At 39.5% G+C, this 144,179-nt stretch overlaps 1 protein-coding gene and 1 long non-coding RNA gene across 2 annotated transcripts; one reads left to right on the forward strand and one right to left on the reverse strand.

Annotated features, from left to right (window-relative positions):
* Positions 1 to 20,602: 20,602 nt before the first annotated feature.
* On the reverse strand, positions 20,603 to 75,674 carry ajap1 (adherens junctions associated protein 1). Its single transcript, XM_038723820.1, has 6 exons — positions 75,259 to 75,674; positions 44,966 to 45,720; positions 30,503 to 30,590; positions 30,120 to 30,362; positions 27,325 to 27,457; positions 20,603 to 26,400 (listed from the first exon to the last, which is right to left on the reverse strand). Exons 1-5 carry the CDS (start codon positions 75,285 to 75,287, stop codon positions 27,385 to 27,387), a joined length of 1,188 nt encoding a protein of 395 aa, XP_038579748.1. The 5' UTR covers positions 75,288 to 75,674; the 3' UTR covers positions 20,603 to 26,400; positions 27,325 to 27,384.
* A 39,145-nt stretch (positions 75,675 to 114,819) lies between these two features.
* On the forward strand, positions 114,820 to 116,257 carry LOC119904919. The gene is made up of 3 exons (XR_005444756.1): positions 114,820 to 115,003; positions 115,860 to 115,931; positions 116,151 to 116,257. It is a non-coding gene; the product is annotated as an uncharacterized LOC119904919 (long non-coding RNA).
* Positions 116,258 to 144,179: the final 27,922 nt, after the last annotated feature.

A 144,179-nucleotide genomic window follows, 5' to 3' on the forward strand; every position in this document is an offset into this window, starting at 1 on the left:
ATTCCATAATGTGTGTGCTTTTTTTAGGTAAAACAATAGGATTACACCTAATATAACATAAATGGAAATGCATTAGAAGCGATGTTCTGAAAAATGAATTCCTAAAACACAGAGCCTTCTAAGCCACACCAAACACAACTGTAAGGCTCAGTCATCAATCAGTGATGGTGATGCTGGAATAACAGCATAACTAGGTAGGCGGCTGGGAAAGACAAAAAGGATTCTGAGCACAGGGCCCAATCCTCAGCAGGGCTGCTGCTGTATTGATCATAAACAGGGCAGTCCCATGAAAACAGCTGAAAGGTCAAGCCGGCGGGACGCTGTCTGCAAAATATGAAAATCTCCAACTTTATCTGTGATTATAATCACAGTGTGCCACCTCATCTGTTGCCTGCATGCAATTAGCATCTGGATGGGAATATGTCAGACAGTGCAAATTAATTTAATGATGTAACATGATGCAAGGTGAAATAGTTCATGCATAGTCTTTTTTTTTGTCTTTTTACAGCATGTAATAATCATCCATGTGAAGCTGAATGCATCCACTTTGTTATTCGTAAAACCTCCTCTAAACTGAGCTGCTGATGTTGAATTTGATCGGATTTCCCGAAGACACTTATTACAATACATATACAATACAATATTTGTACCTTTACATGACTTCCTCTTCACTCCACTCATCTGCCAAGGCCGAATGCCTTCCATAAATCTTAAAATGGCTACACATGTAATGGTAAGGACTTGTTGCATCAAAGTGCATAAGTTCAGTTTGCTTAATTCTGTCATCCCCCTGTGGCTGTGTTTCTCATCAGGAGCAAACGTTACAATGAACAAAACCGACAGGAAAGCTTTCGACTCATAGCAAAGTGCAATTTCTTTTCCCCACTCTCTCTAAAATATTAACATCAGAACCAGCTTTGATCTCATTTAACTCCCTCAAGTTGAAACTGGGATCAACTGTGTATATTTCCAAAAAAATAACAAAAAAACCCTGTAGTTAGGTTTTGTTGATTTTTAAAGTCGATCCCTTTGATAGTGCATTAAGAATTCTGTGAACACACTTAAGGGATACTATGGCTGTGACCTTCTGCAGTCACAGAAGGTGTCTAGCTTTCGAAAACCGGTCAAGACAGCAGACAAACAAGACGAAATTCCTATTCAAATATCAGTTTTAAACGTTTTAAGTAGTTTTCTCACTTCTTATTGAAAAGTTAGGTAGAACTAAACACTGAACTATCATATTAGCCAACTTTGTTCAGTATGATTTCTGAGGCGTCTGTTAGCCATTTCAATAGCTAGTTAGCTGATGCTAAGGCTAGCATCTCTTCTGACAGCCAGAAGAGACGCAAGATGACGTGCTGACGTCACGCGTTGCCGTAAGTGCTGCCCTAGAAAGCTGTTAACAGAGATGCCTTCACTTGAAAATGATGCCTTCTGAAGCAGCTGTCTATTACGGTTGCGAGGCAGTGAGGCAACTTCCGTTTCGAATATATCAACAAATTGTCCGCAGAATCACATAGTCTGTGATTCTGCGGACAATTTGTTGATATTTCAGTCCAACTGCCAAACAAACATTCCACAATTACTGAACAAACATCATCAAACAAACGACATATAAGCACACAAACACGGCATCCAAACACAACAGAGTAAAAAACTAGTGAGTTATTTGAGATAGTTTTCACAAAAACAGTGACAAAAGTTGTGAAGCACAGGGGAGACTATTTTTCTCCAGGGCCGAAGTCAAAGCTAACTTTGGCGCTAACCTCCTTCAGTCTTTCTTCAACAGTTGGTAACACACAGGAGCTCCGCTTTAGTCTTGAGAAGCTTCAGTCTTTATTCACCCTATATATAACTTCTACTTAACATTTACTGCTAAACAAGGCTTATTGCTGACCCATTTCTCTCTGCCGCTATCCACCGGGGCACCCGTTCACACACTCACTCATCACAAACATGACAACAGATGGACAAGACAGTACTGACCTGTCGTTTATGTAGAACAGCAAAGATAATGTTACTTACCTGTCCAGCAGAAACAGAGCGATCTCCACGTCAGCTTTCATTCCTTTCATTATTTATCCAGCATTGAAACACCTAACAGATGTTAACACGGGTCTTCCCCTCCTGTGGTCATATATCTTGTTTCACAATTCCTCAGACCTTTCACTCTTTGGCTATTTCTCAGCCATTTTCACAGCTATAGAGTCCTGTAATCCAGTTGTGGTGTCCTGTTATACACCACACAGTCCAACATTTTTGAATGTACCAGTGTTTGTTTACGTTCTCTCTCCCACTGCTGCGAACACGGGCACGCTGCCGCCACCTGCTGCTCACTCCAAGCAGCTTTGTTTGTGCTCAATTCACAGGCCCAGGGCTGTGAAGGAAAACACAGAGCACACGATAAACAGAGAGCTAGCGACCCATGAGGAAAAATTTGCTGAATTTAACAAAAAGTGTAATGGATTAGAATCGCAAAGTATCCCTTTAAATGTCAGATATACAGTGCATCTGCTATGATGTATGCTTAAAGATCCATTTTCATTTATTGTTTACTGTAAAGAAAATAGGTAAAGCAATTAAATAGGTGGCAAATCTGCCTGCTAAAATAAAAACTGAGAAAATTAAAAGAGAAACGTAAAAAATATGTTCTGTAAAAACTGTGAATTACAAAAATGTTTCAGTCTTCCTGTCACTTCTGCCTCTTTTATCGTTTCTCACCTGTTTGAAAGAGAACTCAGCCAAAGAGAAGAGCCTGTCGTCCACAGAAAAATGACGTTTTTGTGGTAGCGGCCTCTAGTGGCCGGACAAAAACACATAAAACAGACGGTCACGTATTATAAATAGGCTGAAAGTTGTGTTGATAGTTGGTGGTGATGGGTAGGGTGGATGGATAGTAAGTTTGCAGCTTTTTACCCAGGAGAGCGGCGTTGGGCTTCCCGTGTAAAACAAGAAAAAAATTTGAATGTAGTAACATAGCATTAGCTACATTAGCTTTGTAGCGTTAGCTAGCTAGCTAGCTATATAAAGGCATTGACAGCCCCCTGTAGCCCCTTACCCTCACCCTAACCTTCACAGGGGTGTGTGCCTAAACCTAAGTCAGTGATTTTATGGATGTCAACCGGCCTCACAGCCGATCTGCTAGCAGTAGGGTTCACCTTCTTTGTTTCGCTGCGGTCTCCATGTGTTTATGTCATGTGTTTTCCAAAATGTAGGTCCGGTCGGGAAATGGAGTTCAAAATTACCACAGGTAGGGGCACTATTTTAGGATATGCTCATATGAGTCATATTTGGAGGGTGGTTAATACAACGTATGTTATCATTTAGGTTGGAGGACTTTGAAAGAGAAAGATGTCATCTTAAATCAGCTGAAAAAAAACAAGTGGCAGAATGCCGACAGTGAATATAGCAGGAGCTCTCTCAGTTGGCCCTATTCTTCCCCACTCTATTGTTGGACTCCTGACCTGCCAGTACGGCCATTCAGAGCCACTGGAGCTGAGAGAAGCTGATCGAAGTTCTGTGTGGACGAAAGGAAAGGGACATCAGGGTGATGAGGAAAACAGGCCATGCCCCGGAGATAGATGGGAAAAGGCGGATCTGGGCTGTCCTAAAGTCAATCTGTGTTCGCTCAGAGGAAGAGAATGAAGTGGGGTGTTGGTGGAGCAGAGAGTGGGGGAGCGTACTCAGTCAGAGACGAGCATATCACCTTTCCTGCTGCTGTTGAACTGTTTTAATAAACATTTAACATTCACAGGGAGAAATATCAATACCCACAGTACCTGACATCCCTGTATTCCCATGAGTTGCTGCTAGTCACTAAGAACATGTCAGTTTGTGTGAACAGGTGGCACGGGAATGTTAGACTTCGAATCGTCTGCAAATTACATACAGCACAGATTTATCGCTACACTATATTCAAAGTAATCTGCCTTATATGTGCTAAAGAAAGAAACTCAACTGTATGTTGCAGTGTCATGTTTATGAATTATGAAAAAAAGCAGATTCTCTTTATGCAAGTGACATACTACACCCTCTGGCAGCGAAATTAAATGTTGCCTTGGAAAAAATAGCTGAAAACAGCTGATTACATTGTTCAGCTGGAATTTATAACACAATATAATCACATGATGAACTTCACAGGGCTCATGTATGTGCTGTTCCAGTAATGACAGGGTTTGAGGATAATGATGTCATTACATGACTCTAGATCAAATCGCTGTTACGTCACGACAGTCACTTCCGAGACAATTGGCAGTTGATTTTAATTGTGTAGGTGTGTAAAATCTGCAAATTTGTTTATTTCTGTTCACCCGTAACTGTAATGTTTAAAGATAGATTATATCACATTCTTTTATGTACTGTGTTGCTTATCTGGCGTCTTTGATAAACCAAATCTACCCCCACAGCGACATCTCACTGCCAGTCGGACTAGTTTTAGGTGGGCTCAAGCTTTCATTTTCTGTGTGTTCTTGTTATTCATAAGCTATGAAACCATAAAACATACATTAGATAATTGAGATGTTTATACTTTGAAATAACATCATGATAAAAGAAAACAATCAGCATGCTGTAGGCAGGGTTTTTCTACCCGGAAATTATTGTAAACAAACACTGTGATTGGTTCTATAATGTTGTGAAGTGGGCGGTGCCATTGGTTCACGAGGTGTCTTTTCCCCTTTCTGTATTACCATTTAAAATGTTCCGTTTAATGACATCCTCAATGTTACATACATGATGTTAACATAGAAACACATTATTCTCCTGGATAATGTTAAAACCCTATATGTTTGTTAGTTTAGTTAGTTTAGTTTCAATTATTTCTGCATTGTTTTTGAGAAATCATATTTTTCCCATTATTTTGGCAAGGCGAACAGCTCTAGATACTACAATACCCATGAGCCTCGTGCACTGTTGTAATGAAGAAGTCAGTCTGAGGCCCTAATTGGAAAAGTAACAAATTCAAAACCTTTGTCACTGTAGTTGTCTAACAAATAGTAGGGGTGGGGGAAAAAATCAATACATCATAGTATCGTGATATTTGCCATGGCAATACTGTATCGATACATGGATGCCAAGTATCGATATTTTATTATATAAATTGCAGATGGGAGTTTTAACTTTTTGGTACTAGAATAATAAAATCTATTGCTTTTTTAGTCCACTAGAAAACTTGATATGTGAAAGTGATATGAACAAACAGAGAAATGTATCTTTTTAGATAAAAAGTTTGACTGGAATGACTTGACTTGAATTGGAAGTTGGAAAAAGGTAATAAATTGCAATATATCAATAAAACCGAATCGCAACATAAATATCGTGATAATATCGTATCATGGGTCCTCTGGTGATTCCCACCCCTAACAAATAGTGGCGTAAAATTAAAAGTGAACTGATTTAGGTGGCAGATCAGGGTCCTCCCCGCTATTAGAGGTACATGTGACAGAATTCTAAGCTAGGTGATTGGATGCTTCTTGCCTAAATGGACCTTGAGAGGTAACTTTTCCAAGATTTTTATGTAAGATTTGTACTTTTGGCTATTCATCAAAGAACCAGTTATTTTCTAATGCAGTTGATAATCTTTTTGACTGTTGGTTAAACCGGGAGATTATCATGTCCATGTTGTAGAAGTGCTCCAACTGTAAGTCAAGTTACACTGTCTGGGGGAAAATGAATAGGACTTCTACTTTCAGAACCGGGTGTGTGTGCAATAGCTTCTCCTATGAACTAAATAACTAATGGCCATAAAATGATGATGAAGAAGATGTTGTGAAAGTGTTTAGCTACGCTAGCATGTGGCACTACAATAGCATTGTTGGATCAGAGTGAAATATCTTTTAACTATTTGATTCACTAGCAAGGACCATGCTACAACAATCGTTTAAAGTTTTAATGAATATTCGGAATGTACATATGATGCAGGACAGAAGAATGGATGTAAGGGAGAAGGGTGATAGTGGAAGAAGGATGCCTTCTGATAGGCTGGGGGTTCCGTCTCGGAAGTGGTTTCACCGGAGCAAGGCTAGATGAGACATGAGAGGTGTGCACTGGGTTGAATAAGAAGGGATGTATCATTTACATTTATTCATTTTAGCTGACGCTTTTATCCAAAGCGACTTACAATTGCTACATATCAGAGGTCGCACGCCTCTGGAGCAACACGGGGTTAAATGTCTTGCTCAGGGACACAATGGTGGAGGCAGGGGACGCTAGAGTGGGAGTTCGGAGGTGTGGATGGTGATAAGATAGACTGGGATGATGTGCAGGATTATAGGCAGATGACGTTGTGGAAACACCTCAGGAAGCCGAAAAAAAGCCAGCAGAAACATGAATTCTAGGGTTAAGTCAATAGCTGGGACATAGAGAATGTATGCTTACAAGGTCCAAAGTGAGTGGTAAGCGTCTAGCTGTAAGAGTGGGTTCCTGTTTCCACAAGCCTTTGATTAACATCGTGACATGGGAATGGGAGGTAGAAGGACATTGCATTAGTTTGATGAAGAAGTCCCTGCTAAGTCTGGATATTAGAGGACCAGATTTTTTGGATGGAATGAGTGGTAGGTGATAATATTGCAGATGAACATTAAGCCCAGAGAGGGAAATGACAAATGATAAGTGGCATGATATGCCTTGAAGTGACTTCCGCCTGTTAAGTAGGCTGAGAGTGCTTGGGGCAAGGCTGTCGAGGATGGCTTCTTGTGAGGTGTTAGAGAGGTTTCATCTGTGGAGTTAGTTGAATGTTGTGGCTGAAAACGATGGGACTGGTATGGAATGAAAATCCAATTCTGGAGCCAAGTTTCTGAACTTCTGAAAAGAGACATGAGACAATGAATCAGCGATGCTATTGTAGTGGCCAGGAATGTGAGCTTCACCAAGGATAAACTGGTGTTGGGCCAGGATTAATGTGAGTCTGCAAAGGAACTTTGCAATGACTGGAGAACGAGAACAACCTTTGTTTAGGATCTTTACTACTGCAGTGTTGTTGGAGTGGATGAGTATGGACTTCCTTCACCATTCATGCCTCCAAAGAATGGCGGCTGTGACGATGGGGTATAGTTCATGGAATGCTGATGAAGGAGAGCGGGACTCGGTGCCTAAAGATCTGAATTCCGAGGGCCAAGCAGAAGGGAACCATCTCCCCCGACTGAAGCCACCAAAACCTATGGATCATTGTACAGTTGAATGTCTTCTGGTTGAGTGATGAAGTCCTCCTAAAAGAAAGAAATACCATTTCAAAAAGCCAGGAAATGTTACCACAGGCTTGTTTTCATTTTGCATGTCTCGTCCAGAAAGACTCTATCATGGAGAGAAGGGACGGATGCAGCTTTGGTTAAAAGGTTGAACAGGAAGGATTTTAGCTTATGGAATTATGCATATGGAATAAATTAGATGGCCGAGGAGGGCTTGCAGCTGGCGTTTGGTGCATCTGTCTGCTATAAGAAAGTTTGACATGAGCAGATCTTAGGACTGCTTCTGCATTCGTAGGCAAGGCGCATGGAAAAATAATTGTGCAAGCAAACCCTCAAAAAACGGCAGAAATCTGGATGAATGGGCAATACTTTAAATGCGCTGGTGATGTCTGCTTGAGAAATCCAAGCCCTGTGTCCTGCCAAACGGAAAAGGGTGATGGCATGATCGATAGTTGTACATTGCATGGAGAAATATGGACTGTGGATGACGCTTTTGATACTTGGGATGAGTGAGTAATGTGGGGAGAATTTCCGAGTGGCGACGCCTATTGGGCTGATGCAGAACATTGGAATAGGAGGCTTGTCAAATGGGCCTACCATGAATCCCTCTTTGACTTCGTTAGCCAATAGGGTTGTCGACGGTGTGGGGCTTTGTGAGAGCAGACTGGGGGTTGTGGCAGAGCAGTTGGAAATGAAGGAGGAGCCTGAGGATCACCAACTATTATATGTGGTGGGGCCCTTTGAGTTGCTGGAACGCACTCTTGCACTGCTGTGTTGGCTGCTTGGAATGAGAGAGGAGCAGAGGCCATATTGCTGTACAGGGTATATACAGGAATTAATACCTTTTTAAGACCTTTTCAAGACTTTTTCAACATATTTTAAAACTGCTGCGCCACTTTAAGCTGTAACTGATTAAATCAGCCACACAAGACATTTTTGAGGTTTTAAAAGGAATTTAAGTATATTTATAACATATTTATTGCCTATATGTCATCAGGTTGTAACGACACCTAAAAATTGAGGCATTCACCAACTTTCTCAGTTGCCTATAACAGCCCGTATGGGCCAACAGTTTTCTATGTGAAGGACTGGTCAGATTTCCTGCAAAAAGCAACTGTCTTACATAAGCTATGACGTTTATGTACGCAATATTACAGCAAATCATGTGAAACACAGTGTAATTTTGTGTTTTAGCTGGTTTAAACTAGATAATGTGAGCTTGCCTGCAATGATATGTGTGATAACTTTCACCGTCCACTAGGCCAGGAGGGAACAAAGATGAAGAGAATAAACTGAGTGATGAATAATGTAAGTAGTGTAGGCGGTGTAGCACAGGCACAACCTGGAGGAGGAACTAGTCTAAATGACTGTATTAGTATAACATTAAATTGAAAGTATATTGTTAATTTAATAGTAAACTGTAAGTTTGATATTAATATATTCATTATGTTACTAAATTCAATAATAGAATATAACTTACCACTAGTACAATATTAATTAAAATTACAGCTGCTTCAGTTTGGGGTTGTTTTTTATTCATTAACTTTGTGCATGAAAAATGCTCTAGGCTACATCATAGTCTCCAACCTTGATTTTAGGCAGGCTAATAACTCGTCAATAATCATAACCGTTTATGCAGAACTATGAGTTCAACATTTCTAAAGTTTGTTGCAGCACATCAAGCTTTTTTAAAAATCCCACTCCATCCAGGCTGTGATTGATTTGTTCACAAAAAGTGACACTGACGAGCGCATCGGCTTTATGAAAAGTTGAATTTGTTTCAATAAAAAGCACCGATTTAGCTAAATAGCCAGCTAACGTTAGCCAAACCCACACGCTCCTTTTCCCTGTTGTCTTCTGTCTTACCGATTCCGCTGCAGGCGGCGCATCTCGCTGTTGTTTTTCAGGAACGGGGCTGTTCAAAGTGGCCACAGAGCGACCGGCCAACCGGGTTAATCCCGTTACTACTGATCGCCACTCCGACTATGTTTTGGACGATTAGCATTGCGGGTCCGGCGGGGTGGGAGATTATGGTCGGTTGTATGCGTAAATCATATTCCGGTTTGCACAGATCTATTTTTTGGAGCATTTAAGAGTGAAATGGACGCTCGGTAGATCATTGCACCTAACGTTACAGAAACGAATCACAGTCGCTACTAATTTTGGCTATGCATTATAAATAAATACATTCACCTACACTTTTAGCAAACAAACCTTTGGACAAACAGGATTTTCACACTGGAAAAAAATATCTTCAAAATTTAATATATTGTTAAATGGCGATTAATACGTTTTAATACTTTTTAATGGCCGTAATTTTCACAAAATTGACTTATTACCTTTTAAGACTTTTTTATTACTTTTCTAAAACAGTGATATTATTACAGTTACTAATGCAAGTAACGCTGCGTTACTCGTTACTGAATGCACCACGCTTGACGCGAATGTGCGACTGTAAGGCAGGTCAGCAGCACCGGACCTTCTGTTGTTCATGTCCGCTGTTAGTCAAAAACTAAAGGAAGAATGGAGAACGAGGGAGAGAGGCGTTCTTCCCACAACTTTAAGTAGCTACTGCCATTATTGTGTCACAGTCTAAGATGCAAAGAACACTGCATCTGCTAAAGCAGCAAAGCAACATGAAACTTACAGAAAGAAACTCAGCTACTGCCACTGATGCTTGGACTCATCGGGAGAGAGTGCCGTTAACGTAGCGTTTTGTAACTACTTAAGACTGCTCTTATAAACAGGCTACATGTGTATAACTACAGCTGTTTAAAAGTCGGGATTTACTTGCTTTATTTTTGATTTCAGTGGTGTTAAGAAACGTTAGGCCTAGGCTATATGCTTTGTTAAACCATACATATTGCTGCTGTTATGAACATGATATTAGTTTAAAAAGTCGGAGAGACAGCTTTGTTTGGGGGTGAAGGGGGGTGGTAGTGAAATCGGTGTTTCCCATAATTAGCCTATATAATTATCAACGCTGACCACCACATATTGATTTTCAATTTTTTTTAACTAGGCTTATTTAAAATGATATTTGATTGAGGAGCTGTATTGAGGAGCATATACTCGTTTTTTTCCTTGGCCATGCTTTTTTGGTACCATGAACGTGGCTGAACCTGACAGTCCACAGGCACAGCAGGGGGTATGTTAAGGACAAGCAAGTTGTCAGTGCAACTTTGATCTATCTATCTATCTATCTATCTATCCATCTTGTCCTTGCAATCCTGTATTGTTTTATGTTTTACATTCACATTTCACATTCAGTGTAAACCAATCACTGTACACATACTAAGTAAGTCACTCAAAAACATGTCATCCATGACAACATAATCAACACCGCCTGTTCTCTTAGCTTGGAAGTTCTCTTATTTCCTTACTAAAAGTTGCTCTCAGTGGCTTACTTAATAGAGGGAACTCTTAATTAGGAAACTTTTGCCTCATTTAGGACTCCTAATGGTAAGACGTTTGTCTGAATATGACCCTTCACCCTTGACCCTATGTATACGGTGTTGGGAGTAATGTGTCACAAAAGTAATGCAATACAGTTGGCTAATGTATTGCTTTTTGTTGTAACGCGGTAATATAACGCATTACTAAAAATTTTTTTAATATTATACCCGTTACAATCTGAGTAATGCTCGTTACAACGCATTTTAACACAAAATTAAGTGGTGTATTGTTTTTGTAATTATTCAGAAAACAGAAAAACAAATGGATGAGTAAAAGAGTAATGTTATTTCCTTTTGCAGGAATTCGATGGTTGAGACTGTAGGCAGGGTTCAAACTACGGTAACAAGACGGTAGCTCCCATAATGGATCATGCGTGAATAGATTTCTATAGGCTGTGAGTTTATGCTTTAACTTTTTACTTTTATGATTACTGATCACTGAGAGAGGTTGCTGTCAGTTCATCTTACCCGATCCTGTCGGAGCGTCGGGAGATTCAAATAATCAGTGAAGTTATGCTGCTGTACCTCATGTGTAAATGCGCACAGCGTCTTTCTTAATGGGGAGACGATTCATCCTATTTCATCCAACCTCCACCCCCCACCACACGCTATTAATCAGAAGGTTAGTTTTTATGACAAAGACCCACCCAATCTGCGGATGTAACTCTGCACATCACTAGAACCCACCTATGCAGAACATGTTATTATCTGAATAATGCGCCCATTAAATAGCAGTGAAAGTAACTCAAAAGGAGTGTAAAGCATTACAATTCAATGACAGTAACATTGTATTATAACTAATTACTCTCAAATGACAGTAATTAGTAATCTATAATGTATTACATTTTGGAAGTAACTTGCCCAACACTGTATGTACATCAGTGTTTCATGCATTCTCATACAGGGAATTGACAAAAGAACAGGTCCACCCTGCTAATGTATATAATGCAATCCAACACCACCCCAAACCAAGGAATCAAAACCAGTTGAACACAGTGGTTATTCATTTCCCTGAACAATAGCGTGCAGGTGTGTCTAGATTCCTTAACCTCTGAACCATTCATTTCTCCATATGATTATTAGTAACAGAAAACAAGAGTGACAATACAGTTTATGCTCTGCATTACTGAAGTAGACTTCCCTTTTACTTTAACTTGTATTACATCATATATCAAAATATTTTTAAGTGACCAACTACCATGTAACTTGAGTCAAGGATGCACCTGCTGACATGGCAGACAGTGGTCATGTGTGTATGTGCCACAGTTTGTCATTTTCAATTGGATATTCAGGTTTCTGAAACCTGAATACGATGCTTTTATGGATATAACGACATATAAGATCAGGATACTCTTAAACCCTGATCACGACCCAGACACTATTGCACGTGTAAACAAACTAATTGAACTATCAGCTTGTGGTAGGATGGCTATTGGGTTACAGTATATTGGATGGAGTCCCTCCTCTTTTGTCAAACCACACTCACTGATTGAGCACATTTACTGATCCATACATCTATGTATTTGTACCAATGAGAGGCACCTTCATATAAAATGCTCTGCCAAACAGGAAGACTGGGCAGTGTTCAGTATCAGCTACTGTTACCACACAGCCACACAGCATAAACACACATACACACACACACACACACACACTGCTTTAGTCCCATTTAATTAAATGGAAATCAATATATTTTGACTGTATGTAAGATTGTTAATACAAAAATAATAGCTGTTTCATTGTCATGTATATCAGTGTCTAGTATTTAGCTCTTTTGTGTACTTGTACGTTTCTTTGTGTGTGTGAAAATACCAGTAAGACAGAATACCGCTACAGCTCAACAGTGCAAGTAGTATGTGATAAAGCTATTCTATCAGCCAGCGAGTCGGCAGTTATTGCATCCGTTCCGCATCCATGAGCTCTCTCCTCCTAAACTCAGCAAAGAAGCTCTTGGAAAAGCCCATTTGCAAGGAATTGAATCACTCTGGAACACACAGCGTCCTGGCCCCAACGAGGATAAAAAGTGTTGGGAACTTATGCATATAGTGTCTTGCTGTATCATATATAGGTAGAGTTTAAGAGTACACTGCAGAGACAAAGAAGCAGAGAGCTCATGCATGTTTAATCAAGATTTCAGCGTGCAGTCAAAACAAGCATTTATATTCCTCGAGTCGATATCCAGTGTGCATGTGTGGAGGCTGATCTATGTTTAGCCATGCAAATGTGGGGATTAAAACTTCAGTCAGGGAGCACAAGAGCGGAGAAGCGTCGCTGCTAAATTAGTCATTCCCAGAGAAATGCTTTCGCAGGCACATGTGTGCATGCACACTCAAAAACGTGCTCACAAACTGAGACCCAATTTTTTGTTGCTGGTCTCTGACAGAATGTAATGTAAAATCACTTCAGCAAAGTGTTTGATGTCAAGAATATACTGTCAATCTACTGACTTGCCATGTTTTGATGCCAAGCCACCCAGCACGGTGAGTGATGGCCTCTGGATCTGACAAACGTCCCCTGTCCAAGAGACATCACCCGTCCACTTCAGCATCAATCAGCCAGAGGCACAAAAAGTGCCCCAAAAAATTCCCATTTGGGCCTTTTCATTGATGTGTTTTCCTCAAAGGTGAGTCATTTGTTCCACACCCAGACATTCTCTAATTGGATTGTAAATCTTTGGTGACGATTAATCACACGACCTGCTTCAGAGGTGCTAATGAGGAGCTATTTTAGCTAGATGACATCACCACAAATCACCCCTGGCAACTCCAAGCTCCGGATTTTAACCTGTTTTGGAGTGTTTCTTCCAGTTGCAGGAGGAATTTTTCTGCTTTCCTGGGGCTGCCTCTGATTTCAAGTTTGTTGAAGGAATGGTAAAAGCCCTAACTCCCAAATATGCTCTCTCTCTGTCTCTCTCTCTGTCTCTAGTCTCTCTCACCCTTTGGCATCTCACAGCTCCTCTAAGCGACAGATATTAAGTTAGTCTGTCACCCGAAAATGTTTTGCCATTTGCAGACTTAACAATGCATTACTGGAGGCGCTAAGGATGAGTGTGTTTTTACAGCATGGCATTTGACCATAAGCGCTGTGTAATATGCTGGTGCTCCTTGTCCTTTCTTAGCTCATTATCAGGGCTATAATATATATTTTAGGTCTCAGTTGGAGGATTAAGTTCTAATCACAGATTCTTTTTACATTCACGTCTCCTAAAAATGATCTTAAAGCTGGGGTTGGCAACATTGAAGAACTAACAAGAGCCTGCAAGATTTAAAGGTATCTAACTGAACAAATTCCATCCCTTCCCTTCAGGCCTCCCTCTAAAGCCGCTCCCCCACAAGACATAACAAGCAGTGAGTGCATGGGCAGAGTGCACGCAGGTAGGCCAGCCAATCATGTCATTCGGGCCCAATGAAATCAATGGGGATACTTTTAGTCCTGTGACAGCAATAGATACTGTTTTTTTTTCTTGCATTAGAGCATTTGATTTATTGACTGCTTTTAGTTCCCTAAATCTAACAACACATAGGATACAGGATGGTCTCTGGTCTGGAAGTCCTGTGACTGACCCAACTATCCAGCCGAACACCCATCTGGACTTTTTTGCAAAAACAAAGATTGTCATACGTGCATCGGAAATACAGAATGACACATAACATTTTCTGACGCCCCTATCAGCAGGACAACATTGCCGTTATATGAATTTGCCTCTTTTGTTAAGGTTTGGGCTGTTGTTTGTCTTAGGCATTTATTTGTAACTTTTTCTCACTTTTCTGCTTTTGATGGTTGTCCTTGTTTTTTCTTTGTGTTGGATTTTGGAACTAACATTGCCTGTGAACATTATCCCGGCAGCAATAATGTGTCCTTCAAATTGAGCGGAAATTAGTAGTAAATGTATTTTATAGGACACTGATTTTATTATTATGTAAACCTATAGTTTAAACTCTGTTACCTCCTTATACACTGTATGGAGAAACCATGAGCTTTAGTAAAGCAGAGTTGTAGCTAGTTCTACCTGTTAAGGTGCTAATCAATGTGCCACATTCAAATTCCAATGACCTTCATTTCTGCATCTGTTCTGGTGTGAAATCTGTAAACAGGAAGAAGGTGCAGCCTTGATGCTGATGCAATGCTGTTCAGAAGCTCAAATTAGAAGAGTGGCTGGTTAGTGATGCTCCAGTCAGTTTTTTATTAGTAATCAATACATTTATCGTTGGGGCTGTGTCTAAATGCTATCTCACACTGAGCAAGAGGCTGGGTACACCCTGCACAGGTTGCCAGACTATCACAGGGCTGACACAGAGACAGACAACCATTCACACTGACAGTCACACCTACAGGCAGTCCCCAATTCTGGAGGAAACTGGAGCGACTAGATGTAGCCCACGCACACACAGGGACAACTCCTCACAGAAAGGTCCCATGACACTGGTGGTTTCACAGTGTTACTTTACTACTGCAGCTTGTGTATGTGAAACTAGGTCAAACTCGGCACGCAACCTGGAGGTTATAACCATTTAGGTTACCATTTCAGTTTAATCATCCCTTTAATTTTTCTACTCTCGCTAGTGACACATCACTTTTACTAGATTTGAGCGTGCTATCTACCTAGGTGCAAAGTTAAATATTGCCCATGCGCTAGTGCCTGGAGATCCTGTATGTTGTATTCTTAAGCTACAGATGCTAACCTGGCCCCTCTGCAAGCTGTTACATGAGATGATCCTGGATAGACACAGCGTTTAGGAGGGTTCTGCTCAGGACACAGGCTGAGACACTGCTGTCTCTGAAGTCCCTTCTGGACTTGTATAACAATGTCAGAAAAAGCACTGTCATAGGGTGTAAAGACATATGATATTCTGAGGTGGTACTGAAGACATGAACGAGGACCTGACCAACTTTATTAACAGTGCACAGCTAACTAGTAAATACATACACACATTTATATAGCACTTTTATCCAAAGCATTTTACAAAGTTTTTGCCGCACATTCACACACATACCATTGGCAGCAAGCTACCAGGCAGGGTACTGGCCAACCATTGGGAGCAATTTGGGGTTCAATGTCTTGCCCAAGCGCACAGGTGGAGGTAGGGGAACAAACTGCCAACTCTTCTTCTCTGAAGAAAATGTTGCTAAAAGGACATGGAGCTGTCCAAAGGATCTCGGTCCTGTGGATTTGCCAACTGAGGCAGATAGGCAGCACCTCGCCCCTTATTTGCTCTGTGCTGGGATGCAGTCAAGCGTATAAAGATGCATGATGATCTGCTAGAAGATTCTGAATTTCTTTATGAAGTTGTTGAATTCCCAGGATTGATCAAGCATGTAGGGAGGGAATTCTGATCAGCTGCGATCAAGGGTAAGTGTTTGGAGGCAATGTGTTTCTTGTAAAGTCCAAACTGGAAACCAGTGGTTCCCTTACAAAGAAGACTGCTTTATGGCACAAAACAGGAAAAGCACTGCGGTTTTCCCAGCACAAATGGAACAAGGAGGAGCATCTTCTCTTATTCAGGAAACTGCAGACGTTTTGGAAAATGTGATCCTAATTTGGAGAAGCACTAACACTAACAATTCCTAGACCTATAACCTCCATCATGGCTGTACAATTTCATGAAAGAAGCAGAACTTTGAAGGAGGATAGTTTAGTAGTCTTCTTGGCCCTGCACTCACCTGTCTCAGCTGCCAGTCAGAAGTTGCCTGGTCCTGCTACTCCACACCAGACAACCAAGGAGCTAATCAACTTTGACTGCGCTGTCTGGGCTTGGTGGTGGCAGAGTCTTTGACGGGTGCAGGTTTGCAGCAGGGATTAATCTCACCGCACTAAAGTATCTCCCTGGCATCTGTTGGCATGTGCCGTCCACCCCATTGATCGGGCCCGTCTGTGCAGGCAGGGCTGCATAATTCCATTTAATGTATGAGGAGCGAGGGAGGTTCAGGCCTGTCACAGTGAGTGTGGACCGACCCAACTGGCCTCATGCTAATGCGGCCTGCCAGGCCTCCTCCAGGACACAGCCTGGCTTTAGGGAGCACTCATTCTGCCCATGCCGATTCGTCAAACTGGAGAAGAGAACTGTATCTCCAGGTGATCCCAAAAACAGCCAGACAGCATGAGAGAGAAAGCGAGGATGAGACAGAAAGAATAAGACAACACAGAGACAGAGAGAAGACACAAGAGAATGAGAGAGATGCCTCGGATCAGAAGATGGTTGTTAAATGGAAAAACACTAACTGGCTGCTTGGGGAAATTAACATTTATTGTCTCATCGATGGAATCAGCTGAGTGTGTGTGTGTGTGTGTGTGTGTATAAGGAGCTAGGAACTGCCTCTGTGCATTTGTTTGTTTATCCCTGTGTCAGACACCACTGATTGCAAACCACCCCTGTGTTTCTAATTCAATTTCAAAATGACAGGAATCAATAATATGGTAAAATTAAACTGCAAAAGCGCGATGTTATAATTTCAGGTTAAAACAAGTAAAACTAAGTCATCATTCATACAGAACAAGAACTATTGTTGACTTGAAATGAAATATTAATCCTTCAAAATACTATAGCAGACTATTTTAAAACCACGTAAGTCTCTTTTACATGATACACTGACATGAAACTCTAGATTTTAGTTAGTTTGGTTACCTCACCAGCATGAGTGTAAATACTCTATTTGATGGAACATCAATTTGCTCTGTTACTGATTCCCTAGCAAAGCTTATAGCATATAGTATGTCATATTAAGGTGGGTTATACAACACTATATTAAATAACTTACTTGATCTTAATTTCTAATGTTTGGCTTGGTGACAGCCTGTAATATTCTTTGCATGTTGCCGTGTTCCCAGATCTAAACAATTCCTTTGGTGGTCACAATGATGACAATTACTGAAATGAATGTTCCCAAAACTACGAAAATAAGATTGAAGTTGTAAAAAATTGCAATTATGCATTCTGAAATTACTACACTTATCAATCAAATCTAAATTTGATATTTGTTATAGCATACATTTTATCCACATTTTATCCAAACACCTACTAGCTAACACGGCTCTTCAGCAAAGGAAAGCTGTAATAGGACATAATATAAAACAGAAGACAGAAGAGGTATAACACACTTAAGGACAATATAAATACATTGTAACATTGACAAATACAGACATATTGTATTTAGGCTAAACAGTGCTGATTGAGCAGTGGCTTGAAATAATTTAGCTAACCGCCCAAACAGAGACCAAGTCAAGGTCAAGATCAGAGTTTATCGAGACCAAGACAAGACCAAGACATTCAGGGGCTGAGACCAAGTCGAGACCAAGAACGAAGGAGGGCGAGACCGAGTCAAGACCAAGACCACTTCCCCACATTACATGACACACAACAAAATGTGGAACGAGATCACAGGTACTTCTCAAATTGATCTGAAAGATCCAGATTCCCATTAAAACACCCACATACAAACACTAAGAGCTGAAATCAACGTAAGCATCTTTATTCAAAATCTTTATTCACTCCTTTTTAATGCTTTTTCACGCAGGGAGGGGGGACAGTTGCTAACGGGAACAACACATTTTTAATTAGGGTTATTGGTTGAATTTGAAGCAATAAGTTTTACATCCAATCAAAGTTAGGATGTTAACAAATAAATCAGACAATGTAAAAGCAAATTATTGATATTCCCAAAGTTATGGTCTTGACTGGTCTTGAAATAAAATCCAGAGTCCTCAGTGTCTGAGACCGAGACAAGACCGAGACAAGACCGAGTGCAAATTCAGTCGAGTCCGAGACAAGACCAGGACCATTAAAAAGGGGTCCTAAGATCGGTCTCTACAACACTACCTCATCCTAATTAGGTCACCATCACGCCTATAATCAGGGGAAGGACGAGCTTGTGAGATTTGTTTGTGTTGTATTTGAATAAGAGAGGAGGAGTAAATAGTTTAGTGACCACTGTGAGTTTTGGAAAAGGAGTTTAAGTTAAGTTTTTGATACATTTGTTGAAAGTAAACAACGGTGACTTCACTTTGGATAAAAAAATCAAAAAAATTGAAAGATCTCCGCGAGTGCTTTTGCCTTTAGTGGTAAGTCACAAACCTCCAAAAAGATGCTTAAACAAGTCACTAAACTACTACACTAAAGACTAAAGAGGCAAGCAAAGGAAAAGAACGCCTGCCCATCCAGCAGACCACACCAACAACATTTGACACGGGACTGAGCAGCCGGAGCTGCTGCAGAAGCACCGATAAAGAATCACCAAAGTCAGTAGGATTTATCCTCTGGCGACAATGTATATCTGTAAAAAACGTTAATGGCAGTCCAATGGTGAACTGATATCAACATTGCCATCCCTAGAGCCAGCTAGAGTGGCTAAAAATGTAATAAAATCAGGAATCAGGTTGTGTCTTTCGGCAAATGTTTAACAGGATTCTTCACCCAGCCTGCAAAACCATTGTAAAGCGAATACTAAACAAACAGGGGCTGTGCTCACAAAGCTTTAATCAAGGCTATTAGTAATGGTTGACTGCTCTATATAGGAAGAAAAGCCAGCCGAGAAGACATTTCACACCTTAATCAGGTAGAAAAATAGCTATTGCAGCAATTATGGCTCTCCCTACAAATGTATCAAAGCTCATTTTGGAGCTTTTTATACAGCTATACAGACCATGGTGCCAGAGTTATTTTTGTCAGTTAATAGTGAATTTAACAAGGTCATATTGACCATATGAATATAGAGTGTAACATAGTATGATTTTATATTATCAGATATTTTACACTAATTTCTTTTTAACACGTTTCGGTATCAATGGCCCTATAGGGGTGTTGAGTGGACCTATAGTTGCATGGATATGATTCATGTGGTGACATGAATGGCTAGCAAGGCTATTTTGCTAACCTATTCTTGTTTATTTCAATTGCCTGTATTGTTCATGATTGATAAAAAAAAAAAAAAATTATTATTAAATTAAAGAAGTTTAATTTCTGAGTTCTTGGAAGAAGGTAAGTAGCATTAACTTTTACCTGTTGTACTTGCCGCAGCTGTGCCTCATTGCATTTTTCTCATTTTTTGGTCTTAATCTTGCTAACGGTGGGCTTGTTTACAACCTTTCGGGTCATCTTTTTAGTGGTTTTGCCTTGTTCCGAGATCTCAGCAGTTAATTCAGTAATTATAATGCTTTTTCTGACAGGTGTGATAGCTATAGTTATAATAAACTGGAGATAATATCCAAGCACATGCAAAAGGTCAACATGACTGAGATGTATAACATAATAAAAGCATTTCTGTAATTAGCAAGTTTTTAGAGAATTATAATATTGCCCATATATATTAAGACTGAGATATAAGTTTAATTTTCTTGCAATACCAACTTATATTATTATATTATTACATATTATCTGATAACTCTTTAATAAATGTCAAAGCTCCCATCACAGGAGACGTAAAGTTGTTTACTGTGTTGAGATAACATTGTAGTTAAATTGTTAATAATAATAAGAGTATTTAAGTTTAATTTTTTTGACTATGGTGTTTTGTTTGTATTAACAAGCACAGATTCACAATAGCTGTGACCACATACATGCATGCAACCATGCATTCACAAACACGCAATTTCAAAAACACTTGACTGCCAATTTCTGCCTTATAGATATAAATGTTGTGGTGGACACAGCTTAACTTTTTTTGAACCGACCAACCAACATTTCATTGACTTTCCACTCGCTTGCATCCAGTCTCACACAGTGTAAATGCCAGTGGATGATGATGCTCCCCTTAGTGTCGTTCTTATTTGTTGACAGTAATAACACTAATGTATGAAATGTAACAAGATAATTATTTATTTATTAAAGCAACTTTAAAATGAGCACGTAAGTTGATTTGACAAACATACAGAATCCAGCTTGAATTCATATTCAAATCTTTTATTTTGTGCTGTTTGATCACTGCCCTCCTCCAGACTCAATCCAAGAAACTTCCCACAGCACACGCCCATGATGTTTTACATTTTATTAATAGCAACATCAGAGTACTAAATGTACAGAGGACGAATCCAATGAGAATCGCATTTACAGTGCTTGCAAATACAGAGCTTAGTAGTACAAGAGTAACCAAATCAAAGTCACCTGGAAATCGAAACATTTACCAATAACTACAAAAGGAAGAGATGTGGTTCATAAGACACAAAATAAAAGTTATACAACATTTAGCCGTCACAGAGACAGACTGGAGTCCCTTTTGTGGAGGTGTGTGTGTATGTGTGTTTGTATATACTATAGTCATAGGTCTTATACAAAAGTTAACAGAGGTACTCATTGATATATTAAACACAAATATAAAAAGTTTAAGTCACAAAGTACAAACTCTTCATTTTGATGGTGACAATACAACTCGCGTCAGGTTCTTTCATGGTAGGTATGTATTGTAAGTCAGCTTCGATGAACAAACCACTGTGTCCACATGTGAAAAGCCCTTCCCTCCCCAAAACAAGAAAATAAAATCCTACACAACTTCCTCACCTCTACAAATTGAAACTGTACGAATGATATTTATGGTTTTTTTTTTACCCCTCTGTCCATTTTGAACTCTCCGGGAATAAGCAACCATGGATCTATTTTTTCCTGTTATCCCAAATTTCCTTGCCTTGTCATTCCAGGCCTTATTTTTTTTTCTGAAGGCATTGTACAGCGTTGGAGGCCGTCTATGCAAATCAAATGCCGCAACAGCAGATTTGGGTCACACAGCTAGTCTCCATCTAGCAGAGGGATTATGGGAGAACTTAGATGTTGCAAACAAAGTGTTGTTTTTCTTCAAGTCTTTTGACTGTATTAATAAGCACTGACAGTGACAGTGCTTTAGCTCTTGTACATAGAAAAGTAAAAACGTGACCCGAGAGGAGAGTCTGAGCCCTCCGCTTTAGATACAGTAAGCGCACAGTATGTGATTTTGTGAAACGAGGAGAAGCGGAGTGGAGAGCTACAGTTTCCTGACGCCTAAAAATGAATTCAGTAAGATACATATCTGTCTATAAACATAAACATTGTCCTTTCTTCTGAGTAAAACATTTCATTGTCAAATCAAAAATTTTCTTCTTCCTACTGAGTCCATCTTGCTGTTTGAGCAACCTGCTATCGGCCACATCAATTCCATTTGTGAAACATGTTTCTAGACTAATCAGGCACCCAAAGGCCATGATTAAACAAAGTCAAAATATTGATGCTTTGTCGCTCGTGAATGGTTCTGATGATATGGAAAAAAACAAACCTTGGCCTTGGAGATGTCCAGCCAGCATCTAATTCAAACAACATATGTCAATAAGTTCCACTCTGTATGTCTGACAGTCAAACACGAATCACAGTCCCTGCAAAGTGTGCGGCACATCTTTCATCTTGACAAGGAAACCCTTGCTGATTGATAGCTTGTTTGTGCTGAAGGGAGCATGGGTTTTGTGGGTTACTGAAGAGACAGAAACGCAAAATATTCATTCCTTGTGAAAAAGGCATGTCAAGTCTTTGGTGTCTGTTTAAGACTTTTCTACAAGCCCCCCCGCCTGCCATTGCCTGTGCTGCTCTCAGATAATGTTTCCTGAATCAAATCTGACCAGCGGAGTGGAATCATTTTCCTCCCTCTTAGCTATAATACACCACACTCATCAGCTATCCTGACATATAAACTGAAAAGGCAAGAAAGCAGTAAGGCATTTCCTTACATATCAGTTTGATTTTAGACAGAGGTAAAAGGAGGAAGGGTGATGTATGCCGATGTCTCCAGATAATCGTGTCTGTTTCAAAAATATATCACAGCTGCAAGATAAAATTTTTCCTTGTCTAAATGTCCTTCGGGAATGTAAAGTTTTTGCTCCTTGTGATTTTAATGAGTGATGCTAACAATTCAAACAAGCCTACAAAACCTTTGCCCTACAGCATGAAACACAGAAATGAATTCCAAATGTCAAAGTTTCCCTTGGTTCAATAATCTGATTTTGTATATTTTGAAAGAATGAGAAATCAGTCCCACACTATAATTATCAGCTTGGTATAAAATTTCAACATTTTCGGGAGGGTCACATTGACATTTTACAATTATCAGATAAAGTGTTAGTAGTACAGAGACGTGGCAATGATGAAACCGTTCACAGCAATTCAGAGAACAAGCATAAAAAACTGCCCAAATTCATAAACGTTGGATGTCATAGGGAACCACTTCGTGATACTGCACAGATCTCTCTGTCAGAAATAACATTGTACTCAACCAAGTTCACTGCTGAGATCCTGGACCACAGTGCTAAAAAAAAATTCAGCAGGGCAGAGACAGTGTGACAATCAGACAGGTTAGCTAAACTTATTTGGAATATAAAATAAAGGCGAACTGTAAAATTAACACACAAACTGTCCATATTAAACATCCACCACAGTTTGCACTCTCCACTTCCTGTAGTAGTTTTAGACTTGTTTTACACTGTTGGTCTCATTTTAGCCTGCAAATAACTTGGTGAGTACAATCTCATCATAGGAATGTTGTCAAAAGCGACAACAAGACTATTGTCACTATATACTGACCATCATTTCAGCATGCTAAAATGCTTGCAAGGACAATGCAAAAATGCGGATATTAAGCAGGTATAATGTTATCCATGTCCACCATCTTAGTTTAGCATGTTAGCATGCTATCAAGGTGTCACCAAAATCATTAGGATTTATCCTGTGGGCACTATGGATGTCTCTACCAAATGTTATATTTCAGTCTGCAGCAAAGTAGTGGACTGACTGACCAACAGACGGACAGACGGACACTGCCACCCCTAAAGCCTAAGTTTACATAAACCAGAATTATCCATTAGAAGCTTTGATAAATAAAAAAAGTGAATGACTTCCATATCAGTATGCGTAACTCTGATCCTGCTCTCACGCGTCTTTCTTTAGACACCTTTCCCTGATTATTTCATATGTCACAAACGCCAACATTAATTTTTGTATTCATTACAGTAAAGTGTGTTGCAAATCGTACATATTCTTGGGCAGTTGTAGCAATATGTATACACAAATGAATATGACAAATGAATGCAACGCAGTCTAGATCAGGTTTAGTTGGTTTCTTAGCAGCTACTGTTAAATTTACACTGTTTTTTATTATTCATGTTGAAATGATGTAGAACAGAGTCATTGGTTTCCCAGCCAACCATGAAAACGGCAGAACCCAAGACGTGATACCAACACCTCTTCAAACGACTCAGCACTCAGTAACTTTCAAACATTCCACCTCCTTCTCCAGTCTCTGAACTATTGCAGCGTCTACTGAAGTATTATACTGGTTAGCTAAAGATATAATACAAGTACTGCTTGAAAGTGCAGGTAGGAAGCTTGGCACAAGGTTAGTTTTGTGTTTTAAAAGAAATACCATAGTTACACATGTAAACAAAGACACTATCCCCGACCTAGCTGAAACCTTCCCAAAAACAGGAGAGGTCTTGAAAAATAGAACACACCTGTACACAAATAGAAGCAAATATATAGAAAATACATTTACACGTGTATAATATACAGCAAGTTTTTGTAACCCTCTGACTATTAAGATAACACTCTTCATTCAAAAAAATATATGTTATGTCAAAGAAGCAACTCCACAGCCTGACACACAAGTGAGGCTGAATTGGTATGGGTCATTCATGAGAGTGGTTTTCATGTTGTGAATGGGCAAAAGCGGGAGTTTTTCACCACAGTGTTTATCCCAGGCCATCTTGGCACCTCCTGAATAGCTCACATTTACAGATACCGATCTCACTGGGACAACCTGTTTTCTTGGATCCTTTAAGGAAGTGAGTACAAGCCTAAAAACCACCTAAGCGAATTACTGGAGCTCCACCGCCGACACACAATAAAACCCACCTTTAAAATCTGTACATATTGCTGTCCGCAGCCAAAAATGTTTACAATTACAGAATTGTATTTGTGCTTTGTACAAACCCACAGCACAATAAAGGTAGATTCATAGGAGGCTTCCTCAAAAGCTTTGTATCACAAAGGTAATCTGTCTTTCAGAGCTTGAGGTTGATAATAAAATTCATGGTTCCAGAAAGCTCCCGGGAGAGCTTTACTGTCCTTCCTGCCCATAGAGTTCCCTCACCTCGACTTAAGATATAGTTTAAACCAATTTGGCAGCAACTGCTTGGCTTGTCATAATCCCCTGACTTTAACAATACACTGAGAGTTTTGGGGTTTTAGAAAGAAAAAAAAAAACTCTTTCTCATACGTCTATATCGAATTTTTGTTCTGCTTACTTTGGCACACAAACAAACAATCTATTTGTGCACAACACCCAACTTCCTGGGTGTTGTAGCTGAAATTCTGATATGCTAGAAATATTGTCCTCGAGTATTGAGTAGATCTGGCTCTGTAGGGAGCAAACTAGTCATTTCCACACATTTGGAGAGGGAATCTCCCTGCTTACATCTTGCATTTAAAACACGAGTGCCAACACTTTGCAGCACTTCTTTCTTCATTCTTGGTTGATGGACTGAAGCGAATATACTTTTTTGTTTTTTTGTTTTAAAAACAATTTATTAAAAGGGAACCACTCTGGGAGTTTGGTGAGGATGGTCTTTTACTATCTGTGGAGGGATTAATTTTTCAGTCTTTCCCCTATTAATGCAAATTATCACGTGATATATTTGAATTTGAAGCTCAAATTGAATCTATTCCACTCTTTCAGCTGTCTAAATTATAACCAATCATTAGAATGTATCCCAAACAGCTGCTGAACCCGAGACCAAAGTGTGCAAGAGAGTTAGACAGACCTGAGGCAGTATGAATGTCCTGTCCAACTCATCCTCATGCTTACTCTTGTGGCTGTCCTTGTATCTATACGTGAATTGAATTTTGCTGCAATGGGATTTTTGCAACAGTGATACTGCACCACATAAATATTTTGTTTGTTTTTTCATGAACCCAAATCAGAAACAGATCTTACATAATAAGCAATTGGAGTTGGCATTTACTTGGCTTGCACCAGGTGTATTCAAATGGTTTTCTTTGATATAATCTCAGCTCGGGTGGGAGTATTTGATTAACAGTGCTGAATTCCAAGTGGTTCGGACTTACACTGTTAGGACTGTGGCAGACTACTCTGTGTAAAAAAATAGACATAACTATTCTGTTTTTAAAATGGGATCTATAGAAACAATGTTTTAAAATCAATTGTTCAATAAAGCATATACCGTTCTTTTTTCCATCTTCTCTCTTCCCCAACTAATAGAATAGTGTCTCATATAAATATCTTTTAGACTCTTTTGCAACACTTTTCTTAAAACTATTTAAAACATATTCAAATACATTGGTAGCATTTTTTATCTTTCACATTTCTTAAAAAACAAACAAACAAACAATGTAGTTTGAGTCGATACAGGGTTAATATAGCGCTCTTTGTGTTGTCCATCAGTTGTTGTTGAAACTTCCTTCTATCCAGGTTGTGGCACATAGTGGCATTATTGGCACATTGTTCAGAAATACAGTTCATCTTCCACCCACAGCAGCTCTGTGGGTTCCTTTTTCAAATGTCAAGTGTTTCTCTTGAGACATCCGTGACGTCCACAGTCTTGTCCCACACCTCCTGTAAATATACCTATATATAATCTATATCTAAATGACTGTACGTTCCTGGAGATATGGAGTGGCAGCGTTGTGGCTGCTCTGCTTGTCATCTCTAAAAAAATAAATATCTTCACCAGTGTCCAAAGAGTGATCACGCTATTTTACAAAAAGAAGCTGTTTTGTGTGTTTCTTGTTTCCAACTGGATCCTGTGAAGATGCGGGGAACAAAATTACAATTACCACTCATAATGGTCACCTGTGCAAAATAAAAGAACAACTGTAACACATATATGACTCAAAACCAGCATACTTTCCACTTATGTTAGGAGGAACTGGTATCCAGCACTAACCTGAAAAACATGCAAACCAGTGCCTTTCTTAAACCAGATGAAAGGGTAATGCTGTGTTACTGCTATAACATACACAAACGCCTAGGAAATATATTTGGTTTGCAGCATAATAATATAGGATCTTATGTCTTTCAAGACTACAGCGCTGGGAGCATGCTGTGTAGAGCTAGGCTGAATGAGACTAATCTGTGTCCAGACAACGGCGAGGCGCTGTCCTCCCACTACGCTACCTGCAGGCAATCTATTCCTTTTAAAATCTGGGTCAATAGCAGACGTTACACCTCCCCCCGGGCTTCCAGCAACACTGTGGGTCCAGAGCATGTGTTTAACTTTCACGCTTTGAATTTCAAATGCAGGCCATTCTGGCATATATTAACCATGCATAAAAATATGTCACAAGTCAAGTGAAAGTGCCTCTTTACTCCTAGAAATCTTCAAAACAATATGCTATTGGTGAAAGGATGAGAGTGGCAGCATAAATATTAATGAAAATATTTACAATATGAAGACTGAAATCAGTCATTTCAACCACATAGCTTATTACTACTGATATATACATAATTTGTTATCTCAACTAAAAACCTCTGATACTGCACAGAGCTGGATTCTCAGCCATTTTAATCACTGTGCAGAAGACGGAAAGGAGCATAATCATGTCACAAATAACAAACATATGCCAAGTTCCCTTCTATTCCCAAAGTGGGGCAGCATCACCACGGGGATCATGGTGGCTAAGGCTCAGGCGATGATTTGCAAGGGGACAAATTACCACAGTACCTACCAGAGAGTGAATTCAGGAAGTCTCTTCCACCCACAGGAAGTGAGCAAGGCCTTCAGCTTGTCAACAAGAGATCTCAAACCATTTCTCTGACACAAAGGCCACAGGAATCAGTTGTCTTTCAGTGGGGGAGGGCCTACAAGATAAAGTGCAAAAGGTAAGAACATTAAGTAAACTTCTATTGATGGATATGATGCAGTTTGATTGGTTACATATTTATATTACATCCAATAAGTACCATATTGGTTTTCAGTAGTAAGCTTTTAACCTGAATTGACAGATTCTTAAGTGACATCATTACTGAGCAGGGACGTTGATAGGTTTCCTCTGAACAAAAACATTTTTTTCAATACATCCTCTGAGGCCTAATGTAATCTCCCTAGCTAGCCTTTAGTGCCACTGTCAACACTGTACCATCACAGACAAACACAACCACAGACAATCACTTACTGAGACCTCCATTTCTTGGCGGAGATAAAAATCCTGGATTTATCAGCAATGTTGTTGTTAAACATGAGTCAAGATGTAGCCATCTTTCCATGACTTAAAATAAATGAATACAGACGCATTTGAATTACCCTACCCTCACTGCCAGCATAATCACTCTGTTACAGGCTTTGAGTAAGTGTGACCATCTTTGCTGGCCCTGCAGCTTAGATGACTGTTACTGTTATCCACTCACGTTAACACAATCAAAACTCTACCGAGCTTATTGTCACAGAACATAAATGATAATTTAAGGTATAATACCACAGTATTCCAGATTTCAATGTAACACACCTGCCTTGTCAGTTTATATCACAAAGAGAGACACATCTTTACCCACAAAGAGAAACGATTTAAACTAGGGCTGTTTGATTATGGTAAAAATCACAATTACAATTATTTTGGTCAATAGTGAGATCATGATTATGTAACTTCATTATTCACTGACTTTGGAAACATTCCAAAATGATTACCCCCCCCAAAAAAACCTAAATAGTCCATGAAATAAGAAATAGTAACCAAACATTAACTTGAAACAGCATCTTAGAGGAAAAAGGATGACAGCTACACAGTGTTTCCTCAGGTTGACTGCTTTGGGGGACGGATGGGCCGCCGAGGGGCTCGTGTGTGCGCATGTACACGGAGAGGAGCAGAGCAGAGACAGGTGAACTAGAGAGATGCTGGTACTTAAAACAACGGTGAGTAAGAAAAGTATCAATGAGTAGACCATATAATATGTCATTTGTTAAGCTATACACAGAGCAAATGTCCACTGGCCGCTAGGCTAATTTATGCAGTGTGAAATACCTAGGTTTAAGCTAATAATCGTGACATCAGTCTTGGACGTTATAGCCCTTACAACCCCCGGGCATCTTGGGTTGAGCTGAGCTAAACATCACAGCCTGGCTGAGAGAGAATTTGGGCTTTTAGGGAGGGGCAGAAGCCATGGCTGTAAAGAAAAGGGGTGCGCTGGATTTATAACAAAAGAAAAGAAACGAAATGCGGCAACATTATCATTTTATCTCAATTATCTTGTTTTCATAATGGTGGGAGGCCAAAATCAAAATTGGATTACTTGCACAGCCCTATTTCAAGCTTAGTAAATCAAATACACCCATGACTCACCAATGTGAGTAAAAGGGGCTATATGTAGTTTTTCAATGAAATTACTTATTAACAACACTGCAGCTAACGAAATGCTGAAAACTACATATTGCCCCTTTTAATGAACCCTTTAACAGCTCCACACACTAAAAACATGTATGCTTTTTATAACATTTTCTCACCCGAACGAATGTGAGAGCAAATTATTTGATATGGTACATCAAATAAAATATGTCATCAAAAGGTAATCTGATAGGAAATCTGAAAAGTGGGACATGCTAATGCAGGGTAGAGGAATGTGGACACACAGACACAAGCATTAAAGCTTTTTTGATAAAGCAATAAATCAGGTGTTCATGCTATTCTTCGAAGAGACAATTTAAGACACTGTAAGTGTTTAGCATACCTTGAATAAACAGTAAAACTGTTCGAATACCAAAATAAAGAATCAAATATTTGCCAAAAGCGCTTTATTGTGACACAGCTAATGAAAGCGCTACAACTTTTAAATTAAATATTTCTATATGAATCACTTATATAAGAAAATAAAAATAATAATAATAATAATAATCGTATATCCTATATATACATACAAACATCCGTCTACCAATTGAAATGGCATAAAATGACACTGTAAAGACTTCACATCCCATTGCCTTACATCTTTAAATTTACTCAATAACAACAACAAAAATCACTGGTAGATTTAGTTTGTTGTGTGCAGCTTGAGCATGCTGGGCCACACCACACAGCCAGGTGTCAGGCAGATGGACAAGAAATGAGGCATTAGAGGCAACCAATTTATAGGTGGATTCTGACTGCAGCTGACTGTGGTTCAGAGTGACAGCACAAGGAGAAGAGTGTGAGGAATTCAAGCATTTGATGAAGATAAATATTGCTTTTTTTTAATCTGCATTTGCATTGTAATTTTTTAAAGTAATTAGAACATTTATCCTCTCATAAAACCATTATTCTTAGGAAATCGACATTGATTTCTTAACTCAATTTAAATTGATCTAGCTCTGCACTTCAGCATGGGGTTTAATAATATTTAGGCCATTAGACTTTAATTGATAATAACTGTAGTGGACAGAGACTTCATTGTGGAAAAGCATAAAGGGACTGTGGATTTACAGTGCTAACTCACTGAAGAAATGTTCCAGTGTGCATCCACCTTTTGTGCTACAAACAGTCCTGGCCCTGCATACCTGTTTCCGTTGTAAGCAGTCTTGTAGACAGGCGTCTGCTGGATCATCTCATCAGTGTAGATGGGCACGGCAGTCCGAACGCACTCATGTGAGCACTGCAGGCTGTCATTGTAGGCAGTGAATATGTCCACCTTACTGGGCACCCGGGCTGGGGTAAAGTCTGTCAGGTTTTGGCAGCTTTCTTCCTGCTGGTGGATCTTGCGCTGATGGCTATTGTGGCGGCCATTCCCCGACTGCGCACAGCTACAAAAACACGCACCAAAGACAAGAAACAAACATAAAATCATACCTTGAACCTTTGGTCATCTACACGCATTTCTGACAAAGCGTGACATTCTACAGTTAATGTCTTTATGAGTAAAAAGTAAAGGAATCTTTCCTACCAGTTTTTAAGGACGAGTGTTGTGATCAAGGCTGCGATAACCATAATGAGAGACACAGTGATTGTGATTATCTGGTGAACTGCCAAACCTGCAAAAAGAAAGAAATAAACACAAGAGAAGAGGATTACAATTATTTGCGGAGGAAATGGTTTCCCTCCTGTTGTTTACATCAGAGAGCTATGCCCTATGTTTCTCTTTTGTTTTCTATCATGTACAAACCCACTGCACTCTGCAAAGTATCATGGACAGCTCACTTAAAAAGTAAAGAATGACAACCCGGAACAATTTTGCTCTTCAGTAAGTATTGATGACACTGTTATCCACTGTTATTCATAATTTAAGAGTAATATGAATTATTCCATTACAGTACAGCCAACTGTAATGGATAACCAAGTCCACATTTTCTCTAAGAACTAATACAACCTATTATTCTTACATCATTAAAATAAACCCGCAGTCAGATAGGTTTAGTTGTTGTTTGAGTGCATTGTGCATATATGTATATAATGTCCTAAATTAAGACCTTACCGGTTGGCTTCCCAGTCTTACGTTTTGAACCGAATGATTCCTCAAACAGCAGCTCCATATATGTATCTCTGGTTTTGCCCTAAGGCTTTTATTTAAACACTAAGTGAGAGCAAATTACTTGACATGGTACATCAAATAAAATATATGATCAAAAGGTGATCTGATAGGAAGACTGAATGCTTTGAAAAGTGGGACATGCTAATGCCGGGAAGAGGAATGTGGATACACACAAACAAAAGCATTAAAGCTGGTTTTATAAAGCAGTAAATTAGGCTTTCATGCTATCCTTCAAAGAGGCAAATTTAAGTGTTTATCATACCTTTATTTAAATATCAAAATATAGCATCAAATATTTGCGTATATTGTAATTGCACAGCTAATGAAAGTAAATTAAATTGTTTTATATGAATCACTTGAAATATAAAATTGCACATAAGCTTTGAATCGAGAAGGATTATAAACTTGGTGCGTTTATAATCCTGCAGTATAATCAAGTCAAACCAGATGAAATGAAATCGATCATCGTCATCATAATTCCACACACTTTTGTAACATCATCCAGGTATCTGGTTTATAGCCTTGTTTTGCTCACCTGCCTAGACATTGCAAAGCTATTACATTAATACTATTGTTTAAATTAGGAACTATCTAAACTTTTGCCTATACACTGCAATGTGGACCAAAGATTTTCTGCTTGCTCCCTTTGTTCTGTATGACTTAAGTACAACAGCATTGCATTATTTAAACTCTAAAGACTCCTGTGTGTGCTGATCTCTCACTTTTACCAGAGGACAGTAATCCACAAACAAAACTGTTCAGTACATGTCTAAAGTGAGGATTAGTGTGAGCCTATTCGGCTGTACTGTATGGTTAGTGTGTTGTGTATGTGTGTGGGTGAGTGATAGAGCATGAGAGCGACTAGGACACAATGACACACTGCAGCAGGTGACATGCTGCAGGAGGGAGAAAAAAAACTAAAAAGAAAAGCCGTCATGATGAAAATGTCCATGTGGGCCTAATACATCTCACCTCTCCATCAGCCAGCTGCCTGGCTGCTGATCCAAGCCAATTTGTCTTCGTGAAAGGCTCAAAAGGAAGTGGGGCTCGTCATTTAGGAAAAGCACATTGCCACTCCTCTGACTGCTTACAGCCTGGACAGCCTCCTCTTGGATAATAAACATCTGTGGGCAGGGCCGTGCGTAATTCAGGCCAGGTCAACCTTGGATTAATGATATCTGCGGATGGCTCAGGCAAGCCTAACCTTCCCCGCGCAATCAGAGTCCCATGCCGTGGCAGTGGCACATTTACTTATCTGGCAAGTAATTTGCATTCCTCATTTCCCATCTCTATCCTCCCTCATCTCGCTCTCTTTTTGTCTCTGGCTGACGTCAAGGCTGTTAAGTTGAAAGTTTTCACTTATAAATTAACATCTGTCCAAGTTCAGGCATAATGGAGCTTGCCCCTGACCTTGATCAATAGATGAGGTCTCTACTGAGAATTGTTTCATTTTATATTGATGTCTGAGTGAAAGGGGACATTTCCAAGTAAAGAAATAAAAGCTTCACTTTTGTCCTGTAAAACCACAACGGATTAAATCCCATTGCCATAATGTCATTTAATCAGTTCTGGTTTTACAGGACAGTTTTTTCCCCCTTAGGTTGTGTTCTGTCCCTACCTCTCATGGACACTCCTCGATCCATGCAACAATGACATTTCTGCATAAAACTCAAATTGTTATAAAGTGCAGGCAACCATTTATTGGTGAATGTGATATGAGTGAACACACGTATAGCAGCCCTGCCAGTCTGTGAGTTTATACCAGAGGAATCCAATTGGCTCAGTAAACATGAACTGGCTGTTTCTAGTCTACTGATGCTATGTTACATATTTTCAGGGTATTTCTGTCCAAATAACTCATTAAGAGTTACTCCAGGCTGCTATTTGGAGCCAAAAATATGCTTACTTTCCCATTACAGCTCTTTAAAGCAACATTATGTAACAATTGGTGTTTTTTGTGATTTGGCACCCCTTCAGAGTGTAATTCACTGCTGTCATAAATAAGGACAGTAGTATGCGTGCATTTGTTATGATTACTTTACTTATGATCAATAACTAGCAAGTCAAAAACTTTACTAACTTAGCTTCTTCTTATAGCTAGCTTGCTGAAGAGTCTCCCGACCGCTTTTACACTACGTCACATTCAACCATTCACACACATTCATACGGAAACGGAACATTCACACACCAATGGAACAGCCATCAGGGGCAATTCGGGGTTCAGTAGCTTGCCCAAGTACAGTTCGACATGCAGCCTGGAGGAGCCGGCTGAACCCCAGATCTTCCAATTAACGGGCAACCTGCTCTACCTCCTGAGTTACAGCTACAGCTACCCAATTGTTGATGTGATGCTGTGAAGATTTATCCATAGCGTATTGGTACCACAATCTCCCTGTTACATGTCAGTGTAACGTGATGATTCAAAATAATATTGAAGCTGTTATTCTAAGATAAAATGACTACATAACGTTGCCTTAATGGGAAAAATAACCCCAGAAAGTGAGGTCCGGCAACACAAACACCTCAAGTGTTAGTTCATTACAACCTCATTTTCAGAGCAGTATGTTTAAGGGCATGGGGATAATAGAGCAGACAATGACATGGGTGACAGATCTGAATGCAGAGGTCAGTTCTATTTTCATCCACAACTGCTAGTTAGAGGGAGGGAAATTTGGCCTGGCTATCTAAAACTCATTGCGTCCTGGCAGTCAGTTTGAAAAATCACCTTTGGCAGTCACCGTGCTAGAGAGATACCAGTTTTATTTGGTCAAATCACTGCCAAACAAAGAGAGGCTGAGAGGTAGATGGATAGAGAGAGAAAGGAGCAGAAAAAAAGGAAGGGACAGAAAGGGATACAGCGAGGAGGGGACAGCTCGCTTGTGACCTCTGGCAGCAGGATTTGAGCCATCATCAATGCTCCCACCAAGAAATAAATGAGATTTGTTGCCTTACTGGCCGTGACAGTTTGATGAACATGTCAAAGAAAAGCATTGAGGTTAAATGAAATCCCTCCTTGCAACCTCTTTTTAATAAAGATCCCCAACTTAGATGCAAAGTGTCAAAGCAGCTAAAACTGCGACCAGGCTTGTAGGCTACTACAGATTTAAAGGGGCTATATAAAGTTTAATAATGAAATTAATCACTTTTTTATTGCCTATGTGAATGGGTTGTAAACTCATATAAAAATGAACCATTCGCCTGCTTTCTGGGTTGTTTGGAACAGCCACTATGCTGCTTCCTCTGTGAAGAAATCGGGTCAGGTTCTCTGTGAAATCCATTGGTTTACGTAGGCTGTGACGTTCATTCGTGCTCCCGAGCCTCTTGCCTGCCTCTGAACTGTACACACAGCACAGCTAACGAAATGGAGTCTGCTAAAAAATGACCGGCTCCCAGACCAACACAGACTCCAAAACAAACTCCATGTAAGGATAAAAAACAATGTAAACTTTAATGTGCTAAAGCCTGTCAGGCCAAACGAGAATCAGATCGACATTTGGGCGAAAACACAGTCAACATTGGAAACAAGATAATCCCACAGTCCCAATTCATTGTGGGGAACGCAGATCTGACACTTAATAGTAACTCCTACTAGTTGGGGTTACTAACCTGAAAGGTCAGCAACATCTTGAGCTGTTTCCAAACAGTATACTATTTTGAATGGCCTTTCTTACAGCAGACATTTTAATTTAGTAGTTAGTAAGAAATGGCTTGTTCTATTCAGAGTCCCAGTAAGCCATGACAGCAAGCCAGAATGCACAAAACTAGGACCCTGAAACTGATGCAACTAAATGGAATCCAGCCATAATTTATTCATATTATTATTTACACCTGTGCCTTTCCTACTGTGAAGTCAAAATGTCTTCTGTGGAAAAGGCATATTGCGCAAACATTTAAGTATGGGAGAATTACAGGAATACTGTAATGTATTTTCTCCCCTTGCCTAACCAAGTTGTTGTCATGAAAGACATCATCCTGCAATAAAATCATCAATCATTATAAATAATGTAGTTGTGGACATATATTTCATGTTAAAATAACAAATGAGTACATATTGTTACAGCCAGCTAACATTTTGTAACCAAAGACAATTCAGCCTTGGCATGCAACCATTTACATGGCAGTTTATGACTTTGCTGAATCCCTGAAATGTCTATTTGCAATTTACATGGTGAATTATTTGACAATATCTAAACTGCAGGCAGGTTTTCCTCTGAGTAACAAAGCCATAACAAGCCAATGCTGGACAAATTATGAGGAAAATAGAGTGAATAATTACTTTGCATGTATGTATGAGTTATTGTCAGTCTGTAGTTAGTGTGTGTGTGTGTGTGTGTGTGTGTGTGTGTGTGTGTCTAAAATGGACCATCCATATGCAGCGGTAAGCCCTATCAGGCATCCATTGCAAAGAGCCAATTAGTGCTAATGGTGCCTACACCCACACAGCATTGGCTTAAAAGCTCCTGAAAAATGTAGGAAAGGCCCCTCATTTATAAAACTGAGTTGCGGCTTACAGAGTTGGAGCCACCTCACTAACACATACCATACATTTGTACAGGTATTTTCAATACGTGCAAATACGCTGCATGACCCTGTGAAGATCGTCTCTCCTACAACCAGGCACCTGAGCAGGACAGGTTGGGGAAGACTTCCGTCAAAGGCGGCCTTCAGATAGTTAGGAACTGCCAATTTAGCCAGTGTCAAAGTGTCAATCTAGGCTGATATCCACTGAGTCACCAAGCCATCTGAAACACTTACTGAAGATGAGGGTGCTGAGAGAGGGAGAGAGAAGAGTGGGACAGAGAGGGGAAAGTTGAAACTGAATATCAGAAGCAATTACAATACATGCCTTTTTTCACAGTTTCAAAGGCATTGCTGCATAATTCTGTCAGGCCGAATGACTAAAGCTAGAATGGCCAAAGAAAGGGGTCAGTGAAGTTTATCGCTTTGTTGATAGCATCCCTTACAGTAGGATACACTTTTCCTGTGTGTCTGCCTGTATTAGGAACAGCGGGGAACACACAGTAGCTTATGGAAATGACATTGCTACTGAGGCAGCTTCAATCAACCATTCTGTGTTCATATGTGTACTGTTGTGTTGGTGACAGGAGTTTGTTTTTTTATTTTTTTTACCAACAAAGCTCAGCTGTATTGTTTAGCGAGTGAATGGGCTGGGAAAAATACCATGCACCTGCACAGTTTTGGATTTGAGTTCAATCCTTCAATCCATCTGCAAACTCTCTGTCTTTCCTGTCAAGCAACACCATGCCATTTTTCAACAAAACTGCAAATTCCACAAAAGCTAAAACAAATAAACTCAAATGAGTTTGAAAAAGAGGTCACATTCAAAACACGCCGCATTTCTTCTGATTGACAGAACAATCTCCTGTCACCAAAATAGTGTCTCAGTCAACATCTGCACTTCTCTTCCTTAGGCAGATGTGTCGAGGCATGAAGAAAGAGCTGAGCACTGGAGAGACAGAAAGTGAAACAGCATCTGCTCAGTCTGGCCCCTTCATCTCCTCTTGGCTGGGTTTTCTGTAAATCAGGGAAAGGAGGTTTGACTCTGCATGCCTGTCAACAGGCATCAGCATTTAAGTCCAGATTTAACGCTTTAGAAAAGGAGATTCATTTTTACCCACTTTATTGAGAGTCAATACAAGAGTAATGGCAAATTTATTGGATTGCCATGGTAACTGTTGAGAAAAGTGGTTTCTCCCTGACTCTATGTGTGTCTCTCACTGTTGAGGAGGCTGTACTGTACGCCTCTACAGGTCCACCAAAGGTCAAAATGCTGCATTACAATGTTCACTGTACTCGCTTCTTTAAAAATATCCGGAGACACTCAACATCCATTTTACATGTGCTCCACAGATTTACTTCATTACTCCATTAATGTAACCCTCCACTCCCTTCACAAACTTGGTGATGTGTTTTTTTTTTTTTTGTTGCCAGATGGACCTATTTATTTGAAATATCTGCTGGGTCCTACACCGGATGTCATCTTTTATTTTAAACATCCAATTAATGTGTCTATTTCAGGAAGTCAGAGGACCCATCTGTAAGGCTGTACTGTACCTTTCAGGAACACATGGTACCCATTGCCTCCTCCACGCAGACCTGTAACATTTAACCTTGCGGCTCTCAGACTGTCTAACAAGACCCAAATTATCAGTAGTGGCTTTACTGACTGCAGTTTTAATCATCTCATATCCATAATGGAGCTGACGGCTCCATCTGTGTAGAGTGGAAGGGGGTCGCAGTTACTAGCGGCACAATCACCGGGAACAATCAGTGAGCATCTGGAGGTACCACCGCTATACCCCCCCTCACCTCCTCCTTCTCCTCCCACCTCCTGTATAATGGCCTGAACACTCTGAGAGGATCAACGGGGGCCATCCACTAAGAGCTGCAGCATCCAGTCAGTCTTCTATCCAAACTGACTGAGATACCCACAAGATAAATTCTGATGTTGAGTGTACACACTGGTGGCACATCATCTCAACACAGGAAATTGCACATTACATTTAAGTTATTAACCACCAAGGCTGAATTGTCTATGGCCTCTTACCACTATGACCAGTGGTGTGCTGTCTTAATTTAACATGGGGCAGAGCATGATTACATAATTACAGCCACCTACAGTAAGAACGCAAGTCATTAAACTTCAACTGAGACCCATGTGATGCACACAAACACTGATAATTGGAGAACTGTGCATGAAAATAGTGGTAAAGGTTTTTACTAAAGGCCTTTTCACAGATTACAAGCAACATTAACTTCTTTATCCAGGGAAAGGGTGTGAACATGTTGGACTTTTTGTAATAACAGAAAGAGTTGTCCCTTTTGTTGTCCTGCATTGTCAATGCCAACACTGAGGGGGAGTAAAGACACATAGCCTGCAGTCAAAAAGTGCAACAAAAGACAAGCTGTGGCGAGCTGTCATGTACTTTCTGTGTCGGTTCATAGCCGGTTTCCAATCAAACCAAACTGGCTGTGAAAATCTCACACAAGAACAACTAATGAATCAATCACAGAATGCGTTCAGGCATGTGGATATAAAGTCCATGGCTCATTTCAGCTCGCTCACTGAATAGACAATGTTTTGATCCCAGTTGGATCTTCTGGTGTGTTTAAATCTCTATGTGGTCACTGTGCAACTCATAATGAAGTTTCTGTAACAATGTGAAAACAAAATTTAATGTGCAATGATTGCAGATTTGGAAAAACCAAACACACAGACTGACTGTATTCACTCTTACAGATGCAAACAATACAGCCAGAGTAACACCTGACAGTAAAGTCACATGGCAGAGTTTCTTCTTAAATAACGATGCGGATTAATAAATTTTATCTGCACTGGAAAAGCAAATAAAACACCTAATCTAAGGGCAAAAGCCTTAAATCACAGCAATTTTAATGAAAAGGCCTGACTGACAAATACCAACAAAACTGTAATACACATACTCAGTGTCTCTGCTGGTAACGCCATAGCACAAAACAAAAGAGAAAGAAATCACAAAAGACAATAAAGCATTCAATAATCAATCATAGGACCCACATCCTCAATACTTAACCGGCTGTTGTTGTGCAATGTGTTTGTTATAGGGGTGTTACAAGACACTTAGGTCTAGAGACGAGACACGAGACTGGGTTCACGAGATCGAGACAAGACGAGATTTTAATTTTCAAATGCTGAATTCTATGAAAATTTTGCAGCAAAAAAAGACTTCTTGTGAGGAGACATTTCATCTTAGTAGGCAAGAAACGTTAACAACTTTTCCAGTGGGCTCTGAAGCTTCTTTTTCATCTTCATAGTGAAACTGGTGCAAAAGTCTGCCAAAGATGCATCTAGCCATGGGTTGATATGAGATTTTCACATTATGATAACCTTAAGCGAAAATATCATGGGTAAATGTCTGGGTAAAAAAACATCAACTTTTTCCATTGAACACAATATATTTCATTTTAAAGCAACGACATAACCACTGCTACTAAAAATAATCTCAATTAACGCTATAAAATCGATTATTGTTATTTAATTGTTGTGTTGATGCACACACACACTTGTCTCTCAGACAAACGGTGGAAGAGACGCCAGAGCAAGCAGTTTTTTTCCTTCTCTCTCTCTTTTTTTATGTTGTGATTTTTAACAGATGTACATAATGGTGGAAGACTTAAACACAAGTATAGACGTGATACCAGCTAAATTTAATTATTGTAGTAAATCGCAGAAACATGGTACTCTGCTCCTCTCCGCTCTGTGAAGTAACGTGAGGGCTGAAACTAGCTGTTGTTAGCTAGTTAATGAGCCATGTTATCTGCCTCAGTAGCAAGCCAGTAGTATTTATTTCACCAGTGCTAAACACGCTAACTCGCTTAGCTTGTTTCAGATGTTCATTTCAAGATAGTGTTACCTTGAATTTAGCAAAGAATGACAGGTTGTTCTCAGTGACTGACTCGCACCAACCGAAGGAGGAGACGTCATGTTAATCTACGCTGCGCTAGGGCTGGACAATAAAATAATAACAATAATTAACGCAATATAATTTTTTTTCAATAACAATATAACAAATGTTTAATAAATATTCAATAAATGTTTGATTTTATTCACTTGAATCATACACAAATTAGGACTAAATTTTTTATTAAGATGGTTATTTTGTTGAGGAAAAAGGACTGAAAAAAAGCTTTTACTTAATTTTAGTCATGCACATGTGTTAAAAAAGATTTTATCATAATTGTTTTGAACGTTCTGCCTCAGAATTATGCAGTGATCCACTGTTTGGCATCAAGTGTTGACCATAAAGACGAGTTTAAACCACAATTAACCATCAGGTTTCTTCAACTTTCCCTCAGTAGCAGAAATCAGCCTTTAAACTCAAAAGAAATAAAGATTTGATACTTATTGTGATAATTATCGATATTGAAAGATATGAAACTTTTTATCGTGATAACATTTTTGGCCATATCGTCCAGCCCTACGCTGCACACGACCTGCGGGATTCCTGCACTTTCCATCTTTGACAAGACTGATTCCTAATTACACTGGACCACAGTCAAGCCTGTAACTGGATACTGCTTTTCACTGTGTACAGTACTTCCGTGTGAGGCAGTTATCTCTCCTTCTCTCTTCCTCTTTCCACAACCAACCACTTGCATCCATGTTTGACAGTGATTTGCACACACAGCGTGAGATGATTACGGTCATGATGCACGCATGCCTTACGTGGCTGACTGTGCTGGTTGCCTTCAGTATTCATGAGTCACAGTGAATTAGTCCATGCAGCCCGTCTATTGCAGGGGTGAGTGCACATACTGTAATCTCACAGTTACTGAGAGAAACAAATATCTGATTAGTTGATAATTGGTTTAGAAATTTATCAAGCACAAAATACCCCAACTTGTACTGGGTAAGGTTTAAACATTTTGCCGTTTCTTTCAGATTTTTCAGATAACTATGGAATAAATTTTTTGAAATGCTGGTCCAACAATTCTCGGTAGTCGTTCTCCACATAATACAGACATGTTATGAGCCACCTGTCATTTCTACATCAGTGCTTTTAGATTACAATTAGCTGTGATGTCAGGGTGGCTGGGTTCGTTTCTCCCAGAGGTTTTACTCTGAACTGAGGTGATTCTGTTTGAAAGGCTGGATGTGAAAGACAGAGAAAAAAAGGGAGCGAGACCCAGAGCAGCTTGCATGCACACTGATACTCTGTTTACTGGGAATAATCAAATTGTGAGGAATTATAACAGTATTGAAGGAGCGTAATTTGGCTGTTAGATGCTTAACATGATAAGTTGTGTAAAGCTACATAACATTGCAACTGAAGGTGTTGTGACACCTTGTGGTGTTGTATTTTTCCCTCACATTGGGCACAGATCACCTGAGGTTCATCGGGCTACATGTTTTGGACCATGCCTCGCTTGCATTTGAAAAATCAAATTGGAATGTGTCCGCATTGCCATGAAAATAAGAACATCTTATATCATTCACCTGTGATAGTTGTCACGGTTAACTTGGCACAGCGAGTGTAATCCTGGAGGACGACAAGACTCAAAAAAGGACAGAAAGCCACACATAGTAGCCACCCAACAGTATGTCAACATACTGTAGATTCAGGACTAAAAGTCTGTGCATGCACAAAAGCAAACATGCATGCATACACAGTCTTTGTACTGGTTATGTGTTTTGCACTCTAATATTTTACATTTATCATGACACTGTGTGCATGTGCGCCAGTCTTACTCCTGCTCTCAAAATTAGCCTTAAATGGAAGTTGACACTCTTCTGTATGAACCAGAAAACATCTTTCAGCAACGCAAAAGCAGCCCTTTGTTTAAAGCACTGACATATGACATGCTGTAATTCAGTATTCTTACTGACTGATAACAGAGGCAGTTATTTTCCTGGCATGTTCAGAATTTACTGTATAATTTGGATGGCTAATTCAACTAATTTGCCCACTAAAATCTAAATTATGTTTGTTAAAAAGATGTTTACATCTAAGTTTGAATATGCAACTAGGTTACTTAGGTAACATTTCACATAATAACATTTCACCTAGACTTTACATTTACCAGCTTCGTGGGTCTAGGACACATCGGGTAGTTATCCAATATGAAAAAAAGCGTAAATGTAAGAAGCATTGGAGACAGATTAAGATCCCATTGTAGCTGTGTTACCAGAAATTACTTTGGAGAGGACCCGCTTCCTCTGTAGATATAAGAGCTCATTCTAAAATAATGAAAACACAACTAATCTTATTTGCAGGTGATTACCCTAACTTATCAATTACTTAATTAATTACTAATGAAAACATACTGAATATAAATAGGCCTGCACAATATAAGGAAAATCTGCAATGTTCTGTAACATTGTTCAATATTGCAATGATGATATGACTGCAATAAATAAAAATATATTGAAGTGTGCATATTAGCTATTAGATAACAAGTTTACATCGCAAAGTAATATAAATATAAACTCAGTAATATCTCAGATAAACAAATCTTAAATGTCAGTAAGATAATTCATATTCCTGACTTCAAAATACTGACTGAAGTTTAGAAATAATGAAAAACTCAGACATCAGTCAGTATCAGTCCTTCCTCCTGTCCTCTTCCTCCTCATGTTTTTGCTTGTTGTAGAGTATAATGATTACGTATTGGCTTTTTACTCGCAAAGGTTTTATTGCACGTATTTACAATAACGAGTGTAGTTGTCATCAACTCGATAAATCTTTGAGTTATCTTAAGTTCACCTTCACTTTGTCCACTATGGCCTCTCTGCTCTGCTGGCCACTGTGTGTGTGTGTGTGTGTGTGTGTGTGTGTGTGTGTGTGTGTGTGTGTATGCTGTATCATGCATGTTCATATCCCAATGAAAAAATGATTTATTGGTCAGTAAATATTATTATATTCAATTTCTGCCAATATTTCTACCAATATCAACCTAAATCTAACACACAGGTTAAATTCCCCCTTTAGGGAGTATTTTTGAATTCAAGTGAATACATCACAAGACAAAAGCATATCTATATATATATATGTGTGAGTTAAATTGTTATGTGGATTATCAACTTATTCTGATTAACTTAATCTTTATAAGGTGTTCACATGAGCTCCTCCTATCCAAGTTTGCATTAATTAGACTAAGACTGAATGTAACATATCCATAAACAACCCTTAAAGACGAAGCAGGAGAGATATGAGTAAGAGACAGACTGTGTTCGGTGTGGTAATTATATCTTGCCTTGGGGCCAATATGAGGCAGACATGGGTTAATGTGTTGTGAAGGCAAAAGGAAAGTTTTCTACAGCAGTTAAGCAGCACTCGGGATGTTTTCTCTTTGAAAAATGATTCTATTCATCTGCTCTAACGAGATGCAGTCTGCTTATTGATACGATAAAGTACACCCAGTCGTAAAAATCAGACCTTTTTTCTCTCATTAGCTAGTGGTGACTGATTTCCTCCAGGATACAATATCAAGCCATCATTTTGAATCACAGGTGGCCTCACCTCTCAATCAAGAGAAAATGAAAAGATCACAACAGTGCTGACAAGACAAATAAATACTGCGATTTAATTTCACTTCAGTCACCATAGTACGACATTTATTTCTACCACTAACATTAAAATCTACTTTTATAGTAATTGTTATTCCAACATAAGAGCTGAGTGTTTCTCTTGTTTTAATATGAACAGTACTGAGAGACTACAGTTATATCAGTTATTAGATCCATGTTTGCTAATGGTCAGAACCTATGTTTATCAGCTGAACATCTGAATACTGGAGATATGGTATAACACAATTATTAAGAATATAAAATAATTTTATGATTGAATGCAACTTAGCTTATATTAAAACAATGAAGGCTTATAAGGTCATCTAAGTACGGCTCCACAAAAACTAAACAAAAATATTCACCACATTTCCAGCATAACACAAGGGTTTAGGGTGAAATGATTAAAACACACTAAAACACTTAAAACAGATATTTTTTAAAGGTTTTTTTGAGGCAGTGAAGGCATTATATATATCAGCAGGACTTCTTAAGACATGTTTCATTGTAATTGAGTAGAAGATGGCCAAGGCCTTTTGATCAGCCTTACCGTTCCCTGCCTAATTTTATGACATTTATATTAATGCGCCAAAAGGGAAAGCTTCAATTAGCATAGTGCTTGTTCATAAGTTGTTAAACATGACTTATATTTTATGACTACCTGTATGGTCCATTTAAAAAGCCATGTTCCTCGTGGACTTAATGAAATGGTAAATCTAATGTGCCTGGCTGCGAGGTTTGTGTGTCCACAAAATCACACATGCCCATTTCAGGTATGAGCGCCACAGTATGGTCAAGGACATTCACCGGAAACCATGTGCTGTTTTCCCAAGCTGCAATTATATTTCAATGCAAAGTAGATCATTACTTTGAATCATTAGTCATGCGATACAATGAAAAAGTGGCGAGAGTTTGTCAATTACTTATGCATTACTGCCCTTGTTGACCTACGGAGGGTGTTCACAACCAAGTGCTACCTGTATGACACGTAAAGTTGCCAGCAAGATGCTTCACCAGAAATGTCTAATACAAGTGATTTTTCACATTATACCCCCTGGATCCCACCCACATGAAGACCCCCCCAACCATTCAAGTCTATAGTCTAAAGGTAAGAATGCAATCCCATACCGGCTTCCACACACATGCCAACTGTGTTTGTTGGAACACAACCAAACTGGAGGTACCACTACTGGCAATCAAACGCTGGGTCTTCTTTGGGGCGGTAGGGGTTAACAGTTTTGCCCCTGTGTGACCAGTACAGTGATATTACTTTATTTAGCATTCACATTTCCTCTTACATCTACATCTTTTTTTATTATTATTATTCTTTTCTGTCCAAACTCCACAACCTTCTGAACACATGCAGTTGATGCTTTTTTTGGGTATAAAATAACAAAAATGAACATTTTTGATTCAGTTGTTTTGTTTTAAGCCTGTCATAGTGGGTGTACATTGTTCTGTGGATTCATATGGGCCATTAGCATACAAAGATTAAAGGACCATTTCTGAAGTGTCATTACAGCCTTAGATCCCTCATGACATGACAAACTGAAGGCATTTGCAAACAAACACCTATTTATCTGGATACTTTAAACTTGAGACATCAATCCATGGTGTTCATATATGTGCCATGCAGGTTTCTTATTTGTTTTCAGTACTCATTTCATTAATTTGTTAATTGTCTCTGGTTAAAAGTGAACACAGCACTTTGTATTGTTTTTACTGAAGCTGTGACTGAAAGCACGACTGTGTTCAAACAATAATTTCTTTAGCTTACTCACTCATATTATGATTAGCTGTCTTATATGTCTTACCTGGTGTGTCCCCATATGGCTTTGGTGGTTTGACAGTCTCCCCGAAGCTGACAGTGGCCTTGGTGGTGCTTAGCCTCTTGGGCTCTGGTGTGGTCACCACAGTGAACGTCCTATGGGAGAGCCTGGTTGTAGTGCTAGTGGTTGTGGCCACTGTGGTTGTTGAGACCCTGGTGGACAGCGTTATGTTAGGCTCCGGTTTGCCATCATCATCTATGCTATCTGTCCCAGTCGGTCCCCAGTCGATAAATCCGGCCACCGTGGTAGTCCGGCCCTCCTGAGACTTGTCATAGCTGTCCCATTTGAGCTGCCTCCTGACTCTACGTAGCAACCTCAGTGTGTCTCCTCTGCTCCCACTGGATAAAGCTGCTGGAGCTTCCGCTATTACAGCCAAAGGATCACCTGTCTCCATTTGAGAGTATCTTAACCGGCACTCCTTACACATGGCTTGTCCTTTATGTGCTGGTCTCCGATGCTTGACTTTTGCCCCTATCCCTGCACTGTTGTCTAGGGGTGGAGGGATAGGACTAAGAAGCCGGCGGGCCAACGGGCTTACTGTTCTCCAATGAAGCTTGTTGGGCATGTCCCAGAGTGGCTGCCAGCGAGGTCGTGAGCGAGGCACGGATTTAGATGTGAGTTTGATTCCCAGACCCTGGCTGAGGGGGCTGCACACAGAGAAGTCCACGGTGAGGTGGGTCATGGCCAGCAGGATCCACACCCGGTGCCCCACACAGCTGCCTGTCCTCAAAGCAGACGGACTGCAGAGAAGGGAGAAAGTAAATGAGCGAAAGAGTTTTAGATCCAGACACTTCACTACAAGTTAAAACCATCAAATCAGGTTCCCTCCATCACCTACCGGCTAGTTAATATCCTATTGTAAAAATTCACATCTGTATTCACCCTCCATTTGCACTGTTGGCAAAGCCCTACTCCACGACTTCTTCAACTCCAACTCAATTAAGCTTAGATAATAATTAGCTTTGCAGAACGCCATTTGAATTACAGTATAAAGGTCAGACACAAAGTAAATGTTGTAAAACATGTGGAAGAGTATGAATATGCTCTTTGCTCTGAGCTGTCAAAATCAGTAAGGATTTATCCTTGATGTTACAGATTCATATCAATACAGGGATGATTACACCAACACACAAGGTCAGGCCGGGTTTAGCTGATCATCATATTCTGCATTATCTCCCCTAGACACAAAGTCATCTGATTCCCAAAGGGCAATTTGATTATGCAGTACAATGATCAGGGAGGTAACACGCAGTGCCAGCAGAAGACACAGAATGACAATTATATCTATATATAACAAGTATAAGTGTGTGTATGCCGTCTATTGCTATAAAAACCTCGATTTTGCTCATCAACAAGATGGCAAGGTGATAGATAGGCTGGATGTTTGGGCTAGGACCCTTCAGTAGACAGATTTTACAGACAACCTTCAGTGGCCCCTGGGACAAAGCTACACATTGATTCCTAAGGGACAAACCTCATTATGGGCTATCTTTCATCTCAGCTGTCCTTGACCAATTTAAGCCCACACGGAGGACTTATTTTGGAAGCATCTCAGAGGTGATGATAGATGGAAAAGTGTAAATGGGTTCATCGAATTTCACAGGCAACACAAAGCTGTCTGTTGATCTGATAATCACCAAGTCATGTTTGTATGTAACTTTACTATCATCTAGCTAACCTGTTGCAACATTTGACAAGACACAGCTGACATCTGTTTGGAATGTGGGTTTGTTAACGATTGCTCTAGTCAAAAGTTTTACACAGGTATAGAAAAATGCTGTAAAGTAAGAATACTTTCAAAAATAGACATGTTAATAGATTATGTTTATCAATTAACAACATGCAAAGTAAGAAAAACCTAAATCAAATCAATATTTGGTGCGACTAACTTAGCATCAATTCTTCTAGGTACACTTGCACAAAGTAAGGGGTTTTGTAGGCATATAGTCAGGTGTATGATTAAACAGTTATACCAGACAGGTGCTAATGATTCTAAATTTAATACTTAGGATGAAACACTATCATTAACCTAAACATAAACAGCTGTGTAGGAGGAATACAACTGGGTGAGGAACAGCAAAACTCAGCTAACAATGTCAGCTTTCTGACAACAATTACAATCAAAAGGCATACACCATTGCAAGACCGAGCACAGCAACAAGACACACTGTAGTTATACAGCATCAGCAATGTCTCTCCTAGGCAGAAAGTTCAAGTCAATCAAGGGTTTCCAGAGGTACTGACCAAGTTATTTTGAAGAAGCACAAAGGAACGGACTAAAGTTGAGAACTGCAGATGTGGCGGCCAGTCAAAGAAACTTAGTGAAGAAACTTAGTGAAGCATAGGTCTGTGCGATTCGACAATATATGTCGTTCGACGATAGCAACACGTCTGTCGTTTAAAATTATGCTCTATCGTTTATTTGTGTCGCAACTTCATCACTTTCCGAGGGGACAACGCTTTGCACCGCGGTGAAGTTAGTTTGCATTGGATATTTGACAGATATCTGTCTATTCAATGTAAAGCTACATAATATCCAACTTGAAACTAAATTCTCCATTCTTCCACACTTGCCGAATGTTGCAGGGAAGAAACTTGCATTAGGAATAAACAAACGTGGAGGAGACTGAAGTTTACTCATAACTGGATATTACTGAACAGGAGGACTCAGACCATGCAAGCAAAAACGATAAGCTCTGTTGTCTGGAGGAGCCAAACAACTCTACTCCAGCCGTTTCAGCCATCTTGTGTGTGACAGGTAACATCAAATGACTTGCACACGGACATTCAGCTTACTTTCTAGTTCACCAAGACATGCTGTTGTTGTGATGTTAGCTATAGCAGCAGGAGAGTTGTGAGTATCGCTGTCTGGAGCTGCTGTGCTGCTCTGGGACATCTCATCCTCTCATGTTAGCTTTGCGGCAGCAAGTAGTAACAGTTTGCTAACCTACAACCTAGCTAACGTTAGTTACATTACTTGCTGTGTCGTTGTTAAATCATTTAACTCATTAAATGTCATGGTGTTTGTCCTGGTGTTGGATTATCCCAGAATAGCTTACCCCACTTTTGATGGAGAGATAAACCACAAGTTCATAATATTTAACTGAATTTACAAAGAATGTTCTACATCTGGATTGGGATTTGAAATGACCTATCTTGGGATATGTACTGTTAGTCATATTGCATAGCCCTGCTGAAGCAGATGAAAGACACATCATGCTTTATTCATTCGCAATCATAGAATGTCCTACCAGGAAACAGTGGGACTCTTGTACACCTATCTAGTATCTGGAGAAGTAGGCCTTCATGGAAGACTTGTGGCCAAAAAGCCATACCTCTGACATGGAAAAAGGCCAAGCAACTCAACTATACAGAGACAAACAGGAACTGGGGTGCAGAAAAATGGCAGCAGTTGTTGACTGATGAGTCAAAATGTGAAATATTTGGCTGCAGGAGAAGGCAGGTTGTTCACCGAAGGGCTGGAGAGCGGTACAAAAATGAGTGTCTGCAGGAAACAATAAAGCGTGGTGGAGGTCACTTGTAAGTTTGGGCCTGCATTTCTGCCAATGGAGTTGGGGATTTTGTCAGAATGAATGGTCTCCCCAATGCTGAGAAGTACAGGCAGATACTTATTCATCATGCAATACCAGAAGGGGGGCATCTGACAAATTTATTCCACAGTATGACAACAGCCCCAAACATACAGTCATTAAGAACTATCTTCAGTGCAAGTGATGGTATGGCCCCCACAGAGCCCTGATGTCATGAAGAGAGAGAAGCAACTGAGGGTGCCTAATTCCACAGAAGAACTGAGAGTAGTTCCTCAAGATGTTTGTGCCAAGCTACCTGTCGAGTTCCTTCAAAAACTATGTGCAAATGTAGCTAGAACAACTGATTCTATTTTGAAGGCAAAGCGTGGTCAAACCCAAATATTGATTTGATTTAGTTATTTCTTCTGTTCATTCACGTTGCATTTGGTAATTGATAAATATAATTTATTAACATGTCTGTTTTTGAAAGCATTCTTACTTTTACAGCAGGCTATTGTTGTTTGCGCCTGCTGTCTGCTAATGCAAAATGAAATAAAAAAAATTGGATTTGATTTTTAAGCTAGAAGGAAGGTAAGGCTCTTTGCTGCGTTTGTAAAATGCATCTGCCTGACAGTAACGTTAGCTTGTCACTTAAGTTAGGTGGATGAATCTAGTTCTACAATTTCATTTAGGATAAGGATTCATGGGTTGCATTTGAATTATTTCAAATGAATTACGTAGGTAGTATTTTAGCATACTATTATGAGAACAATAGGACTTATGCACAGATTTTTACAATTCAAGTCTTAGTCAGCCAACATTTTTGCGGACACTTACACTGGCTGTGAGGAATAATACCAAACAATGTTTTTTTTTTATTCACCCCACCTTTCATTTGAGTCGTGAAGGACCAGCAAACCAGTAAGTGATAAAGAATTTAGAATTGCATTTTAAGTGAGCCATAAATGGGGACTGATGTGGTCATTAAAGAGCAGTGACAAGGTCAGTGTAGTATTGACACTTAAAAATACAGGTGATAATTTGTCTTGTGAGGGGTTTGACCTCAGACTGAGATCCTGGCACTTCCCCAATCAACACACTTCAGGTGACTCAATTTTAAGCCTCCAAACTGAATTAATGCAATATCTGATAAGGGAAGTGGCATTATGCATCATGAATAATATGCTATGAAGCTATAAAATGCTAAAAGCTGTAACATGTTTCATTACCATGTTTGTTAAGCACCTTGCTTTTAACCCTGCTGAGCTCAAACATGGCCAAAGAAATAAGGAAGAGTTCAGAGTAGCCTGGAAGAGCAGAATGAGGGCAGATGGCAACAAAGGTTATACCAGTTATCCAGAGAGAAAATACATAATAATACAGAATTGCCAAAGGCGACTCCTCGGATGTCAGGTAGTTGGGTTGGTTGTTAGATTTTTGCAAGATGCCAAAGTCTGTGAATGTGTCAACAGGGATTGAGCTGCTTTACTCATAATGAGAAGCAGACAGCTGAAGGAAAAACATACATCACTGACATTGAAATTAAGCTGGGTACTGAATTTCTACGAAATGTGTGCATTTTCCCAATAATTAAAGTCCCTCTAAACTCAAAATGTTTTTCTTCTTGTTCCTACAGTTGGATGTTGAGCTTCACTGTGCAGTATGCAAAGTATGACACTTGAAGGCTGTTTTCACATTCATTTGCTTAAAGTGGAACGTTTCTCTGTGCTCAATGAACATATGATTTTAAAGGGTGGGCCTTTGCATGATTTGTGACATCACAAATAATTTGGAAGCCAATCCTGGTGTGGTATAGAAACTTGAAGCTGCCAGTGCACATATTCTGAGTATAGACTTTACAGTAAAGTAGGGCTAGTGAGCTAGAAGGAGTCAATTACTTTTTAATGGATTTTAATGTGGAAATTGTACTTTCAATTATACTTTGTGGGGGGAAAAGAATCAGACACACATTATAGTTCCAAGCAGACCATCTGTACATATGTTTTAATAGATGTCTGGAGGGGTTCTTTAACATTACTGCTGAATACATTAGGTGTAACACTCTATGCAGGGATCTCCCTCATTCAGAACATTTTGACGCAGTGTCCCAACAAATCAGAGATAGGAGCCTTGATACGAAAGAACCCCAAATAAAAAATGTTTTTTTGACAGCTGTATGTGCCTCGTCATTGTTCAATTCAATTCAATTCAATTTTATTTATATAGCGCCAAATCACAACAACAGTTATCTCACAGCGCTTTTCATAAAAGAGCAGGTCTAGACCGTACTCTGTGTTGTTATTTACAGAAGCCCAACAGTTAATTCCTTTTTAATGAATATATATAAAAACAGTTTGTGGTGATTAATTAACATGACATTCAAATTACACAATTAATAAAACTCTTAATGAACCAGAAATGTTGAGTTAATAATTCCATTTTAATATTGTGTTTTAAAGTGATGATGATGATATTTTAGTGCTGGGCAATGATTAAAATTTTTAATTGCGATTAATTGCATGATTTTCTGCGATTAATCACATAGTTATGCACAAAATCGAATAATGAATTCTAAAGTAGCGTATTGCGCACTTTTAATTTAAATGTACTGCTATATAACACAAAAGTGTAATAACGTGGTTTGCAAACACTTTTAACAAATAAGGTGCTTTTTCCCAGCAGTATTCCCTTTACACAGTAGCAATAAAACATTTCTTGTAAATCTCAACTTAAATATTAATGTAATCAAATCAAATATTAAACCTAAGCTATTTGCCACTGCCAGGGCGTTACTTTTTATCTAGCTTGTTAAAACAAGTTGCCATCAGAGTCTGGAGCCACGATCAGAACATCATAACAGGCACCTTCTGAGCAACAGGTTAACATATCTAAATCTGTTTTCTTGTTTTTATTTCTGAATGAGTATCAGCATAAATATTTTTCTTTTATCAGGGAGCAGCAGAAACAGTCTATATTCAGTAAAAGTGTCCCTGTTAGAGTGAGGTGAAGTGGTCACCTCACGCACACACATGCCGCTGCCGCAGCTGAATTGTCTTGATCTTTTTGTTCGCGACGCGCAGCGCAAATCATTGGAAGAGAGACTGATCCTCGCTGTTTGTGAGTTTCCATAATCCATTACTGTTTACTAATTAGGACACCAACAGGAGTGAATTTGCATGTCAGAGCATCACCAGCAAAACTAGATGAGGGCCTATCAGGTAAAGTTATGTAGCCTATAATGTTAACTTAAGTTAAATAGGCTACAGCTGTGTAGCGCACAGAAGCCGTGCCACGGTTACTATCTATAGAGCGCTTGTCTCCCCGTCTGATCACCGGACCAAAGAGCAACCCCGTGGGGCCAAGCAACTACTTGTGATTTTAAGAACGTTCCTAAGTCCGACATCTTCTCCAATACTAATCAGCATGCAGTGTGTACCTTCCACTTCGCTATGATCGCTTGTCTTGCTTTTGTTTCTATCTACTTCTCCCACACGCTGCATCCAGCGTAGTCTGCTGAAGCCTCCCTCCACTGCTTGTTTGGGTGGCTGATTTGCAGGCTGATCCACATCCCACCTCTCCTGTGACCCATGGTTTGACTGTATGTGTATTCAGAGCCGGTGAGCAGCGAACTTTCAAAATAATAATAATAAAAACTGTAGTAGTTAACGTGCGATAAAATAATTGTCGGCGTTAATTAATTAATGCGTGATAATAACGCGTTAATGTGCCCAGCCCTAAGATATTTATTTTTAGGCACATAAATATTTTTAGAAGTCTTGTAACTTGTCATTTATGTTTTGGCCCATTAATTGTCTACCTCACACTATATACCTACTGTTGTAGCACTGACACATTTAGATGTCAACTGACATTCAACAAAAAAACAAAACCCAGAGAGCGGTAAAGGACCCTTCACTATCCACCTGTTAAGTGTAGTCCAGCATATTTACTCCATCACTCTTTATTGCTCTGTAGGAAAAGGAGGATGTCACACAAGCTTCAGTCTGCAGGTAGAAATTCAGAGCACCTGTTGTGGGACTAACAACACATTTAATTATGTATTATGGAATGACTTTATTAATTGTGTACCTGAAGTATTAAGTGATTTATTTAGAGTCTATGTTTGATTAAATTGTCTGATCAATATTAATTGGAAGCTAAACCCTAACTATTTTCTTTTTAATCATTATCATCAGTGATCCTTTGTCTTTTGATCTTTTTGTTATAGATAACTGTAAATGATTGATTAGTGATTATTAAATGATTGCTATTTTTTCTTAAAATCAATTTAAAGAAGCCAGTACATGGCAGTAACATAACAGCTAATTAACATAGTAATACATATTTTCACTTGTATTGGAAATCTACATAGTAAAGTACTGTCTTGGTTGTGGTACTTACATGGCAAAAGTTGACATGAAGTACAATTATAAATAACCAGACAAGTGATACAGTTCCAGCAAGAACAGCACATGCTACAGATGAAACTGAGTGGAAATAAAATGTTCCAAGACCTGTAGTTTCATAATCTAAGAACGACTCTGGTATTTGTTGGCATCCCACATAATGAAAACATGATTTGGAAGTATCCTGCGCAGATGGCAGATAACGTGCAGTATTCACAGCGTGAACATACCAGATTGCTTTCTGGTGGGGATGTGTGTCTGGTGTCCTATTTTATGAGCACGTTCTCCATCATACCATCATTACTAACTTCAGTATATAGTTAAGCCTTAACAATATGGCAGGAAATCCTTTTAGTGGAGATTGTGACATCTCCTGATTCGTACTGCACCCGCCTCACGTTTTTGCATTGAGCATTGTGATTGTACATGCAATCACTGTATAGTACAATATACAGGCAGATGGAAAAACTGGTACTTGGTGGCATTCCTATGCACATGGTTATTGGAGGACTGGAGAATGTTAAAGTTGACTACAAACTGCTTTAATGAATTATTTGGGCAGTATTCATTGACTCAACAGGCCCTGGATCTCAGTATGCCAAGTTTCTACATTCGACAGCCATACATACAGGGAATGAAATTACTTTGTGAAGTTATGGAGCAATTAGTGTGTCTTTTGGCCTGGAGGACTCGTATTCGAAGGTCAGCTAAAGACTTGCTGGAATGATGATTTCAACCAGGACTTGACAGACTGCAGATGAAAGAGGCAGCTTGGGCTTCTGCTCACAGACAAACCAGACAAAACAAAATCTCTGTGCATCGCACATACACACACATTCCTAGAGACTCTTCCATCAAAATACACGCAGACACAAATACAAAATTTTTTGGTCAGGTCAAGTTTGCTGTTATCCCTCGTTGTTTCTTGCACCTACTGATCCAGCGGCCATGATGTCCCCCATATTCAGGGGGGGCATACCAGATAGCCAGAGCTGAGAGGAACTGGTGTGTGTGTGTATTTGTGTGTGTGATCCCAACTCCTGCTGTCCTTCATCAAACTCAAGCAATGTAGAATTTTAACAGAAAGCTAGTGATGTAACAGTAAGATGTGATATTTCTGAGAAATATATTTGGATTATGCTTCTCAGTCCAAATATGAAAAAGCGCTGGAGGAGGGTTCACCAAGCTTGACTTCGCTCTCTCCTCTGTGCCATTTTAAGCTGTACTATATTCAGTAAATCTACTTCCAACTTATTCTGCAGCTTGCTACAAATGCCACTGTCACAGGGGTTAGGATTAGGCCTTGACAGGCACTCCAAATTAAACGCATGATCTTCATGCTTGAGAATCATAGTCTGCAGCACATGATTAGGGTTTCCCGTATTTTTTAAATATCACTGGCATATATCTCAAGCTCTGATATGTACAACTAAATTGTGTTTTAGAGTTAATCATAAATAAATTACATTCTGCAACTATGTTTACTACATCCCTATATCCAATATCCAAGTGCAGACTTCTACATTAAAAAGAATCTTTAAAAATAAGGTTTGCAAAGTAGAACTGAAGACTTTGCCAGTTCCAAAGTGGACATGTTTATGATTTCCTGTCACTTTCCTCTTCAAAGCCCACGCTGCACTGCTGTGCAAACAGGGAAAACATTAGACTGAGTAATCCAATGCACACAGTACTTAATACCATTTACCTGCCCTTGAAACTGGAAACCTCACATAACCAACATACTGCCATCAAAAGACCAAAATGAATGAGGAGGAGCCTTTGAAGTCTGTGAAAATGATTCATAGCATTTTTCCGAATCTCATGCTTGAGCTAAGGGTGAGAGCGGTTAATAAAAAAGACCATTCATCCAGGCGGTTAGACCTTAAAGATACAGGTTGTTTGCATAAGAGAATGTTGTCCTACATGTCAGATTGTTGACCTGTTAAGTGCTCTACTGGGGTTTGCAGTGTGTTATGATTGCTGGGGTTTCCAACCTATTGTTTTTCATGATCTGTGAATTCAGCCATTGCAGTGTTGGAGGGTTCTTGTCTCAGTGGCACAATGACTAAGGCGCTCTCGATGAAGTAATTACGTTTCCATCCCTCGGCTTCATATGTAGCATCAGCTCAAGGGTTTCATGTGGAGATGTTGAAACTGATTTGAATGTACCTCAGTGACAGCAAAAGGCTGTCTATACCGTGCAGCTGGATGATGGCTGAGAGAAGGACAGAGGACAGGAGGAAGGACTGGTTAACGTCTGTGTTCTTCAATATTTCTAAACTTCACTTAGTATTTTGATGTCAGAAATATGATATATTTTATTGACATATTAGATTTGTTTCCAGTCAGATATTATTGACTTTGTATAGTGACTTTGCTGTTGTAAACTTTACTGTTCCTGCTATAGAAACAACCTTTAGTTATATTTAAAAAATTCAATTCTAATCGTGTTCTGAATTTATTCTTTCTTTAAATAATAAATTTTCAAAACGCAATTATTTAGTAATGAAGAAGAAAAGATAAGAGTGTCAATAAAGAACTAAAAATGAGTAGTAGTATCGATAAAATGCTAACGATACCGATCACTAGATCAAGGTGAGTTTATGTGAATGATTTGTCATGGTGTGGTCAACCTACACTCCCAACACAGATACTCTGCATCACAAACACTGAAAATGCTAAGGCCAGTATTATTTGGCTCAGGGTATAAAATCAGGCCTGGTCAAGAGTTACAAACTAGCTGCGCCCATGATGACCCAACCCTTATTCACGATCTTACTCATAGTTCAGTTTCAGTCCAGTCAACACTGTTTTCTGTACATCTCTCCACTGTATATTAACTCCACTGTGTGACTCATATCATGTGCATGTAGGAAATGAGCAGTGACTGATTGACTGATGATGCAAAGTTAGGTAACCAGTGGTCGGCAATAATATTTGACCCGAGGCCAGATTACTTAAATAGTAGCAAAAAAACCCCAAACATAACAGAGGCTGGTGCTGAAACAGATCTTAGTCATGACCGCTAAAGTTACGCATATAATCACTTCCTCTTAAGTTATTGTGCCTACAAAATAAAAGCATGAGAATGCCTTTGCAGCAGTACTTTATGTTGTGCTTAATTGAAAGCTTTTACTTTGAAAAGTTCTGAAGGAAATTCGAAAGAATCTCTGGCTTGCTTGACACACCTCAGAAAAAGCCGTCAGAAAACGTGAGATTGGCCGTCAGAAAACGTGAGATTGGATTCCCTTGAATGAGAAAAGCAGAAATTTCCTCTGCCTGGAGATGATGGTTGATGTGGACCAATCGCTGGAGGCACAGACTCCTGCACATGCTCAATTTGTTGAAAAGGAAGAAAAATAAGACTTGCAGCAAGCGGGAATTAAACATACCCAGCAAATGATGGATTATAAATGATAAATTGACTATGGCCCGCCATCTAATGACTCAAAAAAAAATTGACCGACGCCAGACTTATTTGCCGACCCCTGCTTTATGCTGTACTGTATGTGCAAATGCAAATCCAAGCAGTCACATGTAGACCTGTCACTCTTTCCTTCACTATATAGACCTACTGTACTGTAATAGTTGACAAACAGAATGAAAAAACATGCATTGTTGGTACTAAATATTTTGTGCCAATATTAAATATAATTTAGGAATGCCACTGACAAATATTCTTATTGTAGAATAATCTTAGATTTTCAAACTGAGCCCAAAGTGTTGTCTTCTCAGTGTGTGTTTGTACCCGACCAACAGTCCAACACCTTAAGATACTCCGTTTACTAAGGTATAAGACAATGACAAGCAGCAAATCCTCACAACTCAGAAGCTGGAACTGAATCAAAGTCGAATGTCAGGCAAGGCGGTCCTAAAGATCATAAGGTCGTAAGCCAGTATCAGACAGTATGTGAATAATGGATTAGCCAGTTACAGTCACAATTTTCTCTACAAAATGAGGAAACTCGTCACATATCAAGCATCTTGAAAAAAGCGAGCGATGCCCTGTGCTTGATGATTCTGCTCTTCGCCCAGAAAAGATCAAAGCAGCTGAGTGCTGTGTAGGCTATTGTGCGCAACAGTTCTGCAAACCATGTGCCAGTGGGGCACAGATAGGCAAAGAAACAAAGGGGAGGATATAGCCTCTGTGAACAAGGCCAACTTTGAAGGCAGTTCTGAAGCCTTTTTAAAATGCTTTACAGAGTCTCAATGTTTTAGTAATCATAAGAAGTCAAGCTAAAACAAAGTGGCAAGACAGTTAAGACTACATTAAAGCCGCACTACACATAGGGAATATTAAAAAAGTCTAAATTTAGAGCCAGATTCCTTCCTTATAGTGTATATAAATTACTGTCATGAGAGTACAAGGGGCTAATGAAGGATTATCTGACTCTTTGAACTCATCCTTTGCACCATGTTAGTCCCAGTAAAACAAAACTATTATCACCGCAGCTTATCAGATATTGCACCTAATTATTGTCTTCTGCACTGTATCTCTGGCCCACTTCTCATGTCATCATCACACTATGATCACTTGTGCAAAGTAGGTCTTAATTAGAACTTCTTGGGAGTTTGCAGAAGTGAGGCCTCAGCAGATGGGCTTCCCACCTGAGGGAGGTGAAAAAGGCATACCTTCTTCAATCCCCACGCCCGGCGCCCCCAGGCTGCAATCAATAGAAATTTTATCAGCGTGGTCTTGACAGCCCTGACACTGAGTACACATTTTCTCGCCAACACAGCCATTGAAAGGTGCCTTGTTGAAGGTGACTGCAACTTTGATGAATAGCTGGGTGTGATGGCAGACGTTATCTGTCAGGCAGGATTCAGACTGAATCTGTGGGGGGTTTTTTAACGTCTCAGTGGGGTTTTTTCCTGTGTTAACAATTTCAGAGTACAAAAAATAACCAATATTTTTATTCAGGGTAGAATTAGCAATTGATAGAGCATTTACACGCTGAACTATGTTATCCATGTCTCTCCCACACACTTCTAAAAACAGCATCCACTGGGGAGAAGGTTTGCCAGCTACAGTTCATGAAGTTTCATGCTGCGGTGGGTGGTTTTCTCTGGTGGGTCCAAACAGACACAGCAAAAGGTTAAAATGAGACTTTGTGATCATATGCAGGAGGACTGCATCTCAGCAACAAACTTGTTTTCACTGACTTTTTCGTTTTGATATTTCATTTGCTTGGTGTTGTGTGGACTCTACGAAGACTAGTAAATGCATCAGCTTTCTGGAATTCCTGAAATAAAGGATATTTGAAATTCATTTGTTTCAAAATGTTACCACCTAATCTCTAAGACTAATAACTCTCATAAGCCTTAGCATTGCTGACCTGTTTTTTTCTTCATCGCGGCCAGTTTTATGCTTTTACAGACACTAATTTTTGCCAGACAGAGTGAGAGCTGTCCTAGATGAGGTTCTCTTTAGCTTTATGAATTCAACCTTATAAATTTTTCAACTGACACAGGAACATACATAGAAACACACATTAAATAATTTACTTCTCAGTTGTGTTTTATTTGTTTTACTGTAATGACTTTTTGTAAATATATAATAAGGGTGAATGTTATCTGGTTATCCCTCTTGTATAAAAAAGTCCAGCCATTGAAAATACCCACAAAGGTGAAATGAATGTCCTGGTGTAGCATGAATACAGTCCTAAGGTGATAAGTTTGAAAATCTTTTCACTGCTGCAGATCCCTGCCACTGGTACAGCCAGTGATAGAGACAGGAATTCCGCAATTGTGGGTTACTTGTGGTACTTTAGTATTTACATGCTATATTAGTGTAGTATTTTGTAGTTACAGCTTTCAGTCTACATATATTTTATCAAACACTAGCACACATGTTGGTAAGTTGCCATGGGTCATGTTGAAAATGTGCTTTGATGAAAGGGGAGGTTTTCCTGTCTTATGTTTCAAGGAAAACCTTTTCAAGAACAAACTATAAAAGAAACTTCTCCACCTCTGATTTACGCTTTTGTGTTGAAACTTTTTGTATCAAAACCACTTTCAGACTGAACCCTCTAGGCTTAACCAAACACTTGAACTGAGCTAAACAGATTCTGCTGCTGGTTTCAGCACAATAAGGATTCCCTAGTCAGCATCTCCAGTGTGTAGACACTGGCTATGTTTACACTGGTGAGAGTCTTGTTTAAGGTCTTATTCACATTTAGAAAAGAGAATTTCTGCTCTCTCACTGGATAGTTGCAGTTTATTTTAATAGAGCAAAACATGTTGAAAATCCACACCATGGTAACCTGTCTCATATGGGACTAAGCAGACTCGTTAGTCATGATCTGACACCAATTATCTTAACCCTGTTATGATAATAATGAGGTAATGTTGCATCTTAACATCTGGTTAATATCTTTTATTTATTTATTTATTTTTATCTCTTTGGATAGCATTAAAACGCAATTTGTTTTTACAGTAATACCATATACTGTATATACACTATGGTGAGAATATGTAAGAATATTATGTTCAGCTTTTCCGTTATGTGTCTGCGCAATCAGATGTTTTTCCAGTTGGAAACATTAGTTGTGGCATTCAGGGCCTGTGTGGATCACTGTATTATATGTTATTTCTAGTCAAGAGGTCTGAAAAGCATGATGCTGTCATGGCTTTCCTCAAAAGCCTGCAGGGTTGTGGGTCAGTTATGTCTTCCTTTAAAATCATACTGTTAAGTAGCGCCTGTAGCTATGTTGCTAGATTGAACAACTTTAAAGGATTATGGATTGAGAACACACTAAAGACAGTGGGATGCTGGTGAGACCTCAAACAATGTTTCCATTCATTCCACCTTGCCTGATTCTGCCAGCCTCGAGCACAGCCTGTTCACACTGGGGAGAAGACTTAAAATAGAGATGGGGGGGATATGGAGTAGGCATTTGCATTACCCTAAGAGAGTGACAGAGATGGAAAAAGAATAGAGAGAACAGGGAAGGAGCTGTGTGGCAGTCTTACCCCTCTGGGGGGTAAAAACTCTGATAACATCCAGGCCATGGAACAAGGACACTTCTCCTTTCAGATGACTCACTGTGAGGGCAGCACACGCAGGAGTGCAGATTGGACCCCACTGGCAAAGCAAGCTGCATTTGACTGCTTCATCAAATTAAAACAATGGCCCCTCAAATGTGAGAGAGAAAGGGAGGTATGTAGACTGTATTAGGCATGGGCAGGTTATCGGTTTCAAGGTATCCTGTGGTATGAAAAAGTCAAGGTTTCAAAACCACTAAAAATGTCTATTATACAAATGCTGACGCATCAGCTGTTTTTAATGTCTCGTCAAAGATGGAAAGTGCAGGAATCCTGCAGGTTATGTGTAACGGGGCCCCGCCCCCTCTGATTGCTGTGAGCAGTCAGTCACCTGTGTGTATGATGGCCGACATTTTCCCCCGTCATAAAAGTCTAAGTCTGCCTTATGATATTCTACCCCTGGGAGCACCACTGATCACTTTTCACCGAATTCAAAGTAACACTGTCTTGAAATGAACATTTGCAACATGCTAAGAGAGTTAGCGTGTTTAGCACTGGTGAAATAAATACTATTGGCTTGCTACCGAACATGGCTCATTAACTAGCAACTAGTTTCACTGCTCACGCTACTTCACAGAGAGGGGAGGAGCAGAGTACGACGTTTCGAACAGTATTAAATTTAGCAGGTATCACTGGCTTTTGTTTAAGTCTGCCACCATTGTGCACATCTGTTAATAATCACAACATTTAAAAAAGAAGAAGTAAAAAAAACCCAACTGCTGTTGTCTGGTGTCTTTTCCACTGTTTGTCTGTTGTACGGAGAGACTGTGTGCGTGGGAGAGAGATAGACACAATCATCGCGCTCTGTCTCTCCCTCTCTTTTGTAATTACTGTATGTGCATCAAAACTGAAATAACAACACTCAATTTTATAGCATTATTTGATATTATTCTTAGCAGTAGTTGTATATGTTGTTGCTTAAAAATAAAATATAGTGTGTTCCATGGAAAAAAGTTGATGTGTTTTACCCAGACGTTTTAAAATAATACATTTTAGAGCTGTAATTGCAATACGGTGATAGTGTGATATTTTTGCTTAAGGTTATCTTACCATCAAAATCGCAGTCCAGCCCATTTCTAGTATATATAATATATTGTGTATAATATATATATATATATATCAGATATACAGATAGGTGACAAATTTAAGGACTTAGGGTGCATCCCAAGTCTCTTAAGCTGATGATACACGGAGCAGCTTTTAGAGCAACGTTGTTGGGCAATTTTGCTGTCAGTAGAAATGATTAAAGATTACTACCATAATCCCCCCCTCCCGCTGACCCGCCACCAGCAAGATTGCTCAAAAAGTTGCCCCGTGTATCATCAGCTTTACATGTTGGTCCACAGTGAACCCTAACCCTATGTACACAAAGTCTTCTGAGATGAGTAGACAGAAAAGTACAATTTATTCTTCCTGATACGAGCTCTAAAAGGCCTCATTTGCGAGTCAAAAGTGGAAATATTAAACGCCACTAGACATTGAAACTTCAAGGAAACTTACCCACAGCATTCAGAGGCGAGGATGCGGAAAATAAATGTGCTTAAAACCCAGAATGAGCAATCTATACGAGTCCTGTCTCAAGCCCTTTACAGATGGAGTGAAAGGATGCCATGTGTGAAATAATTTTAGAGGACTTTTTTGGGGAAAAGAAAGACATGAACTTAAAGAAAAAATTAAACAAATCCCTTTTTATAGCCACAAGACGAGCTGAGGTAATATTGTTCAAAAAAAATGTTGAATAAACTGATTCTTTTAGTCAGGCAAAAAGCATGATCCCGTATTTGTAGGTATTGAATTGTCCGGACCTCAGCAGAGGCAGAGGGTTGACTTACTGGACCTCTTGCATTTGAAGTTGAATACCTGTGCTCTATATGATCAAATGGATGTTCAATTAATTGACCTGTGTTCCTATCCTATGTTTCAACGAAAGCTGATATTGAATTATTTTCAAGTCCTATATTTATATTTTCCATTGGCTCAATTCACCCAGACACTATTATTGCTGAATCCAGAAAATAATAATAATAATAATCCATGTCCAAAGCCTAGTTCATACTACATGATTTTAGGCCTGATTTGCTGGTCGGCGAGCTCGGCTATCGTCAGGCTGTGATCGGCGGTCGCCAGCTCTCTCTGTAGCACAGACAATCCCTGCTACCTGTGTGTGCTAATCCATTCTTTCTTTGCTAGATTTATAATAACAAACAACAGCTGTTTCATGTGTAGGTTTGCGTGTAGCGTGTGACCCATCAGTCACCTAGTGTGGACGCCACAACGACGTCACAAGATGGCAAGTTGTGTAGTCTGAACAGCACGGTGATCTGCCAGACGCTGAAAGTCGTGTCTGCACGAGCCTTAAGTGAACTCTCCATGTCTACGGTAAGCCCACCTCTCCACTGTCCAGGAAATCTTCTGCTCCACAGATCACTGCTTGGTCAGCTGAGCCTGATGAATATACATAAATGACATCACGTACTGTGGTGCCAACAGACCTAAGCTTTCAATAACAGAGGAAGGTTCATGCCATATTAGCATCACAGTAAAATCACAAGTGCATGACGCTTTAGGGAGCTGAAAATGCCACTTAATCTCCCCAAAGACTAAACTGACCTCTAAAAAACATAAACCACAGTGGTGATGTACAGTAAATAACGGCTTTAATATGCTGGTAATTGCCTCGCTTTCATAACATAAATTCACATCTTATGGAAATGACTGACCTTCCTGGGATTAGTGAGGGAAAACTAATATTATTATTTTTTTTGCCTCAACTGCGGCGTATTGAGGAAATAAGGGCATCATAACAGTCCTTCTCTGCCCTTCCCAGTTCCATTAATTCCAGCATGTAGCTTTAAGAGAATCTGACCCAGAATAATCACTGTTTTTAAGAGGAGGTCAGCAGAGATGTACTGTAAAGCTCAGTCAGCCTCAAGTAGGGAAACTCTAAACAACAGAACTTAACGACTGCTCTCTTTGTGAAATAGAAGCAATATAAGCAAAGGTACAACACACTGAAAATACTCAATCTCGCCAATGTTTCTGGTTATTTGGTTATTACATAGGGTTAAAGTGATACTTTGGCTTAGAGAAGAACAGACAAAAAGCAAATCATGCAGCCAGAAAACTGTTTTTTAAAACCAGGATGGGACATTTTGTTTTATCGTATTTTACTTTGCATATTTTCATCTTACTTTCAAAAACTATTTCAGTAAATTGTGATTCCCCAACAGAATTAGCCGGGGTGTCATCCCTCGCTGAAGAGCAAAAAGAAAACAATGCATGTACTTTCAGACAGGTTTCTCTTCCAAACCATTTGCTTCTTTAGAGGTTTCAAAGAGTGACTGACAATTCACAGAGCAGGAATCACAAGGACCGAGGTTGACCGAGTGATGTCACAGCAATTACACTTATTGTGTGTCCACCTCAACAGAGCTAGGTATGGTTGCAACCTGAAGTTCAGGAGGCAAAAGGGTGCTGAGTTGGACGGCCTACTGAGTTGGACGGCCTACCCCAATCCTTAGCCCAAACCCAAACATTAACCCAAACCTTCAAATACCAACTGTGAGGTGGTTGCAGTGTGGGGTTTTATTATTTCCTGCAACTAGAGAATAAATTCAGATAAGAATTCACAATTTAGACGATCAAATTACTACTTTGAAATTTAGACTTAACAGCACAGTTAACAGAGGCACGTGCTGTCATGGGTGCAGCCGATGTGTAGACATTTTAGTCTGAGAACATTTTAGTCTGACAAAGGAAGCTGTGGAATATTTTACACAATGTTCTTCTCTGATAAATATTTGAACATTTTGCAATTGTTTAGTTATTGTTTATTAGGCAACTATGAAGCTTGCCACTTGGTGACTGACTTTAAGTGCAATAAGTCTGTAGTGCCCTTGACTGAGATTGATGGGGAACTATGTAAAAGAGTTTCGATATATTGAGATTGAGACTGACAACCTTATATTTACTGTTACCACACTTCTAAAGCCAAGAAACAGAGGATTCGCTTCTTTGAACAGTTAACATGAATCATCATGTCCTTTTACTTTTTAATAAGTCAGAATGTCAAGGACTGCTACAGACTTCAGCACGTCATAAAGACAATAACACAACTTTACAATGATCTAATCCTAAATTCGATGCAATCTAGGGTGCTCTTATGGCATCCAACAGAAGTTCAAGCTGCATAGGGGAAGAAAGAAGCAGTGGTCCCGACTCCTGTCTTGTTTGTCCCGAAAAACTAAACCTGAGTTTTGATTAGTGATTTGATCTAATGAAATATTAAATACAGATCATTGTGAAACATTCTTTTGGTGTTGCGCACAGATAGGCACTATTCCAATTCTCCATTGGCTGGCAGCAGGGACTGCAGGGTGTTTCTGGACATTGTGTCAATATAGCTGTTATAGCGGCAAAGTAAGCTGTGTATGTGCAGGCAGCCACGGAGAAGGAGAGAACTGACGCGCATTGTGCAGACAGATGTGACAGGCACAGCACTGATGAAGTGAATAAAATTCATTTTACTGTATGTAACAGATCATGATTCACACACATACAATACAGTCATTGTGTTTTGTTGCCTAGTGACGAATAGTTGACTTAATGAACAAAAATAATTAATTTTAGCGTTGAGTTTTGTTTTACTGTTCACCCACCCCAACACCCCTGTCCCAGATTTCACCTGTTCTCATCTGGTCACCCTAGTGATAGCACAACTGTATACTATTGTGAACATGTTGACTGGAGAACACTGGATGCCTTTTCACCTTCCTTCTGTGTCACAGACTGAATTGAATATACTGTATGTTTTAATTTTGCACTGCTGCTTCATCGGCTGTGTGTATGTACGGGGTAAAGCAGATGATGGGGCTGGGGACTGTTGGGAAATTTAGATTACAGAGCAAAAGCGAGGCTCTTATGTTGTGCGGTACTTGCCCAGTGCAAAACTCTCAAGGGGAGTGAGGGAGTATGTGGGAGGAAAATTCAACAAGCTCCAGAAACACGCTTACATTCACACACACACTCACACACACACACACATTTCCTGACCATTCTGCTCCCTTTAATAAACCTGTCTCTCAGGTGATCTTCCTCCTTTTACATAGTTTTTACACCCGCTGGGGACAACAAACAAATGAAACCATGGGGGTAGAAAGCTTGCTGATATTTCAACATGCAAATCATTTTTGGTCCCACGCAGCTGGTTGGTCAGTCCACTTCTTTGGTCCAGAGTGAAATGTCTGGACAACTTTTGGATGGACTGTCATGAATTTTTGTGCAGACATTAATGGTTCCCAGAGGTAAATACTGTTGAAATACTGCTTTGGTGATAATTTGACGTTTCATCTTGCACAATACTCTACATGCACAATGTAGTGTAACAGGGAGGAACGATATGCAAAAACAAAAATCATATTGCGATTATTATGACAGATATTGCGATTGTGATATGAGTCACAATTTTAGTAGGAAATGTAATTTTTGCATTTCCTTTTCCCTGAAAAAAATGATGATTTGATTTTTGATGATTTGCAGACCACTATGCTTCATTTATAATGGTATGTTGTGACGCATTTCACCTACATCAAGAAATTGCAGCTCCTGCAATTTGGATATTGTACTTCCTGTTAACTCTACCTTCACCTCCAACCTTAGGGGTCACTGTGCAGTGCTTAAGTTACATATTACTATTAGTATTTTCTGTTAGTTTTTATATATAGTGTTAAATATTAAATGTATGTTACAATTGTTCTTCATAGTGGATCACAGTATTTATTGATGCAACAGTATGGTATGTAAAATTAAGTTCCGATCTCACCTCATTACCCTTCAACACTGATCCATCGATCACTGAACCTGACAGGATCAGCGCTACAGTGCAGCGTGATCTAAGTGTCTCTTGAGCGCCTAAATTGACTGGAATCATCTCCACTTGCACAAGGAAATAAAATCCACACATGGGAGTGTAATCATGCATACAGTTTGAAAGAAACACCCAACTGTCATTTAGGAAAATATACAGCCATTACAAAGGCTGAACTTCTCAGAGAAATTTGTTATTCATATGAAAAATATGGCGAGCTGCCTTTCCAGTCCAATAAACTCAATAAAGTGTTAATGAAAAAGCAAATTGAAAATGTCAGAAGTAATACAAAATTCTCAAAGAAATTCTCTGCAAACTTGATGAATGGTGCAGCACATCGGATATTTATGAATTATGAAAGTACAGGGCTTGTTCTATTACACCATTTAAAACTCATTTTAACTGGCATACGGCCCACAGTCCTGGACACAATAGATTCTGTTATGACACTGCAGGCAAACTTTAGCACATTGTTGAAGTAGTGTTTCACTTTTTGTCAGACTAGAAGGTAAATTCTTCGCTAAAGGAAAGCCAAGCCTAATTCATCACAGTTGTCTGGAGGCCTTAATGTGTGTTAATAAGGTGTTACGCGTTTGAGAGAAAGAATGACAGTCAGCACTTCTGCTATCAAATAACTCTCACACAGTACGACATGAAAAGCATTAGGACTTCTCTGGAGACATCAGCACCTTTCTTATCCACCATAATTCTCACAGACAGTATCATATTGTGGCAGCAGCTCAAAATGAACCATTAGCAAAATGCTCTATTGTTATTTTAATCCAGTTCTGCTCATTTTTCTTATGCTTGGCACTTTATTCCACTCTCTTTTCCCCCATTGTGCAGAGCACTTTTCAGGGATGAGGCTCCAATAGCTTTTTTATTCCTGAGGGAAGATCAGGGGGATACGATTTACGTTTGAACCTTATGTTTTGGGTGCATATTTTTCAGAAGTACATGGTACCTTGGCAGCACTTCAGACTAGGGCTGAAATGATTCTTTGAGTAAGTCCAGTAACTTGATTACTAACAATCATCAATTAAAATTATTTGCGTCAAAGCTTCATTTAATCCGTATAACTATATACAGCACACTGTGTTTTCCACGGATAATTATTAGTAGAGCCCAACCGATATGGGTTTTTGGGGCCAGATGCCGATATTAAAGTGAAAAAGGGCTGATTTATAAGCCGATATTTTGATTTTGAAAATTATTTGGATAGTAGAGAACTTTCCTGAATAAACTACCCTTAGATCAGGCCGATATTGAAAGCTGTTATGTACGTGGGCTTTAATATCTTTTCCTGAATGGATTATGTTAAAAAAAAAAAAAAAGCCTATGGTTACAGTCTCAACAACTGAACATGTAAACCAATGCACATGAATAAATATTTGCTGCTAGAATGTGCAACTTTTTCAGCCATCTATAAACAGAGAGAGCGAGAGAGAATAAGCAAATGTATTTTACCGTACACATAATCTGCCATAATGACTACTTTCAATGTAGCATATTCACATCTAGTTACTCCATTTACCAGCACTCAGTAATTCTATCCAAAGCTACGAGAAACCATTTTTCAGCCACTATCCAGCTAAAACAGGCCGTCTATGATACAGTGACCCAGAAGAAACACTGCGGCTGAATGCATCTAACCCTATTTGACTTTCTACATTGAGGACCTGCAACTATGAGATTTCACACTAACGTTTCACATGTTTTTTTCAGCTAGGACGCCATGTTAGATGGGTGGTGATGGCGCAATGGATAAGACACACGCCTTTGGTGCCGAGAGACCTGGGTTCAATTCCCCACTATGACCCATCCACCATTGTGTCCCTGAGCAAGACACTTAACCCACTAACCTCAGACATGTATAGCAATTGTAAGTCGCTTTGGCTAAAAGCGTCAGATTAATGTAATGTAGATCCTGTTTATTTATATGTCCCCTCTGGTTTGATCATTTCCGACATACCGACTGTTACTGTGGACAAGCGGCTCGCAGATCTGTTTAGAACATCCTACGTTAAACACTATAGTTTAACAACTTATTAACATTAGCACTCTTCCACTGATAAACATGCTATTAGCAAGTTTTGAGGCAAATCTAATTCAGCAATGTGAATCCTTAGCTGCTGTAAGCAATGTTTAGAGAATATTTAGAAGTGATGAACTAGGGAGAACGTCTGCTAGAACTTGAACACCGTTTTTGAAATACATCTCCAATAAAGTACGTCAACAGTGTAGCCGCCGCCACTCACCAACTGTAACATTGTACATACTACTGTGACCCGGGAGGAAACCGGGAGAGGGCAATGAAAAAAGGGAGGGTTAACAAGTATGGTCATGAATGTTTTCAGGACAGAAGTGATGAGGACTACTTTTATTAATATATTATTATATATTTAAGTTATGTATTTCACCTGACAGATGACCGTGATCACATACTCTCCGTTGTTCGTTCTGCATGCTCCAGAGACAGATCAGAGAAAGCGACAGAAAGTGTCCATGAAAACCCTGTATAGTGTGTCTATTTTCAAACTGAACTAGCCTACAACAATAGCATGACGTCTATGTTTCAGCACCTCAGAAGAAAGCAGAATGTCAGTGTGCATCTAGTCCACAGAGCAGAACAAACACAAGGTATATGAAGGCTCATAAAGAATGAAGGCTGCGTTAATTTTGGCTCAGCACCAAATGGTTAGACAGTTAGTGACTCGCTGGTGTGCTGAAGCCTGTCAGGCCAAAGAGAATCAGATGATGTTGGTGAAAACCGTCAACATGTAACAAGCATGGATTAGTTCAACCTCAAGCTGATGAAAATATTACTGTAACCTTGCAGTGGGAGTTTACCTGAGTTTTCAACATGTTGTGTGAAGCTGTCTCCCTGTCTGTCTATATCCGCTGTCACACTGCCTTTTTTCCGTGAGCATTGTGCCAATATGCGGCTCACTGTGCTGTATAAGCCGAGAACGTTGAGTAACCGAGCTTGAACACATCTGGAGAAAAGCGACAGCTGGTGTTTCCGTGGTGATTGTGGGATCGCTGTATGAAAGCTGTTGTGTTTCGGATTATACTCGCTCACTTTTATGAGCACACACCTGGTTGCAATCGCAAAACCGCACCGCTAGTGGCCACTGAAAACTACATGTCAATGTTGTGTTCACAACTTTTTACTGCTGCCCCCAAGTGGCATTAAAGGTTAATACTACGTCACTGTCAACAAATCTAATGAAAAACAAACAAGCAATGTTTAAGTCCGTCTCACACAAACTTTGTGAGTTTCCCAGTATGTATGTGACTCTCAACCCAAAGAATTGTAAATTTAAATTAAAATTGTAAATCCTTAATTATGGGTCACAAATATACAGTTAGAATTTTATTTTAATAGGTGAAATTATCTCCCAAATAGATGTAGTTTTTATCAAATGTTACTCAAACAACAGAATATAGTGCATTTGTTGGAGACTATTTCAGATGCAGATTTGATACAAATGAGTACTTTCTGCAACAGGACGCTATATGTAAGACTGACTCAAGCTAAAGAACAGAAACCATGTTCATGATAATGAAGGAAAAATGTCAATCCAGCACAACGCTGGGGCTCATTGATGTGTTTTTAGACAGAGACAAGGAGTTGGGATCAATTCATTGTTGGATTTAGTGTTTTTATGGAGCTTGTTGATATTATGATGTTGATTTTATTTAGTAGTGTATTATAAGGATACGTGTTTATTGTTGGTTGCATTTGCACTGCAGTTGTGGAAGTATTTGCATTTCATGCAGTACAGCTGAGGAAGTTCGACCTCTGTCCACTAAAAGGAAGAACTGTGATACGTCTGAGTCTCTATTTGCATCCGCAATCATGCCTTTGTTGGAACTGAAGGGCGCTGTGTGCTCAAGCTCTCAGGATAAGCGACAGGGCAAATATAACCCAGCATGTATACACACACATACACTCACATACACACATGCAAATGGCTCTGTGGTGGCGAGCTCTATTGTCAAGATACACCGGAACCAAATCACTTATTCCCACTATATTTTGTTTCTAATTTGTTGATTATGGTGGCTAAACCCTCCTAGATCCTGCTCCAACTGAGTAACTTGCCACTGATATCAACTTGAGTGTGATAAGCATTGAGAATGACCAGGTATTCACAGCCACTGCTCTCATCTCCAGACCAACCACCAGATCCAGATCAACCACCATGGAAAACACATTACTCAGGTATTCTGCTATAAACTGGCTCATACAAACAATATCCATTTTAGAATTACCCTTTATAACACCTATTTTGTCTTATTTTGAATCAGAATGCAATATTTAGGTGTTGCAGCTTTGGCCGTAACCTCAGTTATTTCCCTTGTGTTTCCCTTTTCCCACCATGTTTCCTGTTTTCCGATGTATGTCTTTGAGTGTGTGTGTGTGTGTGTGTGTGTGTGTCAGTGTAGTGGTCTTTCTAGTTGAGAGAGAGAGCTATTATTCAGAAGTCATCGCTGAACATGTAAACAAACTAAATGACTTCACAATGAGTCAGAAACATTAGTGGGGGATGCTGACAATCAACTTTGTCGATTCAAAAATCTTCTGTTTTGACCTTTTCCTTGGGAGAATGCAAGTGGGCTGCCGTTCAGTACCTGTGTAAATTGACCTCTGAACATAGCTTCATCATGAAACTCCATTGTTTGGAATTATCTCTACGCATTTGTTGTGTTTCTTTTAAACATATCAGCCGTATGTGGCTGTGTAGCTTTGAAGAATACAGGCACTGAGGTGTAGGAGTTAAGCTCTCCTATGTAGATATCCTGTATTAGGGAGATAAATACCACAGTTGGCTCTCACAAGAGTTCCAGAGATTTATGGATTGCTTCTGTGCAGCAGGCCTCTGGGAAGCAAATATTCTACGAAATCCTCCAAATGTTTTGGTAGTGTGCAACACACAAACGCACACAAACAGACTCCATCCATGCCTTTAAGGCTGAGCTGCAGCAGCTGCTACTATAGGTGGTGTAAAAAAGTTTGTTGCATTGCTGAGGTTGGCAAACAAGCAAAAAAGAAAAAGGGTGGGGTGGGTAGAGTGTGGGTATGTGTGTGGTTTAGAGGGGGACTAAGATGCAACAGCCAAGGGTGTTGCATCATCCCATTAATTACTCCCACTGCACAATGTCCTCCACTACAGTGTGCATGACCCACATGCTCAGAAAGATAAGCAGGGCTGTAACGAGCATGGGAATAGGGTGAAAAAAAACAAGGATCAGACGAACCGGACAATACTCCAATCAACTCAGCCCCTCACTGTCAAAGTTTTTATTTCGGCCTAAGCCTCAATGCACATCAATTACAACTGAGTAGCTGGGAACAAAATAAAGAGGGTTGGGGGGGGGGCATTCTTTTGTTCATTTATGAAGTATTTTAGTGGAAAGTGGCCTGCTGAGAGTCACCCCCCATGGCTGGAGATGGCCAGTTAGTGGGAAGGGCCATGACAGATATATCTGATCCTTTGTGGAGGCAGTATTGATCCAGCAAAAGCTCACTACATGAATCAAGTATGAGCTCTGTGCAGTTAGTTCCTTCACTCTGTGGGATGGATGTGCTTCAGTGCAATAGAAACACACACTTTCTCATGTAGCCCAAAATGGACAAGCTGGTCATTAAACCCAATCAGGTTGAGGGCTGCTGGCATAGTGGGAGCTTGGACTTGAATTTCATGCGTTGCTCATGAGTGAGTTCAAAGAAAACCGAGCAAAATACAGCAAAACGCATTGCCATAACTTCACCCTAATTTATAATTCTCAAATCTCAATTCTCATTTTCCAAAAGTTATATGTGCTGAACTCCAGAGCTCTCATTTCAAGCATCCTCTGTGCAGTTATGTGTTATGGTGGGAAAGTGAACTTTACAGTGGCAGTTATGGTCCAATTCGGCCTATGTCTCTTCTCTACTAATTGCTATGCCCATCAATGACAAGTCATTTCCACTCCACCTGTCCTTAGCAGCAGTAAGTTTCTCTCTTCTCTTGTCTTTCTCTCTCGGTTGTGTTTTCCAGGATGGTCAGATCAACCAGCCTGCATGTCTGTTTTGTATCTTACGCTATTTCACAGGGACAACCTGTTCTGGTCCTTCTGGATTTAACAGACTGCTGAGCACAGGGTATTTACGATATCCACTCACACACACACATACACACTCAAGTCTCCAGAGGATAGGATCTCAGAGAAGCAACACAGCCTATTTCACTACAAATTAGGTTAATCATGCTCCAGAGAGGCCCAGTTAATAACCCTCATAGAGGCTATTAAGATGGCACCTAAATCACATGAATATCTGAATATCCGATGGCCCCTTACACAGTAATGCCATCTTTATCCCTGGAGTTCTTGTGAGGATGATGACTGGTCATCAACACCCTTAAAAACCCTGAGAAAACACCTCAGTGTGTAGAGTATAATACATAAGGAGCCCTGGTTCATTAAGCCAGCGTTATTAATCAAAATTAGACTATTTCTCAGCTACAAAACAGTTTTCTTTCTTAAACAGGGATAAGACACAGAATACCAAGTACCATCACCATTATGTTCTCATATTGTTTTGAGGACATAATTCTCATGTTCTCATATTGTTTTGAGGACATAATTCTCATGTTCTCATATTGTTTTGAGTACATAATTCCAGAGCTCTTGCAACTCAAGTTTCATTAAAGCCACTTTCTCTCTTTTTCTTTCTGTACATTCTGAGAGTCCTTTCGAACTAACACTCACTTATATATCACACTTACCCCATCCCCATGTATTACAAGAATTTATCCAGGCCAGAAAAACCTAGACACATACAGGAACAGTCACCTGCATTTAATAATCCTGTTGTAGGCAAGTGGAAAGTGACAAATGAAGCCAAAGGTAACTGGTGTCTCTGCCAGTAATGTAACGGCGCAGTGTGTCGAGGCTAAAGAAACTGTGTGACATACATCCAAGAAATAGGCTATTGAGCCCTGAGATGCAGAGCCTCTCTGAGATCCGTATACGTTTATGAAACTTGAGAAATCCATTACTTTGACTGAAAAGGGTCACATGTAAGTGGCAATGCAGCGTGTGCTTTATTCAAGCTAACAGGGCACGTTGGTGAGCTGGATCTTCCTACTGGCACATTTTTGTTTCCTGAATGATAGTTTTATGGGTAGTTTGGTAGAATTTTTCACCATTTTTATATTTAGTGCAGAAATCATAACTTCATATTAATCAGACAATTGACAGAAAATGATTCAACCAATTGACTTAAGTAATTTATTAAGCAATATTTTTTTATATATTTTTTTTAATATTTCATATCATTGCAAAGTGAATATCTTTGAGTTTGGACTGTTGGTCGGACAAAAGAAACTATATGATGACTTTTGACATTTAAAAACTAAACAATTAATTATTCAAACTTAATTGCAGCCCTAATTTTGGGGGGGGAAACTCCATTATTGGGAAGGGCCATATAGTTGAAAGCTTGGTAATACAGTAAAAATAGTTATCACACTATGGAATATATTACGATATCAATTTAATCACAATATGGCAAACGTATGACAAATGCCAGCTGCTGCAAAAAATCAGATCTGTTCTTCAACTAACTCCACTGTTTAGCAACAAAGAACACCTCACATTTAACACAAAAACTTAAAAAACAAGTTTTGATTAATTTGAATGACATAATTTTGTGAAATAACATGATATGCTCATATCACCATCATTGTACAATTACACTGAAAGTCTACGGTATAAACAATGATACTGAATCATCACCCAACCCCTGTCCACAGAGTGTCCTAATGAGACAGTTTGCCCAGATTAAGTGAAGACTACCTACAGCGGTCTTCTTCAAAATCCTTGGTTTTAACATATTTAGGTATCTATGCATCCATCCTTCTCTCCAGGTTTGCTAAAGTTAGTGAGGTTGCATTTACGCCTCCACATATCAAGTTTCTGTAGGTGGTCTGTTATTTGTCTGTTCCAACAGGTACAGTAGCTTTCTCTGCACATGCTCAATTTCTTCAGCCTGTGATGGGAAACACAATCTGGAACATGGTGAATTACTACAAATAAGAAGCGGCTTCAGTCTATAACAGCAGTTGCCGCTCATCCCAAGTCCCATTATGTCATTCCACATCCTGTCAGCATGCGAGAGGGAAATTCCTGAAGATGGAAATTGGTTTATCTTTGCCTATGACCGATCCATATACAGATCTGAGACCTAAATGCATTTCATCTTATGCAACTGCTCTGGCTTACAGCGTGTATTGCCATTACCCTGCGAGGTCAGCCCTAAGATGGACAGTGTGTGTCATGCATAATAAACGTACAGCTGCAAATGGGCAGGAATTAGAGCTACCAGTGAGAATGAGATCCAGCAGGTGGCAAGAGAATTTCACCACTGGCAGGTTGGGTCTCATTTCACAGCGTGTCTAAACCTATTTTACGGCAAATGAATTAGCTCAATTTTAGCTTTTCTTTGCAGACTTCCTAACTAATCAAAGTCAGTAGCCTGGCCTCCATACTGCTTCAGTTTAGAGATGCCATGTTTAATCATTTATTATTTTGTTCTATGAGTGGATTTTTTTTATTGTAATCAAACAAATAAAGGAGACAAGGAGCAAGATGTGAGTGGATGTGTTAGGTTGACTGAGGTCCAGGCAGTCTGCATGACATCTTCTACTTTATCTTGGTTAAGCACTTGTACACCCTCTACTTCCATATTTATTAGGAGGGGAAAGCTAGACTTCCAAAGCCACAAACTCTAAAATGTTAATTGAATCATAATCCCACAAAGAAATGTGTTTAGTGTTTATAATTTATTTCACCAGCACCGACTAATTACCTTATTAATTGCGTATTTCTGTAAGAAACGTGCATGTGTTTGTTCTCACAAGCTGGGAGGAGCTGACAGAACTAACCTTGAGGCTCTATATGCGCGTGCGTCTGTACACGTGTGTTTTGGGCGTGTGCGTGTCTGCGAGTGTACGTGTGTGGCTTGCTCCGTACTGCTGGCGACCCCCAGCGTACAGGACGTGAAATTTTCGATCATATTTCGCTTAAACATCCCAAAACATTTCCATATAATGCCTCCGCCTTAACATTCCTCTGTGTCAACACCGCAGCGGAAAAATCATCGGTGTGGGCTTTTTGAAGAACTTTGGTACAACAAGACAACCTACGTTTTCCTGTTACAGTTTTCCTTTTACAGACCTATTCATACATCTAATCCAGTCATCATTTCCAGCAGACTCTCATAACTTGCGGTGGCGTAGATTAAAAAAACTGACACAACATGTTGTCGAACATCTGCGTCAAATGTGAAACAGTGTAAGACAGCATTTACATTTTTCATCTCCCATATGCATTTGCCAATCACAATATAATTATTGTAATATTAAATAAAATTGTTCTTACCTGCGCGCAACACTCTGTTTTATCCACATTTTTCTCGACTGCCGAATCCGACTCAGTCCTCCAGGTATCCTCCCATTTAGATGGGTTTCCACCAAAGTCGACAATAGCTTATAAAACACTCAAGTGAGGGGGACCTTACTCCAGCTGTCAGTAACGCAACCATTATTTAAGCCATATCCTTCAACGTTGCGCACGTCAAATCCCTCCGATAGCGCTGCCAAATCCCACTAAAAATACCGGAGCAATAGTCAGGTCTCTTTAAGTTGCTCGTCAATTGTTCTATGGGCGATAATGTCCCTCGTCGTCAGTTGAACGGAGAGGGGCACACGCTTACAGACGGGCAGGTGAGCGGGAAACCATCAGAGGTAGCCTACCCTCAAACTTTACCTTCACGCAGATCTTTCATTTCCCCCCCACCCACCCGGCTGGAAAGACAACGATGTGCGCTGCGGAGACAAAAACAAGGCATTTAGATGGCATCCTCGTAGCTGAAATGACAGCGCACCCTCTCCTACATTGCTGAAAGGCAGATGAACGTACAAAAAAAATGAGGGTGGAAGATGAGGATATTCGGTTCTCTGAAGCACGGAGGAGACAAGTCACCACTGACAGGGGGCTCTCATTATCCACTCACATCTCTGGAGGTGTTGAGGGGTGCGGAGGGGTTAGACAAAGTAAAAAAGGAAAATAGGTGCAACTGAAATTAGGAAGATGGGAAGCAATGAAGGAGAATCCTGGAGGTGGAGAGTTCTTTCAGAGGAGTTGGAGAGAGGGGGGGAATGAGAGTGTGCTGCTCCTCTTCTCAGACTGACGAACAACCTGCCTGCTGAGCCCCACGCTGCCATGACGTCATTTTAAAGCTAAATATGTCATGTGCCGGAGTGTCTCACGTCATGTGGGTGCACACTCATGAGTGTCAGATCGGGTATGACAAGGGGCAGCACGGCCCAGTACAGTACAGAGCTGCAAAGTGCTGTGGGACTGAAGCATGGATAGCCATCTGAGTGGAGTGAAAACTGCTGGAAATACATTAGGAAGACACACAGCATTATATCATAAACATGTAGCCACATCAACTGCCAAGTGTGTCTATTCATGCAGGATGTAACCTTTTGTTTTAGCCACACAAGGCTCCTGACAATTTGGCATATTTGGCATATGTGCTCCCCCAGCCCGAAAACATACATGTAAATATAGCTAAATTATTATTGTAATTATTATTATGAGTGATATTGGCAGGTAATGCAGCTGGCATTAGCAACAGTGACAAAACAAACCAGCATGAAAGGCATTTTTAAATTGGTTGCCACTTTAAGAAATACCTGGAAATGTGCAGAGCAAGAATTATTTAAAGAGAAACAAAGTAAATTAAAGTCACAATGAGTGGATTTTTTTTTTTTTTTAAGAAATTAAATTGATTTTCAAAATCTTCTGATGGTATGCGGTTTTGTCACCAGAAAAATGTACAATCCCCATGAAAAGTTAGAGCTGTCTATGCTGCTTTCAACAAGAAACGCATGAACCCTACCCCAACCACGAAGGGGCGATATTTTCAACTTGTACACAGGGTCTGTAATATGACAAAACCTAATGTAAGTTTGCTCGTTTAAAGGAAGTTGGTATAGCTACTAAGTGTGGTTATTCAAATATTGCTGTAGCAATATTATTGGATTGAAATTAAACATGAGAATCTTATATTGGCATTAAATATTACAGATGTTTAAACCAACTAAAACATATTTACAAAGGCTTAATCAAATTTGTATTATTATTATTATTATTATTATTATTACTATTATTACTATTCAGTAGTTAAATTCAGTACCCACCTCTTTCCAGTTTCAGAAGTCCAATCTCCCAGTGTGTTGCCTGCTTCTTATCTTCACCTGGCAGGAAAGAACTTCACCGGGATGGTTGTACCTCGTGGATACGTTCATACTAGATGTAGATCCTGTGTCCCTAGGTGTGCAATAAGTAGAAGTCGCTAGTGCCACAACAGGGACATGACTCTCACCAGCTTCTTGGCAGCAAATGCCCTTTTTACACCAAATTAGCACATAGATGCAGGTTTTTAAACACGGTAATAGACGAGTTTGCCTTTTCCATTTTTTTCTGATGTGCCGGACAACTGGGTTAGTAAACAGTAGAAAGCAGCATGGAGGCCAGTGCCAATGTTACGGTGGTTGCAGGTGTGTTTACGGTGTTTGTGCGCTCTTAAATGACAGACTGTTAGCCTAGCATACTAAAACTACATAAACCTGTGGCTGAGACGTTTACAGACAGCTGCAGATGGAAACTGAGGAAAGAGTTGGAAAAGGAGAGTAAACATATAGCCTACCCATGACCGCTGTAGCATCTTTTGACCTGGGAGTGAATGCCTATTGTATCTTTTTACACAGACGACAAAAGCCAGATGTTTTTGACCTGATGGTGGTGCTAGATGAAAAGTTGACCTGAAGGGAACATGAACATGCACCAAATTTATAGCAATCCATCAAAAAGTTGATGAGACATTTCACTTAAAAAGTAAAATTTCAACTTAACAATGGCTCTAGAGGGAAAGTCAGGGGCAAAAAGGCATGCCCTGCCAAGAGTTGTGAACAGAAAATTTGCTGTGGAATAGAAAAATATATATATGTAGTATGTGTATGTGTCAGTATATATATGTAGCCTATGTATAAGTGCATGTGTATTGACGTCAGTATTAGGGAAGTCTTAGATGTCAGAATCCATCACATCACCCTGAGCTTAGCAGCTCCATACACTGAGGTTAACTGGTGTTTTCTCCTAATACTTCCCAGCTGAATGTTGAAGTGAAATGTACTTTCTAGTGGTGGGGCTCATATCTACCGTCTTTCCCATATGACATGAATGCAGCAGTAAACTGTCATCCTGGAGGCTTTTTGCACACCTGTACAACAAGATGTCAGCGGCAGGCAAAATCCCATTACATAACAATCAATGCTTATATGACTGCATAGCAAGATGGGTGAAAATATTGCCTATGACAAGATCAGCTCTTGCGTGAGAAAAACAGAGAATGTGGCGGCCTTTCTTGTGCACCTCGGGGTCAAAGTGTCAAATCAATGTACATATCACACCTGTTTTAGCCTTTGCGACTTGCTCTTGCCTTTCCTGGGGAAAATAATATTGCAGGGCTGAACTGTATGGACTTGTTTTGTGGACAAATTCCCAATGTGTCCTAGAGAGATTCATTCATTTTTGAACATGAACATTTTTAATGTTTAGCTCCCCTTTGCCTCAGGTGTGGTTCTGTATCTCTGTGGGGCTTTTGCTCACTCTCTTGAGGATTGAAGTAGTCTGTAGTAATGAACACAGTCACTCTCCTCCCAGTCGGATGAATTGCAGCTGTTTATATAATTTGAATGCTCCATACATGATGACACAACTTTCCTCCCCTACTAATTGTCGCCATAAAGCACACTTCTGTCAAATACTCTCATTACTGCATTAGTGTGTACATATACATCCAAGTGGATACCTCTGACTGAGGAAACCATCAGTAGCTCCCAACAGATGGAAGCTGTCATCGCTCTCTTTCTCTGTCACTTCCTCCATCTTTTCCCTTCGTATTCACACTCTTTCTCCTACACTCACTGTTTTGCATGTTGTCTTCGTGATACATGTTTGTGTATGTACTCACACATGCTTCTTTCAGTTGGTTCATTCAAGCAACGTAAGTGTGACACAGTGTGAACCGGCTTATGTTGCCTCAGAGACAGAGTCACAGGTTGTCATGCATGTCTAAGACTGCGGGTGGCTTCAGCTCACATGGTCCTAAACGCAGCATACTAAACATCTGTTGTGTGAGCCATTAACACCCCACCATGAGAGTGAGAATTAAAAGGAAGAGGGGTCTGAGTATTGCTGTGTCTCTGCCGAGCTGGATTGAGTCAGCCTGATAGCGGTTGTGGGTACAGTTTAAGTGTGCAGGGTGAATTGAAAGCTACAGAGGGGGTTTATGGCTGTGGTCTTGGTTACAGATGGAGAATATAGCGACTTTCCAATATGAAATTATCCAACCTACGTTTCTTTTAAAACCCATTTTTCTTACCAAAGGAAATAGGTGGAGATGCATGCTGCAGCCATCTGACGATTTAATCTGAGTAAGTAATAAAGAATTAAGTACCAAACTCAGAAAACTTTGTGCAACTGTCCATTTAGAGTGGCTTTGTTAAACTGGTGCAACCCTGTACTGATATCAGTATTAGTATTATCATATGGGCTGTGCTGTCCATATATTCCGGTTTCACTAGTGATGGCAAGTTTGAATCTTTTCACAGACTAGAATTTTCAAATCTTGTTCATTAAAATGGACTAATCTTTTTTGAGTCATTTCGTTCATTGAACTCGGCAGGTTATTGCGGCGCTGCAGCCCTCTAGTGGGCGATTAAGAAACAGTGCTGTTCTCAAACAGGGAAGGCTACCTGGTTTGCTTTAATTGACAAGTATAATGCACAAATTCACCTGTTGATTAATCTCTATCATCTTTCTTTAAAGTCCTACGGGGCCGCAACCAAATTCAAACCATGTAAAAACCACAGAAATATGCTGTCAATATGCCACAGAAATATGCTGTCAATATGCCACAACTCCGGCTAAATCCTTCCATTTTCACAATCTTTCCTGAGTATACAACCAGACCAGCCATATCTATGTATAATTATAATTACTATAATTATATCTGTAAAGTGCTCATTCATACAGTAGTCTAACACCCCTATCCATGAGTAACAGCTATATATTAACATCAGATTTGCTGGGAATATATTGAAGTAATACGCTTGACACACTAAAACACACTATTAATAAAATTTAACTAATTTAATAATAATCTGGATAAAGCCATCCAGTTCTTAAAAGAACAAGAGGAACAAAGGGACAAACACATAATGTAATCGCAGCAGTTTGGCAGGTCTGGATGCAGAATGGGCCACATCAGGTCAGGATTCTGCAGACAGAGAGAAACAAACATGAGCACATCGCTCTCAAACACTGCCAGGTTGTTCACCAGTCAGGAGCTGTGAAACAGCAGGGCTCTTTTGATAAATAAAAAGGAAAAGTTATTTTGCGTTCTCTGGCGGACTGGGATCAGCTGTTAGCTGTAAACACACCACAGGGCTAAGGTTAACCTATGTGGCTGTGTTTCAATGTTTTAACCATGTGGTACCGGACGATATCGTGAAGGTGAGCGATTTTCGCTGTTCTAGCTGTTTTCCATCCAAAAATTTTGTGTCAACAGAGACTGTCTGGCGGGTCGCCATCTTGGTGAGGTCGGCTGAGCTGATGAGTTTCCTTTCTGTCTCAGATTAAAGTAGAGAAGAAGAGTTTGCTTTGGCGGAGGCGGTCTTTATCGGCCTCTGCTGGCAACCTGCACAGACATGCAGGATATCAATTCTGTTCTCAAGCTGTGGCCTGTAAAGCATGGGAGTGCTTTTGGTCATAGGAATATTAACTGTTTTTATCAATATTTCAATGTTTTGGAAGCTTTATGTTATTTGGAACGTGGTTGTATGGAGAGAAATAATGTTTTGAAGTTAACTCCCGATAAAAGTGAACATATAAACAGTAAATACCCAAAGTAAAAGACCCACAGTTGAGAGTCGTGTGCTAATCAATTCTGTTTCCTGTGCTGGCGGAGCCCATGCAGCTGCCGTGTGATGAGTGAACGTAAGAGTCCAAGATTATTCATGCATGCGTGAAAATGAACAAATTATCACTCAGACTACTCGTTCTTTGAATTTTCACCTTCTCAATTATATAATGATAATAATAATTATAATAAATATAGGGTACTATCTCTATGTACCTTTGAGCAACAGGCCAAAAAAAATCTTTAATAAACTTCAGGTTACACAAAAGCAAAAGAACAGAGGAGGAATGTCTTTTATTTTACCAAAAACCACAATTTATGTAGAGAAACATACAGGATGTGACAGTTCGTTGTCTGATCCACGCTTGCTGGGATTGGTTTATCTCTTCTGTTGTGATTTCAATCCATGCATGATCAGGTATCTTTCACAGCCAGCGCTAAATACATGCATGTCTATCTTTCTGCCTTTTTTCACAGAGGGCCGCAAACATGGCTTCTTTTTGACATTCGAAAATAGCTCACATCTCACCAATATGTATGTACTCTCTATTTAGTCTAAACTAGGTTTTACAGTGAGCTTAATAAATCATCATGAACTGATTCAATCAAGCAATATGCACAGCTGATCAAATACAGTAACAGTACATCAATCAATCAGTACATTTATCATAAGTAATACACTTGTTAGGGGCAACACACAATGGTAATCACATCATACTACATAAACCAAATTATTATGAACCAATTAATACCTGTAATACACTTTACGTATACTCATACTCTGTCAGGTACACACATATGTGTTATATCACACATTTTGGTAATTTAGCATCCTCATTTTCAATTATTTAATATCCTTCTTTCATTCCTAAAAATGTCATGTTCCTATACATCTTTTCAGAGTAAAGAGTAAGAAAAGAGTAATAGCAAGAGTAAAATACATTTCTACTGTCAAGCATCATGATTATGGTGATTAAACTATGTGTTTTACTATATATAACTATAGTTTAGTTTAGTTAGTGTTTTAGTTACACAGCAACATTAGTTTATAAGATGACTTTAGCAATGTATTCAGCAATTTTACTTCAAGCCATATTATCTTATTAGGTGATTCCATGAGGGGTAAAACTAAAGAAGAATTGAGAAATCGTTGAGTGAAGCACATTTAAAAACATTTCCCTGTCAATTATATCAACTTAAAAAACCTCTATATATGCCAGTTTTGCGATACATACTCACCTTTGAAGTATATTTAAACATTAGGATACTAAATTAAAGTTCATTTGTTTTTAAACTATTTCATCTTCGTGGATATACAACACTGCTCTTTCCCTTCGCTGCACATCTCAACTATGTTAATTAATTTTCAGGATGATAATATTATTTAGCAACAATTTTTTATATTTCATTTCTAAATATAATTTAGTGGTCTTATTTTAACCTACGGGTCAGTGCAGTTTGTTTTTACTGTCTAAATGCTCTTTAGCAGAAAGAGAATTTAAAGCATGATTGTTTTAAAACTATTTTTTGGCTAAAAATGTTTGGCCAACTAGCTGCTAATGTTTGCCTGTCTGTGTTTGGTGCTGGGTAGGTAGTGAGTTTATCAGTGCAGCTGGAAATGATGTTTATGACCGTGGACCTCTGGGGCCCTAAAATCAAAACAATGATCAAAAACAGGCTTTAAGGATCAGGAACTGTCCTTCCAGTTAAAGGACAGCACTGGGGGAAAAACTTTTCTTCTTCTTGGTATCTCTGCTGCTTCTTGTCCTGTTTTTTCTTTCTTTTTTAAGACCCACACTCAGGGAATACTTTCCAACCTTTTATTTATTTAGTCAACAGTAACTTTAATAAATGCAAATTGAATTACAATGCTTGATTTTATTACTATTGACATTGGCAGTACTTCTCTTTAAATGTATTATTGCCAAGTCTATGACCGTGTGAAAGAAAAAGAAAAACTGCAGTGAACAGTGGGCTAGAGTACATATTCTCTTACTGACAACCAAACAAATAATAAATGCAACGTCCTAAATGGAGATAGGGTTTGCCATTTTGCGTAGACATACACTAACACACCGTACAGAGCATCAAGACAATGTTAAGCTTTACCAAACAGCTCCATAATTAACAGAGAAATTAGGAGATGTCTAAATATTTAAATATAATTACGCACACAGCAGTACTCGTTTTTCTAACATTTCAGTTATGAAGCCGCTGCAGCACTACTGTGTGATGTTATTATAATGTAAACATACACCATGTGACCACGTTGCATTGATGAGGCTTAAAATCCGAGTGGGAGTTTAAATCTAAGTGAAGATTGTAAATAAAATTTACAGCTGTTGTATGTTCAACACAATCATTTGTAATATGTTGACAGTGGGTATATTTCCACCAGTATAATAATATATATTTAATAAATATAATGAAATCATTTTTGCCAAGAATGAAAGGAAATGTGCAAGGAGCTTTTCAAATGCTAGACTATGCAGTCTGCTGTTACATCACTGAGTTAATTGATTCAGAATATTAAATTTTATTGTAATTGAGTTAATTCTTGTCAAGTGATAGGACCATAAAAAGTCGATTCATATGCTTCCATTATAAAAATCACTTGGCAGCTTTTCAGTTTTGCCTTTGCTTGATTACACATGAGCTATCTACACTGTTTGTATATGCAAAACCCCATTTAACTAACCATTAATACATGGTTTAGTTAGGCATTTATAATTTCACTCTACAGTGCTCATGCTTTAAAGGAGAAATTCACATCTACTTATGGACATGTTAGTCTGTATTTGTGAAAATTGTACTATTTCTCAAAGCCAGACAGCTCATGTTATTTGAACTATTTTTTAAATATAAGTTATATTTAAAAGCGGAGTGGTGTAACATTACAAGCAAAGTGGTTGACCAAAAGAATGACGTTGTATGTATTTTTATTAGATTCATTATCAGCAGGCTGAAATCAGGTAGTTAAGACCATTAGGTAGTTTACAAGAAATAACAAGAGAAAAAATATATACTATATGCAGCATATCCCACAAATCCTCTCGAAACATACCAAAAATATTCTGCCCCCCTGTGATGGGTCCACTGCCAAAAGTAATGAAGCACTGACTCAGAGAATTTATTCTCAGGTTTCCAGCTTTCAAAGTCATTTCTAGTGCGAATTTCAAACTGAAATCACAAGCACAGATAAAATATATTGCAAATGATGCAATATGGGCATTTGTCTGTTTCCACTTCATGCTACTAGTGGGTAAAGTAGTGCCAATCAGGACAGGTCGGCGGATATGTCTCCTTGAAGCCCAAAAATAATGTGAGGAAAATAGTTACTGTCATGGGAGTATCTGCATTTCTGCGACAAATGTTTTACACCTCTTAGTAGAAAGTTATATAGATCTTTTTAAATCACAGAACATATTGTAATACCAGGGAATGAAAGACAAACATATTCTATTCAGATAGATTTGCTGTTCATTTTCTAAAATCTTTGCTATAGTCAAAGTTGCAACAGTAGAATTTAATTTAGTCTTGTAGACCACTATGTCCACAATTGTCAATGATGGGATAAATGCAACAAACATAGTGTAAGAGTGACAAAATAGAGAGTAGTCACGAGAAACATTTACAAAATGACTCAGAAATATCAGTTAAATTGTGATTCTACCTAAAGTTACTTAATATTAGCCACTATGAGCTGGTATGGCTGTATCACCAAAACCCCTGAAAGTAGTGAGTTTAGGAAGCTACTACACCTACTGTACTGTGGATGATGGCTTGTATAATTCCTTAGACATGTATCACCACTCAACTTCTCCAAAGTGCTGATCAAAACAAATCAAGAATGTGCAAGTGTAATAGATTACTGTTCCATGTATCCATTGAATTTGATTTACTGCATTATTTTGAAGGATGTGTCACACTGAATAATGGTCAGCTAATGATTTGTGTTGAGTTGCACACATCCAGTGTTTAAGGGGGAGGATAAGCAGGGCTGTAGCCATAGTTTACATGAGGCCTGTTCAGATAAAAGTGTCCTCAACATAGACCGGTATTCATCTATATACCTACTTCTATACTCTTGATACAGTCATTTACCATGGCAACAATACAACATATGGAAATTAGACATATTAGTCAATTAGTCACTGTATGGTAAATGGTAAATGGACTGTACAGCGCCTTTCTAGTCTTCTAACCACTCAAAGTGCTTTACACAACGTGTCATATTCAAACATTCAAACATATTCATACACTACAGCATATACCTGTATCATATTCCGGTTTGGTGTAATGGCTTGTATTGTTTGCCTTTCTTAATTACTCAGCAAGTACTAGCCAATCATTGCAGGTGATTTCAGGCAGAAAGGATGAAGAGATGGAGGGATGGAGATGAGGGTCAAGGAATGAATGGAAGGGTATAGGGATGAAGGTTGACGGATGAAGGGATGGGGGGTTGGAGGGATGAGGGTTGAGGGATAAAAGTATGTGGGTCGAGGGATAAACAATGATGAGATGAGGGTCGAGGGATGAAGGTTGAGGGTAGACAGATGAAGAAATAAGGGGGGGAAGGGTGAGGGATGAGGGAATGAAAGGTGAATGATGCAGAGTTGTGGGGAGGAATCTGGGTTGTGGACGGATGGAAGAAAGAGAACGATGAAACGGTATCAGCCTATAGGAGCAAGACAGGAGGGAACCTGGTGAGTCGACAGCCTGTGCACAGAGTTCTGAGTCGGAAGAATGTTGGAGGCCAGTGTCTGAATTTCGGGAACAAGAAATGATAAAATGAGTCGGCGATTGAGTTTTGTGGCCTGGGATCCAGGAGGCTTGGATAATGTCTAGGTGCTGGGTTGAAACCATTCTTTGTTAATAATGTCTACGATGTCGCTCTTCAAACCTTTTGTGCCCCCCAAAATGGCTGCTATGATGGCTGCATACATTTCACAAATGATGGAGGAAGGACTGAGAATGAGAGATGAGAATTCGGTGGCAATTCAGCAGAGAGCCACCTGCTGACTAAGAAATGGTAGGAAATTATAGGTTTAGGTCAATGGTGCCATCATGGATCACTGTTGTGGGTGAGGTCTTGCGTGACTGGTATTGTGGTAGGGGGTAGCTGAGGTGTCCAGAGAAAATGGGATGGAAAGGTAGAAGCAAGAATCGAGGAAAAGATGCAGGGTAGGACGGATACATGTGTTTTGGTTGTTTGGGAAAACTGAGGGAAGATAGTGGTGGAATCAGATAGCTCTTAACAGAAATAGCTTGTACAAAGTTTGATATGGCAGTTGCTGTGCCTGATTACCAAATGGGACAATATCCTGTAGACTTGTTAAATTCCATGTTATGTTCCTGTTGCCATGTTAAAAGGCATTAGAATTGACTAAACAGGTTAGTCGCAACAATATATTAAAATGTATTGATTCTGCGTCGGCCCTTGCAAGCATTAAGTTATAGAGTTTGACCACAGCACATGCTGTTTAGTTAATTGTATCCCTTCCTTGTCCCTTCCAGAAGCTGATGGCCTAAGGTGATGTGAGTTAGTGTCTTCTGTTGGTGGTATCTCCTTCCTGTGTGCAGTGGTCATCTGTCCACCCCTGGCTTGGTCTTTGGTGGGCAACCCACTCTACCTCCAAGCCACAGCCATCCTTTATCTTATGCACCACTGATGTGTTACTATGGAAACATCAGTTGGATGAACATTTCTGTGGCAGCTGGGATGGACTTTCTAACTTTCTAGGGATCACATTTTTTTTCCCTTTTCATCATATGAAATGTGTAAATAAAAGAGTAAGAAACAACAGAAGAAAATGAATAGAACTGTAATTTGAAATGTTGGTACACATATTGTGTAATATTTATGTGTGTAATAGTAGGATCTGTTGTCAGAAATGCAATGTAATGTCCATAACTATGTTTATAGTGGTGTATAAAGACGTCAAATAATGAACTGTTTTTATGACCTTAAAATAACCCATTTCTATCTACATACACATTGGGTCCTCTTACATGGATGTCAGACTTGGAAAGGGAGGGATGAGCGGTGACTGATGGTGCATTAATGTAGTGTCAGAATAATCAGAATATTTTTTTTCCTCCTTATATCTTAATTGCAATAAGAGAAATAAAGTTTACATGGGACATGAAGAAGTATGGGGTGGTGATGGCGCAGTGGATAAGACACCAATCCCACCACCAATGTGTCCCTTAGTAAGACACTTAACCCCTAGTAGCTCCAGAGGCGTGTGACCTCTGACATATATATTAATTGCAAGTCTCTTTGGATAAAAGAGTCAGCTAAATGAATAAATGTAATGTGCTATACAGAACTTTGATTCATGCAAAATCACGTATTGCACATGTATATTTTGCAAACAATAATAGCTGTACAATGTAATAGCTCTGATGATCCAACACATCTTTGTAATAGCCTCCATGTTGATGCCACGTTCCGACTTAAGAGCACATGAACACGCACAGAAGTCGGAAGAACGACTTCACAACTCAGGAAATGGGCCCAACTGAGGAACATGTGAATGCACAATGAGTCACTGGTTGCAATACTAAACCCTCAACACTAGATGCCACCAACACCTACACACTGAACCTTTAAATCTTAAACTATTACGATATGAATGGTCAGGTGGTTGAGGTATGTATATAGGCAATCATATTGTCCGGTGGGTCTTCATCTCTTTGGTATTAATGGGGAGTTAAGCCCTACAGTGAGGAGCTTGAGCCCTTTGGGGATCAGGGTTGGCTCTTAGCCATGACTGAGGGAATTCAACAGGAACAACAGTAACTCAAGATCTGTCCACTCCAATGTTTCATCCACTGAGTTGTCTGTTAGCATTAAACAGCTACCTGGTATAGAGAGATGCTTAACGTGAAAGCAGCTTTCAAGTGCTTCAACATGAAGGCAGGACTTCTAGCTTTACATCAAATAACAGGCATTAACTGCATTGGCTACTGCCCACCCACTGCTCTGTAAGAGACACTGAATGGAGCTTACTGACTTCATGATGAATACATTTCTACTAATACTAGCTCTGAGCAATGCTTCTTGGCGCCTATTGATTCATATCAATAACAGTCCTGTCAGGGTACAATTCAAGAAGCAGCTCCCTCTCAACAGTCCTGTTTTCTCTATAGAGGAGTATTACTAAACAGTGTGATACTTTTTGTATGTGTGTATGTCTTTAATAACTGAATTAATTGTTTTTCACTGTGAAATACATTAACCATGCCAAATCAAAATCAAATCACAACACAGGAAATAAAGAGGTGTACTACATATTAGTGTTGTCCAGCAAAGAGCAGCATAAACTTAATACTAAATGCAAAGCACTGTCATTAATTTTCATGAATCCCACAGAGGTTAAATAGCTGTTTCCCTACCAGTCAGTCAGAACTGAAGAAGTCTCTTGGATGAGGAACGAAACGTCTTCTAGTATCTTCAACCAAGTCCAGTTGCCCTTGACTTTAACCTTCTTTGGATAACTATGACAGACATGTCCCCAGAAGCTTTTTCTTTTTTTAAATGGAGACGCATCATTGGTGCTAAAATGAAAAACTTTCTAACCGCCGATTGGGGCGTAACCAATGATGGAGTTTGGCTGTGCTCGGAATTGCATAATGTACTATTCGTACATATGTCACACAATACCACATCAAAATCGCCTTACAATCCACAGGCCAAGTTCCTGGGGGCTTTGAATGAAAGTAAAACGCTGACCTTTTGCTAAGTTTGCATCTCCCATCCAACAAATTTTACTTTAGTTATTACATTAATTATCAAAAGGGGATATAGAATAGCCTAAATGTGCGTGATTTGGTTAAAGAGATAGTTCAAAGATACAGTAGTTTGGGGGAATTTTACAGTTTTTCCCACATTCCCATAGATAAATAAATGCAATTGGACAGATTATTATGATTTTGGTGCAGTCTGTGCTGTCAAACAGTAATATTATGCTTTCTTTGCTTAATTATGTCTGTGACCATACAACGTAATCAGGACTTGAGCAAAACTAACAAAGTAAACTAAGGGATGGGCGCCTTTTTCCAAGCTTTGTCTGAGGGGAGGCCCACCCCACAGTCTCAAACTTTGAAAACCTCAGCTTTAGACAATTCTTTTGTAAATCTGTCTCTCGCAATTCTTCCAACACACATACAATTGTAAATTACTGTAGTCGCCCTTTACTGTAAAATAAATACCCATGCTGTCCATTTTATTTATTTCAGTGATAATGAAGAAAAGGGGACTTTCACATAAATTATAATCATTTCCGATGACAGACTTGGCTTTTAATTATTTTCCTTGTTTTTAAAAACAATTTTATTGAATGCATCCACTGTTCTCAAGTGCTTATTAGGATTTACCTGACATTATTTCTGTGACATTATTTGCTTACAGGGTCTGTGAGTGAGGAGATAAAAGTATGAACAAGCATGAGCAGGGTGGCTGTTAGAGCGTGTGGATGAGCAACCTCCATTGATCTCTTGCCATCCAGGGCTGTGATACTCAACACTCCCTCAGCAAGACTCTGGCATCAAGCTGGACATGCACTTATTCTGTCTCTATTAAATACAGGCCCACACACACACACACACACACGCACACACAAAGAAACAGACAAAGGCTCCCTGTCAGCATACTGGGCCATTGGCCAGGGACACTAAACTATTTTTATGGAAAATGTCATATCCTCTCAATTCAAAGTCACGTAACAGATTTTTTTTGGCCAAGTTTTTGGTATGGAAACGTAAACAAAATGTATTTATATTTTGTGGCACAACAATACAATGCTGATGTCTGAAAAAGTATTGGTAGATTATTGGCAGATAGTTTTAAGACGAATGTTGAAGGAGGAGGGAAAGAATTTCACACTGACAAAATGTACCTATTTACCTGCTCCGTCTGTCTGTAACTAGTATCTACTTGATACACTAGTGTCCGATCTCGTGTCTGTTTTCACACAGCTGTAGTTAAGTAACACATATTTTTCACGTGAGCAAAATTTTTAGGTGGCTCCTCAGATGAAATGAAAGTCATTTTAATGAGTGCAGAGTGCAAAAAAGACAAACCAGGGAAAGAGAAAAGTTGAGATTGTGGAGCCTGTGAATTTGAGTATACAATGACAAAAATTTTTTGTCTTTAAGCCACTAGCATATGTTTTCCAAAGAGAACAGACTGGACTGAGTTTTTTTCATTTGGCATCTATGGATGGCCACGGACATATGCCTGGAAAAGCAAAGAAATGAAACAACAAAGTGACTATCCATTTCACACGCTGTGCGGTCCTTGCTGGAAGTGGGAAAGATTGGCACGTGATAAATCACCACAGTGCTTGGGTGTATTGCATGATTAGATGGTGGAGAGAACATTAAATCAAGCTCGATTTGCTAATTGACTAGCTGCAAGACCTTTATCCTTGTGCATTCTGGGTGCAAGCATTTTCCATGCTAAAATGAAAATTATTGTTACATGTTGCAGCACGCCTCTCCTGCTCCAGCTCTGTGCTGCCTCTTATATTTTGTCATTTTGTTGAATCATACAAAGGCAGCCAGATAAATCAGTTAGAATTTGAGCAACGTCAGCAGAGCCAGTGGAAGGTGCAGTGATGTAAAATGTGGGGGAGCTGACCTTGAAGAAATGTTCAATTTGTGTTAGCTGTGGGGGCTGGCTAAACAGCATATTCTCCAAGCACAGTGGATCCCAAAAAATATTAAGAACAATGTTAAATGTGTGACATAAAATTTAAATATTTTAACATGACATATTAATGAAACAAAAGCATTACTGTGTATAGAAATGCAATGCTGTGCTTGATTAGATCTTTCTCATTTCCCTTTGATATTTACATGTGTAGGGTAAAAAAGCCATTGCAGTCTGTTTCCTCTCCTTTTTATTCAGTGTAACACACAGAGACATAAAGTACAAAGCCACTCTGGTATGTTGAATATTAAGGACTGAACCTTCCAACCAGATATCAATAGAAATTTATGGGAGCGCACTCAAGGACAATTGATGTACTGCTAGAATATCTCTCTTTAGTCTAGCAGAGGAGCTGTAATGATGAGAAATTCTTCAGTGAAGCGTTGTCACCCTAGCATTGCCTACCTGGAAGTAGAGAGTGTGGGAGCACAGGAGTCATTGCCATGGAAACAAGCATAACACTGACAGAAAAGAGGCATACACAGGGCATAACTTAAGGCAGAAACTGCGCCTCGGAGGAAAGAATGCGCTAATTGATCAGTTGATAGCACTAAGGTGAAGTGGAGTTGGAGAAAAGAGCCTTGTTCCATTTACCCAGATCACACATGTGGAACACATTTTCCCCCATGTCTGGTTGGAAAAAAGTTTTTGTAAAAAAAATGGCAACACAACTGTACAGAGACAGTTGATAAAATCCTGAAAGGAGGAGCACTATCTGCACAAACGCTTCAAGCTGGAGTCTGGATGCCCATAGAAATTCAGCAAATATGGCCAAGACAGAGGAGTCTCTTGATTGACCCTGTTATGTTGTCTGGAGGAATATGAGACACTTCCAAGCATATAAGGTCAGCCTTAAATGGGAACTTCAGCTTGAATTCCTTATTGCTCCTATGGCACCACATACATCTCAATTGTTTCTAGAGAATTTGGTGAGGCAGAGCACCGGTCAGGAAGACAAGTTCCTCACCTCCATCTTGACAAACAGAGCATGATGACCAGCATGACTACGAGCGTAATTTGATCTATTTCAAGTCACTTCTGTGCCCCTGTCACCAAGAAAAATGCTGCCCACTTGTAATAAAATTTGAGCCACAGTAACCACGGTTTCCTGACTATTGGTGAAGCAAAAATACTGCTGGAGTGCAGTGGGTGGATCGTGGCCATTGGAAAGCCAGCACAGCCAATATCACACATGGTTGGCTTTGGTATTAAGGATGAGATATCTATGGAGAGAGAGGGAGAGAGCAGAAGTGGACAGACCATAGAGTACCATTCTAAGAATATAGACCGGCTTCAACTGACAGAAAACCGTCCAGACAATAGAGAGATATTACCAACATTAAGAAAAATACATTTGTAGTTATTAAAGCTTTAAGAAGTTACTGAAGGAAGGAGTTGCATATCTTGTAAATGTAATCTTTAAAGCTGCACTGGGAATGATTTATGTAAAAAAGGTTCTTGGGCATCCTCGTAGACACACCTCGCATCACACTGTAATTGCAATGTCCCCAGTTTGATTTTGGCTGAGGACATCAGTCACATGTTATCCTCCCAATTGTGTAATCGCCTTTGCTCACATTCATTTTCACTGGCTCACCCAGCACTGACTTATGTCAAAAGATGTCTAAATCTAGGTAGAGTTTAAATAGTAAATAGGAGACTCAACAATCTCACCACAAAGTCCATTTAGTAGCTGTTCCAGAGCTTTCTCTCAAATCACATAATGTTCATCAGGGGATTAAGTTTGCACAGAAATTTAAGATGTTGTAAAATGTATTTTAAAGTCTAATTTTTGACTTCTTTTCCATTCTAACTGCTGATGATCATGTGGTATGATCAGACAGAGCAGCTACTACAGTAACTTTGGTTGTTTACTCAACAAAGTCAACATGGACAAAATTAATTTTACTGAAATCAAATTACAAGAGTTCATTGTTCTGGACATCTATTGGAGCCAGCATGTAGTTGTTCAGGTTTTGGCAGTAATCTGACTTCAAACATCGTTGTCATGATGCTACTTTGAGACACTGGGCTTTGTGCTACAAACCCACACTCTTAACCGGTGGCCACTTATTCAGCGAGGTGATCAGAGGGAATGGGGTTTACCCAGTGTGAGAGGTTTGTCACCGAAACTGAATCAGGGCAAATTGATGGTATTACTCCTCAAGCACTACTGGGATGGTGTAAATCACTTTGCTGCTGAGCAATAAAAAATAAAAAAAGTCAGCCAATGGATTAAAGACTCTCTGGCTCTGAATTTTTCTTTTCTCAAGCTACGCAAATATGACATTTGGGAAGAACAGGAGCCTTGAAGCAAAAGTAGCAATCATCCTTGTTACATATCTGGCCATACCATACCACTACTATTGTCTGCCAGGGGCTGAATAATAGTGTGTTTTGATAAGAGCTTGTGTGCCACCAGTGTATTATGAGCCAGTTAATAGGTTTTACTTGCTTTGATCTGCAATTGAAAGGATTTGCTGTATGAACATAATCATTTTCTTTTTCTGTCCTAATGCCCCCATTCTGTCTCATGGGTAAATGCAGATTTAGCGCACATTTAGTCATTCTGGATTTCAAGGGGGGCATTTAAGGCTGTGTTATTTGTTTGATCTCATCGTGCCCCTCATCTCCACACCTTTTCTCTCTCTTGAGTACTCCCCTGCCAAGCGGGTTATGCCATTGCTAGTGAAATGAGGGTCATAAATCCAATAAGGTTCATCACAGGCTCAAATCAGATTAGTTTAATCCAACAGGAGCCAAAGTACTTCCTCTCAATATGGCACATCAGAATCCTGCTAGAACAATGACAGCACTTCAAAACAACTTGATATGGTTAAGACTGTGTACTATGAGCATCAGAGTATGTACAGTCTACATGAGAAGCAATATATGCACTTCTTTTAGGCACCATTTAGCATTAATCCTTATTTCATGCATGACTAAGCTCTGTTTACGACTTGTCAAGGGGCTGGAAATTTTGGATAAACGCCTTCAAAGTGTTAGAGTATTATGTTGAAAAAGGAAACAGTTGGAGTCGCGATTGTGCTGACGCATGAGTCCACCAGCATGTAAAACATTTTTTAACAGACGCTTTACAAATGCTGAAATTTAAAAGCTGAAATTTGCACATTCTGACAAAAATGAGCTTCCTCAACAAATCAGAGCTAAAAGATAACCTAATGCCTTTTTCTTTTACACCCCTGTTCCTCGTTGCGCGCCGGCCTCCCAGTGTAGCAATTCACTACAGACTCTGTATTTTTCACCTTGTAATATTGCTCCATTTCCAACTATTTCCGTTTGCTCCTTTCCTTTTGTGGCATTTAATTTATGCTCAATGTATTGATTTAAGATCAAAAGTGACACTCCTAAGGACTTTCTCAAAATTATTCATGTGTTTACTGAGAGGCTTGTAAAGCTCACTCAGACATCCCCGCTGCCACACTGCCGCCACCACCTTACCATTGCACACTCGGCGATAAATTCCCCCAAGGTTTCAAGACAGGTGATTTGAATGATTTATATCTTACCTTACTTACACATCGCTTTAGTTCCCTTGTTAATGTAAAACACTGTGGTGTACCCTGGCACTTTGCAGATTGGAGATCCACTTCTGCAGAATGCCTTTACTGTGGCCGGGTTTGTGGGTTATATTTTACCATTTGCTAATTGGCAACTGAATATCTTCACTTTATAAGGAAGTTGCATGACTCCACTGGTGTCCTGTTTGTATGATAATGGCATTTGACCATCTGAACAGGGAAAAAAGGACATGGAATGATGAAAGCCTTTGGTTATGACTTAAATGTCATGCTGTATGTAGGTACTGACAATGTTATGGCATGCTAGCAGACAGTGAACGTTGCACACTAACATTAGTTTTGTCTTTTTCTTCTCTGACAGTTCCACTCCTGGATGACCTCAGGGCTCCCTTTGTATTTGTCACACATAGGTTCCATTTGTCAAATGACGCCGAACATACGGTAATGATTGCCAGACAGAGTTTGGTAAGTGGTCAGACGACTTTTGCGAACTGCAAAGCAGATGGACTGATGTACCCTTTACTGAGCTGAATGTCATTGGCTGGCATTTCCAGCCATGCCTCATGGATAAGACTGGCCTAGAGCAAGAAGGAAAGACCCACCTCAGTCAAACAATGTACAGGGAAAGAAATGCTTGGGGTTGGGAAGTGCAATTAATGTATCCTGTCTTTTATGCTTGTTACAGTGTAGCACATTTAGCACATTGTATCATTATTGTCACTTTCAAACTTTAATGGAAGTATGTTTTGGTGTAAGTTTGTTTATTCGATCACAGTAAGCCATGATGGTAGTTGTAAGAGTCAGGCACGTGCACACATAGACATCAGAAGGGGCTCAAGCACATGCCTTTTTTCTTCCTCTAGAGAAAGTTTTTTTGAAAAAAACAAAAGAATATATATATATATATGCCTGTTTGTGGACAGCTTTCCTGTCAAACAAATATATTTACTGAATAAAATATGTAAAGATCAGATCAGGAGATGAGACTTCCAGTCGAGTTCCGATGTCCTCTCTCTCTCTCCCTCCCTCCCTCCGAGTCTCCGTGCACCAGCGGAGCACACAGGCAGGCAGCAGCTCCTCCCAGCTGGGTTTTCCTTGGCTTGTGTGGAGTTGAGTGGTGATGAACAGAAGACTAAGCTACCAGTGCCTCCTGTTTACAGATATTTAGCCAAAAGACAAAAGGCAAATATATGTCTTGCTAACATGCATGACTCATGAGCAGAGCTAATTTACTAAGTTACTGAAGTTGCTAAAGCAATATATAAGGGCCATAGAGGCTAATGTGCTGCACTTAATGGAGACACTACAAGTGAATGCAGTAGAATTTGTGTCTAATAACGTCATCACAATCACCACCTTGATATGCATATTTTATACATTAACTAATTAAAATGCGCTAATTTGTATATTTGCATACAGTGGCAACCTGTGAAGCTCTGGTGAACTCAATGCCCAAGAGGGTTAAGGAAGTGCTGGAAAATAATGGTGGCCACACAAAATATTTACACTTTGGGCCCAATTTGGCCATTTGGCCAGTGGTTTAGACATTAATGGCTGTGTGATGTGTTATTTTGAGGGGACAGCAAATTTACACTTATTGGTTATACGCACTGTACACTCACGACTTTACACTGTAGCAAAGTGTCATTTCTTCAGTGTTGTCACAAGAAAAGATATAATCAAATATTTACAAAAATGTGAGGGGATGTGAGATACTGTGTATACAAGCTTATATACCAGAAACACAGATACTTGGGGACCTTTAAGCGTTATTTATGTGTTGATGTGGCTCAGAGTGCGCTGCTGTTTTTCTGCAGCTACTGCTAATTCATAGTCTCTACCAGCATACACATACACTATCATAGCTAAACTTAGCTGTAGCTAAGTAAGAAGCTACGTTTGCTAGCGAAGAAAGTAACAAATTACCAAGCCAGATTACCTGTACAGAAGAAATAAAGCGACCAAGCATAACTTAATCATCTTGTGTAATGTGTGGAAAGAATAAAAATAAAGGTGGGGTACACCCTGGACGAGCACATAATCACACATTTTTATTTGTGCATGAGCATGACATTTCATACAGTTCCTCTTATTTGAAATTACTTTAAATGCCTATTAAGATTTTTGAGCTGTATTTCTTAAGGTTCTCTGCTTTTGTCCCATTGCTGTTTTCAGGCCAAGTCTGTGATTGGCTGGTTTAGTGGCATATTGTCACGTTATGCCAAGTTAAGCGAGCGCAGAGACTGACTTGAGCGTGCAGACAGAGTTGAGAGCAGATCAGCAGAACAGATTTTGTTTGCTCAAATTAATATTTTCTCTTCAAAATATAATTAATGTGCTTGCGCAAGTCTCACTGCGCGCTCAGAAATGTGGCACACAGATATAACGCCACACAATTTAAGCTTTAATAAACTTTGTACTATGTCCAAACATTTAAAGAAAGTCTTGTTTTACTCAGACAAAAAAAGTCAGTAAGCTCTACCTTTTCTCATTCAGAAATCTTAAGCCATTGATGAGTCAAATAACACCATCTGCAAGGTTTCTCTGAAACACAGAAAAATAAAAATGCTTATAACAATGAGTAGTGAAGAGGAGATAAGGTCTAAGTGTTTTTTATCCCCCTCCCCTCTTTAATTTAGAAACTGCCGTCGGCAGTAGCAATAACTGTAGATTAGCAGTAGGGGGATTTCTCTAGGGAGGGAGGCTACAGAGGAAATTGTTCCAGGCCGTTCCTCGGCAAATGTTTTTCTTTCCAAAGGCCAGATCTCTCTGCTTCATTGTCTTTGCAGCCCCCGTATTTCCCCCAGTTTTACGGCTCTTCTGAGGGACAATTTGTGTGTTGGGCCCTGGTTTTATTTGTTGGTGCTCGACGAAGGGTAGGAGAGGACGTCAAATGAAACCCATTAATCACCTCACAGGCTATAAGAGATAATTGTGAAGGGAGAGCAAGGAAGACATTGAGAGAGGGAGAATGAGTGAGCAGGAAAGGAGAGGTAAGCGAGGGGAAAGAGTCGAGGGAGAGCAAACAGAATAAATCAGGAAGTGCGGTGTGGGGATTCTTACATATAGCAGCCTTTGCCTTCAATTTCCTCACTCTTTGTCCCACAGCGCTGGGAGAGGGCTGATTGAATGCCGCTGAAAAATTATATATTAGTGTAAATACATGACTTTTCCACCCCCCATGATGCTCAATTGATGGTGCCTTGATCTTGTTTAAATTTCACAGCTTCATTGAACCTAAATTTAGAGTCAGCTGACATGACACAGACTTGTACTTTATGAATGAATTGTGAATCTGTGGACCCTAAAAAACCCAACAATAAACATGTCAGCTGCTGTGAATGATACTGTACAATTATGGTCAATAAACAATGACTGGATGGTGATATACTTTATATGTAACATAATATATTTGGTACACATATCTTTGTCTGGTTGACTGGTCTGATTTTGGAGCTTGGAGAGATTTTCTGCTTTTTTTTAAATAAATGTGAAAATGAAGAATGTTATACATTGTACACACATTGTAGACAAAGAGTAAAAATAGATAAACATGACCTTCATATGACTGATGTATGACTGATGTTATTTTCCTCAAAATGTCTGCAATATAGCAAATGACAAACCGAATTAGAAGATGGACAGATATGAGACTGCTCCGAGAGCAGGGGAATTTATCCTGAAATCATGAATGAATCATGTTTTATCCCAGAGACAGGCGAGTGAATGGGTCATGTTGGAGCCCTTAAATGAAATGCAAATGGCTGATAAAATGAATGATTTCTCAAATGATCTAATCCTCCCTTGCCTACTCTCCCTGAACTTCTGATAAACTAAAAATTTAATTTACATCCTGTGCAAGTCCACAAACTTCACTCGATCAGTTACAAAAATATTTCAATATGCACCACAAAAACATTTTTCATTGTTTCTTCATATTCAGATAAGGCATATTTACAGTGGAGGTATTAACGTTTAATGCAGACCATCAATAATGACGTTAGTTTGGTTGCCTGTACAAATGATGTTTACTCTTTCTTTGGAGAAATTAAAACAGGTGCATATCACACGATGGATGGTTCAGGTGGCCTAGAGTGTGGACCATTTCCAAGCCAGCAGCAGAAAGTATTAAATCATAGCAGCATTTGAGATAATCAGAAACACTTTCTTACCAGCACTTGCAGGAGCAGCCACTTATAAATTATGTCCACTTTGTGCAAAGAGCCATTTAAATATGACTAATTGCACCTTTAATAAATGTACTGAATTTATTGGGTCGGCCTTTTGTGTCAGAACTGAAAATCCTCTTTATTTTAATCTGCTCTCTTAATGAGGACAAGCTCATCTATTGACCACTTGCACTCTGATTGCTTTCTACAAGACACTGCATTCAATACATTGTCATTCTGTTTTATTCTTCAGAAAGCTTGACTGGTATTGATCATTCTGCATATGAGTCAATGGCAGTGTTATTTGGTGATATAAGAGTCTCCCACTTACTGTGCATTGCGCCAGGACTCAGCATGGAGAAAACACACACATTTGATTCAGACAGTTATGTTTCACAACAGAATTGGAAGGCTGTCAGATGCTGCCAAACCTTTGCAATAAGATATGTAAATGTGCGGATGAGCTGAAGGGAAAGAGGTGAAAATTATCTTGAAATACAACACTCTGAAGCAAAATAAGTGTGAACTGTCACGGCTTGCTCCAATAGTCCCTGTTCTCATGTTACTCCCATCATTCAAATTGGCTAGAGCCTCATGGTTTTCTGCCACTTTTATGGTGTCTATTTATTGTTGGCTGTTGAATCATTTTACTTATCCACCCTCTAGATATGTAACTTTATTCACTGTAGGCATTTGATTTAAGGATCAATTAACAAAAAAGCACCACAGCTGCTTGTTTATAACTATGTGCGTCAATGATTCATTGATTTTAGGCTCCATAGGATTTTTACTGTTTCCTCATGGTGCATATGGAACAGAAGCACATTGCATTCATCAAAGTGGACCAACACTAAATTAGAGACCATATGTCATAATTATGGCTTCTATCTATCTTGTAATTTTAATTTATTATCTTATAAATAAATCTAAAATTATGAATAAATGAGAAAATATATCATAATTATGAAAACTATTCATTATTACAAGATCCTAGTCTTGCATTCACATTGATTAGACAGGCTACTCATTTCATAATACTGAGATCTGTATAGTTTATAAAGATCTCGCAATTATGAGGTAAGGTCCACAAATATTTTCTTAAGTGAATGCAATGCACATCTGCTGTAGTACAGTTTCTAGAATATTTACTGCAATTTACTGCAGTTTCTGATAGAGTATGATAAACTATTGCTAATTGTACATTTGTGTAATACACACAACATATAAGAGCACAGTAAACACATACAATATTAAAAGATATGTCTGATTTATTACAACTTTGGTCTTATTTTTGTAGTTTCGGACATTGTGATAACATTGTTTCTTGACCTGTCTTACTTTTTAGTGGTGTAGCCATGTTTCCGGGTTCTAGCAATTATTTTGGTACACATAATGTTAAGATTACTTATGCAAAACTAGGAAAATAAGACCTAAGAAAATAAAATGTTGTAAGAAAATGATTTTTCTTAATTATTATACATGTGTAGCCTCATATTTAGGTTGTCCTTTCATGTTTACTTGAGGTCAGTTTTAGCTCCTATCAGCTGTTGTTAGAAGGGAGCATAGGCGGTTTTACCATTGAGCAAAGGTGGGTAATTGATCTGGGCCTTGGCCGCCAGGGGGCCTCGCAATTTCACTCGCCTTTTCAAAGTCTCCTAAAGTTTGGTTTAAAACGCCGCCACAGATTCCCTGAGCTGACTGGGCTGTGTGTGTGTGTGTGTGTACGTTGTGTGTGTGACACAAGCGTGCACCGATTGCCACAATATGCTAACTTTATGTCTTTCTGTTGTGCATTTTCGCTGTCCGCCAAAGTGGCGGATAGCCAGATGATTTCACCTGCCACTGCCAAAATTTACCCGCATTTGGCCGGTGGTAATTTCATTCCCTGCAGTGCACCCAACGGAATACAATAAATTCACTCAGGTAACTCAGGGAAATGCTGCACTCCAAAGCACTGGCCGGACTGTGGCAGGTAACTCCGGTGTTGTTGGAGAATCGCTTGTCCATTAGACACGAGAGGTGTCACTTGGTCTGTTTTTTTTTTGGCCAACTCTTGTACTGACACTGTATTTTTTTGTTTCCTTGCTGGGATCCAGAAGAGGAGGCTTTTGTTGGGATATATACTATTGTGGAGATTTGAATTCATTCATTGCTGGTTGAACTGTGGACTTTGTATTGAGCACTGACTGAACACACTGTGATGAATTTATTATATGATATTACTAATTGCCATGATTTGACTCTCAAATCGTTCTGTTAAATTATTATAATATGATACTTCTCCACTGCTCGTCAGGCAACCCATTTTACTCGGTTCCTTTCTAATGTGCTTCCTTCTTGTGCAGGTTGGCATACAGTTTACAGTAATCAATCGTTCATCTTCAATTGAAATACCTGTTGTTAAGTAAGGTGTAGAGAACATGCACTAAAAGACATGAGTCCTTTTGTGCATACAAACATAAATATATTGTCCACTGAATGACATTATTAACATAAATGATGCCTAAATTAGCTGAATGTTATTCCTTCATTTCACGCATATATTCTAAAAGTGGCAGATAAAATGTCAGGAGTGGCAGGCAGTAAAAAAAGTAAATTTCAGACCCTGGTTGGGTGTTTATTTTTCTAGGTGGCTTATAAAATTGGTAGTATTGAACACATCTCTTTTAACGGATGTAAACACAACCCGCAAATATTAGCCTCTAATCTGGTTTACTACAGTGGTATGATCCTAAAAAAAAAAAAAAATTCCGTGGTTAAATTGCAATAAACAGATCAAAATGATGGCGAAATAACTACATAATGACGCTTATTTGTTTAACATTCCTCCATGCTTTGTCAGGTCTGTCAGCAAGACAGCAGGACAACTTTTAAAATGTGTTTTCTGAATGAAGTTCGGTCAGTCAGGGCTATGCAATGCTAACTTGTTTCATAGCAAAATACAAGTACCTAGAATCAACAAGCAGACACATATTTTCATAACTTACTAGGTAGTTCAACTTCCTTGCTTACTTTTCTCCAAGCAATGCCCAGCTTTGTCTTATATAAATATGAAGTACTAGCATCACAGAGCTCTGGGTGAACACTGACACCAAGAATAACAGTGAAAGTCGGAAACACACGGTGGCTCGCTACTGAGAAGCATGGGGGAAGATAAATCAACGTCTGCAAGTAAATGACTCCATATATAGCAGAGTCTAGTCCAACTGCAGGTGTTTATTAGTCCAAAAGCCCCGGCGCTTCTCTCCAGCTCTCTCCTCTGGAGCTGTTTTTTCATAAAGAAATCACTAAAACCACCCCTGGAAGTGAGAAAGCTGTGAGTGTAACATCAAGCCCACTGTGAACCCAGGCTGTGTCCAAAATCACTCTCCATTTACTATATAATGGACTGTAATGTATTAATTTAAATAATTTGACTAAAGCTTTTAACTTTGTTGATCCCTATCTGCTTTTAGATAAACTCCATGCTATTGGCCATTCTGAAAATACAGTTTTATGGTTCAATTCCTACCTTCACAATAACAAATAATGTGTTGTCCTATATGGAAACAAATCAAATCTGATGATTCAACAAGGAGGTTGGGACCACTTGTCTTATCTATTTATGTGAACAATTTACCATTAATTTTCAATTGACTTTCAACTTTTGTGCACAACTTTATGCTGATGACATGGTCATATATCAGCCTGTTCTCATGCTCAGGCATCACATATACACACTTTGGAAATACTGTCTATTGTACACAATTTTTGCGTGTATAGTGGAAGCCCCCAGGTACGTGTGTAAGAGACGTGTATGTTTAAGCACCACCTAATGTCTTACTTTGAAATGGACTGATACTGTTATCAACGAAGCTGTCACCTTGTGTTTATACTGTACTTAATGTTTATTACTGAGTGTTTTTTTATTTGATATTTATCTATTCTTGGCCATATTGGCCACCTTGTGGTGGTAATGTTCTCTTGCCACATTGATTGTTTTTTATTTTGTGTTGTTATGTAGTGATTGTGATGTGTTAATGTAACCCACAGCATCTGAGTCAGTGTAGACTGCCACGACCTCTTTACGACTATGTGAGGTTACATTTGCATAAACTGGAAACTTAAACCAAAATAGTACTGACTCCTAGATTTCTAATATGTAAATCTGTATTCATTGTTTGGAGCACAACACCATGACACATCTCAGAGATTTGTTTCTTAATTTTTTAGCTCTGGGGAAGTTTTTGGAGTCATGCTTACAAATACTGATTGGTCATCCAGAGGCCATCAGAATATTATTTCTTTATTTCAGTTTTATGGTATTCCACTTAAAGTCCTCATGCTTCCTCCAAGGCTATGGCAAAGGCTCATTTTAAAATTTACATCACGCGTTTTGTGAAAGGCCGAAAGCTGTGATTAAATTCGCTCATTACCATCACTCTATGACTGAGTACCACAGTGTTATTTTGCACAGGTCAGGCAGCCTGAGAGCAATATTCATAAGAGAATAATGTCTGTGGTGCGCTCATTAAGAGGACAGACATCACCATTTGCCCACTTTTAAAATTGTAAAGACTTTCTTGAGGGGCGCCGGATCAAAAGCATGTTAAAAGAACACTCTGCCAGTGCCAACCTTTTAAGTAATGGCCAGGATATTTAAGGAAGCCAGCAACAAGGCTCAACAAGGACAATACTGGACTGTAGTTAGGCGTACAAGCTGCTTGTTTTATGGATGTTAGTTGATTTAGTGTCACTTGGGCACACTGATGCACTTGTTATCCATGTTTTCTTCCATATATCATGAGATGAAAATACACTGCAGAAGAAAGTTTTCCATGATGTCAGCTATTTATAAAACTCTAAATGAAAGTCAACCACAGTGTGAAGGGGGTGGGAATGTTAAACTGGCGGTTTCAGAAAGTTATAGACACATCAGATGAAGGCAAGGCAACTTTAATTGTACAGCACATTTCATGAAGCCCCCCCAATTTCAGCGTTGGAAAGGTGTTGGGAGAGGGGATTTCTGAAGCTATTCAACCAACAAGAAATTAAGTTTAAGAGCAAAGCTACAGGTCAGGAATGCTTCCCCTGCTGACACAAAATCTTCAAATATGATGCTGGTTTGTTACAAATTTGGCCTTATTTTTGATGTTTTAGCCATAATTTGAGATCGGATAACACTGGGCTCACTAAAGTCATACATTACATATACCAGTAATACAGTAGCTACAACAAAGTCATATGGGACAAACACACACTAGGAGTCAATGAATGATGAACCAGTTGTAGCCAGATTATTTAAGCACTTTAGGTAAATAAAATTATTTATTTATTTTATTTATTTTATTTAAAAGGGACCTTGGTTATAGCTTTAAGCTCATTCACATCTATAGTACCTTGGCAGTAGGTCAAAACAAAGAAACAGCACAATAACACAATACAAACTCACAAATAAGAACACACCACACATGCTAATGTAAAGCTACACATGTGGTTGGAAGCATAAATCTCTCGTTCAACATCAAAACTGTGTCAACTACAGGTTGAACCAGGAAATCAGTCTGTAAACAATGATGGATGTTTACAATAGACAAATTAGGTATAATATATACACAATTGGCCATTCTTTTCTCATAGCTAACCAGGAGTTTTGTTTACAACCTGTCTTACTGACTGACTGCTTGTGCTTCCTCATAAAACATTAGCAATGTTGACTAAATATTTTAAACTTTGCCTTGTTTGCATCAATGTTTGAGTGTATTCTCTGTCACATACATGATACAAACTGAACGGGGACCCACACATACAAACATCGCTCCAAAACGTTATTAGCAGTCACGTTAATCATGAAGAGTGCAGTGTTACTATTACCAATGGGAATGGTAGCTAAAAGCACAACAAAATGAAACCCAAGATGTCATAAAGTTTAATTCTGTACTTCTATTCTTCTATTAAAGGTGGCGATTTGATGCCAAATGTCTGGAAAGCCACTGTCTGGATCAACATAAAAATATGGTTGAGGTGCCTAATGGATGATTACAAATGATTTTGGTGACCCCCTGACCTTTCACTGAGTGATCCCTTCAAATCAAGATATATACTTACCTTGAAATGTCGACATCTAACGGGTATATCAGATCTTTCTTTCCAAATGGAGGGTGTCATAGTTTGTCTTTTACCCATACATTTCTGAGAACATCTGTCCTTCTTCAGATGTCAACTCTTTCAAAGTAGACATAGCTCTCCTTTTAACCACAAAGACAGGGAACATCAGTTTTATCACCCCGTCTGTCTTACAACTGCTTTGCAATTGAACCTCTGAATGATGCTGTAGACAAGAACCTGTTGGCAGTAAACAAACAATGCTGTCTGACAGCTATATCACCACCGTGACCCTGTGGTGCTGCAAATCATGGGTGTGGAGGTTGTGGTGGACGTGATGCCAGATATTTCATTTTGACAAGGGGTCAGTAGATTTATCACGCGCTGTATGCTTCAAACCATAGAAAACCCCACTTTCACTGTCTCTCCCACCGCAACTTTTACTCAAGTCTCATCCAGATACAGTGATCACTCGCCTCATCCTGCCTTCAATCCAAGTCTCTCTTTAACTCTTGTTTTTTCATTTCTCCATTGACACTGAATGTGCGACCCACTGTCGATCGAGGTGTGGTACAAGCTTGGTTCAATATTCAATCTACTGTGTTATCAGAGTAAGAGTTGCGTTGGTATTGGGTGGAATTAGCTGGAACACTCTCTGTACACTGGCAGTATAAACGAGAGAGCTCAGTGGCTTGGAAGAAAACGTTCAGCCTCACTGGAATAGCAGGTTTCTGGTCAGAGCAGCCAGATATTCCCACACATTGAGAAACTGTTGATTGTTCTACCGACACTTTCTGTTTCTATCCACACAATCATAAACAAGAACTAGCTAATCTTCTCTCAATTAATCAGACATGGCTTTTTTTCTGTTCAGTTCTACAACCTTGCTGTTTTTGTGCACTTTAGGCCAGAACTAAACACCACTTGATTTCAAAATCATCCCAGAATCCCCTTTTGGATGTTGAATTTCTTGTCTCTGACCTTTAAGCTGGGATTGTGTCATTTTTATTGTATATTGTTTATGGTAGTGCCATTTATTTAAGTGGTACCATGGCAGCAAGTATGTATCATTATTTTATGGTACCTTTTGACAAGTGCCTTTATGATAAGATGAGATAAGATAAGATAAGACATAACTTTATTAATCTCCCGTAGGGGAAATTTCAGTCGACATCTCTGTGGCTCCAGAAGTAGTATACTATATTATGTATTCACCAACATCTTCTGAAATTGTTTGAATCAACAAAAGGCAGCAATTTTATCAGATTTTCAAGTCTGTCTGAAGTAGCTTCAACTTGTTTTGTGTTGCTACAATGAAGACACCTATGCATTTAGGAAATTGAATACAGAAAGCTTTCTAACATTTTACCATACCTTGTTGATATCCCTAGCTGTCAAAAACTGTGACAACTTTCTCTGAAGTTATATTTCTGTCTTATTTGAGCCAGAGCCAGTGATATTGTAAATAATCTTTGCGGAGAGCTTGGCTGATGAGAGCAGTCAAATTTGGGGTAGGATAGCTCCAACCCTGCTGGAATATTCATGAGTGTGGAGGTAATTCCATCTGCAATGTAGGGATGTAATATTAAGATTCATCTAGTGGGCTGAAATGTAGTGAAAGCTAAACAAAACCCCTGTGTGAAATACCTCTAAATGGCTTATATGGGCCTAATGAAAGCTTACATAGACCTATGAGGGTGAATTGATTATGACATCCCTGTAGAGCAGCTTGTATTTGCTTCTACATTTTCCCTCTTAGTGAATGTTTTGGCCTGTTTGGCCTGCCATCCATCTCTCAGAGACCACAGTGTCTCAGATTACTATTATGTTTGCCTTGGAAGTTCATGGTCCACGGAAGATGATTCCAATCATTTTGGATGACATTTTTACCTCCATGTTATAAGGGTCTACAGGGTAATTGCCACAAACAAGAATGTTTTTTGGGTACTATGAGTGTTTTGGAAAGAAAGTAAAGTATACATTCTCTTAAAAAACACATTGTCTGCATCCTTGAACCCTAATAAATGTGTTGAATGCATTGGTATTGCGTGGCAAACAAAATGGATCTGCTTGTAAAAACACTTCTCCACAGCGCGACTAGTCGTTAAAACACCACATGGTATATATCAGGGGTATTCAATTAAAATTCAAAGAAGTCCAGATGGAGAAAATTTCCTAAAGCAAAGGTCCGGAACATCATATAGTTGTAGCAACTGACTGTCAAATCAAATAATACAACATTTACTGTCAGTTTTCACATCAAACTGGAGGGATAATAAATAAAATTCAGAATTTAAGTAAACTAAAGGCTGCATTTAAAAAAATACATGTTTTTTTTAAATATTTTTTTAAATAAAGTGCTTAGTTTCAGAAAAAATTATAATAAAATAAAAAAAAATTGTGGCTTGAAGTCATTGAAGTGTAGTCTCAACTAATTTTATAATATATTTCTACACATCTTAACAAATGAACAGCTTTAATACCTCCTCTTCTCTTTCATTCCCTCTTTTATACCACTTTCCTATTTTCTCTTGTTCAGTAGGAAACATGAGCTCTGGCTAGGATTGAATTGAATTCAAATCAATAAAGCTGATTTGAATTGAATTTGAATTGAGATATTCTGAGAATCTGTACACTCTTGGTTAAAAGCCATGTCAAATCTCTTTTCTCTTTCGTCTCTCACTCGCGGACTTGATTTGAAGGGATCGGATCGGAATGCACAGATTTGATTGGCTGAGAAGCATCACATGAGATGATTGGAACACACGCCATTGGTCTGTGAGTTACCAGAGCCGCTAAGCCAGAACATTAAATGCTAGAAAAGCTGTGTGGGTTAAAATACAAATGCTCCGCAAGGAGCTTGCGAGGTAGTAATTCAAAAATAATAAATTGGCTGTAGGTCCGGGTTCTGAGAGGATGGGTCCAGATCTGGATCACGGTCCGCCAATTAGTGTTATTGGTGTCAGCTGCCCTGTCCACATTGATTTTTTCCTCTTTTCACATGAAAAAGAAAAATTATTTGACTGATCTTAACATTTGCACAAGCAGTATTTTAATGAGCGCCTTGTTCATCCACGGCTTTGTCAACAGTCCACATAAACACTCAGACACCAAATCTGTGTACACTCTGTTTCCCCTTGCTGAGTTCTGAAAACAGACCAAACAGAAGGTCGTGATAATATACCTCCAGTCTTATCCCTCATTTTCTGCTGGCTTGATACCCATTGTTGTTTGCAGCAACATCTTGGGCAAGTCAGTGTGTTGACAGGCCCTGAAATTACTTTTGTCAAGTTGGCTGCCGCTTTCTGCTTGTTTAGGTGATTTCTCTTTTGTTATCACAAAAAATAGGAATCAATAGTAGAATGTCTGGGAGAAATTGCAGAAGATAGAGGACAACCTGTACATGTGCTAACAACTTCCCCACGTTTGGGGAGAGAAATAAAATCTAATTAGCCAATACAATTCCACAGAAAGTGTACTTGCAGTAGTAGTGCTGCTACCTGCTTCTAAGAGAACAAGAGTGATCAAACAAAGACAGCCACGGCGCTCTGAAAGCACACATTTCTTGTCTGGTTAATTAGGGAAGTATGTTTTCCATTCAAACAATCTCAACTAACAAGATCAGTTGACAAAGTAATACAGAGAGGCCAAGACTACAGACAGGGATTTTGAAGTAATTGGTTTAATTTGATTCATTAGTTTGCTAAAGTTGCAGAAAATGTTGATTTTTAAAAACTCTGCTAATCTTTTTGAGGGAAAAGAAAGTCCATCTCAGTACTTTTACTTATTATTACTCATGTTTCTCTGTATTTGTTGCCACTGTAGAATAATGGTAATTTTTCTCTTCAGTGCTGGATCATAATAAAATATATTTACCAAACTACTGTGCTTAAGTACAATTTTGAAGAACTTATTTATTACTGAATATTGTTCTTTTTACTGACTAACATGTGTTTTACAGCTAGAGTTGCAAAGTGGGAGGGATTGCTGTTTTTTCCCCATTCTGTATAAACATTTCCTTTCATTCATTTCATTTTCTTTAAACAATATGGTTAATGATATTTAACACAGACACACAGGAGTCTGAATAATGTAACAAACTTCTAGGTTTATGTAATGACCACCAGTTTGAATAATTGTAACTTAGTTAACTTAGAGATATTATGTTTGTCATTTGGGCATGGCAGGAAGCGATTCTACATGAGCCTTTGTTGCCAAGTCTGTCAGAGGCACCAATTGTAGCAAATTCAAAACACTTTGTCCCTGCAAATGTAAACAAAACACTGTGCCATATTGCTGAACTCACTCAAAACTGACCCAGAAATCCAAATGGAACTGAGTCAAGCTGTAGATTGATCTTAAACTACTGCCCGCTATTAGCACGACAGAATTTCAAGCTCTGTAACTAAGATCTACCAGTTAATATTCAGCCTATAACAATATACATTTCAACATTTAATGCTGTAAATAAACATGTAAAAAGAATAAAATTTTCAATAAATGTTTTTAAAAGTGCGCAAATAAATCCAAAATTATAACCCTAACCCTACGTCGTCAGTGCGCATGTGTAGGCGTAGCGCATGGTGGTGGAGGATGAACTCTTAATGAAGAGACGGAGCCCCAGCTTCACTGTGCCAATTGTCCGCACCTTTCGGATAATTTATCACCGTTGATGAACCACACAAAGAATATTTTATCGTTTTTAAATAGCCGGTTACTTGAAACAGACCCACGAGGAACCGCGACGTGCATGCAGTTGTCGGCAAAACTTACACAAGACCGGTGAATGACAGGCGAGAGAGAGAAAAGGGTCTTCAAAAAGCCTCAGTTTAGCTGGAAATTTACAGTTGAATGAATAGAGACTGCAGCTCTGCAGCTTCTTGAGATTATAGTGGAGCTACTGTGTGTAACACCCCCGCTCGCAATTGCCATGCACAAAAACACACATGATTCGACTGTCAGTCAACTACAGGCAGGACTTGACGATTCTGATTCGACTATGTAAATCCTTAGTTGGGGACAGCCCGTATATATATATATATATATATATATATATATATATATATATATATATATATATATATATATATATATATATATATGTAGAAGTTTGTATCTTCGACTGTTTATCAAAGAACCAGATATTTTATAACGCAGGATTGATGTTTTATTTCCATCCAAGCTGTGAGTCACAATGGAAAAAATGAATGGGACTACTAAATTACCCACCCTATGCTAAATGTTGCTTACATGTTAATGCATGCATCAGCCCAAACATTAGGATATATCATTATTATTATTAGCACTGACTGGGGCCAGTCAGTAAGTATTTTCCAGGATTTAGGTAAAATTCAAAGTTGTGTGTTGTTTTACTGCATGCCCCCAGATGTATCTCATGTGATAGGAATACAGTTGCTCAAGTATTTTCTGCATTAAATCCCATCGAAAAGACAGCAAAAGGTTTATACCATTGAAGGTGGCACATGTTTAAAACTATGCATTTAATAATGAGCTAATAAAACCATTGTGACAGAGGAATACAAATACCCTTATTAGCTGAAGATTATCTTCAAGCAGACAACAGTCAAATAACTTTCCAGACTGTGTTCAAAGTGATGCAACAACAACCACAGGCAAGCTATTAAAACACTGATACACTTTTTAGCTGCACAAATGCTACCAGGCGAGGGACACAGGAAATTCATTTTCGTGTTATTGCAAAATTATTCAAATGAGAAAACCATAAATAATAAGATTCCCACAGAGAAAATCCCCCATAACAGGTCCAATGGGATGAGACATCTGATAAGAAGCTGTGTCCCACTGGCACAACATAATAAACAGATTTTTGGAGCCCAGTGGGTTCTGTGTCATAGAAGCTCAAGTCCATGATGGATGCAAAAGAGCGAACCTTTCTTTCTCTGCACATGCATGTTTTTTAATGATGGAAAATAAATATAACCTGGCAGTTTAACACTCCCAATGGGGCAGAGACAGGTATTGTGCAGGTTTTAATTATCTCACGATAGCCTTTCCCAGATGTTGTGTTTATTTTTCTTCGCACTTAAAGGAATGCTTTCTGTCCTCCTGAAACCCCGCCCCCAAACTATTTTTCCCTATAGACACCCCACTGTCACATAGTGTGGATTTTCTCAATATCGCTCCTTCCCGTTTTGTTACTTTATCCTGTGAAAAAAAATAGACAGACGCATTATGATCATCATGCTCAGCTTGCGACTGACCTCATTGTATCACATTGTCAGGGCTGCAGGCAGGATTGAAGGGGTCTGCAGTACCGGATTGCACTTTCTGTTGTTGCAGCTTTTAATTGGTGTGAAATTACTTTTTTGGTGGAGGCATAAGTATCTGACTTCGCTGGGAATAATTGAGTTTGATATGGTTGACAGACACCCCCATGAAAGCTGTGCACATTGTCAGCCCGACATAAACAGAGACATGTCAGTGGATTCCAACAGAAGCTCTGTGAGGAAACAGAGAGATTGCTGCTCATTCAGATGGACAGTCACAGCCTAGTGTGTCCCATAACATGTGTAGGTAATGTCTTCCTTTTTGTACAATAGCATAACCACAGGATGAGAGAAGAAAGGCTGATTTGATTCATTTATGTCTCACTGAGTCTGGCCTTTTAATAGTTAGACAATGACATTAGTCAGTCGTCTAAAGAGGGCTCTCTTCTGTCAGAAATTAATATGGTTAAACGTTGACCTTGGCTGCACATGTACTAAGCTGTAAATTTACTTTCACTGGATTATGGAAGGTACTTGGCCTGAAAGTATTGAATCAGTTTGAAGACTTGTTTGATAGTCTTGTCTGACTGTCTTCTAAAAGAATACGGAATCCCTCCTGCTGGAAGTTCAGCTATAACAAGAGTAGTATTTCCTGCTTATGGTAAAGTATACTAAATTCTTTCTTGAGCAGAAGTAAGATACGGACATTAAATACTAGTTTACCACCAGGCACTGACATTACTGGCTTTCAAATCCCCTGAAGCTCAGATCTTTGTTGATGTTCTTGGAATTTAGCCTTGTAGCCTTGTCAAGCTCTCATGTACGGAAAAGAAAAACAACAAGCACATGTGCGCGATAGTGGTCAAGTGAAGCTTATGTTGATTTTTTTAGTTTTTGTTTCACTTCTTTCAAATGTTGGAGCACAAAATAGAGAGTGTTGACATATCAGAAACAGAAAGTGAGGCGGTGTGAGGGCATTAGCAAAGATTTTTGCTGTCAGAATAATGGAGTAGCCTGTGGAGACTGAAATAGAGCAAAGCATCGAGGGAAGCCACCTGGAGGTCTGCTGGGCTAGTAAAAAGAGAAACACTGCTGCTGCATATCACAACTCTAACTAGAAGATAAAAACACCAAGCTGCTAATCAAACACCAGGTCCAGGTGGCTAAATGTAGGTTACATTTATTATCCTACATATCCTTTGACACATTTAAATAGCACTAGGTGTAGTGAGATACAGTGTAGCACCACAGAACTCCTTAATGGGTGGAAACTTGAGCTTATTTTTCATGTGTTGTTTTCATTGTGGGAGTAATATTTAAATATTAATGCCTTTTAATTTTCCTATCAAGAGCCCCTACGGGCTGAAATATTCATTACATTAAAAAATATTGTGTAAGAACAAACATGATAATTTGAATCATAATAAACATTTTTCCTAACACTCAAATCAAAATGGTTCTTCCCAATGAGTCCTTCTTAACTGTCCATCAAGTGACATCCAAGTGCGATGCTGGAGTACTCTGATCATAGGAAACCAGATGTTTTATGTATTTCAACAAGCAGACCAATGCCTTAGTTTTTCTATTGGGAGAATCTTGGTCTAATATTATATTTTGGGGGGTATTCAATTTCTTTATTAGATACATTTACATTTATTCATTTAGCTGACGCTTTTATCCAAAGTGACTTACAATTGCTATAAATGTCAGAGATTGCACACCTTTGGAGCAACGAGGGGTTAAGTGTCTTACTTACACATTGGTGTCCCACAGCGGATTTGAACCCCGGTCTCTTATACCAAAGACATGTGTGTTATCCACTACTCCATCACCACCCCATAGTTGCAGCAGCCAGAGTGATTCCTTTTTATTAGGGGAGAGAGAGAGATGGCAAAACAAAACAACAAGAAGCAAATGGTCCCTGCTGGACGCAAACCAGGTTGCTGTTCATGGTCAGCTTCTTAACCCATAAGCAGCCGGGGAGTTCTTCCCCTCCGGACCATAAGTTTCCACAAACAGGCCATCACTCTGATGAACTTTTATCCCAGACACACAGTGTAAGGAACAATGACTGCACAATAACCTTGAGACTAACATCTACCTATATACTATTGCTTTTTATTATTATTTATTTGTCCTTTTTGTAACCGAGTAGCTGTTCATAATGTACATATTGTTTATACTGTATATATCATATCCACCTACCTCATGTACATTACAACACCGGCAAAAACATATTTATTTCAGCATGGGGGTGGTGATGGAACAGTGGATTAGACGCATGCCATATGAGATAAATGTTGTGATTTGGCGCTGTATAAATTAAATTGAACATGCCTTTGGTGTGAGAGACCTGGTTTCTACTGCCCACTGTGACACGTCCACCAATGTGTCCCTGAGCAAGACACTCGACCCTAGCTGCTCCAGAGGCGTGCGACCTCTGACATATAAAGCAATTTTAAGTCGCTTTGGACTAATGTAAAAGCATTCTATGCACTCTGCTCCATTACACTATTGTCCTGTTGTCTACAAAGGTTGCTGATTTTGTTTATGGTGTGTGCATGTGTGTACTATATGCTGTAGTCTGTGTGGGGTTTTTTGTTGAGCTTTTTTGCTTATGCTTGTTCTGTGTATGTACATCAAGAGGAATGTAAGACCGGTGTGAAATTCCATGAAAGCTGATTCTGATTCTGATTCTGATAACTACACTCAGTGAGTTTCATTGCAGTGTTATACAATGTTGGCCTGAGCATGGAGCAGGAACACATAGGGCATGTTCAAGATTGAAGAAATGCAGTATTTTCAGTAAATTTATATTAAAATATTTCTTGTGTTCATATAACAATGGTGGCCTTCTAATAGCATTAGGTAAAAGGTTAGAAGATATAAATGAGATAGCATGAATCATTTTTCTTGAAAATGTTTCTGCCATTTTGGCACATATTGGAGCTTGAATATGATTGAAGCCTGACATTCAGGCCCTGTGTTTTAACTTTCTTTCTAAAACTAAAATCTTTCTAATTGCCCAAGAGACCCACACTTGTCACTTGCAGTGTTAGCTTTCATGGAGCCAGCATATGGTGGGCATTAGTAGGTTACATCTGAGATATATGATATTCACGTATATCATAACTGATACGCACCTTTATAACTGGGCTCTTATCTAAAGTCCTGCCATCTTTTTATTTGAGCGTTGACGCCACTGAACCATCAGCGCAGAACAGACCTGGCACGTACCCATTTAGCTAAGCCTTTTATCTGTGTCCAATCAAAAATAATTGCCTCCTCCTTCCAGATCAAGCCACCTATACAGAGAGAAGAGCCTAAAAACACCCAGTGGTTAGAAGAACATATCTGAATATGAATATATCAATGTTAAATGGCTGCCAGAGATTAAACACAAAGCACACACACACACGCATACAAAAAGAGGTCCACCTCCTCACACCCACTCCTGCATGGCTTCCTTTATAAACAACATGAGTCAGTCAGGTTGGCTTTTTATTGCTGCTATATCTCTCTACATCCCCGTCCTTGGACCAGACTCAGCCAATCACGCCTGCAGTAGGGAGGAAGATGGAAGCAAGCCACAGTCATCAACAGCTGACCAGAAATGGGCAGAGGACAGACTGACCAGGGGCTGTGTTTCACTCTGGTAATTGGCTCAGTTTGAGATCTTAATACATTCAACAGATGTTTCCCTGGGCCATGGAACAGCCAACTGTGGAGGAATTCGCCCTATGTGCTGTGGTGTCCTTATTATCAGCTGCTCTGATGCCTGTCTTCCTGCTTGACTCGATCGCAATGTACATAATGCATTATATATCAAAGTAGCCTACAATTCAGCTGCATTTCATTTGAAGCAACAAAATAAATTATAAACAATTTTGGAATCATACACTTGGGACTTGCCAGAGGTTCCTCCTGCAAAATATTTGTTTGTGGTTTATTTAGCGGAAATAATACCAGTTAGAAAATACATATGCTACGGTCACGGCCGTGACTATAGGTTCTCCTTGTGTTTTCCCCTCCCCCCGTTTTTTCTTGCGTGTGCCTTTTCTGTCTCTCTCTTCGTCTGTGGGTTTGTGGGCGTATTGCTGGTCCACTCTCTCTCCCGGCTCCTAGTTACCCGCTTATTACTCACACCTGCCTCTCATCAAGCTCATCAGCTGCAATAAATCTTCAGCCACTCATCACCAGTTTGTCCAGTCAGCTACTTTGGTAGTTACCTGTCAGGCCTCGCTTGTGAAAACTATTTTGTACCTATTGAATGTTTCCTGTAATTGATACCTTCTCTCTTGTGCTCCGTGACCACGCTTACCTGCCTCCTGTTGAAACCATGTTGAGACCACCTCTCCCGTTTAATGCCAGTAAGTCCCATCCTGCAAGCTCTGATTGCTCCAGCCACTGCCTGCCATCCTGTGCTTCCCCAGCGATATCCTCAGCTCACACCTTCTCCATTCTCTGCTCCCGTCACAATTAACATATTTTATACTTTACAAACTGCTTGTCAAAATCTGCAAAACATAATAAACAAATAACTAATATTGCAGTTTCAAATGTAATAATTTAACAACTTAAACATTTTCATACACAAATAATCTCAGTTAACAATATTGTACTTGGCAAACCACGACACTGAAATAATATATATTTATTTTTTATAGTTTTAACCTTGCACTAAAAACCAATCAAATACGTAACCCCTGCCAGCTTGAAAGGTGGCTGTGAAAAGTTTGTAGCTTGCTCCTTGTTGGAGGATGGCAGCTGTAGTCAGCTTGGTTTCACATCAGTTACACTGGATTACAATAGAGAGCCGCTGCCAGAAAAAGTCATTACTTATGAAAATGTCCCTAGAAACTACTCAAACCACTCATGCAGCACAATCCATTTCTCTGCTGTTAATCCGTATGCTCAGTGTGTTCTAAACAATCAGTACTTCACCAATGAATTGCTAAATATCCTGCTGCTGCCAAAGCTTCAGCCTACACTATATTGCTATAACTATATGCATATACGTTTGTGCACTTTTAGTATGGAGTTGTTTTTCATTTGAGTTGGCTACTACCAATTGAGGGAAATATCAATGCTACAGCATACAATGATATTTTAGAAGTGTGCTTCCAACTTTGTGGCAACAGCTGGGGGAATGTCCTCTCCTGTTCCAACATGGCAATGCTCCACTGCCCAAAGCCAGGTTCATAGAAAAATGTTTTTTTTTTCCAGTTTGGTGTAAAAGATCTTAATTGGCCTGCACAGACCTCAACCTCATCCAACACCTTCGGGATGAACTAGAAGGTAGGTTAAAATGACTACTTTGTTAAGGTTAGGAAACATTCATATTAAATAAACTATGTGGTTAAGGTTAGGGAAAGATTGTAATCATAGGCCACTAAGAGGTCACACAAATGCAAATGTCAAGTATGTCAGGTCACGTACACTTTATTTACATAGCCCAACAAATTTTCCACAAAGAGCTTTGTAATCTCTATAGCATACGACACCCTCTGTCCTTAGACCCTCAATTTGGAGACTCTGCAAGAGCAACAGAGGAGGGATCCCTCTGCCAGGACAGACAGACATGCAAAACCAACATAATAAAATTACAGTATGGGCAATCACAATGACTGAACATTTATGAAGAATGTCTTTATGAGAACAACACAACCTCATCTCCACATCTTCTCTACGTGCACCAAATCATCATTTTGGGACACTTTCTGAAACAACTGATTCTGTTATTTTTCTTGGGAGGTGGAAGTAAGACAAATTAGGACAGTCTTGAACATATGGATCAACAGTGGAGACTAGGATTTTGCTGCAGGAGTGGTCTGAAAGTTTCTATGAACATTTCAACACATTTTGACACATTTGCATTTCTTCCATTGCTCTTGTCCAAGCTGATGGCAGGTGCCACCCTCTGCAAAAGAACAAGATGCAACTTTTTTATTCTGAGTGATCTTTTAAAACCATTTTTTAGGGAACCACAAGGATGCTTCATATAAATTGTCAAGTTTCTTTAAATTATTGCTGCTCAATGGAGACTAGTGCCCTTGAGGAACCTTTCTTTTTCAGTGTGCAGGGTGACTGGTAATGAAGTGACAAACTCTAGATAAGGACAGCCACTGTTAAAAGTGCAAGTCTCTGAAAGCCCTAGAAGCACTTTCTTACCAACAAAAGACTCTGTTGTTGGGGGGGCTTTTTCTAACACGGCCTTCTAAGATGTGAATGGTAATTAATTCTTCATGAACAACACACATTGTTATCAGTGCCACAAGATCCATTAACCAAAGCCACACAGATGAAGTTCAGTTATCAACAGCACTTGCTTATTTCTTGGCCATAATGTGTATTTTAATGACAAGCAATTACATCTTGCTCCCTGCACGGGGACTCACCTTAATAATCTTTGATTCCTTTGAAGTCCACTCGGTTACATTCTCCTTTTATTCTTTCTTCAGGCATTTGCCTAATGTTCTCTCGTAACCTTGAAAACGTATTTTCCCTCATATCAGCATATTTCACATCTCCTTATCGAGTTATGATGCTTGGGTATGACCGTTGCGATTGTGTTTCCTTATAATTGCTTCGCGAACGTTAACCTCCACTATTAATGGTGACTCCAATTTCACTGAGGCCAGTCTCTGAGGGTCAGTTTTATTGAATCATCCGTTTGAATCTCTGTCTGCTCTAAATGGAAATACATTCAGCTGATTTCATTTATCATAAACTTATAGTCTCTGGTAGTCTCCGCTTTCCCTGCCATCTCTCATAAAGAATTGAACAAATCATTTTATCCACTGTGGAGGGTTATGTTAGCTGGCAGCAGTTTAACTGCATTATTTAAAACGCAATTAAAAACTTAAATTTGATTGCATGCAATATGGGACATCTTTTAAAGCAAACAGAGCTGTTTTAGATGCTATTCTTTGTGACCAGGATTTCTATGACTTTGATGTCTGCACAAATTTTATAACTTCTGTACGCACCAGGTTTCAACTAATTTGAGCTGTTAAATATTCAGAGCTATTTTTGGGGGGTGGGGATTAAAGCTTTTTATATTTTACATTTTTGTTTTGGAAATTAATTTCTTCACTGCCAATTTTATCATGAAGGCCCCTCAGGCTGCAGCAAAAGTGAAGTGAAACTGAGAGGGTCCCATTCTCCCAATTTAGATGTAGTTGATTTTTCCTCATTGTTATTATGTTGGTATTAGCTATGGTAACTGGAGGGGATTTTCTGGGCTTTCGGGAAACCATGAATCGGAACTTCAGTGTGGAATTCACAAGAGACTGCAGAAATGTTTAAAGTTAATCTGATCATCATTCCGCCAATAAGGATCAGACACTAGGTCTGAAAAGTGCACAGCTGACTTATGTAACTTCTCTTGATTTCTAGATGTTGTCACCAAAATTCAAACATTAACTGTTGCTGGCATTTGCGGCTGCTAACATACAAAAGCAGCACACATCAGCTTTAGCGTCCACACTGGACTTGTTCAGCGAAAGTCCTGCTGTGCACTCAGAAGCATGTGATGCTACTCACAGCCCAATACACAATCATACTTACAATGCATAATTCCACAGCTGTGCTAGCACAGCGATGCTTGGAGCTAAGTGTTAATAGCACGGTCACAATGTTGACACCAACATGCTTATGTTTATTATGTATAATGTTTACCATGTTCACCATATTAAGTGTGTTAGCATGCTAACGTTAGCTATTTGCTTGATTTTGCTATAAACCAGAGAACTGTAAAAACTGAAAGTTTGAGCTGATGATGGTGCTAGATGAAAAGTGAAACCAAAGATTTTGTCATCCTCAGAGGGATATCCAGTACATTTGTACACCAAATTTCCTCACCACCCATGTAATCAATGATGTCCATTAATATCCATACAAAAATTCAAGACAGTCTGTTCCACAGATATCAAAATGTCTTGGCCTGGATGAAAGTGCTGGATAAATGGACAAACTGACCAACCACCCAACAGACTGACATCCCCACCCATAGACCATACCACTAGCAGTGCAAAAATTACTCTTTCTGTCCTCCCAGAAAAGGGGAGTGACCTGACTCGGTCAAAAATCCATGAATGAGTCCAGTGAACCTGAAAAAACAATCTCATACACATGTTGCAGTCTGGTCATCAGGAAAAAAGAATTGGACAGAGTATGTGATCCCATTAATAGCAATTCAATGTTCCCTACTTAGGTTACATAGAGGTGAAAGTTTCCCAGCTGAATTGTGGCCCAGGATTTATCACAGTACCTCTATAATCTGTATTTAACAATCCATTTTTCACTGTGACCATTATGGCATTAGGATCAGAGAATTACTCTGCAAACCCCTTCGTACAAATGAAACTTTGACATTATAAAGGAGCAAATCCATTCAGCCATGATTCTGTGCAACTTCTAATGGTATCAAGACTTCTCCAGAGACTGATTTTCATTTTACCTTTAAAGTCTTTCAAATCATTTAGTGATTCATAGTCAAGTTTTAAGTCCATTCTCAGATATTACTCTGAGGCATGTGAATCAGTGTTTCTGAATGTAATAAAAAATATACCTTTGAAAACTTTCTATACCAGGCTTTCACTTTAACCCCTTTTGTTCACATATGTGTCTGTAAAAACACGACAACTCAGTTATCATGCACCGTGGACATGGAAAACTTCAGTTGCAGTTAAATATTACCTGTAGCAACTCAACTCAGCCTGTGAAAGGAAGGAGACAGCCTTGTGCCTCACCCATGCAAACGGCACCACAGCTGGAGGAAAACAAAACATAAATCGGCCTGCTACTCCACCAGCACTTGCTTTAATTAATGTGTGCCCTCCTGGGGATAAGTCCAACCGTCTTAAAAGTTAAACCATGTCGTGTTTTTTCTGTGTAAGCTTCTGGTGAAGTATTAGCTGTCAGAAGTTCAATCCAGAGGCTCATCTACCATCTGTGAAAAAACATATGATGGTTCTAGCTTTTTAGGATCAGGATTAAATTGTTGCTCTTGTTACGGTAAAATATTACTAATGGGTTACTTATATTTCAGCCAATCGTGCGGTTCCACTGACGTAAGGGTCTGTTTTACCTCTACATGTGCGGAAGAGGTGACGCATTCGTATGTATAACCGGTCGGGAAACACGCTTTTTAAACCTTATTTTGAGGAAAAGTCGTCAAACTTTTTCAGCAATTTTTATCAGATTTTACTGCTGATTCTATTCATGTAGTTTTTATGTCCCAGTGTCCAGTAAAAGTGCAGTTCTGGCTCTCCATTCATTCAGATAGGAGCCTGGTCTTGTTGGTCCGAAATAGCTGCCCGGAGGCGTTGCCAAGATGGCTGCCAAGTGGCAAGACTTGCCTAGAAGGACTTTGGTTCTGACTGACTGACAGAGAATCCCAGCCATTTCAACTCTGCCTGGTTCGTAAGTGCGCCCGGCTTTTGTGACGAGAGTCGCTGTGGTCGTTGAACAACCATTGTTGGCATTGTCCAATCAGGCCAAATGTGAGTGTTTGTTCACTCTCCTAAGAAATGAAAGGACAGCATTGTAATCTCATTAATCCTTTGGAGCTTAAGCTTTGGAGGGGTTTCTAGACACCTTTCTCCAAGGATGGGCTGAGAAATTTAGAGTGGTGTAACAAGTAACCTGTTTTCTTCTACCAATGACCAATCAGTATTTAGCTTTTGATTACATTTTTCAGGTAACTTTCCCAACCCTGGTTTCAATAAATGAACCATATTCCCTGTGTGGTGGAAAACGCTTCCCCAAGTTAAGGTTAACATGTTGAATGCAGCCTTGACTTAACTCCTCCCCTGGCCAACCTCCTTATCAGACTTAGGCTATATAAGACACCCGGGCTGCGTCCAAAAAGTCAAAAAAAATCTCTTTTCCTAACCACTTTTCCTTGACCTCAATGGAAAACGTCATGAGGTCAAGGAAAGATGTGAAGGAGAACTCCTAAGGACTTAGGAAAAGAGGACCGCGGGGCTCAGAGAATCCGACTGCTCTTTTCTAGGCGACATTATTATGCGATGGCGGATGTTACTGACGTGGCCTGCCGTGATTAAAACTACAATGTTCTGAAGATGGACTACAAAAAGCACATCTCTGACGCTGCGCCCCGTGTTGTTTTAATGCAGGCCATCTAAAGGTGGACAACACGGTGGAATATATTAGCAGGCTTCTTCATAATCAAGAAGTCATATACATATTAGCAAAAGTTATGGCATAAGAGAAAAGGCTTAATAGCCAATGGTAACTTGATCAACATCCTTAATCAGTCATGGTCAGATTTCTTTTTTATTATTGTAGAAAACATTTTATAGCTTATTTCAACGATCGGAAACATCAAATGGTATTGAAGCTGTATCAGATTACAGCAAAGCCAAAAGAAAACGAACCAAAAGAAAGAATTGTGAGAGTCTTATTCAGGTATCATAATGTGCGTCTGTGTTGCAAGGACTTGCTAAATGTGGTCAATGGATTTTATTATTTGAGTTTGAGAACGTGCGTCACTTTAAATGTTGCCACCACAAGGAATTGTGGGACAACATTCTCTCCTTTCCTCTCATAAAGGATGGTCCGGTGTACGCTATGCTAAAGGAGATATGAAAGGAAGCATTGAGGCTCCTTTCCTTAGCTTTTAGAGAATTTGACCAGCTCTTATCATGGCTGCCACTGAAATACCTACTACTCAGTTAGGAACCTTCCCAAGCAAAAAATACTTTTCGGACTGCTGTTTTACCCCCCTTTTGGTTTGTTAGTTTTGCCCATACAGTTTCTTGTTCTTTGCCATTTTGGTTTCTTAATTTTGCTTTAGTTTAATGTTTGGTTTAGTTCCACTTTTCCCTATTTAGTTATCTTGTCTGTAATTTGTATTAATTTAGATTTGATTTGCTTTAGTTGCAAAGGAAGTCTAACTGGGCCGACTGGGTTACTTCATGTTAATTTTTTTCTGATTCTTTTTGTATTTTGTTTATATTTTTAGAGCAGGGTGCCATCTTGTTGGGAGTCTAGGTACCCGTGGCAGAAACTCTTGCTGTCAGGGTTGTAGCTGCACTTACGGTGGGTGGTGGTAGCAGTCCTCAGCGTAATCTGCCTCTCCAAGTGACCTTTGCTTAGTTTTGGTCAAAGTTATTATGGGAAGCTGGATTTATATGTTTTATATTAAGGTCATGTTTAACTAATTATTCTGATTCTTGGTTCACCATGCCACACCTGTATGATTTCATTGTATTGGTGTCTTTTTTTCTATTAATACCCCATTATGCTTCATTTCACAGCCCCACATTTTTACAAGATATTTTAGGATTAGGGTAATTATTTTTTAATGCTCCACAGTGGATACAGGGGACAGTATCAACCCAGCCCTCCACTGATAATGAGGAAAAAGCGACTCCATACCAATGGGTTCTGTGTAATATCTCTTCAGCTGAACATTATGTAATGACTTGTGGTGTTTGGGTAACAAAACCAAATGATATTCTGAGTGTCAGTGTTCCCTTGTAGTAGGTGCTTTGGTTTCACCAGTGGTGCTTTTCAAAATCCTTATCTGCAGGTGGAGGTTTTGGATGTAAGACTGAGTGTGTTCATCTGTTGCATGCAGGAAAATGCCATAATGCACATTAGAAAAAAATTTTGGTGTAAAATGAATTACTGGTCCTCACCATTTCTTCACTGCAAAATGTTGAAATGTGGTTGAAAGTTGGTATGCACTGTAGTCATTTGTGCTTGTGGGTCTTATTCTCAGTGAGTGGGTGGGTGGCAATTAAATGAGGGGAATAAATAAAATCCCTGCCAGCTGATAACAGAAAAGTGTCTGTTTCATTTCCTCCAACTAAAGCCCTAACAGAACGAGAGGAGCTCCAGCAGATGCAAAAAGCCACTTTGCTGGTGCTCTTGCTCCCCCTGAAGTGACAAGTGACAGATCCTGCATTTACATGAGCTTTACATATTAATAAAGCTGCTCTGGAGAAGAACATGCCTTCTCCATCAACGCGTTTGGCCTCATTGTAAGGTGTCGTCGAATGATTGTTTTCCCTCCTGTTCGAGATAGTTCCAACCTAGATATTGCTCAGAAAGATTAGTGGGCAAACTTGAGAAAATGTGTTCATCTTATCAGCTGTTTACTGCTGCGAAAATGAAATGGAACAGCAATCAAACACGAGAAACCCCTGCCTGCAGCAAGTCATCACACAGGCTTTATCTTGTGATGTTTGCAATGTGCAACCTCAAGCTGCATCACTGACATTCACTGGGCTGTTTTTATTTATTGAACTTTGTTTTTTGGTGATTGTTTTCACACCAAATAAGATTTATTTTATAGAGATAAATGATACAACTATTTATTTATACTTATTGGGGCAGAACTACAGAACCTCTTATTTTCCATTACTGACTGAACAATAAGGAAGTGAACGCTCACCAAAATAAATGGAGCACTCTGAAGCTATTGGAAAAATATAAAACATGGGTAATAAAATGCAGTAGTTGCATCTGTTAACTCTGGTTTACTTCTGTGGCCTCTGCTACCACAGGCGTCTGACATCTGCAGAGACATCAGAGGTAAATGTGATCAGTTTGGCACCTTTCACTGTAACTCAATGATTTTCTGACTTTAGCTTTAGGGCCATAAATGTAATATTTGTGGAGAAACTGCCTGTAGCTCAGACAACAGTGTGCTGGTGTAATACAGTAGAGCTTTGATAACAGGTGAATGGTTGTATGATCAATGCAAAGATGAATGCATGATTTCGGTGAGTGAAACACAATTACCCTCATCCCCCCTCGCATCTACCAGACCACTTAACGAGGTGTAAGAAAACGGCAAGCTCTCATCAATACGTGGCTGTTGAGGCCATTCTAAAATACATTTTAAACCAATCTCTCATTTAACTGTGACTGTAGGTTGGATTAAACCCCAATATATAGTAATTAAAGACTGGAAACCTTTTTAACATGCAGGTTCACTGAACATCATTTCACCATAAATACCAACTTGAAGGCAGGCAGAATAAGCTAATAGCTTAGGAGTCCCTCTGTTTATATTTGATGGTGAATATTTTGGTCCGAAAAACAGATCAACTCTAATAATGGAACAGTTATTGGAATATACACTTGTTTGGTCTCTCGCCCAGAGCCAGTTTCATTTCTGATCCGGGACAAGAAAGTTGCTAGCTTGTTTAATTTGTGTCAAGTAGACAATGTGCATTACGCATGATTCACTTTTAAAACATATTCATGATTAGGTGCAAAATAAGAATCCAGGCCTGCTGTACAAATGTTTGATTCAAGAATACCAAATGAATTAGGAGTTTTACAATTTAGTAGTTATTACGGAACGGACTGCTGTCTAAGTAAATATCATCTGGATGTGATTCGACAGTGTATAATACACAGGTCACCTTTCTCTATGATTCCCCTTAAATGCCTCCAGGTTAAGTCATGGACCACTTGGCTATATCATCATGTTTTTTGTGTCCCCTATACTACTACTGACACTTTGTCTGCTGATTTCCTCTTTTAACTCATGTCTGATACTTTTGTGAATGACTGAGCTGAACAGGAATGTTGCAATATTGCAATTTGAGGGCGTAGATTTTACTAATGATCAAATCTCTCAAAATCCGATGTGCTTGTGCAGATTGTTTGGTGAATCCGACTTCCTATGCTCATACAAGCAAGCTTTACGGAAAAATAGTAAGGGACGTTTGGGATAAGCAGTTCCTATGGCACCCATACAGACAATCGCAATTCTGGAGGGAAAGCACAAATAGGATCTGGCGTATGCTACCCTTAACAGATGTTTTGCATTAATCCCCTACACACTGTCCTGTTGCTATAAATACTCACTAGTGCAGCAAATCTGTATAATTCTATGGCTGAAGTCTCCTACAAATGCACTATTTATTTGGTAACATTGGCTAAAAAAAACAGTGCCCAGATGTTCATAATGTAGTATTAATAAATATATATGGTTTATAGAAAATATAGAATAATTCCAGCTTATAATGTAATGCCTGTAATTTTGCTGTTTTCTTATGGCGTTTCTAGATGGAGAGCACATTTTTCTTCCTGTTTGTGCTTTCACTCCTGAGGTTTGTTTGTCCTTGGAACCACTGCAGTTGTCTCACAAAGTCTCACAAAACAAAGAAGACAGGCACAAACAAAGCTGACTATGAAATATATTGTACTGTATGTCAGTCATTTCATTAGTCATATTAAATATGGTTATAATAATTGTGTGTAACAATATAATTGTTTACACACTGCTTTACACCTCCAGACTTTATAATAGAAATCTAAATAGTTAGATGTACTGAGTCAAAGACCATTTGTGTCACGCAAAAACCCAAAAATCCTTAGACAATGCATTTTTGTCCTATGAATAATAATCTTGTAGAGCGCTTTTCAAAAACAAGTTACAATGGAATGAGTTGTCCACCACTCACGGCCTGACTGACTGGCCCTACTTGCCGTCTACACCTCAGCACTGTTCTGTGCTTGCGGACCATTTAGTGACACAGGATTTTAGAGTAGAGAGCAAAAGTCGAAGCTGTTATCCAGCAGCTGTCTGGTGGAACTGAACCGCATAATGCACCTCAGATAGGACAGCAGAAACACATTTTGGCCTCCTCTTTATACTTGTTTGGGAGGGAACATTTTGGATCCAAGCCTATACTTAAAATAACTACGTGCATGCTGTACCTACACTCTTTCGTCATTGGCAGTACAAAAGAAAGCAGAAGGTATGTAGGTGAACACAAATAGTGTATGTCATACTGGTGAGGTCAACTCACTCAGAAATTTGAAGGATAAATATGTAGAACTTTTAATTGTAAACGGTTCTCAGCTTGGTAAACTAAAATCCCTATAAATAATACAGGGGACATGCCTTTGGTGAACTCAATGGTACCTCTGCTGCAATGTTATTTTTCAAGCATAATGGCAATTATGTGCAATGTTGGAACGTGTGACATACTTCATTACCCAGCTCTCTAAAGTAGGGTGACATCCGTGAACAAATTGCAACTCTGAATTCAGGATTAGAGCCTAACTGATTTTTGCTTATCACAGATAGCTTATCACAGTATTTCAATAGAGAAATGCCCAATAAATGGAAATGGTGTCATCATTTCATAGTTTAACAATCAGAGAGCACTGGCAAGTTTATTTTGCCATGCTGGAAGTGTGGCTCTAGCTGCGTTCCGACCATAGACTGTATACAAGAAATGGACGTAGTCATCGTGACGTCACCCGTTTGGTGTGTGGACTGCCGTTTTGAAGCCTCGAGTTTGGCCGATAGGGCGGCACCATGTCGAGGAAGTGCCCGGAAATGACGATGCGGTGGAGCTAGCTAGCTTGCTTAGCTAGGTGCAACTGTAACTCACGTTAACTGTCATTTTAACAGGGCTGATAACTTTGTCTGTAACAGTCTTAAAAATGTACTCACCAGAGAAAGTGAACAGCCAACTCCTAATAAGCTTTTTCAATGGCACTGGTTAAATTTACACAGTGCCGAGGGTACAAGCCGGCTCTAGCCTGATTGACAGGTCGCTATGGTAATGACTTGTCAATCATAGATAATCCCGCCCTGAAACATACTCTGCTTTTTGGTCTATTTTAAAATAAATAGGACCATTCAAACTAGCAACTGAGACCATAAACTCATCAGGAAAGTGTTTACATGGGTATTTATTCAGCTGAGAAGTAGAGTCATTTTCCCATTATTTGTAATGGAGCCGGACTTCTTTTTGCAACCAGAAGAGTCGCCCCCTGCTGGATTTTCAATAGAATGCAGGTTTCAGGGACTTCCGCATTCGCTTCATATTGTAACCGGAAGCTTCCCGCTTGATTCCAACCAAAGGAACTATACTCCACAACTACGACCCTTTGCAGGAACTCATTTCCACCGCAGGGACCAGGGTCTAAATTTTGTTTTATGGTCTTTATTTTACCCCCGAAAAAGTCCCTGCTCGGGGGGGTAGTACTTTCCGAAAGTACCAGTACTTTAGGTGGGTGGGGCTTGCCTTGCAGTGAATTTCTGTAGCCCAGGCCACTGGCTTTAAATCAAGTGTGTCGGCTGTTTTTCTACAACTGCTCCTCTTTTCCACCGTTGTTTTCAAACCAATAAATCACAATCCTCAGTAAATAGCCACACAAGTCTCGCCGATGTCCGCCTGAGATTGCTAACAGCTGGGAGTTACGCTAAATACAGGGTCCAGAGTTGTTGTTTTAAGTTTTCATCAGTCAGGAGGTTTATACACAGAGCAGAAGGCAGTCTCCTCTCTAAAACAAGCTGATTACAGCAGGTAATAAAGCGTGTTAAAAGTCCCGTTCCTCCGATGCTTAGGCAGACACGGACGTGAGTGCTGCCAGCTGGTCTACAGCTCTTGTCGGCTGGAAATGTTGTAATAACTTTCCAAAATTTTATTTTTGTGTTGCTTTCTCTGTGCTGGAGTTATTTTATGAACTTGATGGCTTTATCCAGTTTGTTATTAAATTTGTAATGATCTTTATCGTGTGTCTCTTCATTATACTCCCACACAGCCTATAGTTCATTCATTATATTCCAGTCAAATCTGATCATTTATAAACTTTGCTATTGGATAGTGGTTACTAAATAATGATGCCTGTGCATCGCTTTGTAGGGTGTATACGTCAGCTGGTTTATTTGCCTAATCTTCACAGGTCTTTAGTTTATGGTGGAAATGCACGCAACATTTGGCTGAAGGAACTTTTAGTTCCTCAAAGAGATCCGGGGACTAAAGTCGAAACGTGGCTTATGCTTGTCAGTTGGTCAGTCCACTGTTTTGGTCCAGAGTGAAATTACTCAACAACTATTTGATGCAATGCCATTAAATATTGTAACATTCATAGTAGGATGAATCCTACATGAAGAGACAACTACAGAGACTCACTAGACTTGTTTCTTTCTTTGCATTTGTTAAAAAAGGCCAGCAACACTTTCACCTCCTATCTTAAAGTGGTACTTTCTGCCCCCCTCTTAGAGTGGTATGTTCCGTCTGCCCAGCACAGTTCACAAGATCATGGAGAGATCTGAGAGTTCCAGAAATTAGTCCAATTAAGTTTTAAAAAATGGTGTTAATGCCTTTTTGTTTCAGACTGTTGTGTATGTGTCCATTGAACTGTAGTCCTTAATGTCTTATTAATATAGTTTGGGTATAATCTTTATGCCAATTAGGCCCATTTCAGAGCAAGTGAGTGTCAGTTCAAGTTCCTTATGTGTAGAGCCTGGGGTTAATGTGATTACATTCAATGCACCTGTGTTCTGTTGTTTCTCATTGCAAACACACTGTGTCGCTGCATTTATACGTTATCTGTACATTTAGTCCATTTATATGCCTCTAGGTTAGTATGGGGTGTATTTAGACTGTATTCGTGGCACCATTCTGTGAGCCTATAGCTATGTTATTTTATTAATAGCTGTCAGCTGTTTTCTTTGGTGGGATAATTTAGTGTGTAAAAGTGGTTAGCTGCACCACTGTGGTTCCACCTTGTTGCAGTTCTAAACATAGCGGTATTTATTTATTTACTCATTTTTTCCTTTTAATGACTGGTTTAATGGGTCGTAATATGTTTACTTGCTCTGTATATTATTCCTCATTTCAGACGCACACACCTACCACAATTTGTCAATTAAGAGGTTTTTAACCAAAAGTTCCAGGCTATTTTGTGATTTGACCCGTCACTTCAGTAGTGGGTGGTGATTTCCTGAACCCAAGTATTGTGAGCAGCCACAGTCAGCTCATCTCTTTCTTTCAGTATTCATGAAATGTTGTTTCAGAAGCAATTACTGAGGAAATAAAAAAAAAAAAAAACATTAAATTGATGTAATTTGTTGCCTGGTGTAAAATTGAGAAGACAACCCAAGGGAAAAGCATTTTTGGGCTACACAAATTGTCAGAACACTGTGAAACAGCTCTTAGAGAATACACTGTGTACAGTGTAGGACTGCACCACCGCATCCCCTTCAGACCCACCCAGTCTATACAGGAGGGATGGCACTCAAGCAAAAAGCCATTTATCTGTTAAACACACCCTCTGGATTATTTATCACTGTTGTACACGGCACCCATTCGCTGGAATCACAATGTCCTCCCAGCTGCCTGCTATGCTCAGGTAAATCAATGTGACCATTTCACGGAATGAGGTATGTAAAACCATTAGGGCAAATTGCAAGAACCAATAGGGCCTGCTGCTTCTCCACATTCTGTTGAGAAGCTGTGGGCGTTGTGTATCACAAGAGACAGATTTGAAGGGAGAGTTCATGCTGTTCAGGTCACTTGTCACATAGGAGGCTTTATATTTAAGTGAGAGTTCTCAGGAGAGGCCTGACTAATGGCACTTCATCGATGCACATCCACATGCCTTGTCTCTCTGTGACCTTTCAGTGTTAATGCTGTATGCCAAGACTGGTGGAGCATCATGTATACTTAATTGGTTATTTAAGGAGCAGTATGGATGGGTGGGTTTGTAAGAAATGTTCATCGTGTTCATTACCACTGACTCCAGCTTTACCTGAGCAGTTGCAGCTCACTTTTCAGTTTCTCTCCTGTTTTGAAGTCATATGTCTTTAATACCCCACTCAGACAGACACAGGGATGTAGGTCAAACCCATGTCGCTCAATGACCATCATCAGACTGTACTCCACAACCCTCCTTCAGACCAGTATTGGACGTGGGTAAGAGGCTACCCAGTTTTGGTCACCTGAGACAGAGATGCTCTCTCTCCTACACTGTAAAACATTCAATGAAATAAGGAACATTTACTTGAGAAAATTCATTTCTGTAATATCAGATTTGAAAGAGCTAAGGAGACAGAGCTGCCCAATATGTATAAACATGCCACAACCTGAGGGACAGTGAGTAGTGATGTGCGATACCACTTATCTCATTTACATCCCGATACCAAGTAATACCCAGGCTGGTATTACAGATTCCAATACCGATACTTTTGTTGTTTGTTTTTTTTTACATATTTTATTTCTACTGCGGATGTGACTACTTTGTTCACAACTAGTTCTGACATTGTGTCAAAGATTTTGTTGTATTGTGTTGCACAGAAATCTTCCGTCCTGTCTCTAATTCCACTTTATCTCATGAGGCGATGGTCCAAAATCAATTGGTCATATACATACACATAATAGGACTGACAAGTTAAGTTCCGGCTCCATGTAAACAGCTGGTGGCAGGTTTATTCCTGTCTCACATCATCTATTATTTTGCTTGTTCGTCAACTTTGTGTGAACTGAAGCTGCAAAGAGGAGTCTGTTTTATTAGGACCCCTGGTCTTGGAATGAGCTTCAGGTTAAGTTTAAATTTGGCACTCTGATTTCTTTGGCTGCCTACAATAAAACGATCTCAAATCTTCAGTGACACGTACTTGCTTTTACACTTAGTCCAGCAAGGTGTGTGGATTACACGTATCTCTTTCATTGCTGCTAGTGTATGTATTTGTTTAAATGGTTGTGTTTTTGTATTGTATTTTACTTTAAACCATGCCGAAATGTCTTTTAATTGTTCCGCCATCTTGGCCAAGCCTCCCTTGTAAGATTCTGTCTCAATGGGACTTTCCTGGTAAAATAAGTTAAATAAATAAAAAAACGCACAGCAAATTGAGCTAAATGGAGTATAGGTGCACTCGAGATGACTGCGGAAGACTTTCGCCGACTCGATAGTCAAACGTGAGCTGCAGGCGACTCAAGTCAGACACATTCCACTTGAGTGAGCTTACAACAATGACTGATCAGGCAAAAGGTGGTTCCAACTTTGTGCTGCTGGAAAAAAACAACTGCAGCTGTCAAACACACCTATTGGCAGTTAGCAGCAGCTATCACGGTATGAATTCGACAGGTTGAGAGTAGTCTCAATTCTTACCTTTTAAACAGACTTTGTAAAATGCTATCTTGTGGATCAATATGTGATTACTTACATTGAAACATATCTTTGCTCCAATACAGCAGAAGTAACATGATTACGGTAGTCTATGCTGATTCAAAGTGGTCACAAATCTAGTTGGCCATTCTTTGTTTTTTCATTCTGTACACTAATGCTTTAGTCTCCATTTTGACATATTTGCACCAGCAGAGTCATCATTGGATCTAACAGAGATTCACTTTTGGCCTCTCAGTGGCTCTCCTTTCATCCGTTCTGTCAGTGTTCAGCAATGCAACCTCTGACAGACAGTTTGGCTCTGTCCTATAAATGACCTCTCCTCTGGGAATTTTGGCTTTTTTTCCACAGGAGTAGATCTGCCCCAGTAAAAAGAAAACTGTGCTTTATGTTGTAAAAAGCTGCCAGTGATTGCATTGGTATCAGAGATTATTGTTCTGTCAGTAAATGGACATTCACTCATTCTTCTTTTCACCACGTTTCATAGCTAATGGAACCATTGAAAAGTTTAAACACATTAAAACACTATGTGCTTATTTCAGTCATGTCTCCAAGTGTCTGGCCCTATTCTTTTACTTTATTCTTAGTTGAGGCTAATTTTGTCCAAACACCAGAAGTAGGTTAATGAATAAGTCGTCAATAATTTACCCCAAAGTTTCTTTCTGCATGCTTGTCACACCTCAGTGAATGATAACCTACTGATGAAACATTCATTTTTCAATCACGTATGTTTCATGGAATTGCACTTCACCTCTCCAGCTTGATTTAAAATAACACTGTTATCTAATTTACATTTAATGTTGTGAAGTGAAAATAAACAAGATGCATCAAACTGGAACTGTTCGTCTTACTTTGTTTCTTTCTGGCTGGTTGTGCTCCAAATGCAATACCATGTACAGTGGAGAAAGAGAACAGATAGGACAGGCAGAGGTTTTCATGTCAGTAATTTTACTGTTGTGTCTTTTGTTGCATTTCTTTTTTTCTTTCTTTTTTTTCTTTTTCATGGTTACCTGTCACATCCACTTAGACTAGGGGCGAGGTGGGGGGCTTTCTGAACCAAAGTGCCCTTCAGTCTGCTCGGGCAAGTGCTCCCTGGGAATAAAACCAAAACCACAGGCTTCCACTCCATGAAACAATTCTTTCTGCCACTCCTCAGAGATCTGCCACTACAATCTATTGAATTTCAAAACAGACTGGCAGGGAGACAAAAGCTCAGGCCCTGATGCAACGTGTTTATTCTAGGTAATGAAATCTAGATTGTGGCGAGGTCTTTGGCCATTTAATCAATTCCCTGAGTGGTTTTCCATGGGGCTGTCCACACATTTAAGTTCGCTTTACAGGGGTGCAAACCCAGAAAGGCTGCTGACAGTTGAAGGGAATGAGAGTAGTCACAAGTTGCCTTTTGGGCTTTTGAGGGCTTTAGACCTTCTCTTGCTGACCCAGAAAACACCACTTGAAATGGCAGACTGGAAATAAAACGTTACTCATAAGGTAGCATTCAAACAGGGGGAATTATGCTGGAATATGTGATGTTATCAGCAACAAAATCTAGTGGACAACTTAGTAAATAGAGTAATGACCTCACATCCTCAGCTCTCTTGAAAGAGGACCTGTTACCTCTATTATGTTGTGACAAAGCATTAGCATGTAGCACAAAGTGGTTCCTGCAATTGACACCAATTACAATTCCCATGCATCATAGATAAGGCTAATGCACAAGTACGGATGAGACACAGAGTTCTCTAGCGAACACAGTGTGCACTGGCAGGCTGCAGAGGCCAAATCTGACCGGAGGAGATGAAGGGGTGAATCCACACTGTGGTTCTTTTCAGAGCTGCAGTGTGTCTCTGACTGCCTAATGAGGTCTTATTAATTCAGATCAGGGTGAATGATTACCTCATCATTCCCATCCTCAAGAGAGCTCCCTCTCACTCTATACTCTGCCCAGTACATTTACAACACTGTAATCCTGAGAGCGTCTCATGCCGTGAGACTTTATTATACGGCGTTTGGAGAGGGCGCTGTACAATGCGTGCCAGGACAGACCTCTAATATGAACAAGTCATACATGTTCCTATGGGATTCAGCAACTACTTGGAATTGTTTTAAGTCTGTGACTGGTATCTGTTTTATCTATTTTTAATCTATTCTCTTTTGGAAAGGCTGCGCTCCCACTAGCAGCAGATCTCTGACGGTAAACACAGAACACCCTCCCCATCTCTGTGCAGAGACTAGTTGCCTAGCAATGAAGTGTCTGATTTTATGGTCTGTGAGGCTTACATACGCAAGACAAGTAAAAAAAAAAAAAAAAAAAAAAAAAAAATATCCATCAGGATTAGATTTAGAGTACTATAACAGCCAGGCTCTTACTCTTGTGGTGGTGTTTTTTTTTTTCACATTTATGTGTACCATATCAGGCCACTGCTCTTTCGATATTAACAACAAAAAGAGCACAGCAAACAATGCTGCATGACCAAACTTGAAGCTTAATCCTCAGACACATCGCTCATTGATCTAGCACGATGGGCGATACTGCCTCACAGAGTTGATGAAATATTAAACAAAACTTAATCTCTGAGGCCAACACAGGGTATGTTTTTAATCAAATGTGCAGTGATTGAAAGCTTCAGTGAGAGGAAAAGGAAAGCACTGCTCTGTCTATTATTTCACCACCAGCATTTAATTTCCCCACACTATCTCAGTGGATGTTAAATGTTTCATGGCGCTAGTTAATATAACGGTTGGCTGTGTGATTCATTGGATGGGTGATTTTTAGCGCCACTGTCAATATGCTTAAACTTTTTACAAAGGGAAAACCACCAACATAGTCCACGAGACTGGTCGTTTGTTGAAACATAGTCTGTGTTCAGATTTACCCTACAGTACCATAACTTTATTTTTTTTTACCTAAACATGATCCGTCACTAACTACAAAAAAAAGCTGTTGCCTAAACTAAACCAAACCTTAAAGTACTATAATTCTCTTGACATTCCGACAGCAATCAATAAATCAAATGCTCTCACACAAAAATCCGTAGCTGTCGCAGGACTGAATCAAGCACTCCATCTGAATGATTGATTGGCTGGCGTACCTGTCAGCTCATTGCACATGAAAATGTGTTTTGGCGAGAGGGTGGGATTTGTAGCTTTTAAAGAGTAACTTAACACCACCTAAAAATGTCTGGCTTTTAGTGGTAATTAAATTCACACCTTACTACAGTGAGGTAGAAATGTACTTTAGGGTGTGGTGACAGACTCAGAAACTTGCCTCTACAAAAGCAAGTTCACACCTGAATGGCTACACATAGTTGTATGCAAGCAAAAAATAAACGTCCATATTTTTTGTTATGCTCTTGTTGCGAGTGTGACAATTCGAAGAATGTAATGCTTTGCTGATCAATGCTTTTTATATTAACAATGAATCAAATGAAAGTTGAAGAGAGTGTTGAATTCGAAAGGGTGACAGCGACAAACCCGCAGGGAATTGTCAGCCTACTCTGCAGGTGGAAATCACAAATCACTTTGCTGATTTGAATCATTTCATTCTGGTACATTCACTATGTAGTTTTTTCACTGGGTTTCCAGCAGCAGCAGGCAGCTATTTTCAGCAAAATAACTGATAAATCCACTGTACATTACATGCTAAGCCCCAAATGACAGAGTAAGTGACTTACTGGTGAACAAAGTGGAGCATTTTCTAAAGTGTCAGATATTTCCCCCAGGAGTTGTTTCTCTGTCTGCTAAATGACTAATAGGAAATAGTTTGCTTACATATATAGCTAATCTATAACTTTATGTTGTGCACTGCTAAACTCCCAGCCACATAACCTGAATGTAAACCAAACTAAGAAACTATGGAAGTCAAGCGCAGTTTAAAACATGCTGCCTTATGTAAATCATTTAATTGTATAGGTTTGTGTATTCGTCCCCGATGGCTGGGTGAGTCATCAAAAGTATTTCAATGTTTTTCAGGAAGAAAAAAAGAGTGGGATTTTGACATACATATGACATATATACCATCAGATAACAACAATTTACATGGGGATACATGATTAGAATTTTTTTTTTTTTTACACTGTCTTTCCAACTTGAATTTTACCTGATAGAATTTTCAGATACTGTGCAGATTAATTTGTGAGTCAGTTAATTATTTAGTTATTTTGGATCTAGCTGGTATTCATGGAACTGACAAAAGATCATGGGAGTGAGGGGAAAACGTTGAGCCGAGATTATTTCTCATGCACTCAGTTTAAGAAGTTTAGGAAAACAGATGCATGATCATACTGATGTTAGTAAGTTGTGAGTAATCCACACTAAAGCTCGCAGCTCAACAGAGCACTACCATAAAATTATTTTGCAGTCCTACAAAAAATGCTTCTTAACTTCATGTCCTCGTAACACTGTCAGACAGAATAGAGGACAGTGAGTGTGGTCAGCTTGTACTGCAAAATGAGTACAGCGGTTATGTATTTGAAAATGCACTTTACGTGGCACATACCAGAAGAGAGTGCCTGCTTTGAGAAAAAAAGTCTGCCGATGTTCTCCTGCATATTTAATTAATTTCATACTTAAAGTTCACCCCAGCTGCATTTACCACGGGGAGAGATACTCTGCATCCCTTGGCTCCTGAATAAGCTGCAAATTGACACAGTCCCTTTTAACTGGAACCACACTTTATTAGGTACACCTGTTCAATGCTTGTTAACACAAATGGCTAATCAGCCAATCACAGGGCAGCAACTCAATGCATCTAGGCTTGTAGACGTGGTCAAGACAACTTAAGACAGCTTAAGTTCAAACTGAGCATCAGAATGGGGAAGAAAGGGGATTTAAGTGACTTTGAACGTGGCATGGTTGCTGGTGCCAGACGGGCTGTAGTCGAGTATTTCAGAAACTGCTGATCTGCTGGGATTTTCACGCACAACCATCTCTAGGGTTTACAGAGAATGGTCTGAAAAAGAGAAAATATCCAGTGAGTGGCGGCTGTGTGTACAAAAATGCCTTGTTGATGTCAGAGGAGAATGGGTAGACTGGTTTGAGATGACAGAAAGGTAACAGTAACTCAAATAACGGCTTGTTACAACCAAGGTATGCAGAATACCATTTTTGTACAGACATGTTGCCTTTGCTGCACAATGGAGGACCTTTCTTTCAAATGTGTTCCGTGTGCCTACGACCGTTAACTGTAAAATTTAGGATTTTTAAATTCCAATACCACACTACCATTTCTACATCACCATATACAGGTTAACATCGTAGCCTAAAGGTTTCCATATAAGATAGAGGTTCAACATATATAGCCTAATCTTTTACAATCAATATAAATCTTGTGATAGCAGTGAGTGATAGTGCAGTAGTAACATCAGATCCTATTTACACTGGCGAGAGGGAAGGTCGTCTGAAAGGTGGCCTCTGTATTATTCCCTACGCTGGTTAAGGAGCTCGATTTGGCTGCGAGTGTGACTCAAATCCAAAAGAAACTCCAAAATGGCAAAATCCATATCCACAAGAACAAGTGGGGGGGAACGAACAAGCAGAGGCCATCACACAACACGTAACACAACAGCGCCTGACAAGCTACAATGGACTAGCAAGGCCAGAACAGGAATGACAAACATGTAGGCACAAGGTAATGAGCAGGGCAGGATCGAGACCAGGTGGAGCACATGAGGAAATCAGACAGAACTCAAACACAGGCAGGCAGGGTGATTAACAGAAAGAAGACAGACAGGTTACAACACACAAGACAAAAATCAAACTGGAGCTAGAACCCAAAACACAGAACAGACAAAGCAGACTAAATAACTAAATGAAGGACAAACTCCACAACAAGACAGAACAGACAGGACCAGACCAAAATGCATAAACACAACTGTATGACAAAATAAGGATCATAACCAGCACAGGCAGACAAAGACAAGCATGCTGATACAGAAACCATAGAGCTGTGTAGGATAACTAAAACAGAACAGACTAAAACAGAACGATCATGATCAAATAAACTACAGAACAGGCAGAGATAACAAAATAACACTTAGCAGACAGGCCGACAGAAACCAAGCATGAGTCAAACACCAAACAATAACAGAAAAACACAAGAAGACAGGCGAAGATCAGGATCGTGACACCGATTGCCACTCCTGTCAGCTAAGAACAGGAAACTGAGGCTACAGTTTGCATAGGCTTACACCAAAACTGGACAATAGAAGACTGGAAAGGTCTTTTGAGCACCTTGTGTTGTCACACCTTAAATACACCACAGACCCACTCCTGGACCCTCTGCAGTTTTGTCTACACAGCCAACAGATCTGTAGACGAATCATTAATTAATACTTCCATGCAGTGCAATTGTTCTTATAAATAAGGAGAACAGGAGGACAAATTACATTTAATTTAATGCCTTTGAGGCCTAAGTCGAGCAAACACGAGTGCATAGTTTCATAGATTGCCAGATGTTCTTTGCCTTATTTTATTTGAGCCAAACGCTGTGCGCCAGCATGTGGATTTGATGTATTGATTATAAAAACACAGTATGGAAAAAAATATAACCCATACCTAAATCAGTGTTTAAATACAAGTGGAATGCATTCAAATGTTGTACCTGGGTCATCCAGTGTGTCTTGCATACAGAATATGTGTCTCCTCCCCCTCCGACACTACTCAGGAGGGATGCGCTTTTCTGCAGATCAGTTATCACGGGGGTGGAGATCCGGTGCCCCCTTTCCTCTGGTGCACAAGCTGTGTGTTGTGTGCATGTGCACTTTTTACCAATCGAACAACATAATTTTTCTTGCTTCAGCTTTCACCAACACAAACATCAGAGTTACACTGGGTTAAATTTTTTTTTGAAGCTTTTCAGTCAGAATTTGCCATCCTTATCTTCGTGCAGTCAGTATGTATTAATATAAATGAGAGCCGTTTAAACTGACAATTTACAGGCAACTATGGGTATTTAAAGAGTTGGACAAGGAGCTCGCTCACACACGCCACATTTCAAGTTGATTGTGATTTATAAAGGGAAATCGGCATACAATGTGCACTAATTTATAAATCAGAATATTATTGTGCGCATGTACTTTCTGTGTTTTGTACATACGGAACCTTTTGGGAGTCTTTCCTATGTACAGTTTTATAAGAGACCCCAGTTCTCAATTCAATAGAGCACCTTTGGGATGTGGAGGAACGGGAGATTCACCTCGTGGATGTACAGCCGACAAATCTGCAGCAATTGTGTGATGCTATCATGTCAATATGGACCAAAGTCTCTAAGGAATGTTTCCAACACCTTGTTGAAAGTATGCTACAAAGAATTAAGGCAGTTCTGAAGGCAAAAGGGGGTCCAACCCAGTACTGGCAAGGTTTTCCTAATAATGTGTGTCCGAGGTATACCCCACCTTCCACCCGATGTAAGCTGGGATTGGCTCCAGCCCCCTGTGACCCTGACGATGGATGGATGGATGTGTGTGGGCATCTGTGTGTGTGTGTGTGTGTGTGTGTGTGTGTTTTCTCTTTGAGGGTCAAAATGTCTTCCCTGAAGAACAAAAACGAGAGAATCCCTTTACAAGGGGATGTTTTGGTCTTACTTAAAATAGTTATTTAAAATGTACAATTATGTATAAAATAAAAAAAAAGTAAAATGCTCTATGCACAAGATGAGAGAAATACTTTTAAATCAGAACATTACACGGTGGACAATTTTTGAAGAGAAACTGTTTTATAATGTTACCATGACCATGGACAACCATTACGTAGGCTTTTGTATATTTTAGCCCATTAATGACTATGGTCCATTACTGCTGACCATTTTTCAAAGTGTTGAGAGGCACATTAGATGTAGTGTAGAAAAATATAGCTGTGTTATTTACTAGTTAGAACCATCTTTTTGTATACTGGTAAATACTGTGCCTTCTTTTCTCTGCCCTTATGGTCGATGTTTTTGGAAGTATCATGTCTTTGGCTGTTTGAGCACAGACTTTTCAGATAGTTTTCCAAAGCATGCTGTAACTTTTTAGATTGATTTTCTACCTTCAAGGTAGCACCATTTGAAACATCAGCACTCCTGTGTTACTGTATGATTTGGTCACATAGCATTGCCTATGCCAACCTAAAGGGAAAATAAGTCAAAAGGTTATTTTTACCTTTTTTCCAGCAGCTGGGATTTCATCTTCAAAGGTATGTTCATGCAGTCTAGATGGGGAAAAAAGAAAATGTTTACCTTGGTTGAACCAAAAGTTTGAATCAGTTATTTTGTTGGGTTTTTCCATAACGCCGTTAACATGGCTCTATTTTCTGCTGTTCGAGCTGTACAGTTCGTCCACTTCCCCAGCCTATTGGCCACTAGGTGCCATTAGGCTACGACATTTGGTAATAATCACAAAGATTTTTATTTAAATAAATGTCTATTACATCACTATCTATTGCAGAATGAGGTCACGCAATTCTGATTATGCCTATGGCCCACTGATGAAAGTCGTTGCATTTGCACTGTTATTATATCTGGGTGTTGGTGGCAATTTGTGATTTGTCGGCCAAGACTAAATCAGCTTTATGAGGCAGCTCTATGAGCTGTACAATTAATTTATTAGCCATACTTTCATAGGGTGTTAGTTATTCTTGATATATCCAGGCATGACAGGCAGAGACCAGCAGAAGTGGAGAGGTGAGGTGATGGCGCAATAGATAAGACACCTGCCTTAGGTTAGAGAGAAACGTATTCAATCCTCCACTGTGACCCATTCACCATTGTGTCCCTGAGTGAAACATTTAACCCCTAGTTGCTCCAGAGGTGTGCGACCTCTGCAATTGTAAGTCGCTTTGGATAAGAGCATCCGCTAAATGAATAAATGTAAAATGAAGAGCAATTTGGGAGCTGCAAGAGCCAGCTCTTATGGTGCTTTCAGACCAAAAGCAGAGTGAGCGTTCGGGGCGGTGAGTTTACATACAAAGTCAATGCAAAGACGCGTAGATCTGCGATTTCCTGTCAGGCGGCGCAAAGGGAGAAGGGGCCGGTGACGCGAAGGCAATGCGAAAGAATTCACATTAGCTGAATATTTTCAACTCAAGCGAAGAAGAGTCGCGATAGCCTATCAGTGTTGAGACTGTCTGTACATCACCGAGGCTTCTGAGCGTTGTGTGGAGAGGGCCAGGCAGAGCGGGGGATTGAAAATCTGTTGGCCGGCTGAGAGCTGCTAAACTTGGGGGAGAGGAGCAGGGAGCAGAGCTGCAGCCACTAGACAAACAAACACCCGTAGTCGGTCGGATTCTGGTCTGACAACTACGCCGTTTACTCGCGGGAGGAGCTCTGGGTTTTTTTTTAATTAAATCTTTTGATTAAATTAGCTTTTTACTTTAGTTTTTGGGATTTCAACGTTGATTTATCTTCACTGGAGCTTCTCAGCAGCTAGCTTCTGTGGACATCCAGTTCCAGTGTTGGTGTTAGCGTTGCTGGCTCTGCGACTACGACTTCATATTTATATAAAAACCGGACAAAACTGGACATTACTTGGAGAAAAGAAAGCGAGGAGGTGGTGAGTTCAGAAAAATGTGTCTGTAACTTTATTTCAGCTATCATTGTACTTTACTGTGACCAAGTTAGCATAGCATAGCCCTGATCGATCCAAACTTCATTCAGAAAACAAACATTTTAGAAGTTGTTGTCCTGCTGTCTTGCTGACAGACCTGACAAAGTATGAATTCATATGTTTAACAAATCTGCATCATGTTGTAGTTATTTCGGCATCAGTTTAATCCGTTTATTGCTATTTAATTACAGCAAAATGTTTACTTTGGGTTCATACAGCTGTAGTAATTTTAAGTTTATTCACCTTATCGCGAGGCGAAAATTCACGGTTAGAAAGGAATGGTGCTAGTGAACTGGCAAAACATGAGTAGACTTTATGAAGTAGTCACAGGAAATGCATTGTTTTTGTCAATGATATTAGCACTCACCACAATCGTTCATCAAAAATGAATCTACAAAACGAGACAACGGTCACTTCCTGCATTTTTTGACAGTGGACCACTTTGAAATATTGTAGGGAGTGATGGAACAAGAAGGAGCAGCCACATTAAGCTGTTAGATGAAGAGCTGCAGGCAACAGGCTGCACACCTCAAACTTCTTAGCGAGATAACCAACTTCTTTCACTGCGCCCTGTTGTTTGCAGACTCATGCCGTGTGCAGCATAAAATCAGATCAAGGTTGCACACAGAATAATGGAAAATGACCAATTACTGCCTGACGTTTTTTACATTAACTTGTTGTGCAGCCCCCAGAATTCTGTGACCTGTAGTATTAAACCACATTTGCTGTTAGGCCACCAGTAACCACAGGCGTACAATCTGAGAAGATTACAACTTTAAACACATCAGGTCTTGAGCTTGAAGTCACTGCCGACTTTTTCTGTTTTAAACCAAGACCATGATCTTTCCCCTAACCTAAACAGAGTGTTTTGAGTGCCTAAACATAATGCTTTAAAAGTTTAATAAGTTTCAGTTGCTACATGCAAGATTATCTGTAAACAGTTTACCGATACATTCAATACATTTTGCATTTAGATACGCTAAATAACAACATGACCAATTGTAGTGAGGATTCCATACAAACGTAGCACAAATATTAACCGAACAATACCCTTGTGCTACATCGAATGTCTTTTTTTTTTCTTTTTTTTTTTACTTTGAAGCTTCTATGGATTTTAATATTCATGAAACTAAATAGCTGTCCTAATTAATTAAATCTTGTATAATTGTTAGTTATGGTGCTGTTAGATTGCTGCTAGATGACCCGTCAATTCTGGTGTGCGCCGCCCTTTGTTTTTGAAAAGCTAAATGCCAACAAATATGGAAGATGTGACTTTTTGAAATGATTACATCTATTTTTTTTTCTTTCAAAACACTCTGGAGTTATTGGAAATGTTTGGATCACAGGCGTCTGGACGAATATACTGTACCTGCTATGTGTTGTTTTTGTTAGTTTTTTTGCTAATTTAATGGTCTATAAACGTCTCATCTATATGTTTATGTAGTATTAGCAAGATAGGCTAACACTCCGTCAGCTGTGACCTTATATCTGCGCTGTGACATCTTTCAGAGCATACAAAGGAGTCAATCGCCTATTTTTAGCGGGTGTACCTGCATTTAAAAACCCTGCATATATGTGCCAATTTTGGTGTAAAAAGGGTATGAGAGAGGTTATGGAACATAGCAAATAGCCTGGCAACTGCCAATTGTTGGGCTGTGTTTAACACAGAGTTGCTCTGCTTGCCTTAACCCTGTAAAGCCTGAACCATCAACTACCAGAAAATTCACATTTTTTGAATATGGTGTGGTTATTATACCTAACACCAAATTTTAAACAAATATTTGAATAGCTCTTTGCATGTACGAGTTTTGTTTTGTATCATATGTAATACATTCAGTATTTATTGCAATGTTTTGCCCACATGTTTTTAAAACAGCAAAAAACATGCAGAACACAACATGTTTTGAGCCTTTTATCATCATTAGCATCATAATCTTCCCCTAACTGCTCGATGTCACTTGAATACCATCCATAATCAGGTTATCTTCAATGCTGTACTTATAGCCATTTAACAATACAAACCAAACACAAATTACTGTGTTTCTCCTCTGAATTGGTCAATTTTTATTTAAAATCAATGACCAAAAGAGAACTATTATGAACTGGAGTCCTGGAAACATCCAATTAGACACTTAGCATCTCGATACAGCAGGAAAATACAATATAGGCTACAAAATTTCTCAATTTCGGCTCTAAATATGCATTTAATTAGTTTACTTAAATAATTAAAAGTGTACGTAGCTTAATGGAATGCATAATAAAGAATATGCAATAAAACTATGATTTTCAGATGTATACATAAATGACCTTATATACCTGCTGTATCTAATTTGATACACACATTTTCAACACAATTGTACTATAAAATAAGTTGTGAAATATTAAGTAACTATACATTGCTTCAATCCAGTAAATATTCATATTGAAGTATCCAAAAAAATGTGAACATTTTTCTCACCTTAACTCCTTCTAAATTGGCAAAAGTTTCCTTGCAAAACCACATGTAGGCCCCTGATTGACAACCTCCATTTTGGCCCCCTGGTGGAGTATCCATACATTGCATGAATTTGTATATTTGCCACTATATTATTATTTATTATTATTAGGGTATTACTACCTGCAGCACCAACTGTACTGAAGGCTAGTCACAATTAAACGTCCCTGTTGTGCGAACATTATGTCGCCGACAGGGCAGGAGGAGAAAACCCCAAGCAGTCCTTCTGCACCTCCGTTTGAGGACAGACCAAAGAGATTGGGGGCAGTGTGCTTCTATAGTGGCTAGACTACCTCTTTGCGTTGGACCAAATTTCGTCTGTTTGGTCTGGACCATGGTCCGGGGGAGGTTTCACACCTGCAATTTTGGTTCGGACCAAACCAGGTAGCTGTGAAAGCTCCCTAAAACTCATGTATCATATATGAAACACTTACAGAGGTGGTATTATGCTCATTTTCAGGTTCAAAATCTTAATTAGGGGTTGTACCAGAACAGGTTTACATACAAACACCATATTTTTCTCATACTGCACATTGCTGCAGCTCCTCTTTTCACACAATGTGTTGTACGCTCCGCTCTTGAGCTACAGAGTGATGCATCTTTCTTGTACAAAATCTTTGTTGGGAGTTGCACATGCGCAGTTCCCAGGTAAGGACTACTAGCCAATCAGAAGCAGAGAAGGGCGGGTCGTAAGAAACAAGGTAGTGTGATCCAAATCAAAGCTGCTTCAGACTGTGAACGTAACAGATGGTATAAGTTATTACCAGTCCACAACCACACATCATTGTTCCACATCTTACCATTAGGACTGAATGTTGAACTGTTGCCGGTGTTGCCCTGCTCCGTTTTCCATTGCAGATAGTACCCACAGATAGCGACGCCACACACAACTGCCGCAACGTGATGTTCAATGCGACACACACACCAGCGATCCATATAGCTCTTAAAATATATACAGTCTACCATTAAAACGTTTCAACATTCCTCAGAATGTAAAGACAGATAAGCGGTATGAAAACCTTCCAGCTCTGTTTTCCTCTGCCGTTGTTGCTGCAGCGGTCTGTGTGACGGCGGGAGCAGAGGGCTCTGTGAGCGGGCGGCTGGCCGGCCTCACACGCTCCTCCCGCGGGTTGGCGCAGGCTTCTCCCGCAGCCACTTGCGGAGCTCCTCAACTCCGAAAATATTCAAGCATTTTTGTTCCGCCATCACTTCTCGTAAAACTGTCAATATTCGAAATGTACACAGCTGATTTCTCACCTCAAAACTTCTCAGAAGTGGATTTAGTGATGAAATTCCATACGGAAACTGTAAAATATAAAACTTTCTGTTGCTGGCCTCTGGCACACGCAATGATGATGCAGTGAACAGTGAATATTCTCTCTGACCAATCAGCAGTCTGTCGTGTTTTCACGTTACATTTTAGTTTCCCTCAGCTCGCTTGGAATCTCGATGGAGGTGATACGAAAAAAAGTACCTGGAAGCAGGTACAGGTGCAACATTTCTACAATGGAAAACCAAACAAAGGTGAGTGGAGCCAAAGGGCCTCCACTCAGA

This window comes from Micropterus salmoides, unplaced genomic scaffold (genome assembly GCF_014851395.1).
Source record: "Micropterus salmoides isolate LMB-PRFRI ecotype aquatic unplaced genomic scaffold, ASM1485139v1 Ms_hic_scaffold_16, whole genome shotgun sequence".
Taxonomy (NCBI): domain Eukaryota; kingdom Metazoa; phylum Chordata; class Actinopteri; order Centrarchiformes; family Centrarchidae; genus Micropterus; species Micropterus salmoides.

Excerpts from the sequence above, each read along its gene's own strand:
- ajap1 (XM_038723820.1), bottom strand. The coding sequence starts at position 75,287 with ATGTGGATAAAACAGAGTGTTGCGCGCAG. Across the intron at positions 30,363-30,502 it reads ACACTCGTCCTTAAAAACTG|CTGTGCGCAGTCGGGGAATG; the intron begins GTAGGAAAGATT and ends GTGTTTTTGTAG. Across the intron at positions 27,458-30,119 it reads ACTGCTTACAACGGAAACAG|GCCCTCCCCCACTGAAAGAC; the intron begins GTATGCAGGGCC and ends TTTATCTTGTAG.